A 116,328-nucleotide genomic window follows, 5' to 3' on the forward strand; every position below is an offset into this window, starting at 1 on the left:
AATTCTAGAGCCGAAGGTGACAACCACTTACAGTCACTGAGTTGGGTCACCACTCACCACCCAGGTAACAAGGTTTACTTTACTCTACAATAAAATTGCAAGTTATTTTGCAAATTCTTTATGGTGATTATTATTTGAACACAGAATTCCTTACAAGCATCAATTGTCCATTAGATTGAAATCCGACTGGTCACTGCCTTTTAGTCAAAGCCAAAGTTGACCTTCCAACTAATTTTATCGCAAATCGTTCTTTTTTCGATACTGCAGTCGCAAGTATTGATCAACAAGACTATTATTTCGGTGTGGCATATATATCACTTAACAAAATATGCGACAAGTCTTGTATGTTGCATTTTATTTGCATGTTTAAGCTGAATCATATATTTCATTGTCACAGATAACGCAATTAAGATCGATCTGCAAGCCAATAATGTGTATAGAGAAGGCTATCTAAGCCATGAAAATTGTATAAACGAAAATAAAATTGGATAGGCTAAGCCGCATAAATGTGCCTTACATGAAGGTTGAATGATATTCAAAAAACGGAAAAGCGTTAAATGGGGAAATTCCGTGCCCTACAGGATATTTGAAGCAAACCATTTTCAAAGTTTGACATCTTCTTGTTCCACACAATGGTTTTTGCATTGGTTTTATTTCATTTTATTTTTAAAAAAGAAATAATTTCGTTTTGTTTTGAATTTCAAACGAAACGAGATTACTTGCCACTTATCCATTTACATGAGTGTTGAGAACAAAAATCACGTGATTGATCTGCCTGCAAAGCCATGCTCAAAACTAAATAACACAATTGAAATCTGGTGAATTTCTGCAAATATTTCTTGAAAGATAAGTACAAAGGTTTGAAATTTTTTACCGAGCAATGCTTTCAGTTGGAGTGGAACAGTATGTTGCTTTGAAACAAAAAACCGTTTCTAAGATGAAATGTATCAAATCACGCTATAAATCTGATTGAACGGATGAACAGTTGCAAGATACAGCCTACTTTGACAGGGCACATTAACCACATATCCCAGTAAAATTTTAATTCGAAAAAAAAACTTTCACGTTTCTTATGACCTACAATCAACTGATAACTACCGGTACTCGGAATATTTTTTCAGATTTACTTCCACATAAAATGTTTCCTGACAGCAAAATCAGTTATTTTTACATTGATGTTTTTCTTTCTGGGTGTCGCTTGTTTGCCTTACTTTCGCCACACGATATATCAACAAACTGTTCATTTGGCCCTCCTCGTGGAAAAGTCGAAACCCCTGAGCTAGACTATTTAATCTTCGAAACCAAACCGCACGTAGCAACTTATTTTCCTGATTATGTTTCAATAGACCCCCACAATAGGAAATTTGAAACAATATCTTTTCAAATGCTTTCGCTTCAGACGCATGTGATCATTGTAAAAGATTATTGGAGATAACAGCATAGCCTAATTACGTGGGCTACTGTTCATGTTTTTAAGATACAGTATTTTAAATGGTTGAGAAAAGACTTATCCTCTGACAGAGAAATATTTTCTAAAGTTTATCTCTGGCGGTTTTTGCTAACTTGTGGGAACTTTGAACCACCGACATGAGTTCGATCTCCAAGGTAGGTTATCATGTTGTTTACAAACATCATAAAGTTAATCACACTTTCTGAGAATTATTTCCTTTGAAATTTTTTGTGTTGCCTTACCAAAAGCTGAATTTTAAAATATGTCCAAATGAGTTCAGTAGACTGCACTGCACACTAACATGCGACTGATTGTATCAACACAAGTTATGTCTAAATAGTAAACAGTACTGCGATGCTGTCAGGTGGTGCTCGTTTTAAAACGCAATAATGAGAAAAAAACGCAACACCTCGTTTCTTGTGTCGCCGTTTCGGTTTACCGCAATGCAACAATTAGTCAAAACAAAGTAATTTTTTCTATGTCGTCTTTCAATAATCACTGGAGGAAACGCTATTGATAGAAATGAAGTTTTATTTGTATTTCTTTTTCTAAAATATCAAATTATTTTATTTTTCTAATTCTACTAGACAATACGACAAAAGGGCTCCACAACTTTGAAGGAGGGATTGGCAACGTAGGCCTACATCCAGAATCCGTACTTTGTCGTAGCGGGTAAAAACTAAGGTCATGAGATCTTCAGTGGACAATCATATGCTTAAAACATTGCTCTCTCGCGTTTAAATTGTGGCTTGAAGATACTTATACACTGTATGGTGCATATAGGCTAATGGAAATTATAAAGTGAGTTGATTTCCGTATTCATCAGTTTTTAACAACCTCAATCAGAGAAGAACAAAATTTCCTATGATGAAGAAACATGACTTTTAAAACAATTCGACAAAATAGCTCGTGATTACGCACTTGAAGATATTTAACATCCCATAAATGTTTTAGATTTATTATGTGTTATATTTGCCTATCAATATGTCTACTGCATCAAATTGAATTATTTCAGAAACTGCAAGAGCACTACTTTTGGTGAACATAATTGCCAAACGAAAAGCGGCATTGTTGCTCTATCGCGACACACAAGAATCACTAATTTAATTTATTCTGTTATGTATTTCAAATTCTAGAACTGCAGGGCTGTGTCTTGCTTTTCACATTTGTGCTGAAGCAGACAGCTTCCTGAAATAGACTATATCATGTCCCAGCTCGTGATACACCCTGTTATTTTGTGATAACCCTTGTTTACAAGGCAAAAGTTCTTTTTCAAAGCTCTATTTGGTACCCTGCCATCCTCTAATTACAACTTAGTAAGCCACGTTACCTTGTGACACAAGCCGAATTTACAGTTCTAACAAAGGCTGGTTGTTGGAATGTCATCTTCAATAAACCAATAATTTAGTTCCTTTTGAGCCCTGGACAGATCTGACAACGTCTTTCAAATGCAAACAAATGACCTCTCGTATCGCAATGATAGCAACATCGATTTTCGGAAGTGATGTGCAATAGAGCATCACAATCAAATTTTATTCGATATGAGCGCAATCACGCTTGACACCTGCTTGTTTATTTCAGTTTAATAAAATGAGAGGATAAACATAATTCGCAATATTGACAGTAATCAACGCAACGCAATGTCTGTTTTAAATGAACCAACTAGAATGGATAAAATTGTACTAAATTGTTTGTTTATACAGTAATAATAATGGAATAAAAATTTAAACTTTTACAGATATCAAAATAATAGCATGAGCAGGGACTCGAACTAGCTTAAAAGATAAACTCAACAAATTTATAAGAAAACGTTCTAAGACAATGTTACAATCTGACTGATCAAAACCTCATTCAAAATAGTTTCGTTTTGGACTGTCTACTATGCCATTACAAAATTTTTGGGGTGGATTTTCGGAATGGGGGTCTCTTTCCATCATTTCAACACGTTTCCAGTTTGTTTTTTTTTATGTTACTGCAAGTTTGTTCTATTTTGCTATTTTTTTAAAGCTAGCTTGAATGCAAAGTCATTTTGAAAACATGAAAGAATCGATACGGTAAAGTATAAGCGTCGTTGGCTTTCAAAGCATCATGTGACAGAATGTGAGTTTGTAGGGCATGTCACTCGTACTCTACTGCGATGGTGCAAATACTAGTTATAACATAAATAACCAAACGATCACAAAAATCTTGTATCAATTTGATGACTCACATAAGAAGTAGATTTCTTCAAAACAAACTAGATCATCAAAGCTAAGAAGGATTCAAAAGTAATCGAGGTGAGGTTAAATTCATCAAAAATGCTATAGATGAAAAGTCTCTCCATCTCTTGGCCATTTTTGTCTGGTAGACACACCTTTTTAATGCCTATCTATTGATAGGAGAGTATAGGGTTTGCTTTCACGAAAATCTAATGCCGACTAAATCACTCTTTATTTATCAGTCCCTGTCCAAACTCTGAGACATTTAAACAGCTAGACTGCTTATTCGTAATCCTTAATACCGTAGTTTCTAATAAACTGAATCAGCCTTAAAATTTCAGTATGTTTAAAGATTCTTGAACACAGGCAGTCGCCATTGAGGTTGACTACCGAAGGCTACAATCTACATGTAGAAGGTTCCTCGGGGACGAAAGAAACGTTCTTCATTTTTTCGCTAAACAGCTCTGTCAAATCAAAAACACTGTTATCCAATTAAGCATTTGCTAGGCTACAGAACATATGCAGTAAACGGAAGCGTTTTGTGTTGTATCATTTTACTGGAAAAAAGTGGTTTTCACTTGATTGGGTGTTGAGTTATGGCAGTTGCATTCGCTATAAAAGGCGTTTAAAACAACCTGTGCAATGTGCATTCATTTTTAATTTTTGTTGTCTATTGCTGTGATGTCTTCGATTCAATGTAGGCAGAATTTTTTATTAAAATCTAGATTGAAAGTGGAACACATTTGATTGAGTCAAAACGAGTGGCGTTGTGCAAAGTAAACTTGAATCTTTAATGGTTAGTTTGAAGTATTTTTTGTAACCGTGGTATTAAAAATTTTGCACCAAAATCATTTTCAATAAACTACATCACTCCATTTAAAAATATAATTTCGACCATGTTTAGTGTGAAAACGTGAATTTAATGATTTAATGTCTCCGCTCGCTCTCCGCTGGCTCATACATAATTAACATCAGGGCTAATAAATGTGCCTCGAAAAAACATTAAGACGAACATTTACGAGTATTTTTGTATAATCTAACAACAGTGGCTTGCTCATCTTACCATGGTATGACAATAAACTAAACCCCCAGCCATTTATTTTGTTGTCAATGACTACAATGCCACAAAGCCACCTTACGTAAGGTTAAATCGCTTTCATTGTATGTCGTTTTACGCATCCCGGTTGTGGAACAAGTTTAGATCTTCAAGTATAAAACGATTACGTGTTGCTGACAATGACTCTTTCAGAATATTGCACAATTTGCCTCGTTATGTCAGTACCGTGAATATCAAGTAATGAATAATATAACAATTAACGTTTGATACTTTGTTGAGAGAAAAACATGTTTTCGTTTATTATCCGTTGCATACACTCCACAAATCGCTTTATATCAGACATGATGTCATCTGATTGTTTTTATCGTTCAGAATACTTTCAACTCTTCCAACGCTCATTGTATGTTAATTTGTAACATTAGATATTTAGTGAGCTCTTAAACTGACGACATCCAAAGTGGCTCACTGTGACCTTTGTGCATTTGCAGTTTGTGTATTATTTCGTTGTTTTGTTTTGGTTATGGACAGCTTTGTCTGACGCAAATAAATAATAATAATGTTGCCAGCAAGGATGGCTTTGCAATCACAGTAATAATAACTAATTTATTTTACACTAGCTAAGTGCAAAATAGCGTCAATAAAATGTCTCCACAATTTGCAACTTTCAGCTAACTGTCGCAGTTCTTCCGGGCTGTGCTTTGTAAGGAATTGAATTCTTCACATGTAACTTTATGAATGTTTCAAGTGAACGTTTCAACGGAAGGTGATCAACTGCTTTGTGATCTCTGTTCACTCAGTTCATTTTGTTGAGCCAAAATTTGATCATTCAATGACTCAATTACAATGCTTTGCAACCATGTTTGCACAAAAAAAGAGGTACGCAATCGTAATAAGTTCGACGTACACAGGGCCCCGATAGTTTCTGATTACTGATCTATATAACTTAGTAGCCAATCTATATAACAATCTTGTAAAATACGTCGATAGGAGCTCCCAGCTCGTAACAAATAGAGAAAACGGATACGCGATGTTGCAGCGTGATAGAATGCTATGTATGTTAAAAAGGTGTAGGCTAGCTATTTTTACTTCGAATCCTTATTCATGATATTTAACCTTTACCAGGACATGTAGACCTATGTATTAGCCAGTTAGCCATAATCTGGTTTCATTAACTTTACAACTTTAAATTACTAATGGAGTCGACATGCATACAACACCACAAAGCAATTGAATGTTTTATTGCGATGGTCAAGTGCCTAGCTGCCAAACTTGTCCGTGAAATTGTGAACTACAGCATAAACTTTTTATCGATTATAAACAAAGTAATGCCACTCTTAAAATCAATTTTGATTGTACATGTACTAGTGATGTTATAGAAAACAATTTTCCAGTCCGCTACCGCAGTAGTTTTGCCAAGTCACACTACACTCCGCCGCTTGCATCAGACGAAGGGTCACACTGCACCCGTACATCATCGAATTTACCGTAATATCCATAAAAATCCCGCCTCATGTCATTCAGTAGAGGCTGTTAAAGTATAAGGTGTAACACATCACTGTTTGCCTCGATCCTTCAATCTGGCTTCAGACGCCAGTACAAATTCACTCACAATACTATAGACAAGAAGTTCATGCTTTGATCAATCAACAAATTTGAAACCAAAACGGTAGAGACTAACAAGAAAAAGCATGAGAAGAACTCCACCTAAAATCGAGCCAAATAAGCAAGGAGAAGTAGAATAGAAGGTTGACACATATAGTTCTAAAAAAATCTTATTTAGTGCTGTCTGCTGTACTCTAGCGGTAAAATAAATCATCAAGTTCGTTTACCTTATGACATTCGATGATTGTGCAGTATTGCAAAGTCAGTGTCATTGCCCAAGTAAAGAGGCAAATGATTAAACAAATAAACCGATACATAATAAAATTGGAACTATTTTTGGCAATCGTATGTTTGTTAAACAATTGAATTAACTTCAAAATAAAGCTGTTTTTGGTGTAATTAACAAATGAGTGCGTTCTCCAACAAAGGATAAAATAAACATAATTTTTAAAATCAAACTTGTCCAAATAAAGTTGAAAAACACGTTAAGACAAAATAATAAACACGCTAATGGGCTTTGTGTTGGTTTTCAAGTTCTTCTTCTAGAAGCTCGGACAGCCAGAGAAGCATTACGCTTGATAAGGTCACGTGATACGTAGTCTTCGTTGTTGGGATAGAAATGTTCAAAGTCTGAAACATACAGTACAAATGAAATAAGTCATTTAAAATTATAAACTTTGCACAATCAAAGCAACAAGATGCTGATTGTTGAGCTATATTGCTTTGAATGTTTTATTTCTGTTTTTGCAAACGTAGGCTATAAGTTTGCTTGTTTTCATTTTCAACACGAAAATCGTTTCATTCTTTTCAGATTTCATGTCAAATGCCACGATTTTCTTCACGGGAAGACAAGTTAAAACAACACTTTTATCGCTGTGCATTCTTTTTACAACGATTAAATAAAACCATAGAAAGTGAAAATCTTTAAAATATCTCTGTGAACTAGCATCCCAGACAGCAAAATCTGTTATTTTTACATTGATTCAATGTCTACAGACGCTATATTAATGTAAAAATGACGGATTTTGCTGCTTGAGATCAAACGATCATGATTCTGTTCCATCGCATAAACAAACTTAAAATCTAATGTAATATTTTTTCACAATACAGTACTTCTACTGTTGTTGTTTTAGTTCCTTCACGTCAGGTTTTGTACGTTTTGCTTAATATTCTGTCATCTGAATTTACTCTCGTGGATTTGCGAGACCAATGAATCTTGTTTAGCACAGCGAATAGCAAAAAAATGCACTTTATTGTTTGCAATTGCCATGAACATCTGAAAACTTCACATTGTACTGTATACTGAACAAGACAAAAGTTGAAATTGACGGTAAATTATCAAACTCAAAATTGCAAGAAAACAGAAAACAAAGAAATCAAACTCGAATACGTAGGCCTAATACTTTGTGAATTCAAACTTGGACTTAACTAAAAGTCAATCAAGCTGACACACTTCCCTCGAGATGTTGGTCATTTTTTGCGCTCGTTTTTTTTTAAACATGTTTGTTAGTTTATCAAAAAAACAAAAAAAGTCGTTTTTATTAGTTTCAACAATCTGTCAAAAACTTAAATTTCGAAACAAAATTTGCACTTTTGCTAATCTGAAATACTTGTTCTGAAATAATCAAAACATCGATAAGTTACCAAAATAAAACTTTGTCACTAAACTTTTCATTAAAATATTCTTAAAAAAATACTTCACCAATGATTCAAAAGGATGCGTACTGTGCTTAGCCTTTCACAATAAATTAACAAATTCTATTAATTTTAAGTCTGGATTGAAAGAGCTTGAATCTGCCAATGTAGTGTGGTACTTTCTACTTTTTTGTCCATAAGTGATCCTGTATCAGTCGACCAGACTGTAGATTCACCGATTAGACTTTAAAGAACATCCACTCATCATAATAGGTTATATGCAAAGACAGAAATGAATAACACAAACGAAAAATATACAAAGTAATAAAGTAAATTAAGACATGCCACAAGGAGTGTTGACTGTTAAGATGATCACTACTGGGACAGTATTCCCACAGATTTCCCAGGATTCATCATCCGAACAGTCCTCATCATTGGTAGAACTCGAAGTTGGTTGATTCATTGGTACCACTTGCTGAGCATGTAGCCACACTTTTGACTTGCAGAACCATGGCCACCTGGAGATGTGGCCTGATTTGTCACATTTTGCAGATTTTGATTACAGCTACTGCTAGTGCTTGACTGACATTTTTTGAGATGTTTTTACTTTTTGCGGTTTCCTAATGACATAAAACTTTTTTGTTGCCTTGGGGAAGCAGTAGCAAATGAGAAAAAGTAAGTTGAAAAACGCAAAATCAGACTGTTATTGAAAATTAACAGTCTGACTAAAATCTTCGAAATCAAATTTCTTTGTTTTTCAACATGTGAGGATGTTAAAACCTATTGTGTCATCTGGGGAAAAGAATAAAGAAAGCGTAAAAATCTAATTTTTAGAAAAATTTATTTAAACGTTCGCCCAAAGTTAGAAAAACCTGGAAATTTCTGCAAAATGTGACAAATCAGGCCGTATCTTTAGGTGGCCATGGCAGAACTAAGTTCAAACTGCAGTAAACTAATTTATATTACGTTCTTCAGCGGCTTTAATTTCACAGTTTATCTTGCAGTCCTTTGTTATTATAAATGAAAACAATTGTTAAATACTTGAAATAATGTATGAAAAGTTTGGAAATAGCATAAAAAGCGAAAAAACAAAATCAAAAAAAAGCTAAAAAACAAAATCAAAATAAAGGGAAAAAACACAATCAAAAAAAAGTAAAGAAACAACAACAAAAAACAAAAACAATTGAAAAAACGATAAATAAAAATGGTTTTAACCATCCCTATTCCTGCCACAAGTACTTTGCAATACCAAGATTGGAATTGATACTTACCACCTTCGGATATTTTGACTTCCAGCTGCACAGGAACTATTCTTATATTATTTATGTTCCTTAAGGTCGCCTTGTCTATCTATAAAATACACAAAAATGTCTATGTTAATGAGTTGGATAGCTTGCCTACATGCGCTACGGCACCAGCAATGCATTGGAAAACAAATGGACAAAGCTCGGGATGATGATCCCAAAATGGCTGACCTGTGCAAGTCACACACGCCAACTTGTGCCCATTCATTGTACTGGGACGACGGAAAACGTTCGTTTTATGCATAGCCTATACTGGTTGTTGACGGGAGCAATGTGTGAGTGATCTATCCGATGTAACGTCAGGCTATGAGGGCTTTTGGGAGGACATCACGTGGACATCGCTATTATACCGACGTTCACAGACCACAAAAGCTTGCCTTTTATGACCATGTCCATCTCACATTTTGCCTCCCAGTTGCAGTAATAGACCGCTATCGTTGCAAAGTTGCTTTTACTTACTACAAGATTCATTGGTAGAGTTACTCTGACAAAGTGCAATGCTTTGATTGACGCCAACTTAAATTTGTTCGATTTTCTGCTTATTCAATCTCTTAATCATTACAAATTAGGATTGCCAGGGTTTTTCACAATGTAAGACCTAAAATCAGCCATTTTGTATGGTTCATTGACAACTTTGTTAGTTAATGGCAATTGATGTTTTCATCAATACATAATGAAAAATATTTCTCGATAAACCTACAGTAGAATTCATTGTTATTGTAGGTCTCATGATATAGGATTATAGGCTATTCTTTTTTATTATGTCATAAAATCTCAATTCTTTTTACTCTTTGTATGTTACCTAATATGTCTAGTGTAGCGGTTCTCAATCGATAGGCCATGGCTCACTAGTAGGCCATGGAAAAATTTTGAGGTGGGCCACAGATCTATTTAAAAACTTGCCAGAGTTAGAATTATGTGTTGTTTTTTTTTAGTTGTTTTGATTGTAGCAACAATGAATGGTGCTGCTGTAATTTGCTGCAGAATGGTAATTTTCATTCTAATTATTGAAATAATAATTTTGGTGGCGTGATGTAATCAATGCCGTCTGTTGCATAATATACGAACGTTGATTTTAAGCATCTACAACAGTATAATTCTTACAGGGAGCCATTTGGCTCCGTAAGGAGAAATTTTTAACTTAAAAAGAGAAATAATCGTGTTGAAAGGAATTGGGAAGAAATGTAAATCAAATGTAAATTTATCTAAATAATCTATTAAAATCGTTAATTTATTTATGACAGAGCACATAGTTTTAAATCAACATTGAGTTTTTATTAAGGTACCTGCAGCTAATAAGGCCTCTAATTTTCAAACCCAAATATTTTTCTAAATACTCCATAGTTTTGAACAAAACTTGGAAAACGAAAACTTTGGGTCTATCATGGCCACCTAAAGATACGGCCTGATTTGTCACATTTTGCAGAAATTTCCAAGTTTTTCTAACTTTGGATAAACGTTTAAATAATTTTTTTTTTAAATTAGATTTTTACGCTTTCTTTATTCTTTTCCCCAGATGACACAATTGGTTTTAACATCCTCAATGTTGTAAACAAAGAAAATTTGATTTTGTAGATTTTAGTCAGACTGTTAATTTTCAATAACAGTCTGATTTTGCGTTTTTCAACTTACTTTTTCTCATTTGCTACTGCTTCCCCAAGGCAACAAAAAAGTTTTTTGTCATTAGGAAACCGCAAAAAGTAAAAACATCTCAAAAAATGTCTGTCAAGCACTAGCAGTAGCTGTAATCAAAATCTGCAAAATGTGACAAATCAGGCCACATCTCCAGGTGGCCATGGGTCTATCTAAACAACATATCTGTGAAACAAGTTTCTAAGTAAAAGGAGTTGTGAAATATTAAAAAAATAAAAAAAATATCAAGCGGGCCTTATTAGATGCATGTGTTGTGAATAAAAGCCCGGTTTGAATTTGCACCAAAAGTGATAAAATAAAGTGTGATTTTCAAAAGTGATTTTCACAATAATAACACCACAAAACAACTTCTAATCGGCAACACAGGCACAAACTAATAAGTAAATACACAGAGACAACTATTCCCTCCTACACCCATGCTCCATTTTTTTCAAAGCGACATGGTGTTTTTAGATGTGGTAGTGATACTAAAGTATTTTGATACTGAATTTATGATACTTTCATTGCAATAACAAATTGGATTAATGCTGTAACAAGAACTTTTTGGGTTAGTCAAGTCTTTAACCCTCACTTCCTTAACCCTTTAATGCCCGGACTACTTTCTACAAACGAAAAAAAAATTTTTTTCTTTTTTAGTGACATTTGTGACCCAATAAATCCATTTTTATCAAAATTTTTATTTTTTGTGTTTTAAACAAAAAATTAAAAAATGTTGCCAAATGGCTACATTGGGCATACAGAATGCACAAATATGAAAATTCGTAGATACAAATTGTCCTAAAAATTTGATTGCTGAAGGTCAAAAACCGAAGAAGAAATGTTATATGCATTTTACAAAGAGTAACCAGAAAACTAAAATGGCTTTAAGATTTTTTGGCAGGCTATTTGCTCTTTATATTATATTCCTCCGGAGAAATTTACTGAGATTTCGATTACAGATGCTCTATCAAGGGATTCACTTTGAATAGTTTATCATAGCCTTCCTCGTTTCTTTTCTTCATGTTTGTGTTATCATTGAAGTGCATGTAACGCAACAGCGTTTCAAACCTGTTGCGTGGCATGCAGTCAGCTATTGGAAAGTATGTCGTTCGTCTTTCCCGGTACATCCTTCTTGAAGACATCTTTACAATACTGATGTGTAGGAGCACTCCTATAAGCTTTTTTCCTTTCAGCAATAGATGTAATCCAGACACGTCCGTTTTTTTGATGAGCGCAGAGTTTTGATTCACGGACAATATTTCCAAACAGCTCATCATCAAAAAACTCTAAAAATACTCCAAAGGGGTTTTATATTCAGATAGAGTATACTCTTGATCCTCCAACTGAACATTCAAACTGGGTTTAAGTATATACCTCCTTCTTCTACGTATACTGGCGTTTTGTGGTTTTACTGGTTGAGCGTTTTGTCGACTGGACCTCTTTCACATTTTCCTCAACCACTTCAACTTGTGGCTGTCTTGTAGTAGAAGGCGCAGAAGATAACCTTGATGAAAAAGTAGGCATTCCGCATCTTCATCGGACTCATCCTCATACTCTGAAATGTCACCAGCGAGCACAACTATCCCAATATCTCATCCAACACCAAATCTACATTATTTTCTTCAATTGTAAATAATTCAGGCGGCGTTACAGAAAAAGAACTTATCTGCATAAAATAGTAAAAAAAATTCAGAAATTTATTCTATTCCATGGAATTCGGACTCTCTCTATGCCCAATGTAGCCATTTGGCTACATCAAAATATCGGGTAACATAACTAAGATTAAAAACATTAACTTCAAAATTAAAGTATTTAGGCTAGTTATTTGTTGATAAGACTTTGTGAAAACACACAAAAGTGCAATCATTTCTTCAAATGAACACATCTGCAGTGCTCTGAAGCTGCCTCATTTTCTGACAATTTCAACTTTTCAATGGTCACCTCATCACCATGCTTTCTTCGGAAGGGAATTGTGGGTAATTAGTGTTTCCAATAAATTTCTTTGCTTTTGTTGTCTTCACAAGAGATAAAATGGTGGATTAAACCATTACATGGAAACATATTTGTTTTTAAAAAAGTAACATGGGGCCCTCAATTAGGGTGTGCCAATTGGCTACTCTGGGCATTAAAGGGTTAACTAGGGGTGTACAACGGTACAATTTTCCTACCCTATGTGCCCAAGAGTCTTATTACCAACATTAGCCTAGTCGTGTTCATCATTATCAGTCTTGCTTTAATTAGAAAAAAAGTTCAAAATTATTGGTTTCACTGCATCAGCATGCACATATCTTTCACATAAAATACAAAAAATAAAAAACGGAAGTCAAAGCGGTTTGTTAACTGCAGAACAGTCTAAAATATGTGAAAATTAATAAAACCATTCAATTTCAGTCCCTCCAAGCTTCAACTTTCCGTAACTCAAAAAGTTGTAAACTTTAGGCTGTGAAACTTTACCAGTCAGTCACAATTCACCATAGCAGCAACCAGAGATTTCACTTTTGTTTAAAAGATTTGTAACAATGGAGATCTCGGGGGTGGGCCTTATTACCGGCCGGGCCTTATTAGCTGCATATGCCTTACACTTTAGGATGTAATAGACCACTTTGTGATTACAATCAAGTCATAGCCTAAGTGAAAGTGGTAGCTTACTGAAACTTTTGCAGATCTGTTTTTAGCATTTTTTTGTGAATTATTGTGGGGAGAAATTGACAATATGTCACAATCAATGTGCAAGGCCTCGCGTCGGGCTGCTTTGCGTCTTGACAGAATGTGCTGTTTTCATTATGGAATTCTGGTGCGATGTGTTATTATCGGTTATGACCTGAAGTAACCTCTGATTACGAAATCTGTATTATGTAAAATGTGTTTTCTGGAATCATTTTCCCTACGTGACATTCTAGAGACTTCTGTTGTTTACTTTTAAATGCTGCTTGATAGAACAATGGTTCTTTATGATGTAACCTTACGTAACCTTCTCGAAGTTACTGGACTGAACAACCAACTATAAATAGTGGTGTAGTTTGTGTAATGTTTATTATTATGATGATTATTATTGAGTTGGTTATGAGAGTTGTGTTATGAGTTGTGGATTGGTAGTTGATGCAGAAATTATTGTTGATTGAGAGTTGAAGTAATCGAATACAAGTAGATGAGAATTGATGCTGATATAATTTCTGATCAAAATTAGAGTTATTTGAGAAGCCGTTCGTTAAAGTCCTTCAAGAAGTTAGATTATCATTCCACTAGTAGAATTATTCGACATTTAATTGACTGCTTTTCGCTTATAACCCATTGAACTACGTCATTGAATCTTTCCAAGTCTTTTTCCTGGTAAGAGATAGAAAGAAAACGTGACACAATACTTGTGTCTTTTAAAGGAGGAATACGGCATAAATGTTGAAAACCACTGTAATTATAAGTTGGTCAATAACGTTCAGGAGTACACATCTCATTGATGCACGGTTCAATAAATAACCTGTTTTGAACTGTTTTCTGTTGTTATTTGTTTTTAAACCTATTTTGCAGTTTTTTTCTTGCATAAACAATTAATGGATCATAAGAATTTTTGTGCAACAAAAATGGGCCACGAAAGAAAAAAGGTTGAGAACCACTGGTCTAGTGTCAACCCTACAGTACGCCTATATTATGTTTTCAGATATAAAACTAAATATCTTAGAAATTACTGTATTATCTGAAACAACATAAAAAGTTATTAAAACACTTTTTTAATAAAGGAAACTTAAAAAGTGCAAAATATATGACCAGATTTGAAAAAAATGGTCATTCTAGGCTAAATTTAAACAATGGTCACTTTGGCCAAATAGGTAAAAATCTGTATGATTAACTTTTTGATAAATAACTGCGAACAAGTACTTTAGAGACCATTCACTTAAAATCAATCTTAACAAAACTTGCCTGGCACGCAAGTGGTCGCTCTAGCACTTCCGATGCTCTGAGGGCAAATAAATTAAGTTTGGTACTGGCATCCTCACTGAAGGACACAATGCTCTCTGCCAACATATCGAACTGATTTCCAATCTTAACTTGATTATTTTCAACAGATTCACTTCGTTTTAGGGAAGATGCATGCAGATTGGATGCAGATTCGAGTTCTGGAATCAAAAACAGCACCTCGTCTGTACCTCAGCACAATACTCGCCAAGTAGGCCGAACATCACAGGATGAAATTTAAAACAAAACTTAATGACATGTATAAGGGCTTGTTCAGGAATCCAAACAAAAATAGCTTACAATTGAAGTTTGTCGTGAAGTTATGTCGGAAGAAGAACAAGACAAGTGGAAGTTGGTAAAATAAAGCGAGAAAGGCCAAAAAGAAAATGGAAAGATTGGGGGCTGAAGATATGCAAATAGTGGGATTGAAGGAAAAAGATGATGCTGACAGAATGATGTGGAAGGCTACAACCTGCATCGGCGACCCCACTTAAAGTGGAAGCAACGCCAGAAAAAGGAAGTACAACAAAGTGAACTCTAGGCCAAAGTCGTAACAATGACAATTATAAACTGAAACATTGAGGAATTTAGCATTGAAATATTTCTAACAAACCATAAGCCAGCTTAATATCACAGCTGGCGCCAATCAGGCTAATCTCAAGCTGAAATTGCGGCTGTATGAATTTGGCCAAATACCATTCCAGCTTGGATTACATCATTCACAATGTGTGGGCTAACTGTGAAGCCAAATACCTGAGATAAACCATAAATTAATACGTAGTACTATACTGTAAAAGCTTCAGTTGGCCACATACACGTTGTATTTATAGAATGACTTCGAAAATCCAAAATGACTGCTAGTTTACATTTTGATTAATGATTACAGTTTGTTTAGTAGCTTATTTGATACTCTTCGATATCAATGATATCATTGGACCTGCATTCAGATGCAATATATTACATAAAATCTTTGTTGCCGTCGCCAGTCAGGAGGGACAAAGGAGGAAATTTCCCCCACCTCCCAGATTTTTAAGCTATTAAAAAGCTGCAAAAATTTTATTAAAAGAATATGTATTTTTTGATCTGATTTATGCGCATTTAACCATGTAAAACTCTCGCTGCTAACAGTAGTTAAAGCCAGAGATGTGCAATTTTGTTGTTTAACGATTTGCTAACTGGTAGACTCTGTAATGCCGAATTGCTTACATTTCAGAGCTAATATTAGATAAGTACTGTATTCTAGTTTGTGTGAAGTGTATTTATTGACAAGCAGAAGCCTACCATACCAACCACAATAGGTCGACTCTATTTATTCTTACAGCTGTTTTGGTTTTATGTAACTTCAATAAACTTTTCATCCTCTTTTACAGTATCAGTTAACAAAGTTTACTATCAACTTAGGCTCAAAGTATTCTCAGAATGCACAATTTTGAGGTATTTTTTTCAAACTTGTCTAAGGGGAGGCCCCTCGGACCCCTCCTATGCTTGATTTGTCGTCTTCTGTGACACGCCGCCTGGCTCACTAACATTTGCAATAATATTCATTTTCCCACCCTCCCAAAAACTCTTGCTGGTTACGTTCCTGGCAATCACCTATATCGCCTTTCGGAGTATGTAAAGGAATTCCGAAGCTGCGTGTTGTTCGAACTAAATGACTTAATATGAGACCGCTGCAAATCATTGCCTTGTCTGCAAGTTCCTGCTTCAAAACTATCTGGCTTTTCATCTCCTGGACTGACGCCTGGTTGGTTTCGATCTCGGACTTTAACTCTTCCAGTTTCATCTGAAAACTTTAAAAACCAGAGTTTGCTTATTTGTTCGTTATTTGAACCTGATATTTTTATTTGAGTTTAGGTTCACACAATAAGCTATTTCAAAGGCCTAGGTAAGTTTGATTTTTGCATTACGTTTTAAAGGTCAGTTCATAAAAAGACTTAGTTGCTGTGCGAAACAAAATTATTAAAAAAATGCAAACGATCGATCCTTTGTGAGCATCAATAAAATAAAAAATAAATAACGTCCATGTCAGTTTTGGCGGTATTTTCTACAGAAGTTTTTTTATATCTAAGTTACAGTGTAATGTTGAACTGTATTCTAATGTACAGTATGTGAATCTTCTCTACATTCCCTTTGTTGATTTTCCTTCTTTTTACTTTGCATGTATGATCCTCAGTGACCTAAGTTTTAAAGTTGATGCACATGGATAAGCCAACGAAAAGCGAAAACAAACTCCAATAAAATTTAAGAATGCAGTATCATCATCATCATCATCATCAGCCGGTCATGCCACTGCTGGCAGATGGCCTCCACATATGTTTCCACACTATTCTGTCTTTTGCTGTTCTCATCCAGGTGATGCCAATCTTTTCTTCTATGTCATCTCGCCATCTTCTTTTTGGTCTCCCTCTAGTTCTTCTTGCATATCTTGGTGTCCATTCTGTGGTTATCCTGGCCCATCTGTTGTCTTTCATTCTTGCTACATGTCCCGCCCATTGCCACTTTAGGTTTGTTGCTGTTTCTATGACATCTTTGATACAAGTTTTGTTTCTGATAACTTCATTTCTAATCTTGTCTTTTCTATTTATGTTCAATATTATTCTTTCCATGTTCCTTTGTGCTGCTGCCAGTTTTCTTGTTTGTTGTTTTGTGAGTGACCATGTTTCTGCTCCGTATGTTAATGTTGGCAATATTACTGTGTGTTGTATTTCCAGACGTTTAATATAAAATAAACAATAATAATTGTAGCGATAGCCAACCAAGTGAGAAAACCATTTACCTCTTGTTACTTACTGATTCAGTGTATGAAATCAACGCAATATATAGTAAGAAAGAAACGCAAAGCAATCAACTGAGGAACGTGGTACAGAACGCTTAATTGATTACACGCGCAGTGCGGTGGTAATCAATTCCAACGTCTGTACCAGAAAACGCTGAACGGTGATTATGTAGTGACGCTGGTCACGAGTTACATATATTCAACGTAGATGACGACTATAACACCTCCCCGATAATTTTTATACACAAACATAAAAATGAACAAGACACCGAATTAACAATAAAACTCAAAGTCCGAAACGGGCCGGAGGTCTGCGGCGACGGCTCGACCTTCGTGGGTTGTGTGGCCCGAATTCCGGTACAGTCGGTGTGTCGTCCGAATTCGTTCGGGCTGAGGTGGAGACAGCGGAGGAGTCGACTGTTGGTGCAGGAGTTTCTCCCGGCTCCTGGTCCTCCGATGATGCATAGCGAGGTTGCAATTGGTCCATATGGCGCCTCCACGTCGGACCATGTGGCAGCAGACGTACCAGGAAGATTCGGCTACCCTGTCGCTTAATCACCTCGGCTGGAACCTAACGAGGATCCTGGCTCCGTCGTGGAGCGAATGATAGCGCGTAACAGGGATCTCCCGGTTTGAAATGTCGTTTTGTGCCTTCGGAGGCGTCCGCGTTGTGAGAGTTTTGTCGGGGTACCACTTGAGACGGTGTGGGGAGAAGCGTGTCGATCTTGGTTCGAATCTGACGATTGTTGAGTAATTGGCTGGGAGAGTAGCCACTCGGAGTGGGCGTGCGTCGATATTTCTGTAGGAATTCCAAGACGGCTTGTTTTGGGGGCAAGGAAGATTTGCGAAGTGCTTGCTTGAACGTACGTACGAGGCGCTCCGCCGCTCCATTGGTTTCCGGATGGTAAGGGGCACCCGTGATGTGCACCATACCCCTCTCCTTACAGAAAGTTTGGAATTCTGTGGATTTAAAAGTAGTAGCATTATCGGTAACTACAGTATGGGGATAGCCGAAATGAGCAAAATCTTCTTCTAGCAGGTTGATAGTAGCTGTTGAAGATAAGGAAGTAGTAGCATGAATACAAGGGTATTTAGAAAAAGCATCAATGCTGAGTAACCAATGGTAACCCATGAATTCTACCGCATGATCTATGTGTAAGCGACTCCACGGTGCTTCTGGAACCGTCCATGATTGGACCTGGGTTTTAGATTGCGGTTGATATTCGCCACAGGTACTGCACTTGTGACAAAGTTCCGCTATGTCTCGATCGATGTTTGGCCAGTAGACGAACGTTCTTGCCAACTGCTTCATTCTCTCAATGCCGAAATGTCCTTCATGAAGCAATTGAAGGACGGAAGGACGAAGTTTGGACGGGATGACCACTCTGGAACCGTAAAGTAGACATCCGTAACAAGTAGAAAGAGAGTCTGCGTACTTACGAAACGGTTCGACCGGGTCTTGTGGAGAAGACTTGGCCGGCCATCCTTCATGAATGAAACGCATTACCGTGGAAATGATAGGATCTTTAGAAGATTCTTTACGTAGTGATGCAGCATTTGGGGTCTGGACCTGCAAATCCAAAGCATCGATAGCGCAGACGATATCAATGTCATCCGCACTTTCCTCTTCATCGAAGACTTTATCCCCTCCTGCTGGTAAGCGACTCCAAGCATCAGCGTTTTGATGATCCTTCGTCTTCCTGTACTCAATAGTGTATGTAAATTGCGACAAAAAGAGTGCCCAACGAGCCAAACGATTTGCTGCCAAAGAAGGTGTCGATTTGGTCGGGCCAAAAAGACTAAGCAATGGTTTATGATCTGTGACCAAAATGACTGATCTACCAAAAAGATATTGATAGAATTTCTTTAGCGCAAAAATTATCGACAAAGCCTCTTTCTGAATTTGACTATAGTTTCTCTGCGAAGCTGTTAATATCTTTGAAACGTTTGCTATAGGCCGTTCTGTGCCATCTGGATAACGGTGAAACAAAGTAGCACCGATGCCCACACTAGAAGCATCACATGCGATACCTACCGGAAGTGAAGCATTGAAATGTGTAAGAACCTCATCAGTAGAAAGATAATGCTTCAGCTGAACAAAAGAGTTTTCCTCTTGTTTTCCCCATCTCCAAGGAATGTCCTTTTTCGTGAGATGGTATAGTGGTTCTGCTACAGTGGAAGTGTTCAACGGTAGAAACTTCGAATAAAATTGTAAGGAACCTAAAAATGAACGAAGAGAAGATACGTCAGTGGGGGCAGACATCTCCAGTATGGCGTTTACCTTAGGACCTTTGGAGATGCCCTGCCTGGACAAAATGTGTCCGAGATACTCTACCTGAGGTTGTGCAAACTTACACTTGTCCTTTCTACACCTCAGGCCTTTTGAGTGAAGTCGATCGAGGAGCCGTCTAAGATTCTGGAGATGCTCCTCAGCAGTAGTGCCACTGACAAGAATGTCGTCTAGGTAGACTGCGACCCCTGGAAGGTCGGCTGTAAGGTCGTCCATGATCTTCTGAAAATAACCTGGAGCAGAAGATATGCCAAAAGGTAAAACATTTTGTAAAAGTACGCCACGGTGAGTGCTTAATGCGAGTCGCTTTCGACTGTCAGGACCAAGTCGAATCTGATTGTAGGCATCAGCCAAGTCTATCTTGCTGAAACCATACCCACCACCCAACTTTTGCATTAAGTCTTCTGGTAAGGGTAACGGGTGACGATGGGTCTCCAGGGAAGGGTTCACCGTGACTGAATAATCGCCACATATGCGTAACTTGGCCTTCGCTTCTGAAGAATTTGAACGCTTACGGACTGGAACAACCGGTGTGCCCCAATCGCAAAACTGAACTGGTGTTCATACACCACGTGTAATGCCCGAATCATAGGCTTGTGCTAAGTCCTCCTTTAGCGCGAAAGGTACAGGCCTAGGTTTGAGAAAAACAGGTTTAGCATCAGACTTAAAATCTATGTCTAGTTCATAATCTCGTAAGCACCCGAGTTCAGGCTTAAGAACATCTTTGAACTCGTCACATAAGAGGGAGCATGCCTTCTCCAGACTCTTATCAGGCCTGTCGCATGACTGGATGCTCTGTAAAGTAGAACAGTTAGACAGAAGGAATTTATCGATAGAAATTCCTAAAGACGAGATTGCATCACGACCTAGCAAGTTTAGTCCTTTGACTGTCGTGACTACAAAAGGAATATTATCTGACCTTCCCGTGGAAGGACAAGTTACCTGGGCCGTGAAAGAACCCGTGATTGGTACTAGATGCTTGGTAGCAGATTGGAACTGCGACACTGGTGCTTGCAATTGAGGTGCGCCTACCCGAGTCCAGACGTCGCTGGAAAGGAAATTTCCATTTGTAGCAGTGTCCAGTTCTAAGTGTGTGGTTACCGAATTAATGGAGATCGGTACTTCCAACTTTGAATTTCGAGGTTTTCTGCAAGAACTAGAAAGCATGTTAATTTCCTCGATACAATTTACCTTAGAAGGTTTGAACTGTCTAGCTTTCTTTCGACAAACACTCTGTAAGTGTCCCGTAATATTGCAGAAATGGCAAGTGGCTTTCTTAAACCTACAGTCATTGGCGTTGTGGTTGGAATTACCACAGCGATAGCATTCTTTATTTTTAGAAGAAAAGAAAGTACCTGTAAGTTGCCTAGTTTTTGGAGGTTTGCTGATGGTCCTTACTTTCGCAACTGGTGCTGGTGGAGTGCCGTAAACAGTTTCTTTGGCCATCTTGGCTGCCTCTTCGGTTTCTGATGCAACCTCTACCGCACGTTTGAAAGTAAGTTCATCAGCTCTGATTTTGAATAACGCCTTAAGCACCGCCTCGTTACCTATTGAACAAATAAAACGAGTACGTAAAGCTTCGTCCAATGGATTTGAAATGGACGAGAAGTCACAGGTGGCAGCTGCCTGACGTATGCGGATGGCTAGTTCTTGAGCTGTTTCACCGGGCTTGCGCTTCATTTCGCTCCAGAAACGGAATCGTTCCCTCACGATGAAGCGTTTTGGGTCGAATTGTTGAGCCATGTAATTTGTAATTTCCGTCATGGTGAGATCGTTGACTTCCTTTGGGTTTGTTTCCTGCGCAGCCAAATTTGTTAACATTTTGTAGATTGTAGGTGATTGATTGGTGAGAAAAACCTGCGGCATTTTGTCTTGTGCGACTGAATGTGCTGCTACAAAGGTGTTAAACCTCTTCCAATAGTCTGCCCACAGTTCAGTGGTGGCATCGAACGCTACGAACTTAGGTGAAGATACCTGTTGTTGTATTGTTGTTGGCTGTGATCTCGCAGTTTGGGCTCGTATTTCTCGTAGTTGTTCTTGGTGGCGCCTTTCTTGTTCTTCTTGACGTTCCTGGTGACGTTGTTCTTGTCTGGCAATTTGCTCCTTCGTCTGGCGTTCTTGGTTAGCAATTTGTTGTTGCAGGACTTCGATGAGTTTCTCCATGTTTCTAAATTCCTGTAGAAATTCTGTAAAGATCCTGCCGACGACGCCAGTTAAATGTCTGTTGTATTTCCAGACGTTTAATATAAAATAAACAATAATAATTGTAGCGATAGCCAACCAAGTGAGAAAACCATTTACCTCTTGTTACTTACTGATTCAGTGTATGAAATCAACGCAATATATAGTAAGAAAGAAACGCAAAGCAATCAACTGAGGAACGTGGTACAGAACGCTTAATTGATTACGCGCGCAGTGCGGTGGTAATCAATTCCAACGTCTGTACCAGAAAACGCTGAACGGTGATTATGTAGTGACGCTGGTCACGAGTTACATATATTCAACGTAGATGACGACTATAACACTGTGTCCATGATTTTTCGTTTTAAGCTAATTGGAATATTCTTGCTCTTTAAAAAAGTGTTATATTGACCAAATCTTCTCCAGCCTGATGTTATCCTTTGGGTGATCTCAGTTTCCATGTCGTTTCCTGGAGTTATCATTTTTCCTAGATATTTGTATTGATCAACCTCCTCTATCTTTTCTCCATCTATCAAAATACCCGTCCTTGGTTGTTTCCCTGCTATCTCGTTACACATTATTTTTGTCTTTTTCTTGTTCATCTTCATTCCATCTCGTTTCCCTGAGATGGAATGAAGATGAACGAAGAATGCAGTATAGCAGCGTTTTAACAATATATACTACCGGTATGTATCAATAGGGCTATATACGTATATCCCTTGTAACACTTTGCAGATGATTGATTCATTGTAACGCAGTTCACAAACCTTGAAAAGATTTGGATTTTTTCCAATGTAGCATAGAACTTTACAATAAATTTACAGTAGAGTCCTTTGTAAGTTAAAATTAGTCCCTGAAACACTTTTCAAACAAAGGTCCTTACGCTACTAGTGCTCAAACAACAATTATTGGAAAAACACCCTTTTTTTCAAACATTTAAAACTATCTTCAAGTGATCTAACGTTTAAGATAATACTGACAGTATAGCTATAATAGTTCACAAAATCACACAAAAACCTTTTGTCATCAAAATATTTGATTTTGTCTAGTTCCTCCATCAGTTCTGCCCGAGTGTTTTGGAGTGTCCTTACTTTCTCAAACTTCTTATTGGATTGTTTTTGGAGATCCGATGAGATGTTCATTTGGTTCTTCAGACACCACAACATTTTCTACAAGCAGATGTAGTTAATTATTATTTACTATGCAGATCATGTCAGTTTTCAATTTCATTGAATCAGATTTTAAAGTGGATGAGTGCTGACATGGTGTGATGAGAATAAATACACGGCAGTCAAGTGTGGCAAGAATTAACAACGCTAGACTCGTGTTTCGTCCATGAGGCTGGGCTCTTTTTTTGTTCTCTCGGCTGGGCTCATCAGTATCGCACCACTAATTCATGCCACATAGTTCTCAACCGTTGCTTTTGACAGTCAACTAAATCCTTGCCTTTGTGGAAAGAAAACAACTAAACTAACTATCACCAAGAATATGCACTGTTCGGAAGGTGCGATCTTCCTGGCGTCAGCGCTACCTGACTTCAATATAATACAAAGTTTCTTATATTAATAACCAAAAAGGTTTCTAATATTACAATACAAATAAACATTCTTAAATAATAAACAAAAATGTGGTAGTTGTAAACATGACCATAATTAATAGCCTCGGGAAGAAACTAGAAAAATAACACTTTTATGTAGCAAAATTAGACTACATATTTTTCAACTGTCTGCTATGTAACGGGCTGAGGAGCAACACATTCTGCAATGGATACAGCGCTATATAAAAACAAACATTATTGTTATTAATCAAGAAATTGGTCTTAAATTTATCTACAGTATATAGTCTACTACGAATGCAATGTGTAGGCCATATTACACTACGCCTATACAAAGAGGTTGCTTCCACTGAATAACAGGCATGTGAACACAAATATTTTTCAACATAGAGAATGGACTTTTGTTGAATTCACAATTTACAAATTGCAGATTTAGAGAAGCAAGGCTTGTGCAAATTAAAAGTATGAGAGAGAATGATATTGTATTTGATGAATTCTGACTGTTCTTACAGATCAGACTACCGAACTTCAAACATTCAGCAGCAGGCGCGGATTTATGGTGGGGGCCCAGGGGGCCCGGGCCCCCCCCGAAATTTTGTGAAAAATTGTATGTTTCCGCATCAAATGGTTTGATATGCTTCTAAACAGCTGATATTAGTCCCTCGGCATCACAATTGATGAAAATGGTTGTTTTAATGTCTATTTTCTAGCATATCGTATATGTCGTAGTATCATTGTTCATATCTGTTTATCTTTTTCTTTCTTTTTAATTGATTTTCAAATTTTCTGGCCCCCCCCGAAAAAAACTCTTAGATTCGCGCCTGTTCAGCAGGCACGTTATCTGGATCATTAACTTATCATACTGTTAGGTTTGCTTGTTTTGTTGCTTTTGTGTGGATATTATGGACAAAGTTTTGTTTGCAATAAAATTGTACCCGTAATAAAAGTTCTTTTTACACGCCACGTTGCATGGTCAGGCAGAAAAATGGAAAGGTTAAAAAGCTAAGCCTTGCATCCACATTCAAGCATGATATACCCTATAAGACACAGCCATGTACTTGTAGGGTTTTTAGCAGAAACAGGAAGGCGTGACCAAAGTTTCGTGAGAGCATAACCTAGGTTTTGAATTTGCAGCGTTGAAATGCATTTTGCAATTCTGATAAGTTTCGGTTAAATGTAAAAATATAAATGTGTTGCTTAAAAACATGGTAGCCTACATGTTACATACTCATGAATAGTGGCAAACTGACATCTGGACGAGGTATGAGCCACCCAGTTGACAAATCGAGGAATAAAAATCATCAGTGTCGTTTCAACGTTTTGAGCTAGTTACTTTTAAAGTAACTTCTTTGATGAATAAGATTACACTTTTCCAACAAACCTAATTTTGTTAGTTAATAAGACAAACTAATTGCTAAGTCTTAGGTGCCTGAAGTGGCTATGCCCATTAGTATCTACTACGTTGCGCTACATTAAACAACTATTTTTGCTTCATCTTCTATTTTATACGATTGTTGAAAATTTTTAGTGCTCCATTAGAACATATTCTAAAAATGGCCAGCTCTGGTTTCGAAGTCTTGACAATTTTTCCTTACTTCGCTGTTCCAGAATGGAATTCCAGTAACAGATTTTAGCAAGTTAGCTTGGTTTTCATATTCGTTTAATTTATCAGGTGATTCGTTGTCTTGGTCTAAGATTTTTCGTCCAATTTCGCTGTGTCGTTTGTTCTCTAGGGCTTGTCGCTTTGCTGTAAATAAAAAAAACTTTTTTATATCTATCTTTTATTAAAGACATGCAAAAGTGAAAAGTGTAGTAGTATCAAATCGGAGGTGCTCCAGTGTTTATGTGGCAAAAATTTTCAAACTCAACTTTAGCGCTGCATTGCGGAAACACGAGAATTTGATCTTATTATATTTTTTTGAAGTTTTAATTCAAACCCCATGCCCTTTATCCAAGCAAAAGTTAAATTTAAAATTAAGGCTCCCACTAATTCAACCAATCAAACTTGCTTTTGCATAGGCATCAGCAGGGGCGGCGCCAGCCAAAAATGAGTGGGGTGGAAAAAAATATTTCGAGGTAATATACTATCGTAAAGTATGGTCACTAATATTACCGATTGCGATGTAATTCACTGCAGTTCGGTTGTGAAATTTATTGAAAAATAAACAAAGGAAATCGAAAGGGGTAAAAGCTCGTTTTCGATTGAGCGCACTCTAAATTATGAACAAAAGAATAGAATGGGGCCAAACGCTCCCATACATTTCCTCTGCGGTCCATAGAATTGCCGACTACGATCTAGAATGGATGTTAGCAAGCTTGTTGTTATTTCATGTCATGGAGCTGCTGCAATGATAAGCGGCCTCATAAAAATTTATTGGGTGGCCCCTTAAACAGAATTTTAAAAAACCTGGCTATTACCCAATAGCCTAATACCCATAGCCATAGGTCAAGAATCGCTGCACTAAAGTTTCATTTTGCGCTCGCAGGTCAGTTTAAAAGCTTTCACCAATTTTTGAGGACCAGTGTTATCGCCAATGTCTCGCTCACTGCTGACCTGCACCAGATGTTCAAGTGTTTGTGATGACATGGCAGGTCGCAGATAATTGTTTATTATCTTAACTTTGCTGTGAATACGTTCACAAGATGCCACAGTCATGGGCAAAGTAGCAACAGTAGCAATAATTTGAAACAAATCGCTGTCCAAACGATTTAACATCGTTTTGTCCACACAATTTCAAAAGTGAAGGCAAACACAACCTCACGGTCCACTTTGGTGCTTTTCAATTTCTAGTTTCCACTTGTGACAATTAGCTGACCTCAAAAAAAGAAAATCCTATTGCTGCCCAACCTGATTTTCATGGAAATTATAAAATTTGACTAAATATTCAACTTTAGGCAAATTTGATGGAGACATGTGCGTGAAATCAAATGCAGGTGCATTTAACATTAATTCACATGCTTGATCTGAGTAGGCTAACGCTTTTTAAGTTCATTTAGTATGCTGTCAAAGGATAAAGAAAAATCTTTTCTTAACTTTTCTGTACTGGATTCAGATTCACTCCACGGAAGACTGTTGCAACCTATCAATAATATCTGACCATCTCGGAAATGGCTTGGTGGGTAGCGGCATCGCTTAGCCGGCGTGGTGGTTTCACTGGTAATTTGATTTCTATCCTCAAACAACGATGAGTTGAAAACCAATTTGTTAAAATCTTCTTCTGAACGTAGTGAGTCAAATGCTCTTGTCAAGTCGTTGATAGCAGCAACCCCAGTGGTGAGATCCATTGCTTCACTTTTTAAATAATCTGAAGCCTGTTTACTTAACGAAAAGCATTTAGCCTATGAGGAATAAGACTAGCAGTAACAAATTCAGTTTGCTTGATGCGGAACAAAAAACCAGTAGATACATCATTACCTTCGTTTGACATTTGTTGGAACATTGACAGCAGTGCTGGATACAGGCTACATTAATAACAACATCCAGATCATCTGAACGTGCAGACCATCTAGTAGCCTATCAGATAACGAGTGCAATGCAATTTTTCCAGACGTGAATCCCTCCTTTTTCAAATGCTCTTTATACAAAAAATGTCTCCTGAGAGAACAGCAGTCCATAAAGTGGTAGATGTTACCAATTGTTTCAAAAATTGTTTTCACTGTCGCTCCGTTTTTAACACTGTGCCCAAGCGCAAGATTTAATCGGTGTGCAAAACAATGAAAATATACCGACAGTTTGGCACCCGCTGCAACTAGGTGTTTCTGTGCACCTTCATCCTTGCCTGACATGTTGGTGGCCCCATCAAAACTTTTGCCTATTAGGCCTTACAATGCTTGTGTCTCAGCTGTGATAAAAGCCATCACCTCAAAATGGTAAAATTAGACTACAATCAATCAATACAACAGAGCGATAACAATGAAGATTCTTTATTTCTTCAGTCAATGCTGCAAAAGTAATTCATATGTAAGAAGTTGAAATTAATTTATGACGCAGTCACTAGGCCCCCCTAACCCCCTGCATACACCCCCAAGTTTTCTCATCGGATCTTGACAAATTACAAAATTGACCCTAAAAAGGAGTGGGGTGGACATGTCCACCCCAGTCCACCCCGTGGCGCCGCTACTGGGCATCAGGAAGGAGACAAAACTGTTCTTTTATACTGTTACTGTATGTCAAACTTTTTAACAGTAGGCCTATTCTAAACAATTATGACGTCAATATTTCATTGTAAATTATTTTTTCCTCGCCAAAGAAACAAAAACTGTTTTTGAATTTAAAGACTGTTCAATCAAAAGGGGAAGGAATCACCAAAACAACTTTCACCACACTGAACAAAAATGGTATCAAACTCAACGGTTGAAAAGTGAGTAGCATAACATACGCTGTACTTTAGCGAATGACACTTTCATTCTGGCAAACACAGACGAAAAACAGCAAGAAAATATGAACATTAAATCAATGTGGTCGAACAAAGTACAAAGTGAAACTGTATTGGAAAAAAAACGAAGACAGTGTTATAGAACAAAATTTTAAAAATAAAAATCACGTTGAAAGGAAAGCAATCGGGTTTTTCATCACACAAGATGGAACATGCAAGATCAAAGTAAAACAGAAGAATCGCTCAAGCAAAAGGTGCATTTTATAAATGCAAAAAATTTTCAATAAGATTGTTGTATGCAATTGAAGTTGAAACTATATTATCAGTATCATAGATTGAGTTTCGCTTTTAGCAACATGATCGTTGCTTACTTCACTATATACAGTAGATATTAACGACCTGTTTTGAAACAAAGTTAAGCTTTGTGAAGTGAAGCAACGTTCATGCTGCTAAAAGCGAAACTCAACCTACTGCATAACCTACGACTGAGCCACTACACACTCTCTTCAAAGATTCGTCACAGCACATGACTAGGGAACTGTGTTCCGAAAGCGAGTGCAATTCGCTATTACCACAACGAACTTGCAGCATCAGGGTAAAACAGATCGTTAATGTCTACATTGTGAAGTATCAGTCTCGTGTTATGGAAAACCTGTTGTGTCATATGGCAGTGAAAGTTGGATTTTTGTCAACAAAAGTAACAAAAAAGCATTTTAACTTTTGGTGCAACCGAAGAATATAAAAATACCATGCAAAAAACATTACAAACGAAAAAAATTAGAAAATGAATTTGAGTGCAAGACAAATACTCAAATAATTTGGCAAATCAAAGGATGAAAGTTGCATCATACTTTTAGGAGAAAGACGAGTCAGCTACATCAATCAGTTGAGATATGATGGGAAAAAAGAAATGAAGAGAAGAAAAAGAATTTGAAGAGATGGTGTACAACAATGAGCTGACTCGTCGCATATCAGAAAACATAGCAGAAGATTGTGACTTGTAGAAATAATTGACAGCCAAGCTTCGGTTCCGAATTGAATATGATGATGGCGATATTTCGAAACGTGAAAAAACAAAAACGTAAAAAAATAATGCTGTGTAATGAATTATTTACAGAATAGCGTCCAGAAAAGAAAGTTTAATGGAAAACTTCATGAGTGGACACAAAACATCTTCAAAATTTGTATATTAAAACATCAAGAAAAAATTATGCTAAAACCATATTTGAGTCGGCTTTGCTTGTAAAGGTAGTTTCAACTTTAAAAAATAATAAAAATATCAAAGTCATTCCATTAACGCAATGGTTGACAAAGCAGGACAGAGTGAGAAATGAACTGTTCAGAAAACAAATGCAAGTAGGAGAACTGAAAGATACTTTAAGAGAGACGCGCCTTAAATGGTTGGGTCATGTGGTAAGGAGAAACGAATATTATGTCGGTAGAAGAACAAGACAATGGGAAATTAGTAAAATAAAGCGAGAATGTCAGAAAAGGAGATGTAAAGATTGTGTGGCAAAAGATAAGGAAATAGTGGGAGTAAAGGAAAATGGTGTTGCTGACAGAGTGATGTGGAGGACTGCAAACTATATCGGCGACCCCACTTGAAGTGGGAATAAAGCCAGAAGAAAAAGAGCAAGATTTAGTACAAAGTCTGACTGATGTTACAAGAGCTTACGCTTTTTGATAAAATTGAAACTAGTCTTGCGTTGGTCTTCAAACAGTGGATCATATTCTTTGATTGCTTGTTTGAGATGCTTCAGCGTTTCTTCTCTTTCGTTTTTGGAGAGTCGAATATTCTCTTCCATGTCCTTTTTCTCTCGCTAGAAAACATTTTTATTTTGCAATTTTCAAATTAATTTTAAAGCTACTAACTGGAGCTGTCGCCATGGATTATATGCTTGGGCGTGAACACTTCTGCTTCTTTGGGTGCACAAAGAAAAATTTTGGTGCGGTGAAAAAAAGCAAGACCAATTATTGTAAACTTCGAATTACTGAGATTATAACAAAATGACTGGTGTTCGCTAGCCAATGGCTTGACAAAAAGATCTCTTCCAGATATCCTCGAAAAATCAAAAAGTTTAGTTGGCGCGATCAAACCTCTTGCACCCCCAGCTCTTGCACATATTCATAATACTAATGATGAATTGTAAAAATATAATTATCAATTAACCTTTTCATGAAAATAAATTACAAAACGCAGGCATTGTAGAACTAAACCTCACCAATGCGCCCTCTACTTCTCCCATGGCAGTGTAATGCAATTGCCGTATGTCGATGTGTTCTTGGTCTAACAAAGCCTTTTCCTTCTCCAAAGTGCTTAATTTTCGAGGAAAATAACGGACATCTCTCTGGAAGAAAACAAGCCTGATCAAATAAATGCAAGTGGAATCAAAGCCAAAGTGCTTCATAAAACGAAAAATTCTTTTTTCTAATGGAAACAAATGAAGAGATCAGATGCAAAAGTTCTCTAGTGAGCAATCGACTTATTGTCATTGAGTGGAAACAGGCAAGTCAACCAAAAAATCTTATTACCTGAAGTTTCTTCAACAGGTCCATATAAATGTCACGAACCTTTCGTGCTGTGATCACTTTTTGCTTAATTTTGTCCAGCGCATTTTCTAAGTGATTTGTCGTCTGGAAAATTAATAATATAGCCATTATTATGTAGCTATCACTTTAATTTTCCTGTTGCTGAGTCATTGTCACAAAATCAAACAACAATCTAAAAACACAGGCACGGTAGACTAATAGTAGCACATGATAAGATACTTTTATCGCTATTTATTTTCTTACGGTGTACAAGTACCTGTATTCAAAAGTGACTAGGATTATGATTCCAAAGAAATCTTCTCAATCCGTAGATAAAGATTCCCAATATACCTTAATCAATTTTCGTTTTGGTCAAGGCGTAGGCAGTACAAATAGGTTAGTGCACATAACTCACCGATATATCTTCATGTTCCGGTAGACCTAATCCTTTTTCCTCAAACACTTGTTGCATTTTATGCAAGGAAGCTAACTTTTCTTCTCTTTTTCTCTTCACATGCCTTAGCATATTCCAATGCCGTTTGGTAATGCAAACTGTTTGGTCAACATTTTCATTAACTTCCTGCAAATCAAAAAATAAATAAATAAGAAAGAACTGGAATAAACTGAGTAACGTATTGAGCAGTGAAAACAAAAATTTTGTGCTGTTGTGCACGCCATCTTTTCTCTGTCTTTGTAAATGTGTGTATGTTGTATGATGTGTTTGCCTCTTGCATATTTTGGGGTGTAGTACGAGATTGTCAAAAAAATACTGTGTAGATTTACAGTAGGCCTAATACAGTAAAAATACAGGTAAAAATATGACATGGTAAAAAATACAGTGAAAATATCTTAAAGAAAACCCAAGAGATGCCCTAAAACCTCTTCAAATTTGATCAAGATACGTATCTGAAAACCTATTATTTATACTAATATATGTGGTAAAAATAACACCAAACACGAAATTTTTGTCACATTTGAGTTTAACTGTAAATTTCAAAAATACAATGTTTTCAACAGCATTTTTGTGTGCTCCTGTTATTTAAATTTAGTAGAGAAAGTACCTAAGTCACATTTGTGATCATACAGGTTGAAGGAAAAAGTACCTATAAGGAACAATTTTGACACAAAAGTACTTTAGTCCAAAATATTTTTTGGCTGTTATTTCTTCAGGAAAGTGAGTTGAAAGATAATTTTTTGGTCTGAAACGTATTGCGGCATAATCTATCACAATTGACAATTCAAAGTTGATAAATACTCTTTTCCTGATTTCAAAGGTCTTAGAAAATGTTTGAACGTTGATAACTAAAACTGGCGTTATGTGACTTAAATACTTTTAGTACTAAGTTCTTCAATTACAAACTTTGGTTATTTTTTAATGGTTAATTTTAACACTTGCGTGCTTATTTCTCCATCACTAATGGCTAGGCTACCTCACTATGTGATATCAATGGTTGTTTGTTTGAAATGATCGTCTCTATGGCTGAATGGAAACTGGGGGCCTCAGAAAGGGAATAGGTTGGTTGGTTTGTTTTAGTTGGTTGTTGAATCTTTATCCTCGGACTGACAAAGCCTTGGTTGGTTATTCCTGGTAGTTTCTAATACTTGTAGAGGCTCCTGACGCAGGGCCAGTTACCGAGATTGGCAGAGTAAAGTTTTCAGATTGTTGAAGTGTTGTTGCCGGGGAATTATTCCATTCACTAGGTACCGATGAATGAAAAGCAGAGTTTTGTAGAGATTTGAGATTCTGTGATCACTTTGACAATTTGGATTCTTAAAACTAATATTTCAAATAAAATTAAAATACATTTAGCCCCCTGATTTAGCCTTGAGTATCATCAAAATTAGGCCACATCGGCCTCCAGTCATGATTAGCCTATATTAGGCTATAGGTTCGTACTTTGGCAAGGTAAAGATCGCTATGGTGTAGAAAATGGTTAGCAGTTCTTTGTCTTAAACTTTTTGTTTTAACTTTTAACTATCAATTTTCTAAGAAAAATTTACCTCGAGAGATTTCCTCCTGAAAGCAAGACTGTTTTGCTTACATCTGGAAGAAAATATATCAAGGCAAAGATTTTGATCTTTTTTCAAACTTTTGTTAAACTCTTCACGAATATTTCGTATATCAATCCTCAATGCATGGATCATATTATCGTTTTCTTGCTCTTCGCTTGCGATTCTTTTGTTAATGGTCTGTATCGATCTTTCTATGCATAAAGATAAAATTGCCTAAAATATTTCTTAAGTAGGCTAGCTTACTAAGTAGTTATAGGATTATTTCAAACGATATAAGCTATTTAAACTTTCCAGATTATCTAGATTCTTCATGTTCTTTAGATTCAATAAGCTTAAATTTATAAACAAAATACCAAATGTTGATAATAATTACTTTACAAGCTTAGTCCAAGAAGTGGGCTGCTTTGATTTAATTTTGTACGATTGAGCTAACCAACGAACAGTAATTAAATAGGCCTATTGTTATTTCAGAAAAGTAATCTGTGAGCTAAGGCTTTCTGTTGGATTCAAACTTCATCGTAAAAACCAATTCTAAAATGAAGCTTCGTTACTGAACTTGATAAAATATAGGCTAATGTAGGCCTATTTCATGCACCGCAGCACCCTCTCTTAATTTTGTACCCGCGATACTAGAAATCGCATGATGATAAGAGTTGAAAACAGTCATATTGCAATTACCTTTAAGGTTAATTTTCTTTTTGACTTCGTCAATTTCGTTCAGCGTCCTTACGATGTGCTCGCTACCAGGAGCTGTGGTTCCTGTGGATTTTTTTCGTAACATTGTCTCCATGCATGCTGTAATGAACATTAGACGAGTCAATATAAGGTTGAACCCCAAAAAAATTGATACAAAAGGTTTTTCAACGGATTCTGTTACCTATGGGCCTACTAAATAACATACTAAAAGTCTACCAAAATCGGACCTCGAGAAAGGGGTCATTTTCAAGATGGCGTCCAAGATGGCCGCCGATATGTTATATTGCCTATATCTCAATTGCTATTCAAGCTAGAAAGGCGGTTTAGGTGTCTATCCCTAGGTTTTCGGGGTCAATGAATCGAATTAAATAGGTTAAATTACGATAGGCTGATTATCTACTGAGATACGTATGATTTGTATATAATATACAACCTGGGGGAGCCCGGGGACATTTCGGACGCAGCGATAGGCCAACATCAGACAGAGCAGAGCACGATATTAGCAAATTCACTTGAGGCTTGAGATAAACGCAAACAAAATTATCTTGACTTCCATTATGTAACACGCGCTTGAGAAAAGTGGTTTTCCAACATTTCAGTTTCTATACTTTTGGCAGCTTGATAAGCCGAATAGTGATAAAATTTTCAGAGACAACTCCTCACTTTTCATCTGAATAAATTCCATATGTATTAGTGCAAAACGGTTTCCAATAGTCTACACCTTAACATAAAACATTTTTCGAAAACAAAACACTCGAAATCCGTCCGTAGTATCCCCAATCTCTCCTAATAAGATGGAATTATCATAGCAGCATATTATACGCGGCATAACAGGTACCATCAATACAGGCATCTAAGAAAAACTGCAACCAACAGGAGGCTCATATTTGGCTTCCTACAGTAGATGAATACAGGTGATTAATCTGTTCCTTTGCTAGGAGCGATTGGAACACTGATGGACGGCAAGGACTTCAGGACATTCTAGGGGTAGTTTACGGTGAAAATTCTGTAGCCCATATGCTAACAGGCAAAGCAGTTCAGAGAGCATTCCGTGGTCATCTTCTTGTGGACAAATGTCTTAGCCGAAGGATGGTATCAGAGATGGAAAATGCTAGTCCCGAATTCGTAGCGATGGTTCAAGAGTCTGAAAGGATGTATATTGCACTATGGCATTAGAAACTGTATTCATATCAGCGACCCTCAGTAAGATAAATGAACAGCTGGAGGATAGAACTGGGTGCTAGATCCAAGACAAGTCAATTGTGGCTGAATTACCAAAGCATGGTAAAAGTTGCCAGGTCACTGATAAAGGCAGATCGAATAGGTTCTTGGCAGATGCACCTACGTGCTGTCAGTGACTGCATGCCGATATTTGCCGCAGCTGGGCATTACAACTACTTGAAATCAGCATACTTCTATATCCAACAGATGGGACAGCTTCACATTAACCACCCAAACGTATTCAGGAAGTTTGAAAAGGGTTTTCATGTTATCCGTCGCAGCAGCCAGTTCTGGGCAGGCCTCAGTTCAGATCTCGTCATCGAGACGACATTGATGAGGTCGTTGAAAACCACTGGGGGTATGACGCACGGAAGTGGAATGGATGAAAAGCAGAGAGCCCTTTGGACCATGTCCAAGTCTATAACATCAGAGTACAACATCGCTATGCAGGAGTTTACAATCTTGTCATTCACGACATCTGAACAGCACAAGGATTCAACAAAGGCAAGGATGAAAAGGGACGCTGCTGACCTGGAGAAGATCAATTCAAAACTTGTCGTATGTTCACCTTTCTTGCAAGATGCTTCGGTATGGAACGTTGTCACTGGTGTTGTAGCCGATGATAGTGTCAACGTGCACGAATATGAGACTGTTGGACAAAAAATCTTACAAAAAATGACAGGACAACCTGCATTCGCATACTCATTCAGTAGAAAGGATAAAGCCAGGACCCTTGGGCAAAAATCTGCTATCAAGGTCGCTCCTGATCGAACCATTGATACTGCACTTATTTTTCAACGCTTCATGGTGGTCTCCCAAGCTGGACATCTATCACTGGAGCAAGTTATGTGTTACGAGCTTAGTTCTTTCCCTCCTGCTCTCTTTGAATCGAGACATGTATTCCGATAAGCTGATAAGCCACAGTTAGCACACGCGATCTGTGATCACGCAAGTAATGCAATCCTACATTCTGTGCCAAAAACGGAGTGCCACGTACTTGATGACGGTTCACTCCTTCACCGCATACCATGGCAGCGTGGACAAAGCTATGGTGAAATAGCACGGTCATATGCTGATTTTATCATCCGGCAATATGGATCCGGTACGAGCATTGTGTTTGACGGCTATGAAGAAGGGTCGACCATTAAAGACAACATGCATCGAAGAAGAGGACGTAATCTTCATCCCGTTGTCAACTTTACAGCGGAGACTATGTTCACAGGCTAGAAGGAGGAGTTCCTTTCACAAGATGCCAATAAACAAAATTTGATTTGGATGATAAGTGGTAGGTAAACTTTGGGAACAAAATTGCACCGTGGTAAATGCATCGGGGATGCTGATGTAGAATTTGTGAAGGCCGCAGTGGAGATATCTCTTCTCCATACAACAACGCTGATTGGAGAAGATACCGATCTCCTTGTGTTAATTGTTTACTATGCAAAGAAGATAGTAAGGGCCTTTATTTCAGGTCAGACAAGTCCAAAGCTGATGGCAGTACCAAAGTATACAACATCAACCGTTTGAAAAAAATCTTTGGACATGACATGTATTCTGAGTTGATATTTATCCATGCCATGACTGGTTGTGACACTACGTCTCGGATATTCGGTGTTGGCAAGAAGACTGCTTTTCGGAAACTTGTGCATGGAGATCCTGTTCTTCGGTCTTGTGCTAAAGCATTCATTGCCCCAAACCAGACCACAGAGATTCGATGACCTTGGGTGCCAAGTAATGGCTGTCTTCTTTGATGGCCAGAGCACAGATTTCCTTGCGACAATACGATACAACACCTTCAGCAAGAAAGTTGTCTCTGCTTCATCATTTGTAACGCCCGAGCGTCTGCCACCAACTGAATCTGCTACCCAATTTCACTGTCGTCGAGTTTACTACCAGATAATGGTCTGGGTGGGAAAAGCAGAGAGTATGGATGTCATGAATTGGGGGTGGAACCTGCAAAAGAATCGGCTCATCCCACTTATGTCAAAAATGAAGGCTGCTCCAGACAGTCTCTTGAAGGTCATTCATTGCAACTGCTCCACTGCCTGTAAGACACTCCGCTGCTCCTGTAGAGGATACGGACTACCATGTACCACTGCATGTGGACCATGCCAACTGCAAGAATGTGACAATCCACATAACAAGTTTTTTTTTAGACGAGTCGGAAGATGATGAATAGAGACAGCCGTAAGCAATAAGACAACAAACGGGCTGATCACCCTGGTTTACGATTTACCTTTGTAGTCAACTGTTGTAATTCCGATAATTTTCCGAATGTTGCTGTGTCCAGACTTTAATGGTACGCCATTCTTCAAAACAGATTAATCCCCTGTATTGATCTAATGATCTACTGTAGGAGGCCAAGTATGAGCCTCCTGTTGGTTGCAGTTTTTCTTAGATGCCTGTATAGATAGTACCTGTTATGTCGCGTATAATATGCTGTCATGATAATTCCATCTTATTAGGGGAGATTGGGGATACTACGGACGGATTTTCGAGTGTTTTGTTTTCGAAAAATGTTTTATTTTTTAGTGTACTGGAAACCGTTTTGTACCAATACATATGGAATTTATTCAGATGAAAAGTGAGGAGTTGTCTCTGAAAATTTTATCACTATTCGGCTTATCAAACTGCCAAAAGTATAGCAACTGAAATGTTGGAAAACCACTTTTCTCAAGCGCGTGTTACATAATGGAAGTCAAGATGATTTTGTTTGCGGTTTATCTCAAGCCTCAAGTGAATTTGCTAATATCGTGCTCTGCTCTATCTGATGTTGGCCTATCGCTGCGTCCGAAATGTCCCCGGCTCCCCCAGGTTGTATATTATATACAAATCATACGTATCTCAGTAGATAATCAGCCTATCGTAATTTAACCTATTTAATTCGATTCATTGACCCCGAAAACCTAGGGATAGACACCTAAACCGCCTTTCTAGCTTGAATAGCAATTGAGATATAGGCAATATAACATATCGGCGGCCATCTTGGACGCCATCTTGAAAATGACCCCTTTCTCGAGGTCCGATTTTGGTAGACTTTTAGTATGTTATTTAGTAGGCCCATAGGTAACAGAATCCGTTGAAAAACCTTTTGTATCAATTTTTTTGGGGTTAGGTGCTTTTTTTCCGTATATTGACTCGTCCACATATCAAAGTTGCTTGGTAGGTTAATGTTATTGCGCGAGTAAAAAATTGTTACAATGATTTGCAAGTTTAGAGCTTATTCTCAACGGGCAGGAGAACTTAGTAGTCAGCTCTTTACTAACCATCGCCAGCTATTGAAATCAAGGTGGTGCAAATTTAAACTTTTTGCCTGGTGGTGAACACCTGCATCATATAAAATGTCTATTTGTATAAATATATACCTTCAGTTCTCAGCTTTTTACTACAATAATTATTGTAGGACACTATTAGGCGAATTCGCTAGCCTATCTTTCCAGTAAGCTAAGCAAATTCTCAACACCATCATTAAGTATTGATGATGATGTCGTGAATTAAAGCTAAGCAAATTCTCAACATTATTAGTAAAATAAATTATAAAACAAACATTTCTTTTGTCTCAAACACGAATCAGAAAAGGGTCAGAGAAATCGCAGATTAGTTTAAGTGAATCATATTTCGAGTCCAAACAAAAAAAACTTAATCTGGTTAAACCGGGTGGCAGCTACTCGAGGTCTACTAAACGTTTTATGTGGTTAACTCTATTTGACTGTGGTAAGCCACGAAGTTATTTTATTTGCGGATTGTGGCAAGTAGACCTAATCTATACTAGAATTAAGTAAACTTCTATAACAATTCTTAGTAAAAATCGCTTTCTGCTGCAAAACAATTTACATGTTTTTAACGTATTCTCACTAGTTTGTTAATTGCCGATTTCTGACAAAAAAAGCAAAAAAAAGTTTAAAATGCTTAATTTTTACCGTTTACTTGCTCACAGTTTTAAACTCTGGTTACTTCATCCAGGGCAGTTGCTCTTTATCAACGTCAAGTGACACAAATGGTAAAACTCTTGGAAAGTGAAAAACAAAAATTACGTGTGTTTGTTACGTCACAAAGGTATAACCGTTTCTTCATTGCGTGATGGAGCAATCAGAGGTGTACGGCGTACTAGGGGTGAAAGTTGCCCGACTTTCTCCTCCTCTTGGAGCCCTTGTTTAGCGCAAATCGTTAAATGGCACCACTCATGAAATCCATGTAAAAAACTGAAGAGGAAAGCTTTTTTTTAAAACGTTTGTTTAAAACATGATTTTACTTTCTATATCTTTGGCTCTTTATTGTTTGATGGCATTTCAATAGCCTTTAATCAAACAGTGATGCTTCTGAACGTTCTTCAGTTTTCGTCATCGGACCACGTGCCTCCAAAGTACGTGCTCAGAGCGACTCTCACGTCACAAGACAGCTTGCGTAAATTGATTTAATAGCAATGTTAGATGGCCGCTGAAGCATGGTACAAGTCCTGTGACTGGACACAGACGGTAAACAACATAAAATGACATAGAAATTGTGCTTGGCGAACGGAATAAAACAAACGCATTAGTAAACACAATAAAAGTCAGTAAGCCGCCTTCAAATAAGATATTTCATTTACAAAATAATATTTTTTACACTGGTTGACTATGAATTGATGTTGTATTGGCGCAAAAAACTTGGTTGTCAATGTTTTACACAAAACGAACTCAAGTTAGTTCAAGTGATAAGAATTATATTCGTTATGATGAATGGTCTTGAGTGTATTTGATACAGAAAGATTACATTACTTTCAAATGGAGCAATAATTAGCCAGCGAAAGCTCTTTTTTTATATTGTTTAAATGTCGCCAAAACGTTGAAACGATGTGAAAAGGGTAACTTTGCTGGGTCGGAAAGTATTTTTCTGTCATGCGGACAAAAGATGAACGGCACCTTGAATGGACCCTCAGAAAGAAGTGGCGCAACAGTCAAAAGAATTACATCACTAACACAAGATAGCATCAAAATTATTCGTTGAACAAAAATAAGGCAATCTTCACCCTTTGAGCCATTTGCAGTGATGCTAATCCGAGACTGCAAATCAGTGCTATTTTACTTTGATTCATTTTACAACAATATCTTTAGACGTTGAATCAATGCAAAAAATGACAATTTGCTGTCCAGGATGCATCTGTAAGAAGGATCAGAGCTTAATTTCAGTTGAAATAGATCAGAATTCGACCAGGAAGCTTTAATTTTTGCACCAAAACGTCGTTTTTTAATGTTCAGTTAACACACGCTCCAACCGATGTGAGATACACCTATCAAAGTTAGATACAGCGCCGTATAAAAATACATACCATTTCTTTACCAGTTTCCAAAACTGCAGAGGTAATTTGACTGAGTTATATTGTTTACTTGAAAAATTACAAGTGTGGCAAACAGGTTTTCCTTAAAATACGCCCAACAAGCGACAGGCCAGCCATTCTACAGGTTAATGCATTTAGAAAATTAACCTGGGGGTTAACCTACCCATTCAGCTGAGACATGATCCCGTTTGTTTATGATGCCACCCAGCACCCAGACCGCAAAATTGTTCATTTTTACATTGATTCAACATCTGTAGATGTTGAATCAATGTAAAAATGACAGATTTTACTGTCTGGGTACGTTGACATCGAACCGATTATATTGTTCAAGGTATAAAGTCAAAATTTTAAAAACTGGGTTGATTTCATCTAGTGATGATGATTCAACGTAAAAATGATGCAAGCATAATAACACAAAATAGAATAACACAAAGCTCAACGATTGACAAACGGGGATGCATCGACAAGACATCTTGGGATGTTTAATAGACCTAAAAGAACCTGGAACACAATCAAAATTGTGCTCAGTTGGCAGAGTTTCACTTGCTTCTGTGCAAGCCAGCCTGTAAAAGTTGTAGTTTGTATACCGTTTTAAAGCGACGTTGAAACGATGTCAAAAGGCAACTTTTATAAAATAATTTCTTGTGTTTTCCTGACAACAAATCAGTCGTTTTTATATATTTTTAGTGTCTACAGACGCTGAATCAATGTAAAAAAACGACTTATTTGCTGTCTAGGCTGGTGACTGCAGACCAGGCTATCACAAGACGTTCAAAATTATATTTAGCTTTATTTTCAACGTTTCACCAGTCGGCGCAACTGACTATCAAGGGGACTGAAACAAGTGAAAACTATTTAACAGCAAAATGGTACAACACAGAAACGTATTGAACGAACATGCAACATTTGTTGCCTGGGTTTTTATTGCAAATGAGATAGAAAGACAAGCTTTACAAGTTAAGTGGACACGCCCCTATGACAAGTCAATGCTGAATGGTTTTGATCCTCAGAAGGAGAATTGACTCTTCCAGCAGTGGATGCGACGGTGGGAACATGAAATAAGTGCATCATCATTTTCCGAAAATCAAGATCGTTTTTTTTATTATGTTATTGATTCAACGTGCAATGCCGTTGGATCAAAGCAAAAAAAGGAGACAAAAAAATCTGAAAAACAAAAACTTTACAAAGATGTAATATGAATGCCACTGATCGAAGCCGAACCAGGGAAATTTAAGCGCACTTGGACTTCAAAACACATGTTCATATCAGTGAGCGAACACGGCACCTTTCATTCTGGCAAAAATTTAAAGTTAATGAGCACAAAAGTGACAATAAATGAACTTATAAAAAAGCACCACTCAGCAAAAAAAAAAGCTTTTAATTATCACAAACTTGTTATTAAGGAACCACCGCACAATGTAGCACCTGTCAAAGCAAGAATACCGAGTTACTATGCGATAATTAGAAGATTTGGAAATCATTCAAGCACCACGTCATTCACAAGAAAGTGCGGGGTTACACAGCAATGAAAGCAACACGATAAACAACGTTATAAAAGCCACCAATTATGTAAAATATATGACAACATGAGAAAAATCCTCAAGAAATGGGGAAAAAACTGACAGTTACACCGGACAGACGTTAGTCTGCAGACGTTAAATCATTGTAAAAAATCACGGATTCTGCTGTCTGGAGAATATAATTATACACGTTTTATGACAAACGTCTTTCATCATCAACGTTTCGAACCGCACTTCCCGGACATTAGAACCGGCTGCTGACAATGAAAAGTGCTCAAGACCGTTGATGAACATGAACTGGCTACATCTTTCGCATTTGTTTTGACACAAGAACATTTATTAAAATATGAACTCTTGCCAAAAGTCAATCTCTGATAAACGCAAGCTGATACGCTATTTGCAAAGCAGAAGTCGAATGCACCCGGTGTGCAAAATTCATCATATCAACGCTGTTTTAACGTCTGACGACGACGGCTTGCTCTGTCGGCGTTAAATCAATGTGAATACAATTTTGTAGCCTAGGTGAAACTTAGAACACCACCAGTTGAACAGAAAATCACATAAATTGATGGTTGCTTGAAACGTAAGTAGAGTTAAGTGCTCGGTTTTGAAGTCTACAAAGCACGTAAAAGCAACAATCCATACGTTTTCTTATCGATTTACCATTAAAAAACATACCTTCAACGTTAACAAAAAATTTCTAAATAAACGTTATTTTCAACGAGGTGGCCTTAGCCATCTGCAGAACGTTTATTGAATGAAACTTTTACTCCTACAAACGGTTTTTGTCTATTGAGCTGCTTCGGATAAGCAAGGATCGTTTGCACCGGACAGTTTGTCAGTCAAACCTCCAGCGGATGATGGCCGCCTTTCATTTGCTGACGTGCAGCTCGCTTCACCGTCATTGCTGTAATCCGGTGCGGAGTTGAGCCGCTGACGTACTTCGGGAGATTTCAACCGCTCTCCTGCCGCATTTGCAGCTTCTTTTTCCGGCGTAGCGCTGGTTTCAGACGTCGGTGTAGTGGCGCGTAATGGAACAGGCGGGAATTGGAACACAGGCATTTTCTTCATCAACGCGGATTTGAGAAGAGAAGCACTGTTAGTTCCGGTTGGTGCAGGGGGTCGTTGCAAAATTCCAAAACCGGGAGAAGCCCCCAAGCTGAAAATTGTAACAGGTTGAAACTAGTGAAGAAAAATCTGCCTTGAGCTTTTTATCAAATGCATTGTTACAACATAGATAACCCTAACCAAAAGATGACATTCAAGCAAACTGGCCAGGCTACTTTATGGTTATCTGATACAGTCAAACATCCCGTACAGGAGTACAACCTCATTGGATATCGAGCTTACTACATGAACTTCAATAGAGCAACTTCACTTTAGTAAGCAGCTTCATTTAGCAACAAAAACTTAAAGCTAAATTATACAAATTACTGCATACCCGCCGGAAGATGGCGCCCCTGGACCTTTCAGGTAGCCCCTGGGCGGGAAGGGATAGACAAACATGGAGGGGGACGAGGGGACAGCTTGTGAGGGGCTAATAATGTGCAGCAAGGTTGGAGTGGCAACCTATATGTAAAATCATCAAATTAAAACAAAAACGATGGCGAGCGAAGTTTGAAATTGAACTGATAAACATACAATGCAGTTCAGTAAAATTCTGCCTCCTGCCTCGCATATTCAGATGTTGGACAATTACTGCAGATATTGCGAGTTCGTTCATGTGAGGTTCCACCAGATACTCGCGTTTGCCACGCATGCGCAATACACAAATAAACAACATATATAACGGCTCATACCAAACTAACCCGGTCCGACCCGAGTTCCAAAAAAATGTAAGAGCTTTGTACCAACCAACAGCCCAGCACCACATTAAACACTTTTTGCAAAACTATCATGCTTTGCTTATAAAAGATCAATTGAAACAGCGGCATGGTACAACAATCCGTAAATACGTTAACTCAAATAGAAATGCATTGATGGAAAAGAGTTGCGGAACTGATTTAGTTTTTTGTTCATAATTCGTGATTGTATGAGATAAACTGCTGTAAAAATTTATTTTCTTGCTCAGCAATTTGGATCGGACATAGCTTGTTGGTGAATGATCATTAAGCATCGCATTGATTTCAATGGAGCTCTTCTCAGGGTCGAAATCACTTGAAACTAATTACAAACTGTGGTGGCAGCACCATATTGAGGGCGTCACGGCTTGATTGGGCGGCTTGATTGAAGTCAATGAAACATGGACTCACTTGGTTGTTGGCCGAACCTCCGGGAGTGAGACAGATCGGAGCCATCATGAGAGACTGCGGCCGGACTCGCATCCCTGAAGGAAAACGCTGAACTGGAGATGTAAGTTTGGAAGCGGAGATCATGGTAGGAGTAATGACCTAAAAAAAAAAAAAACAATTGGAACAAATCTTCTTTTGACTATCGAAAAGGGCGTCACGGTTTGAACAAACGGGAGACTAAATAGTAAAAATATGCAGCTGTCGTGAGATAAAGAAGGCTGCCATAGTACGGACACGTGCAACGCATAAAAGTCGCGTGGTCAAAGAAAATTTAGTCCTTTGACGTCCATGGGAATAACCCCGAGGAAGCCTTTGAGAAGAGTTAGCCCGACAACGCCCGTAAGAATTTGTGGTCGACAACTGATGGTCAGTTTGTGGTCTTTATGGACACTGAGGATCAGGTGGCATGGAGAAATGTCATCGACGAAGCAATCAAATCAGTATAAATGATATTTCCATTGTAATTCTCTTACCTGTATCCCAGAAGGAGTGTTAAGGGGCGAATGAGTGGTCTGGTCTGTAGCTTCATGACAGCCGGGGGATGTTGTCTCACCCAACGATAGCACTAGATCGGTTTTTCCCCCAGACCTTGCTCTGTGCAGAGTGGGCCTCTTACCACCTGGACTGCTCTGTGAAAACGAACAAGAAACCGTTAGCTTTATAGTCACGTTGACACGTCACAAAAAGTTTGTGTGGGTGATGAAAAGAGGACATTTTAAAGAAAGATAATTCAGTGATCATTCCAATGTTAAATGGCAAAACAATGCAAAAATAACATTACTGGATAGCTCATGAAAGACTGACAATTGTACGCAACTGCTGGTGAAAAGCAATTAATTGACTAATAATGATGGTTAATGATTTAATACAAACACACCGTGCACTGATTCTTGTCTGTTCATTCATCATTTTTTGTTAGAGATTAAGACAGGGATAATACAAATTAATTTCTTCATAGCAATTTAAAATATTCTTACGTGTTCATTGTCATCTTCTTTTTCACTTTTCTCGTTGGTTTTTGGTGATGTGGTTTCTTTAGACACATATCCGTTTTCATCTTCATTGTCGGATGGTGGATCCACAACAAAAGATGGTGGTCTCAGTTTTACTCGGGAGTTCACAGGAGCGGTGTCTACTACTCCTTGGGAAGGCTGCACTTCTTGATCCGCCGTTTTTGCGTCTTTTGACTGATTTTCTTCCTTCTCTTCTTCCCGGGGTTGCTTGGTTTCTTTGTTGCCACTACCAGAGTCTGGAGTCTTCGCCTTTTCTTTTCCAGAGGCAGCAACAGGTTTATTCTGTGCGGACACTTCTTGGAAACAGAATATTTGAGGGGCATCGGGGGTGGCCCCAGGGCAGCCCAGGGTTGCACTGGGGGTGATCACCGGTATTCGCGATGGAGTTTGCAAGGCATCATCTGAAAATTGTTTGTTAGAAAAGTTGAGTGTCATGTGGCTACGTTTTTGTGAGCCACGCTTTAATTTGTCACTGGAAGGCTCTGCATTGCCTTCAGCTGACTTTGGCCGACTCGACTTCTGCTTCAAATCAACAGCATCAGATGAAGTAAAGAACATGGGCGCTGGATAGCCGGGGCTGGACATAAAAGTAAAGAACTGTGGGGTAGAAGATGAAATTCTTGCTGATGCGCCAGCTTGGTTGGGAGATGGACGCCTCATCAAAGCTGAATTTAAAGCAGCAGAGTGCAAAAACACAGGAGTATTGAGCTGATGTTGCGTGGAACTGGAAGTAGACATATCATCTCCAGATGTGCTCGGGATATTGAACATTGGTGTAACTCTCTGCAGCACTGAAGGAGTTTTTAAAGTTTGGACAGACATTGGATTAGCAATTAAAACCACGTCTGAGTTGGCCGTCGGTTCTTGAGAGGATTTTGATGTAGATAAAGTATCACTTTCTTTATCTGGAGATTGCAACATCTCCAAATCTCCTTTGTCTGCAACTTCCTCATCTGCACTGGCATCTGATTTATCGTCATCTTGTATTTCAATAACGTGACCGTGAGCTTGAGGATTGGTTTGTTTTCTGGGTTTGCGACGACGCTTCGCAATTGACGATTCAACAACTGGGGAATTTCCAGAGGCAAATTCACTCGGCTTGCGAAACGCCGATACGTTCACTTTTCCACTTGCAAAGTCTTTTGGTGTGAAAGTGTGGAAGCGAATTTGTTTCTGGCTGCTCGGCTTATCTCCATCACAGCTGTCAGCTCCATCCACCTTGCGCTTTTTCCCGGCTGGAGCTGGCATCAAGACTTTGACTGGAGATTCTTCTTCACTATGAGCAAGAATAGAAGAATGAGATGGAGAGGTTAAATCGGTCGGAGTATTCAAGGGATGTGTGGGGGTGTTCAGGGGCTGTGTGGGGGTGTTGAGAGCTTGATTGGGTGTGTGCAACTGATGCGTAGGTGTGTTGAGCTGTGCCACAGCTAGTTGGTGCGAGGGCGAATTCAACACTTGAGTTGGTGTTTGCAACTGTTGACCTAATGCGGTTTCCGCCTCACTGGTTTTGTTTGCAACGCTCTCATCCGGCCATCCTGATGACGGCAGGCGAAGGACAGGATGAGATTTGTCAGTCAAGTCAACCAGAAGCGGAGCATCGCTTTGTAAAAAGGTATCAGGAATATAGCCAAGCGAGCTGCAGCTATCAATAGAGGCAGAGAGATTTTTGGAAGATGCAGAAGCATTCTCTTCTGAGGCAGTAGATTGTTTCGCTTGTGATCCAGCTGATCGATCGTCTTCTGTTGTAATTTTGCCTTCAGCTTCATTACTTTTCGTTGGTCTTCCATCATGATCTTGCTTTTCTTGATCAGCAGGTAGTTTATCCTCTTCAATTTTATTTACATCGGAGACATGGCCTTCCTCACGAAGAGCAGCCCATCGACGACTATAATGAGCTGGAGGAAATCGAAACACACTGCTACTATCAACTGACTGGCTTGTTGATGAAGATGCAGACACATTTCCTTCTTTGGAGCTTTCTGACACAGCAATTCCAGTTGCTTCCCCTATTAAATTTGGGGTCAACGCGGGTGTTAAAGGAGTCATCAAGGGTATCAATGGGCTATCGATGGTAGCACGAAGCCTATCACGACTAAACCGCTTTGACCTTGACGCTATAGAAGCACCTTTGACATACGAACTATCATCTCCAGCAGAAACCGCAGTAGCATCAGTTACAGCACCATTATCTGCTGGCTTCTCTTCTGCCTTGTCTTCAGAAAGTTCGGCACTGGCAGTCTGGATAGGTGCAAGTGGTGGCATCTGGCTTCTCGCAATAACCTTCGGAGCAGATGCCTGTGGCGGGGCGACACCCACCGACGTCGGTTGTGAATGTGTTGGAACTTGATGGGAAAGTTGGTGCTGTGACGAATATTGAGTTTTCTGATCCTGTACGTTGTTTTGCGTGTTAACCCACTGATCTGTGTTGGGCTGGTTTTCTGGAAAAGCCTGACTCCTGTCAGCAGTTGAAGCCCACTCTGACATCATAGGCAACGGCTCACTTTTCCCTACCTGAATGTACTGACCATCTTTCACAATATATTGAGATGCTTGGGAGTCTCCTGTCTGCCCACTGTAATACTTCGTCTCATTGGTGTTCATATAAGGAGTAGAATCTTGCTTCTTGGAGGGATCAGAGACATTAGGTGCCTGGGTTTGAAAAGACGGCGGAGCAGCAAACCAACCGACGTTTGAAAAGAAATTATTTCCTTGTGGCATCACCGCCAGTGGAGTTAAAGCTGGCTGGAAGTAGCCTTGCTGATGGCTGCTTCCTTGCACAGCGGCATGCTTACCATCTACCAAGCCTTGCTGTTCGTTATAATTAACTTCTTGTGGTACAGCATTGGCATTGAAAGCCATGCTAGCATCAGGCATAGGGAACATGACATGCTGACCATCAGCAGCCCACTGCTGGTTGCTCTTTCCATCTCCTCCGTCACTCTGCATCCCATTTTGGAAATAGGAAGCAGGATACATCTGAATGGGAGTGATCGGCATCATCATTTGTTTCAAATTTTCAAAATTTCCAACGTTTTTATCAGAGGCATTGGGTAAAGCAGGGCTGAGAAGAAAAAAGGACTGGCCGGTAAACTGAGATGGCAATCCACCATCTTGATCAGCATGGTTGCCCTCTGGCTGTTGAGCTGGTGTGATGCATAGTGGTGTCAAACCGGTGTGGAAAAAACCATCCTGTTGTGAGTTGGTTGGATTGGTAGCAAAATAATAAGACGGCTGAGTGCCATCCAAGTTAACATTTGGATCAGCAAAACCAGCAATAAAAGGCGTGGAGTAGACTTTGGCTGCATCTTCTTTTGACTGACCTGGCTGTGCGTAACCTGGTTGTTGGAGGGTTCGCTGTTCGTGATACTGACTCGCATCTTGGGGCTGCTGAGGGGGAACAACGGTAGAGGTTCGTTGTGGTCGAGTCGCCGACGCGTCAGGCACAAGCTCGTTCCTGGCAGGAACGATTTTAGAGTTGAAGCTTGATTGGTCAGGTTGAGTATTGTATGACGAATCCTGGCTTTGTGGAAAGACGTTGTTACTTTGAGATACATTTTGAACTGAGTTGGAAAATTCCTGCGTTAAGCTTCCTTGGTTGGTGAAACTCGAAGCAGCAGCGGCGGAAAGCATGTTTGGATCGGTTTGGCCTTGCTGCAGTTGGTTATTGAACATTTGCGAAGCAGACCTTTGATCTGGTTGAGTGGGCCTTTGCAACTGTTGAAAAGTCAATGCATTCTCTCGAGTAAAAGCTGTCGAGTTTTGCGGGACTGCAGGGAACATGTGTAGCAGGCCAGTGTTGGTGACTGTTTGGTTGGGCGGTGGCTTGGGGGAGGTAGTGGGAACATAATGCGATCGATTGTCGTATCTGTAAAAAAAAAAATTCAATTTAAAACAATACAAACCAAACTTTTGTGAAAAAAATATACAAAGTTTGTTCTAAATTTGATACGCTTGATATTCTGTTACACAACAATATGGAAGTTGCATGCGGCGGCTGTAGAATATAGCTCAGTTTGAAAAACCAATGACACTAGCCCGTTTTTCAGTTAAACAAAAAGGTTTTAGCAGAACATGTCATGTCATCGATGAATGATAATACCAAACAGATCCGTGAAAGTGAAGGACAGAAAACAATAAATTGGATGAACCATGGCCACCTGGAGATGCGGCCTGATTTGTCACATTTTGCAGATTTTGATTACAGCTACCGCTAGTGTTTGACTGACATTTTCTGAGATGTTTTTCCTTTTTGCTGGCTCTTAATGATATAAAAACTTTTTGTTGGCTTGGGGAAGCAGTTACAAATGAGAAAAAGTCAGTTGAAAAACGCTGAATCAGACTGTTATTGAAAAAGTAACAGTCTGACTAAAATCTTCGAAATCAAATTGTCATTGTTTTTCAACATCTGAGGATGTTAAAACCTATTGTGTCATCTGGGGAAAACAGTAAAGAAAGCGTAAAAATATAATTTTTAGAAAATTTTGTTTAAACTGTCGCCTAAGAGTTGGAAAAATCTGGAAATTTCTGCAAAATGTGACAAATCAAGCCGTATCTTTAGGTAGCCATGGATGAACCTATATATCCCGCAAGCAATCAACCAAACTTGGCATGTGATGCCACCAATATTAATTGATTGAAATCAACTGGCATAAGTCGACACAAAATCAAGTTTTTTTGACCTTGTATTGAGTTGACTGGCTCCCTCTCTATTCATTTGATTGTCACTTCTCGTGTTCATCCTCATGTCATACTGAGCGGGAAACCTTTCCATCTGTGGGGCGCCCATGTACAAATCCGGGTCTTTTTCCGTCTTTGTAATTGGCTTGGTGTACGCACTGCGGCCTTTGCCTTGATTCCTTACTTTGTCCTGTGCGTTAAATACAAAAAATTTCAATCACTAATCGCTCGTTATCCTCATGCCGTGTGATGAAAACTTTATTTAACTATTGTTTTCATTCATAAAATATGAAAAAAATGTACTACGATCTTAGTGGCAAAACCATTTGAAAACAGCAGGGAAGATTGGCAGATTCAGTTAAGCAGTAGCCTGCTAAACCACCGCAGATTTCGTATCAAAGATGCAGTAAAGCGCACTGGCATTTAGCTGGAGGCGAGTAAAATGAAAATATTGTGGAATAAACATACGAGACTTGCTAAGAGTTGAGAAACATTGTTGAGCCGAATCTGAATACAAATTCTTTGAGCGATATGAAATGAAAACAAAAATAGTAGCTCGGAAAAATGACTTTGACAATGCCCTATTAGTATTTGTTCTAAAACGAAAAACAAGCAGAGTAAAAAGTAATAACTTTGTCTGAAAATTGATAGGGTATGTACTATGTATGCAGGTTGTTTAAAATTTGCAAAATAAATGGTGAAAATGAAATGTGTTCTGCAACTAAGAATTGTAACACGAACTGACATATATATAGAGGAAATTTATCAAGAATGTCAGAAAAATATACATAATATAATCTAAAAAGTATCAGTTAACAATGATAGCAAAAATAGGCACTGCTTCAAAGTGACTCAATTCAAGACAATAAAACAAACTGTAAGAGTTTTAAATGCAATTTCCGTTGAGTATTTAACAATATCAAAGTCCAATCTATTGTAAACATTGTTTATTCCTGCAAGTTGACAAATCCTAATACTTCAAATCTAAGATACAAGAAACAAGCAAAAGCAATTCGAAACAAGGCCGATGGCGATGAGTTTCAAGAATGACTGATGCTCCAGTCAGTTTGGCAGAGATAAAGGAAATGATAGCAGTGCAATGATGAGTAGACAGGATATCAACAATCCAACAACTTCCTTTAACTTTGTTTGTCAAACTATTCAATAAAGTGGCAGGCAAAGTGACTGGGAGCTCCATACTTAAAATAGTTGTAGACAGAACTAATATTAAAGCCGTGCCAAGAAACAGTAGTTTACTACCGAGGCTGTGAACTTGTGGAAACCATGAGTCTATTAATTTGACCGGTCCGAAGTTTGACACAATTTCCCTCATAAATCAGTGATCTCAAATATTAAGAGAAAACACAAATAATGGACACTGAAAGCTTGGAACATAACAGATAATCACTATTGATGTAACGAAAAATCCAACATGGAATCGTAAAAAAATTATAGCAATATAAAAATAGTAAAACGGAAAAACAAGCCAGTTTCTGGGAGATTATTTTGATGCAAATCAAAAGAGTAGTCTGTAATAACTACTGGTTAAACACTAAACAGAAACCATCAAGGCCACAAGTCTAACTCCATAGCCTTGTTTGCTGTAATAAAGTCGGGTCATTGCCCATAAGTAAACGTTACACCAAACAGCTTCAACTAACCACATCCAAGAACAATGCAGATTACATCATAGCGACCACTTTCTCTCACATAAACAGCAACGCAAATATGTGCATAGTTGAGTTAAGGTATCGCAGGAAAGTTATGCAAGTTAACGCGAAACTAAACATTGTAATATATAGTAGACTTTCACACAAGCTCAAAACACAACCAGGCATGAGCCAGGTTAGTCAAACCAACATTTGAAAAGTTCAAACGACTATTTTCTGTTGTAGAAGAAGAAGAAATCAAGCCAGTAGTTATGACCATCTGCGATGGTAAGCAGCTAGTTATATAGCAACCAACCAACAATCTAGCCCTAAAAATACTAATAGTAGGTGGCCGTGTGCTTTTGCCAGAAAGCTACAAAGATGTAGGTTTAAATTCAAAGCAAAATTATTTCCGAAACAGCAGAGTTTGAAACTGTGTCTTTTCACGTTCACATATTGTACCTGTACGGCAACGAAACATGGATAGAGAGTAAACTGGCTATTCTGAGAAAAACGGAAAGCGCAATGGTGAAAGCAATGCGTGGAGTAAAAACTAGAAGGGAGAAAAAGACTGAAGAAGCGTTGGATATGCTAGAGATGAAGGAGACAATTGAACAACTTGCCAGGGCAAACGGAGTAAGATGGTATGGACATATATTAAGGAGGGAGAAAAGAAGCTTTTATCGAAAAGCGTTGACTTTGAAGGTAGATGGAAAGAGGAAACGGGGACGTCCACAAAAAACATGGAAGGTAGGAACAGGTGAAGAAAGAGACAGATCAAGGCGGACTAAAGGAAAACGATGCGATGGACAGAACGAGATGGAGAATAGGAGCAATCGCTGCAAGGAAAGAATCGGCCACTCCCACTAGTGGGGACAAAACCGAATTTGGATGATGATGAATGATGATGTAACATCAACAATTCAACAAGCAAGGGCGCTGTTTGCACAAATATTATATTCCTAAAATGTGTAATTTAATTTCTTTGCTGTTAACGTAGCCTGATACCAGAAGTGTTTTATTATACAAGACTGTATAATGTACATACATTTGTATCATGTATGTATACATATCACAATAACATATATATCTGACCTTCCAGTATTTCTTCAGTCCATGTTCAGGTAAGCTTTTAGGATCTTTCTTGAGGTGATCCCGTACACGACGAATCTTCTTGAAGCTGCATCCAGTGACCCAGTGGACAAGATTTTGACAGAAACTGTTCTGGCCGTCTAGAGACGCTGCAGTTTATAAAACGTATTTGATGAAATGTTAATGAAGGCGATTGCGTCACTTGGAGGTGAATCCGGCCACCCTCGGTAACGGGGACATCACCGGATTAAAACTGTACTATTAAACTACTACTTAATGTTATGGGAAAAAATGACATTAGTAAAGTATTAGGCAGGCAAAATCTGTTCTTTTTAAATTATGTAATTGTGAATGTAATATAAAAAACAGAATTTTGATACATGAGTATATACTTAAGACTAGTCAATGCTGGGCGATTTGCATATCTCATCTTCTGATACCATCAAGTTATTGACATGAACAAATAGTTTGAAAGGAAATAAATAAATCACTACACCAAAGACAGAAGTTATTCACTGGTGCTCTGTCAGGTAGAATGATAAAATTAAAATCGGCTTTGTAAAACAAATCTAACATTTTGGAAGAAAGCAATTTAAAAGTCCGCAAACTTAAAAAGGTACAATTTATATTTATTGTAAAATTTACTTACAACAATAAAAACATTTAATTTCAAATGCACAAAAAGTAAAAAAAAAAACATAACTCTCCACATTAAATTTGAAATTGATAGAAATTAAAGACAGACACTCGGCCAAATGAGTAGTCGGCCAACGCATAACTTTATTCCAAAAAACAGAACACTACCCGGTAGTACAGAGTGGCTACTGGCTACCAATCGGTTTTCTTTCCAAATTATTCCATATATATACATTGGAATAATTCCATATACATTGGCCTTAACTTAATAGCTGGAATTTCACATTTTACGGCAACAAGAAAACATGCCTAAATATCACACTGAAAACATTAAAAATCTATACTGCTGTAAGCGAGTTTATGATATGTGATATGCAATTCAAACAAGATTGCAAAAAAAATTGCAGAGGTACATCGATTTTTGTCATGTCCAAGCTAAAGTAGGTGATTGAAGGTTTATAATAAGTGAAAGAAAGGCAAAGAAGCTAATCTTCATGTCTACCTTCAAGCACATCATTAAACACCTCGCTCGCAGGACAACAGAATGCTATCGGTAAGTGTTAAACCGACGACTTTTCGAAAATAAACCACACGCTTTCATCACTCAAACACGCAGCCAAGTGTACACAGCACAAGCTGTGACAAAGTCTACCTGATTCAAGCAAAACTTCAGCTACAATTTCTTGTGCTACTCGTTGCCCGCTTCCTTCAAGCCTCTTCCGCCATTGGACGATCTTATCGAAATGCTGCTTCACCAACCAACTGATGCAATTGCGGCAGCAGCACTGGCTCTGCAAGCACACAAGGGGATGTTGCTATATCGCAGTTACGACATCTCGGAAAGACAGCAGAGTAAAAGAAGTAGACTGGACCGTACAGGAGACAAAGTAACGTTTTGCTTTAGACATTCACTCAACATAACAAACATGCAAACTACAAAACGCTAAATGAATCACAATGCAACAATCTATGACAATGATCGATCTGTTCATCTTCTCGAATGCTTTATCTTTTCAAAGGGGTAACTTCAAGGAGGACAATAACGACATGTGTGTTCTACAACCAAATATTCAATATAAGCTACCGGATGATGAGTGTCTAATTTACTTTCTAGTGTAGAAAGTGAAAGCTTCCCGGTCAGTCTTCAATGCACATTTTCATGACCCATCTTCGCACCACCGCGTGTGACATTGATGTTCCATGGGGTCCATTTTTTATTTGTTCAGCGTGAAGTACGATCGCAATCTTCCAGCTTTCCTTAGCCGAGATTTGCGACCACGTGATGAAGTAAGAGAGGCAACCAAATTAAATATGTATGGATATAGGATAGCGTAGCTGACTGTATACGTTTTTATAGTATCAAGTCGCCAACGTTCCAGCATCATCAAGCCTGATCCAAGTCAAGTATCCACCTCCACTGTCGCTGCCCAGATTGGGGTCATCACAAACCGATCAAAGTTGTCTACCTCATCAACGTAGCATCAGCGACACATCGAACAGGGTCTTTCCAAGTATGCAGAATCTCCTCTAGCAACATAGACGGAGTTGCAACCTGGTAAAATCCCAGCTTTCATGTCAAGTCCATGACTACGACAGTTATACTCCATGAGTAGCGTGAAATGACGGAGTGGTCATGTGACCAGACACAGTCTTGTTGAATGTTGAAGTTCAATACTTCAACTTGAAGGTCTTGAGGAAGAAGCCTGTCAAGCCAACACACACTGCATAGTAGCCAACTCATACAGTGACTTTGATGCTGGTTGCGGAGTAGCTGCGTCTTCTTGCAAACACTTTATGTTACAGTTTATAGCAAAATAAATGTGCTACAGATTAAAATGTTCACTTGTGTAAAGACAATCATATGCTTAAGATGGAGAAACTGGTGTCATGCTGCATTGCAGTTTCTTTACCTAAAGGCATTTTACCAAAACGTTGTAGTTTGAACATACTTCAACCTACACAGGTTAGATTTTGACGCAATGGAGTAGGTGTCGGCCAGCAACAGCACTTGAGGAAAAAAAATAAGAAAAATCGCAACACATAAAACTAATGCATTATTCATGCCATACAATCTGATTATGCATAATTAAAGATACAAGCCGCGATTTTAGCACATGCTGTCTTGACGTTGAAAATATTGTACTCATACAAAAATGACACCGGTTAAAATGAAATGATTGTGCAGTTTTAAATAAACGACAGCATAAAGGCAGATAAGCATTGAAACAACTATGCAATTACCAAATAGAAAAATGTATAGGGTATCAAAAATCACTATCGCAGTTTATAAACGACCTATTTCGCAACGACATTGCCTTAGCCTCAGCCATGTTAAATTTGTGGGGAAAGCATTTGATCTTAAAATTTCTTAACCAAACGTTAAAGTTAGGGTACTGAAATTAAGTAAGCGATCACCGTTAGCTACTTAGCTAGTAAACACTCATTCTCATAAACACTAAGCGTGGCAACGGAAAATGCAATTGCAAAAGAGAATTTCCAAACAATCACAGAAAACTACTCACTGCACTCTGTTGGCTATTTGCCATTTCTTGCAGCTGATGAAGCGAAATCAGGTTCCTTGGGACTTTGGACGCGCGTTCGGCTTTGTTGGTGGCAACAAGACGAGAGGTTTTCTGTCAAACAATTTCTAGCTATAAACCCACCCTTTTTACATCGGGAATTTAGATCACGTATGCAGACGTTGAATTAATGTAAAAAGAGCGGGTGTTACAAGCTGAATTTAACTGTCTAGAAGTATCTTCAGAACTATGTCAGGTTTTTTAAATTGTGATCTAAACGTTTAGAATTTAACTTCAAAATAATAAAATTATTACAAAATTATAAAAACTACTTAAGTCGACGCTTTTCTGTTTAAATCAAGCAGTGTCTAAATAGGGAACTGTTTGCATGAAACAGCAAAAAAACTTAAAACTTCATTGACAAGCTGTTATTATGAAGTACCGTAGATAAAAGTTGAAAAGCACAATATAAAGCTGAGAATATATCACCTGAGGATTGGTTCTGAGCTTCTTGTATAAAAAGTTGATGGAATATCCGAGTAGCTTCTGCGCTGCTTTTTCACAAAGCGAATACTCCTGTCGCAGCTTGCCGCGCTTCTCCAGCACATAGTCCTCATACTTCTTGGAGCGCTTCCGACCATTCCCGAGACCAATCATTCCCCTGCTTATCACACAAGCAACAACAACAAACACTTCAGTACCGCTCAAATAGTTTGCATGTCGTTATTTATAACACGTCACTATTTCTTAAACGATGCGACAAAAAAATGCCATATTAATTTTATTAAATTACTCAATAAAGCATGTCTCGTATACAAAATGGTACTAAAACCAATGAACCGGTACTAAAAATAGATGACACTGTCAAGTTTAAAAATTACAATGACAATTACAATCTTTTTAGTGACATCACTAAAAAGTGAAATGCTGCTAACTGCAGTCTAATCATGAATAAAATATCAAACTTAGAAAGAAGAATTAACTGTATGGTCACAATACGCACATTATTATAATGATTATACAACTATAATAACAACAAAAACATCTCAACATAATCCTCGCAAACCTAAGCTCTTTCAGGGGCTTTCCGTCTGCTCCTTCACTTGTGACGTAGCATTTTTCCTTTTTCAGATCAGCAGCACGATGCAATATCTCGAGCAGTTCTTGAGTGCGATTAATTTGGGTCTGAGTAATGGCAGCCCGATCACTGGCGGCAATTGCATTGTCGTCTCTGCAGAAAGTCAAATTCTTTTAATCAACCATAATTGAAGGTTATAAATATTAAGTCTTCAATAAAATGAAGCAATCGCCAACTTCAAAAGCAAATCAAACTTAAGAGCCGCGCGTTGTCTTTGCAAGTTGTAAAATAATGTGATCCGTTTGCTGCTTCTTCAGTCAGCAGGCTCACACAATTTCAAACACTTCTGCGAAGTGCAAGGGACAACCAACTGATGATGAAAAAGGTTGAACTGTTTCAGCTGAACGGTTTTGAGCGCACAAATCGAGATCGTGAGTAGGCATAACTATAAATAAACTTGACGTGGGTTTAATCGCAAAATACTTTTTGACCTGTTAAAAACCTTAGTCTCATTATAATGGTGATGATTTTCACACTAAAGTCAGTTAGGAAGGAACACACTTGAAGCGTGCAACAACTGGTCAGTCGTGACACTCGACCACTAATTCCCAAATGCACAAATTGATAGATTAAATACAAATAGACATATTGCAGAACCACCAATCAGTAACGGGGTAATTAGATTGGCAATGTAATTGATTACGTACATTACGATTGCTTGTCTATTTCACGATAACAATTACTTAAAATTTTTAAACTCATAAAGGCTCTTCTGCTACTAGATTAGTCTGACCAAACTGCCTGCTTAAAGCGGCGACTGTTTTATATCGATAGGTGTATTGCTAATAAGATTATCATCAGTATATCAACCTCAATATTTTTAACAAAGAATGGGTTTTGCTGCTTACTTTACTTTCATACGTAAAGTCGCGAGTGTTGCTTTAAGTTTAAGCAAAATGCAGTTTTTGAAACTGTGAAAACTACGACTTGCTAATTCTGCAAGTACTATTTGAAATGGGCTTCACACATGGCTTCACACCAAATCAGAATCGAAAAAATATCTCATTCACACTCAAGCCACTACATGCTTTTGGCTTTTCGTGTTTATTTTAAGGTTGTGTGGCCTAGGGACAGTACATTACGGGACGCACAACTCCGTTGTTCCGCCAACATTAGAAGGGTCAATTGCCAATTAGACATTTTTTGCGCTTTGCTGCTGACTTGCTTTCAAATAAAAACCTTAAATTATTTTAAAACTAACTTCACTCTTCTTATATAACCCACAAAAAGTTGTCAATAAAAAAGTGTAACTCTTCAGCAGATCTAGCTTCGCATCCCTATGGTCTACAAATCCTAGTGTGGCCATGCTAGCTACAAATACGTGTTTACCGTTCTACGCAAGTAATTATTCATAAACTCTTCAAGGTTTTGCCGCCTTTTCTCATTGACGTGCTGATACTGTATACTGTTGCTAATACTGTACCTTCTTTTTATCTCGTGCGCGTTAATAACAAAAAAGAAATTGATGTGACATGATGTGATGTTCTTGTTAAGGCATTCAATTTAGATTATATGAAAACAAGCAATCCTTACATATGATTGCTTCAACTCCATGTCTGAAAGCCACACTCGTAATTTATTTAAACATCTATTCTATGCCATGCCATGCGACTTACTTGTCTTTTACGAGATTAATCCGTAAGTTAGGATTATCCTTCCAATTAACTCCAGCTAGAATATATTTTCTAATGCACCCGCAAGGTTTCCCGTAAGTCACACAGCACTGTAGATCGCAGGCTAAAAACAAATAATAAAGAAAAAGGAAAAATTACTAAACTTTCATTGAACTTACAATAGACTGCAGTTATGGTAACTACTTTGGGGTGAGACCACTTTTTTATAATAACCAAAGTCACAATAACTCAAATTGTAATAGTATCACACAAGGGTTGATACGGCAAAGTGCAAGATATGTAAAAGCACGGAAATCCTTTAAGGAAAACTTAGGAAAGTTTTCGCCACAAAAATTCATTGATAATTCAAATTTTGCTACACAGGTAGACACTGGCATGCCGCCATTCTACAAGAACTGTTTAAGTGTTTAATGCAGGTTTTAAACCTTTTCTGTTTAGTTTTATAGGTTAGTGATGCAAAGTGAACCCTCTGTCAAGGTACGTATGTAATGTAATTTTCCATCAACGCGTACAGCCGTACACATAAAATTTGATACAGTACCAGGTAATGTTAGACATAGAAGGCAAAGATTAAAAAATAACCAAATCTGCAAACTGATTTTCAAACATCCACAGTCGAAAACAAGAGGCAGGTAGGTAGTTCCATAGCCTACTCAGTTACTGAGCTTTGGGGAATGAGAAAATAAGATTCTCATCACACTAGGCCTTAGGCACTAACGAGAGTAGGATAGCCAGTTTCACTCGGCCACCTTTCCTTTAGCAACTACTTTTTTCCTTTAGCAAACTACAACTTTACCCACCCAATTTATTGCATGAGGCCAAGAAACAAGTACAAAATTAACTTTTGCACTTGTGCATTGATTGGTGTATCCAGGTTTTATGCAAGTGAATAAAGATTTTTAAAAAATGGAAAAAAAAATTGACAGGATTCTCTGGGTCAGTGTCCTACTGCCGTCATGGCAATGTACATGGAATGTCACCACTTGGCCATGTAGGTAATGTGACACTGTGACAGCCACACTGATGATATTCTCAGAATGGAAATAAAAGAATCGGCTAACCCTACCCTTCAAGATTTCATTGAATTTCAATAAAACTTTTTTCACAGGCCATTGGATTAAATTGTTACATTATGGGCATGAGCATTGAGCATAGTGTTAAAGCTACTCAGAAAAACAAAACATGAATTTCCTGATAAAGAGTTTTCAAATCAGCCACACACATGTCATACTAACATACCATACTGCATCAAAGCATTTATTTCTCAGTTCAATGGATCAATATTACTGACTACTTAATTCAGGTGAACATTCAAACTTATTAGAATGTACAACATAGGTCCTAGGTTATAGTGCCAACGGGTCTGCTACTATTCGGCGAGTCCGATTCGGCGAGTCCGATTCGACTAGTCCGATTCGGCGAGTTCCCTATTCGGCGAGAGCCCTTTTCGGCGAGTGGCCTATTCGGCGAAGTTTTGAAATTTTTGAAAGGAAATTATCGGGTACCGTAGCCTAATTATAATTGCCGTTTTTACATCGTTTTAACGTCGCTAAACGTTGAAATCGTGCAGAAAGGAATAAAAATAAAATGTTTGAACTATTAAATTAAAATGCGTCATGTCAGTTCGGTTGGTTTTATTTCTGACCATCATATGAAAAACAATACACGTCAACATAGCAAAGGTAGAAGCGACAAAACGCGAACGTTAAAACGTGCTTGAATTCGTCATGTCAGTTCAGTTGTTTTTCTTTCTGATCATGATATCAAAAACAATACGTCAACATAGCAAAGGTGTAGAAAAAGGTAGAAGCGACAAAACGCGAACGTTAAAACGTGCTTGTGACCGAAGTAAGTTATTGAGTTGAAAGAAATTTGGCACGGTCGCAACACTTTCAGAAAAATTTAAGATATGAAGGAAAAATAAAACAAAGAAAATGTTACAAAAAAAATAAAATAGATCATGTTTATGTCTATAAGTTAGTACTTTTGAATAGTTAAAATGATTAGTTTGGACCAACAAATGTGTGGCCTACAGCTTGGATTGAAAGGAAATTATCGGGTACCGTAGCCTAGTTATCCCGACCAGCAAAAAATTGTTCCAAGAACACAGTTCATTTTTACATTGTAGTAACAGAATGAAAAGGCTAAACAAATGTGTGGGCAGTGTGGTCTATCGTGTTAACGTCGCTAAACGTTGAAATCGTGTAGAAAAGGGAGCTTTTGCTGACTAGGATACGTTTGAAACTGAGAAACATTCACAGAAGCCCTACGATTTGTTCCAAGAACCCATTTAGCATAACATTTCATTTGTACATTGATTCAACGTCTGAATACATTATCTTAAAAATGCAACGTATCGTAGGGCTTCTGTGAATGTTTCTCAGTTTCAACGTATCCTAGTCAGCAAAAGCACCCTTTTCTACACGATTTCAACGTTTAGCGACGTTAAAACGATAGGCCACACATTTGGTTAGCCTTTTCATTCTGTTACTACAATGTAAAAATAAACTGTTAGGCTAACTGGGTTCTTGGAACAAATTTTTGCTGGTCGGTATAACTAGGCTACGGTAGCCTACCCGATAATTTCCTTTCAATCTAAGCTGTAGGAGTGTAGGTCACACATTTGTTGATCCAAAGTCCAGTGGTTCCCAAACTTTTTTGAGCGCGACCCAAATATGAGTTTGGTGAACATCTCGCGACCCAAGACGCAGAAAATCTGTATAAACAATTTCAGCAGTCTATACTGTTTTTGCAATATTTGCCTGCTTCTTCTTCTCTCGTTTGACTTGTAGTAGCTTAGATTGGCAATACCTCATCGTGTAGCCATGATACGGTAGTTGGGTCCGGTTGTCAAATACGGTACCAATGTTTCCACTTGGAGGCCGTAAGACGGGACATTCGTGGAATATGTGTAGCATTGTTTGTTCTACCGCTCCGCAGACACATATCGGCGTATTGTGCAACCCCCACCTAAACAGATTAGCTCCAGTGCAGCCAACGTCACATCTGATCCTGTTCAATGTGACCCATGCCTTTCTTGAGAGGTCTGCTCCAGGAGGGATGGAGAGTGCTGGTATAACTGAAAACTGGGGAGGGATATGTGGCAGCTCGTTCCAATCCTGGGCCCATGTCTCCATGCAGCTGAAGTTCTTATCCACAAGCGGTGTAGCATATCGATGAAATGGTTGATGACAGGCGTTGAAGCCTGACTGGTCCATATCTTTGGGAGTGACTGTGGAGAAGGTGTTGAGGATCGAGTCTTGCATGCAAAGCCAGTTTGTGAGAGGTTTCTTCCCTAGGACATGAGCAGGAGAAATGCCAGCCAAAGTTGGTAGATAAGCAGTAGGTGTGGGGCGGAGACAGCCAGTGATGATGCGCAAGGTGTCGTTAATGCATACATCCATCTTTTTTGTGTTTCTGCTACGGTTCCACACAGCTGTGGCATATTTGGCTGAGCTGTAGACCAAGGCTAGTGCACTTGTACGCAAGGTTGATGCTCGGGCTCCCCATCCTGTTCCTGCAAGGCTTCTCAAGAAGTTATTTCTCGAGGTAACCTTGGCACGGAGTGACTCCATGTGGGGTCTGTAGGTCAACTGCCGGTCAAGTTTTACTCCAAGGTAAGTTGGGTTTGCAGTATAATATGGTAAAGGATTTCCGTTTAGCGAGACAGACATTTGACACTGGGATTCCCGATTATTTAAATGCCTGCTATAAACAAGACACAGACAACCAGTTGTAGAGTGGTGTAGCCTACTGTAGCTCGTCTTGCTCAGAGAGTAAGTAAAAGTGCTGGATTCGTTGTAGAGTCAAACCGGTTTGGCTTCAGTGCCTCTTCTTGGTGCTTAAAAATAGCCTACGCACATTTTTTTGCACATGTCGGATGTCTCTTCTTGTTCTTCTTTGTATTCGTTTGACAACATTTTATAACACAGCCTACGTAGCGGCTTCCCTGCAACCAGGGTCGCAGATAAAAATTAACTTCAAATTAAAAAAATAGTTCAGAAATCTTAAATTGTCAACTCAGAGAGTAATCTACGTTTAACGTGATTTGTTGAAGGAAGTGACTTGAATGCCGGTAAAACTGTTGGCCATAATTGATTGATAGAAGAGAAGCCAAATAAAAGTGTAGGATGCAATGATACTGTCGATGTTGGGATTAAAACAACTCAATAGAAGAAAAAAAAGTTTCTTTATAAATTAATTTACAACAGTCCTATTTTGGCAGATTTAGACCGTCTCTGCACGACCCATTTTCTGACCCTTCGCGACCCATGTTTGGGTCGCGACCCATACTTTGGGAACCACTGATCCAAACTAATCATTTTAACCATAGGCGCCTAAGCCGTGGGGGCCAGGCCCCCACGCATATTTCCGCGTGGGAGCAACTTTTTATGCGGCATTGATACATAAAACAATAGATGAACTAGCGATCGGCAGCAGGAAAACATTTTTAAATACAAACCGCAACAGCTTCGCAGTAAATAATCACTAGAAGGAGTAGCGATGCTACAATCCCATCCCAGACAAAAAAATGACTGATTTTGCTGCTTGTGACATAGCAAAATCTACCATTTTGCGTCGATTCAATGTCATCAGATGTTGAATGCACCCAAAAACAACATAATTTGCTACGTTGACGCAGCGTGCGTTTAACTTAATGCGCTTGCAAACAGCCTCCTGTCGCTTTCGAAAGTCGAAACCTCTGCAGAGAATTGTCGCGGCAGTGAATCGGTTGCTGTGAAAATGAACTTGAAGTCTCGGCCCGAGGTTACCACTAACCAACGTAACAAGGGCTGGTACAAACCGCACTGCCCACAGTCGCACAAGCGGCATAATCAATACAACAACAGACTCGCGCAAACTGCATGGCGCACACACGTCCGTTGCCATAGAAACCCGATCAAAGGCGGGGAATATGCGCATCTTTTATTGTTTCATCTGCAACACGAAAACGGGCGTATTACAGCGAATTGAAACTTGAAAGCTGGTCAGCGATAAGTTGCGATATTGTAGTGAAAAGGGAGCAATGTAAAGTCGAAAACTTAATCAAACGTCTCTCTGTAACTATTTTTCAAGGGCTATTTACGGATGTCAGCAACTTTTAAATTTATTAAAGGTGACGTGCTGTTGAATTGATATAAACATGAATGATTTTGCTTTCAACAGGTATATTTTCAAGCATATGATCAAGTTAGTATTTTCATTCCATTTACAGTTTCTTTTAGTAAACCTTTTCGTCTCTTGTTTCATGCTAATAAATCTAGTTCGTTGCTAAACTGTATGTTGCGCTTAGCTTAAAGAGTCGCAGTCCATCAACCGCTAGCCAACGCAGACGCATAGCATGTGTTTTGGTCGAGCTTTGTTTATAATAATTAATGGTAGGTCGAACGTAGCCATAACTCCGAGTGTGGCAATAAAAGCAATCCTAGTGTGACGACATAATTACGTCATCCATCTGCGTGACATTTCGCTGAATTTACGTTGCTGCTGATGAAACACGCTTTCGCCCCCACGGCCAAAAAAATAGTTAGGCGCCTATGATTTTAACTATTCAAAAGTACTAACTTATAGACATAAACATTATTTTTTTTGTAACATTTTCTTTGTTTTATTTTTCCCTCATATCTTAAATTTTTTTGAAGGTGATGCAACCTTGCCAAATTTCTTTCAACTCAATAACTTACTTCGGTCACAAGCACGTTTTAACGTTCGCGTTTTGTCGCTTCTACCTTTTTCTACACCTTTGCTATGTTGACGTGAATTGTCGCTTCTACCTTTGCTATGTTGACGTGTATTGTTTTTCATATGATGGTCAGAAATAAAAACAACTGAACTGACATGACGAATTTTAATTTAATTAATAGTTCAAACATTTTATTTTTATTCCTTTCTGCACGATTTCAACGTTTAGCGATGTTAAAACGATGTAAAAACGGACCCGATAATTTCCTTTTAAAAATGTCAAAAACTCGCCGAATAGGGCACTCGCCGAAAAGGGCTCTCGCCGAATAGGGAACTCGCCGAATCGGACTAGTCGAATCGGACTCGCCGAATCGGACTCGCCGAAACGGGACTCGCCGAATCGGACTCGCCGAAACGGGCCATTCCGAGTGCCAACATATATACTACATAGTACATAGGCTACTAAAAGTCACAATAAAAATATATACATGCATTACTAAATGTCGAAAAAGGATTCACCTGAAGGATCATTGAGCAAAGTAGAAAAATGCAGGGCAAATAATTCTTGTACTCGACCATGTAATCTCAACATTTCCATGTCACCTTTGCTTTCAGACTTGACAGAACCACCAGCAGATCTAGATTTTCCTTTTCGGACTCCTGTAGCTCCAGGCAGTAAGCCATCAGCTGAAATTTACAATAAATATTAACCAAATTATACTTTCTTCAAACACTTGTCAACACAACTTCGGCATATGTGCTGACAAGTGATCAAACAAACATTTGTGCTGACAAGTAATTAGTAATACTATAAATATAACAAAAAAATAACATAACATTTCAATATTCATAACACAATATTTGAATATATATATACATATATATATAACCTGACAAAAGACAATGTATTTGAATGCTGATACTAGCATCTAGGCTTCCAGATTCTTGAGAAAAAGAATGTGGTGTTTGACCTTGTAGCTGGTCTCACTTACATTTGAATCTTTATTTCTTGAAGTGCTTAAATTTTCATACTAATAATACTATACGAGAAATGTCATGTGCATTGTGCAATATGCAACCGCCAATGCAGATCCAATAAACTGAACCAGTATGAATTAAGCAGGACACTTTAACATAAATTAAATGTGACACTGCATGTGTACAATTGTACATCAGCAACAGAGTAAATATGAAGGCTACTTCCCTACTTGCAAGCTATTGGTATAATGCTGCTAGAAAAACATTTAAGGGTTGAATGCACCAATAGCAAATTTTAAAGCAGATAATTACGTTAACCATTTGTTAATTCAGTATTCATTAATCATTATGTTCAATAGTTCTAATAATTGGATTATAGTCAGTGTAGAAAAAAGTAATAATAAGCTGCTTAATCGGCCGATTTGCTTGACCTCAAATGTGCAAAAGCTATATAAAATGGGTCTGCTACTATTCGGTGAGTCCGATTCGGTGAGTCCGATTCGGTGAGTCTGATTCGGTGAGTTCCTAACTTCTAACCCCTAACCTTAACTCCTAACCCCTAACCCTAAAACGGCAATGATAATTAGGCTATGGTACCTGATAATTTAAAAAAAAAATTGAAAAAATCCCCCGTTAAGGGATCGAACTCACCGAATCGGACTAACCGAATCGGACTCACCGAATCGGACTCACCGAAACGGGCCATTCCGATATAAAATAGCCTACTGGAGTACTGGTCAATGGAGACTACTGATTGTTCTCGAAATGGCCCCTTTCGGTGAGTCCGATTCGGTGAGTCCGATCTCTTAATGGGGGATTTTTTTCAATTTTTTTTTTTAAATTATCGTGTACTGTAGCCTAATTATCATTGCCGTTTTAGGGTTAGGGGTTAGAGGTTAGGAACTCACCGAATCGGACTCACCAAATCGGACTCACCGAATAGTAACAGACCCGATTGTTCTCTAGTTATACAGGAACAAAACAAAATATTGCTTGTAACTGAAATGCAGTATAGGAAAAATGCTGTAGAAAAAATATTCCCAACAAATTACCAACCACTATTGTATGTAATGGATTCAGTGGGAATCTACAATAAATATTATATACATTCATTTTCAAACACCATTAAAGAAAAAAAAATTAATCAAGATTAAAAATTGTGTTGCATACAACTGTCTTATCAAATTCTTATCAAAAAGCACGGAAATCCTTTAAGAAAAACTTAGGAAAGTTTTTGCCACAAAAATTCATTGATAATTCAAATTTTGCTACACAGGTAGACACTGGCATGCCGCCATTCTACAAGAACTGTTTAAGTGTTTAATGCAGGTTTTAAACCTTTTCTGTTTATTTTTATAGGTTAGTGATGCAAAGTGAACCCTCTGTCAAGGTACGTATGTAATGTAATTTTCCATCAACGCGTACACATAAAATTTGATACAGTACCAGGTAATGTTAGACATAGAAGGCAAAGATTAAAAAATAACCAAATCTGCAAACTGATTTTCAAACATCCACAGTCGAAAACAAGAGGCAGGTAGGTAGTTCCATAGCCTACTCAGTTACTGAGCTTTGGGGAATGAGAAAATAAGATTCTCATCACACTAGGTCTTAGGCACTAACGAGAGTAGGATAGCCAGTTTCACTCGGCCACCTTTCCTTTAGCAACTACTTTTTTCCTTTAGCAAACTACAACTTTACCCACCCAATTTATTGCATGAGGCCAAGAAACAAGTACAAAATTAACTTTTGCACTTGTGCATTGCATTGATTGGTGTATCCAGGCTTTATGCAAGTGAATAAAGATTTTTAAAAAATGGAAAAAAAATTGACAGGATTCTCTGGGTCAGTGTCCTACTGCCGTCATGGCAATGTACATGGAATGTCAACAAAACAAAATATTGCTTGTAACTGAAATGCAGTATATATAGGAAAAATGCTGTAGAAAAAATATTCCCGACAAATTACCAACCACTATTGTATGTAATGGATTCAGTGGGAATCTACAATAAATATACATTCATTTTCAAACACCATTAAAGAAAAAAAAATTAATCAAGTTTAAAAATTGTGTTGCATACAACTGTCTTATCACAGTTTGTCGTATCCAGGCTTACACCTGGTGGTTGAAGATTTAGATTAAGTGGACGGGAAGGCAACGAAGCCAATCTTCATGTCCACCTTCGTCCTTCAGGCATGCCTTTAAGTGTCCTGCCAAAGACACAGCCACATGCTATTGAGCGGTGTCGAACTGGCGTCCTTTCGGCTGCCGTTCCATGGCTTTCACCACTCAGCTATGCAGCCGACATAAAAAAAAACAAAAAAACTTATCACAGTGATAGCTTTGCCTACATCATCAAGTGTAATGACTTACTTTCATCATGCTGTACAGACAGATCATTATGAGCATTTATGCTTTGAAGGTCTGCTGATGACTGCCCTGGTTGCATACTCTGATGTCCAGGAAGTATCCCCAGCAGATTTGAACCTCCTGGCATCATCAATAATCCTCTCACATTGCTTGTATCCATGCAGGTGTTTTGATTAAAACGATGTATTCAAATTAAAATAGGTGGACCAGAAAAGTTATCACATTGTTGCTTATTAAAACTTACAACAAGCTGAAAGCAATTTTACATGGTCATACAGAACAGACATATCAAGTTGTTTTTACAATTGTTATTAAGAAATTAACTACCTGATTGTTTACCATAGAACAGACATATCACTTAGCTTAGCTATTATTTCTAAAAACTAGAATCACGTTTTATTTGAATTTGCCAGTATTTTTAGTGAAAATTAATGGCACGGCCTAATACACGGAGCACATCTTCTAGGTGCAGACAGTTTGGTGCCTGTCAAATAGGTGCACAGTTGCACTCACTGTGGCGTCAGGATATTTAGGTGCGGTGGCTGGTCATTTAGGTGCTATTCCCAGTAAAGTCTATTTGATTAGATGCTTGATGCAGGCCTCGGAATTTACAGCAGACACGCGGACACCGAACATGTCCGCCGTCACAGCATGTGATGTCCGCAAAAAGTACCATCTAGATCGTTCATATTTGTCCGCCGAGAAATAACACAGTACTAGTGATACAAATCGTCATTGCATAGCATGAACAATTGTTGCGAGAATATAATTTTCCATGCATTCTAGTGCTTATCTAGAAAATGTTAATACTGTATCTAGAGATGTACCGATATATCGGTATCGGTGACCTCCACCCGGACGGCACAGCTGCAAGGGGCAATTGATAAGTTCAGACGCCCACCATTCTGCAGCTCAACATAGAAGGCTACACAACAAGCAGGACCATAGTTGTGGAGCAGCTTGCCCATACCAACCGGGCACTCGTCATCCTCCTCCAGGGGGTCTGCTACTATTCGGTGAGTCCGATTCAGTGAGTCCGATTCAGTGAGTCCGATTCGGTGAGTTACTAACTTCTAACCCCTAACCCAAACCCTTAACCCCTAACCCTAAAACGGCAATGATAATTAGGCTATGGTACCCGATAATTAAAAAAAAGAAATTGAAAAAATCCCTCGTTAAGGGATCGGACTCACCGAATCGGACTAACCGAATCGGACTCACCGAATCGGACTCACCGAAACGGGCCATTCCGTCCTCCAGGAGACCCACTGCACTTTTGCAGATAGGCTAGCTATTCCCAACTACACGCTAGCCGGGTCTACCTTAAGCAGGAAGCACGGCATTGCCACGTTTGTGCATGAGAGCCTGAAGTGGACATTTGTCGACCAATCTCCAACTGATGCAGAGATTGAGTGGGTGTGCATATGTATCTCAGACTACAACATTGTCAACATCTACAAGCCCCCACCCTCGCAAATGTTGTCACCATCCCTTCCAACGTTCCCCTCCCCCAGTCTCTACGCTGGCGACTTCAACTGCCAGCACATTGACTGGGGCTACAACAACACAAGCAGCGACGGAGAATTGCTGGCTGACTGGGCCTCTACAAACCATCTTGCCCTCCTATTCAATCCAAAGGAACGAGCCAGTTACCACTCTGGCCGCTGGGGAACAGGGACAAACCCTGACTTGGCCTTCGCGAGTGTCGACAGCTCTCTTACAGACAGACGTGTGTTTGAGAAGTTCCCGCGGTCCCAACACCGGCCATCCCTCATCATCGCCCCAAAACTTGTGGCTCCTGTCCCGAGTTCACCGGTGAAGCGATGGAACTTCAAAAAAGCCGATTGGAATCAATACAGCCTCTTGACAATGAGTCTACTGCAAAGTTACCACCACCTGAAACATGCAATGCAGACGAGGCATACCAGGACATCTGCAATGCCCAGGGTTGCCACTTTAAAAAGTTACATTTTATTATGAATTTATGACAAAATGGAATGAAAATTTATGCCTATTTTTTATGATTTTATCCCAAATTTTATGCTAACCGCCGAAAATTGATGCTTTAGTTAGGGGATCTTTCAGAGCATTTGCACACTGCTCTCATACCTTGCGGTTTTCTTGATAAATGAAAATTTTTCTGCTTCGGAAGGAAGTTTAAGAAATTCTGCTTTAGGTTGGTATATTGTTCTAATATACGCACTGCAACATATTTCATCGATAACCATCTAGTTTCAGTGTGATGAGTGACATAGTGTGCTGCAATATCGGTTACATCTGCCATTCGATTATAGTCCTCACGCGTTGCACTGGACAACTTCAAAAAGAATGCAGGTTGTGATGTGTGAAAAAAAGGTATCAATATCAAACTAACAACTCCTTTTCGAAAAGCTGTGTGAACTGGAGTGTGCAGATTCCAACGTTAAGCATGGTAGTTTGCAACGTTTCTTCCAAATATACCTTTAGTTTTCATTCAAAACTTAAAATTACATTTGGCCCATCCATTCCAAAAGAAGATCACTGTTGCAATGGCCCAGAAACAATGAACCACAATAATAAGCATTAACAATTTCATTTTGTTTGTAACTCCAATAGCCTACTGCACATAATCGCCGTATTTCTTTTTGACTTGAGAAGCTGTTGTTTCATCAAATTTGAAAGAGAATGGTGTGTGGTGCACATCATAAATCTATCTGCTTTAAGAAAAGGAGCAATGTCGAACTGAATGTTATATTTAACTTTTGTTTTAGCTTGTCCATAGTTTTGTGCAATTACTGAATCCGGAAATATTAGTTGAACCTCTTACCATCAGGATTAGCACTCAAAAACGAGTAATTATACTGAACAAAATGCAATGCCTGAAGAATCTCGGCATTAACCACTTCGTCTTCCTAAACAAGAATTTCTGGCTTTGCTGCAGAAAGCTCTACTGTGCTATTGCCAGCAAAAACAAAAGTGCGTTGCAATGATGCGGAATGTGAAATTTAACTTTTGCGTGAGATTTAACTTTTGCAACACCACTGCCATCAATCCTAACCGTTTGTTTTTAACATTGCTTACAAAACGCTTGGTAGGCCTATACATCATTCTTCACATGATCAATCCATAGTAAGTACCATCCCAGGAAAATTGAAACTTAGGTTTACCATTTAAGTTATTTTGGCAGCCGATTGTAGCATCGAAAAGACAGCGATAGACACGTGTTTCGCCCATGAGGCTGGGCTCATCAGTATCGCACCGTATTCTTGCCACTTGAGTAATCGACCGCCGCTTTACCAGTCAGTTTAACTCTTATCTTTGTGGAAAGAAAGAGCCAACAAAACCAGCAGGTGCCAGGGGTAGGTCAATGTGAAGTCAATGGTCAATGTTCAATGTTTCTTCACATTAGGTTTACCAATTATCCTTACTCTAAATAATTTCTGAGACAAAAGTGCACAAAAATAAATCATTTTGCCGCATCCAATTAGCACAGGAACCGAAATACTAGGAAATTGATATTGTGCAGTTGTGTGAGTTACGGCAAGAAGGGGTTCAGGGAAGTTTAAATTTCTGGTGCTCCTGTGCTGATTGGATAAACATGGTTAGTCTTGAATACATAGTGATAAAACTACTATCCTTCCACAATCAAGTTAGTTAAATAGTTATCAACTGTCGTACAACAAATCAGACCAAGTCTACAAACAGTCTGACATATTACAGTATATCCACAACCAATTAGTTAAACCATGCAGTTAGCTGCAGTAATCATTTTTGTTGTCGTTGCAGATAAACAAACATGCAAAGAATGATGCTTTTTTTAATGTGTTTATAACAGATTGGCAGTTGAAACAACAATCAAACAAAAGTTTAAAAAATATTTAGCGTCATATAATTATTGGAATACCATGATTTTTAAAAAATTTATGACTTTTTATGATGAAGTATGATTTTTATGATTTTTTTATGCTACACGGTGTTTTTGGAAGGATTTTATGATTTTTTATGATTTTATGCCGTGTGGCAACCCTGAATGCCATAATAATTGCGGCAAAGGCCACAATACCACGTTACCATTGGACCAGCTATACACCATGCTGGGACTCTGAGTGTGAAGCTCTCTATCGCTCCTACCTAAACGCCACCCCGGGTACTGCTTCTAACACAGCCGCCACCAGACTACTTGAGCGGCTGGACGCAAAGAAGCTTGAGCGATGGAATGAAGCCGTCCAAACCATCGACTTCTCACTCAAGCCGCAAAGCATGGAGCATCATTAACAACCTCACTGGGTGCTCAGCAAACTCCCCTCGCCAGTGCCACGTTTCTGCAAATGCCATCGCTTCCCAGCTAGTGCAGAACGGGGTCTACAAGACAAAGAACCGCGTGACATCCGCCTTGATCCAAGGAAGTGTCTGCCTTGTGGCGAGTGGTAACACCACAAGCAGAAACAATCTCTGGGGATTTCACTCCAGAGGAATTCGCCACCGCCCTCCGCCTAGTGAAACCACACAAGTCTCCAGGGCCGGATAAGATCTGCCCTGAGCTTGTGCTCCATGCAAGCCTAAAAGCAGCCGGCGGCCATGGCCGCTAAGTAGTGCTTGAATGACCGCCAGTGCTACCTCCTCAGTTGGCCAAGTTTGGCCGCTGGTTTCTTCGAGCTAATTATTTAATTTTGCAATAGAATGATCGTTAATTAGCTGTCGAAAATATCTAGTATCAAAGAGTGACACAGAATTAGGTCAGCGCGTCCATGGCTAAGTCTTGTTTGTAATTCCCGACATTTATTTTAACAAAGTGTTAATCCGAAGTGCTAATTTACATCGGCTGGCAATATTGTCGTTTTTATGTCGATTCAATGTTGTCGGACATTAAATCCTTGTTAAAAACGAGAACTACCCAGACAACAAAATTTGTCATTTTTACCCTGATTGAACGACTGTAAACGTAGAATCAATGTAAAAATGACGGATTTTGTTGTCTGGGTAGGTTAGTTGACATCCGAGAGGAAAACACGTGTCTTTATCAGAGTTGAGAAATGTTTCCGCTGTTGGTTAGTGACTTCACACACTCAATGGTGACATCATAACGGTATAAATGGTCAGGTTTGATGAAAGGCGGTATTCGGTAATGCAGTTGAAACAATTTAGTGTCGTTAGATGGTCCCGCAATACCGGATTACAATCCCGATAAAGCAGTTATTGCGTGGTACAACGATTCTACAGCAGGACGTCGCTCAGACTTCAACAACACTACGTGTTCATTTTGGCCTTGTTGCAAGTTTAATTTTATTTACTTGTGCAATCGTTATTTGTATTTTGGCCTCCAAGCACGCAGATTTGGAATGGCTGCCGGAAAAAAACACGAGTTTTAAGGCCTGTCCATGCTGGCCCTGCCCTCAAGTCCTGGTTACGTAGATTCCTCTCTTCCAGCCTGCACCACCTCACAATTCCAAATATCTGGAGAAGAGCTCTAGTAGTTGCGATCCCTAAGCCTCACAAGCCACCAGAGGACCCAAGGAGTTATCGTCCGATATCCCTCCTCTGCGTTCCTTTCAAAATCCTCGAAAGGCTGATCTATGCCCGCGTGAACCCAATCATTGACCCGCTCCTTCCAAAAGAGCAAGCTGGGTTTCGGCGTGAAAAATCCACTGTAGATCAGGTCACACTGTTGACCCAAGACATCGAGGACTGCTTTGAGGCAAAAAAGAAGGCCGCGCTGTCTTTCTAGATCTCACAGCTGCCAACGATACTGTATGGCATCGCGGCCTTACCTACAAGCTGCTTTGCCTGCTTCCTGACCGACATATGGTCCATATGATTATGGAACTTGTCAGGAATCGAAGCTTCACCCTCACCACCGGCAATCCACAGCGAAGCAAACTGAGACGCCTGAAAAACGGCGTCCCACAGGGATCGGTCCTGGCTCCACTTCTTTTCAACATCTACGGTCTACACCCACGACCTGCCAACCACGGTCTCCACAAAATACGCTTATGCGGACGATCTGGCAATTCTCCACTCCACAAAGTCGTGGGAAAATCTAGAAGACACCTTGAGCCAGGACATGCAAACCATCTCAGCTTATCTCCAGAACTGGCGACTGAAACTCAGCAAAACCAAAACTGTGGCGGCAGCTCCCACCTACACAATCGGGAAGCTGATCGTGATCTACATGTCCACAACAACGGAAAACCTCTGTCCTTCTGCCCCGAGCCAAGGTATATTGGGGTGACACTAGACAGATCGCTCACATACCGCCACCATATGGTGTCACTTGCGCAAGAAACTCACATCCCGCGCTGCGCTACTCAAGCGCCTGGCAGGCTCTAGCTGGGGGGCGAGGGCTGACACTTTGCGAATAGCAGCCTTAGCCCTTGTCTACTCTTCTGCAGAATACTGTGCACCTGTCTGGTGCCGCAGTGCTCACTGCCACAACATCGACACTGCCATAAACAGCGCCCTGCGCGGGTCTGCTACTATTCGGTGAGTCTGATTCGGTGAGTTCCTAACCTCTAACCCTAACTCCTAACCCTAAAACGGCAATGATAATTAGGCCACGGTACCCAATAATTAAAAAAAAAATTGAAAAAATCCCCCGTTAAGGGATCGGACTCACCGAAACGGGCCATTCCGGCCCTGCGCACAGTGACCGGATGCCTGCGTCCCACACCATTGGACAATCTCCCCATTCTCGCTGGCATCCAACCTGCTGAGCTTCGTCGCGAAGAAGCTACTCTGTCCCTCGGTCGACGGGCACTGGAGCCTAACCATCTTCTCCACCACAGGATCTCTGCCTTCCCAAACGGGCACCCCCGCCGACTGAAATCAAGATACCCATTCGTGCCAGCCGCTCGGCTTCTGATCAACGAAGCTGATGAACAAGACATCTCTGCGGCTACTTGGGCGGACCATAAATGGAATTCTGAATGGAGGTCAAGCACCACCAGACTCCATTTGTTCGTCCCCAACGCCGACACACGCCCCATCGGCCTGACACTACCTAGACAGGCATGGGTGCGCCTCAACCGTCTCAGTACGGGCGTCGGGCTTTTCCGCTCAACCATGCACCAATGGGGAATGGCTTCTTCCTCCTCCTGTGAATGTGGTGCCGAGGAACAGACCGCAGACCACAGTGACATCATCAATGACTGTACCATCTTCAAGCCACCTAACGGAGTGGAAGGTCTGCGCGTCATGGATGATGAAACTAAAGACTGGCTGCTCTCTAGCAGCCTTCCAGTGTAGTCCGGGAACATCGTGAATCTGGCGTGGTAAAAAGATAGACCCTCGGCCCCAGAAGCTCAGACGACGACGAATGCGGTTGAGATTGGATTCTTGAATCTTTAATAAATTATGCCAATTGAAAGCTTTTTTTAATAGTTTTATGCAAATAAGGTAAAACTTAGCATTTGATATAATTCCTTGCAAATACCAAAATTGCTTCTTTTTGTAACACCAAAGACCACAGTATTGGCCAAAATACCGGTATCGGTCTAAAAAAGTGATATCGGTATCGGCCAAAATAGTGGTATCGGTACATCTCTAACTGTATCCCTTAGCTTCCATTCAAGCAGGAGAACTTTTGATTTTTACGTTGCTTCAATGATTGATGACATTGAATCAGCGTAACAAAGGTGAATTCTTCGCTAAGAATCTATGGGATGGGAGCTGGGGGTTTTTTTCGGTCATTGACCTATTTTTTAGCAAAATGTCCGAAAAAAATATAGTCAATTTGGTCAAAATGTCCAAAAAAATATATAGCAAGCCTTAAAGCAGCCGGCGGCCATCGCGGCCATGACCGCTAAGCAGTGCTTGAATGACCGCCGGTGCTACCTTCTCAGTCGGCCAAGTTTAGCCGCCGGTTTCTTCTGTTCAATTATTTAATTTCACTAATCACGTGTCTGGTCAATTATTGGTCAATTATTTAATTTCACTAATTTCACTAATCACTCATCACTAATGTGTCAATGTTGTGGCAGTGAGCACTGTAGCACCAAACAGGTGCACAGTACTCTGCTAAAGAGTAGACAAGGGCTAAGGCTGCTATACGTAAAGTGTCAGCCCTCACCCCCCAGCTAGAGCATGCCAGGCGCTTGAGTAGCGCGGGATGTGAGTTTCTTGCACAAGTGACACCAAATGGTGGCGGTATGTGAGCCATCTGTCCAGTGTTACCCTAAGATATCTTGGTTCGGGGTGGAAAGCTGCTGCCACTGTTTTGGTTTCGCTGAGTTTCAGTCGCCATTTCTGGAGATAGGCTGAGAGAGTTTTCATGTCCTGGCTCAAGGTGTCTTCTAGATTTTCCCACGACTTTGTGGTATGAAAAGTGCTTTTATCAAGGTCTGCAGTGTAGTTTTTCATCGCATTATTTACCGCACATTTTTACAGATTGTTTTATTGAAGAAATTGTGCAGAATTACTCCGCGAGAATGACAGTGGTTTTGGACGTATTTTAAAAACAAAATAGCGATCACAAAATGTACTATTGTAATTTTAATACAAATAACAATACCACTAAATTATTGCATGCTTACGAGTATGAAAATAGCTTTCTAATAATAAAAGAGTAACTGTTTCAGTTAACAAATACGATTTTCATAGATCCTTGAAAATGTGTAGTCGCAAATACGCAAATGGACAAAATTTTTCTAAAAATGTAATTTCAAAGCCAAAAAACAGGTCACACAGTTGGTGTAAAAAGATAAAACTAACACAAGTTGTGATAACATTATTGAAAAATTAACTGTTACCGGTAAGTTTGTTTTTTGGCTGTGGCTATATTTACACTCTATAGTGTAATAATAGCCTCAATAGTGTTGCCAGATAAGGAATTCTGCCCTAATTTGAAAAAAGTTCATAGTTGTTGAAAAAAAAACTTGTATTTTGGAATTTTTTTTTTGTCCTGGGCAAAGATCAAAATCCTAATCTTATTCCTAACTCTTACCTTAACCCTTCCTAACTTTAATCCTAACTCTGGCAACACCTGATTGTAACCATGGCATCAAGTGAGGAAAAATAGCCACTTCTTTGTTTTTTACTGTCAAACTATTTTCAATTGCAAAATACTTGTAAATTTGTGAAGTACATGCAATTATGTTGATGGTCACAAATTCACACATGAACAAATTGGACACTATGCCTACTGCTGTTTTTACCAATTTTACATCATAGGAAAATGAAGGAAAGCTTGCTCTTTCTATTTTTTAAAGACAAGTTTTGGTCGGCGTATGAGCAGGTCTTTCCTGGCTAGGTTGGAGGGCAGGAAGTCATCAGCCATTCAGCAGCCTCGTCATCCAGGACCCTCAATCCAATGGCACTGTGTGGAGGCCGATGGATTAGACAGTGATGAATGAAATGGTCTGCGGTCTGTTCTGTGGTGTCCCACTCGCATTCTGATGGAGGAGCCAAGCCCTACTTGTACATGTTCGAGCGAAAGCGGATGTTTTGGTACGGTAATTCTCATCAAATAGCAAAAACATTGTGAGATAGCCTACAGTATCAGTCCAAAACTGGTTACACTAAATTCATAACCTGTACAGTTGGTTCCTGAAAAGATTGAGAAAAAAATTACTTTGAGTTAGCATAAACAACCTAGAGTGGTTTTTAGCGACAACATTTCATACTGTAAGGTTGCATGTATACCGGTACATACCGTACTCAGGAATTCAATAGGCTACTGTATAGGAGCCATTAATTATCAACTCCGTCCATAGTTGGTTCTTTAATACACTGCGTTATGGTTTACCACAACATACCGAATTCTTTAAAAATCACCATTACTTAGTCATTTTTAATGGATTTAAAGACTCAGCTTGATAACATTGTGATTTTTTTTTTAGGCCTTCTGGTGAGCTGTCTTGTATGAGTGAATGTTTTGCTTGTCTGTTATTTTATCTACATTGCTGCTTTTGCGGACCAAAAATAAACTTTCTGACTTTTGAATTAGCCTAAGATCCTAGATGCAATAAAATAAAGTTAAATGCAAAACTTCATCAAAATATCTGTCTTTTGGCCAGACTAAGCCACTCATGTATACAATCGCACAATGAAATCTTATATTGATCATATCGTTCGCCTATCTGGTTGGTAAATATGCCGTAGTAAATATTGAGTTAAGTTTATTCACTCTCAAATCAGATGAACTAAGGATCTCCAATGTCCAGTCTTCCATGATTTGATCCATTTAGGAAAGGAAACTTACGAAACATCAGGAAAAGGAAAGCGGAAGTGGCGGAAACAGAAATTTATACATTCCGGTTAGCTAGGCGGTTAGCTGACTTTCCGTTGCAACAATATTACTAAACATTCAAAAACCTATTCACTGGATAATTTAATACAGATTATGATCAAAGATTATAATTTAATTAATTATTGAAATTGAGAAGCATGTAATATTAATTATAGAAGGTTACAAGCAAGAAAAATATTACAAGGTGGCAATTTTTTCGTTGGGATGTTCAAAAGTAAAATTCAATTGCACCGGAACAAAATTTTGTACAACACAAATCAACATAAAAATTTCCGCATATAATTTTCCCATTTGTTTGAATCTAGATTTGAATCATTGCGCGTTTGAAATATTTATCCCTATAGTTTTCCAAAATGTAGAAAAAGACTATCGAAGTCATATTTATTTGTCGAACAAAGTTTGGTGCTAAATAAACCATTACTTGTAGGCCTAAATGTGTTTAGTGTTCATTAATCATTAAAAATAGTCGGCCTATGTCTTTCCACAATCCCATATTTCCACAATTATTGATCAATTTTGTTGATATCTCGGGATTATTTAAAATTACTCAGTAGCAACAGGCCAAATGTTTGTTTTTCATGAGGATTATGCGACAGGCTTATTGTTTGACTGAAAAAGCTCCTTTGAAAGCTTAATCCTGACAGATGTTTGACGCATTCCCAGTAATCGAGAGTGACACGTTTGTAGTTTCTGCTTTTTGTTGAACTGGTGTAATCTGAAAATTATTTCATCGATTAATTGCCACTAAATCAGGAGTTCCCAACCTGTGGTACGCGTACCACTAGTGGTACGCGAAGGTTTTTCAGATGGTACGCGGGTAGCTTCCGCTTTTTTCATAAAAACCTGGATTCACTACTTTATTTTGTTTATCTGGTTTTCTTTACAAAAAAATTTCCCGAAGCCTATTCTTATTGTTACGGTACGTAATTATTCTTGTTGTTTCGTATCATTACGATCTTCAAAATACAGGTTATGTCAATTGTCAACAAGAAGCACAGTTGCTTTGAAAAGCCGTACAACGCTGTTAGTCCAGTCAAATTAACCAAAAAAACTGGAAAACCCGGAAAAAAATAGTACAAAGCTAAAATTTTGCCACAAGCATCAGTGCATGGTCTGAAACAAAATATCAAAAATCCGCAAAAATCCACCTTGGGCAAAAAAAATTATGGGATTTTTGAAAAAACAAAATTTATAAAAAAATTATCAAAAATAACTGCATGGAAATATAGGCAAGTGATATATGAAATTGAAGCTAATGATGAGGCAAATACAATAAGGATAAATTTAGGTCAAAATGAAGTTATTTCAACGAGGTAGGCTATGGTCCTTTCAACATAAAAAGCCTATACATTAAAACAGGGGTTACCAAACTTTTTTCTCTGAGGGCCGGATTGCTGCGAGATTAACAACTGCGGGCCGGATGCTAATTGCGAAAAGATATACAAGTATGTAGAATCTCCATTGACTTGAATTGAGCACAATAAATAACAAAGTCAGCGGTGGAATAGCAAAGTTGTGATGAAAATCGAAAGGTTGCTTGAAAAGTTATCCCCTGCTGCGATACACTACAGGGCATCGTGCTCTTGAAAAAACATTACATCTTTCCAAATTTGGCCTAGGCTGTTCCCATTTGTGGTGGCCTAATGATAAACAGCAACGTCAGTCCTTTACAAAAAATCTGGTAACTTTTTCCCTTAACAGTAGTGCTGCTGTTATTTCCGCAGCATGTAGCGGGCCAGATGAAATCAGTTCGCGGGCCGGTTCCGGCCCGCGGGCCGTAGTTTGGTGATCCCTGCATTAAACTAATAGGACAGCAAATATTTTCGTCTTACACATTAAAGATATCAAATATATTTCTGTGTATTTCAACAGGAGTAGTAGTGTTTTCGCATTCTTCTGATTCAAGTGAAAGAGGCTCAATATTTTTACACATTCCTGTAAGTTACAAAAGGTACAGGCTGAAACACACTTCAGTCCATTCCTCTTGCAGGAACATGCTGCATTGCACTCTTTCTTGCATTTACACCTAATAATGTTCAACAACTCTGGAGGTGCTGGTTCCATGTCCGTCATGATAGGAAAGTATTTTCCACATACAATCTTCCATCCCCAGTTTTCAGGATTGATGACCGTAGCAGGGATAGGATGCTTCCATTGCAAGACCTGTAGATGCACCCGCTGTGCATGATACTTGGCAGCACATTCTGTTGGCGGTAACTTCTCTGGACGAACACCAACAACTGAAGAAGCGACTGCAGACATGTAGCGATTGTATCGTAGCTCACAGAGTTTCTCGTCCTTACCACCATACATTAAGACAAACAACTTCTGACCTGCAGTTGAAATTTCTTTTACGTTAGCGTTTGTTGAATAGAAAAGCTGGCTTATTGATCTGATCTCCTCTTTACTTTTTAGATGTTTCAGGAGTGCCACTTTGCCATGTCCAAATGTAGCCGAGGTGGTGTCACAACCACTCCATGCATGCAGAAATAAGATGTTTTTTACTATTTGTTGACCCATGGCCACCTGGAGATGCGGCCTGATTTGTCACATTTTGCAAATTTTGATTACAGCTACTGCTAGTGCTTGACTGACATTTTTTGAGATGTTTTTACTTTTTGCGGTTTCCTAATGATATAAAACTTTTTTGTTGCCTTGGGGAAGCAATAGCAAATGAGAAAAAGTAAGTTGAAAAACGCGAAATCAGACTGTTACTGAAAATTAACAGTCTGACTAAAATCTTCGAAATCAAATTTTCTTTGTTTTTCAACATGTGAGAATGTTGAAACCTCTTGTGTCATCTGGGGAAAAGAATAAAGAAAGCGTAAAAATCTAATTTTAAGAAAAATTTATTTAAACGTTCGCCCAAAGTTAGAAAAACCTGGAAATTTCTGCAAAATGTGACAAATCAGGCCGTAGGCTATCTTTAGGTGGCCATGGTTGACCTATGCTTTCCGCAATGTCAGGAATTCGGAACATCTGCAAACCAACCTTCGACTTTTTTGTTGCGTGTGAGAAAAAATATATATCATGTAGTATATCCTGCCCATCCCAGTGGTGAATGAGCAATACAAGAATGTCAGTGTCATCTGAAACAACCACTGTGTTATGTCCGGCAGTACAGAGTGTTAATGCTTGTTTCGCTATCATGGTGTCTGCATCTTCTTTCCTCTTCATCTTCTTTTCCTCTTCCGCATCATAACCATGTTGTTCTAGACCTTTCATCAACATTGCTATGAACTGAGTCTTGTTTGAGTCATTTTTTAGAAAAGCCTGCTGGTTATCTGGAACGATGAGATGTTCTGCAATCTTTGTGTAAGCAGCTGTTTGTCCACCTTCTCTACGGATGTGCTCGTGATCCTTCGTTGAAGCTGCGTATCCATCAAAGACAACAGTAGAACCACCTCCATAATTATTTTTCATATATCCCACATACTGACTTACAACTTCCTTGTATAAAGAAGATGCTTTCCAACAGATACGATGCAATAATGCGCCGCCCTCCATCTATAACAAATTTGGCATCTGTTAACTCGGAAGCTCTACTGGTGGCACACCTTCTTTTAGAACGGAGGCAAGTGATGATTTCTTTCCTTTTCTCATCATGTCATCCTTGAACAGAGAAGTTGGTATAGGAGCTATCTCATATGCAAAAAGGGACTTAATAATGTCACTCCTTTCAACTTGAATCAACAATCTGGAAAACAGCAGCATCGGATCTATGTGTATGGTGTCATGTGTATGTGTAATTGTGTATGGTGCAATTTTTGTTCCTTTTCGAAGATTCTCCAGAGTCCTTACTTGGTCAGCTCGCTTAAAGGACATTTCCGTGTAAGACTTATTGTTGTCCATTTTCTTCTGCATCATGATTCCAACCTCTTCCACAATGTCACAATTAATGCCGTCTTTCTCATCTGATGCTTGTGCAGATGACAAGGATCGTAGAGCCGGGTCAGTGGCATCGAATGGGTTGTGATTCTGTAACCACGTGATCATTTTGCTAATGTCTTCAGAATCATGTTTAATTCTGCTGACTCCCATTTCAGCGTGTTGTTCACTGGTGGCCACGTGCAGTTCAGTAAAATCACTCATGGAATGATGGATTCCAGCACACCGGTGCATACTATAGATCCATAAAATCCTAACCGCTTCTGTAAATCTACGTCCCCGTGTCAGTCCACCTCGGCTTTTTAGGGTTCTCATCAAGATCTGTTCTATCGCAAGGTCTGTGGAGATGCCACATCAAAATTTGTCAGACCTTCTAACAGTATGATGTCCATGAGCTATGAATTGATTGTACAGCCATGGATGACTTTTAGAAAGATCGTGCATTAGTTGTAGATACAGTCGACTAGATTTGGCATAATTGTTGTGGCCTGTCGCTGCAAACAGATTAGCATTTGTATAGTAGCTACAAGGTGCATGTTCCAGTCGCCAGTTCTTTCTGCTCTAATAAACAATTTCAAAACAGAAATGTAACATACTGCAAATATTGCAACCACAGTTTAGCTGTGCGCGAAACATTTGACAAATATTGCTTGTAAAGTTGAATTCCATTTTGCAAGCGGTCGAATGACGTCGAATGCGACAAGTGAAGCAGTAACTGCAGTGATTCTAAGACAAGACGATGATCCTGTAGCTTCTAGCGACGTAATCTTGGCAGTTCCAGTATACATTTAACAGATCAAACCTCAAATAGAATATTACTCAACTTACTCTTATTCAAAACAATCTTATTGAAAGAGAAACCTAGAATCAATAAAACAGGATTAGCAGTAAAAAATAATGGATATGTCACATGCCTATGTTGCCATTCGGTCATTTTTAATAATTTTTTTATAAATTTCCTTGTTTTTTCGAAATTGCCATAATTTTTTTTGCCCAAGGTGGATTTTTGCGGATTTTTGATATTTTGTTTCAGACCATGCACTGATGCTTGTGGCAAAATTTTAGCTTTGTACTATTTTTTTCTGGGTCAAAACCTAATTTGACTGGACTATGTGGGACAGTGAGCGTTAATTATGTCAAATGATTGCTCATGATAGATACCATCTACTGTTTTATAAGCTTAGCTTAAGCTACAAAATGGCGTTGAATAATGCTAGTTCTAAGCTAAAAATAAATCGGAATAAAATGTTCAACAACAGTTACAAGGAATGTTCTCCAATGAACTTCTGGCTCAGTATGGCCTCTTAATATTCACCTTTAGCTTCCCATGCTGTTCCACAGCTACTAATTTTCCCTTCCATGTGGGAATGCGAGCAAAGATTTTCAGTCATGATGAACATCAAGCCAAAAAATCGAAATCGACTAGATGAGCCGGAAATGACTTTCGTTGCGCTGTTAGCAAATTAACACCGCACATCGACCAATTGGTGGACAGTAAACAAAAACTAATGTCGGCAGCAGTGGCCGAGTGGTTAGCGCGTTGGGCTCGCAGTCGAGAGCCTGCATGTTCGACTCTAGCCACCCGCACTTGCTGTTGTTTCTCTGGGCAAGGAACTTTACGATAATTGCCTCTACCCAGTGATCGATTTCGAGTAATGGGTAGTACCAAATTTAAGTCATAAGTATAGAGTAAACAACTGGAAACAGACATTGCAGTCGGCTGCAACGTGGGTCAGATGTAGGCTACGTCGGAAGGCGTACACCGATGCATAGCGCTCAAGTCCGCTTTCCCGCAACGCAGGGTAAAGATAATAAAACAAACAAAACAAAAAAAAACTAAAATCTCATTAAATTCAGTTGTGGTGCTTCAGTGTTATTTTAGTAGGCCAATATCATTCTTCTGAATATGATTCGATCAAATTAGTTGTTCTGCAAGAAGTTGTACACTTGGCAGTACAGAGCGTCCAAGTGGTAGGCTACGAGAACGCAAAACGGTTGGGAACCCCTGCACTAAATGGAGAGAAAAATCTTTGAAATACGTTTCTCAAGCGCTTGGAAGCTACTTCAACATGAAGAAATTTAGCTATTGCCACTGAAACGTCGAACCGATCAGATTTGGTTTGGTTTTGAATCTTTATCCTCGGACTGACAAGCCTTGATTAATTGGTTACTCCCGGTAATTTCGCATACTTGTAGAGGCTCTTGACACAGGGCCGGTTACCGAGATTGGCAGAGTGAAGTTTTCCCATTGTTGAAGTGCTGTAACAGTAATGAGGCAGTCTGTACAGTGCTGTTGCCGGGAAATAATTCCATTCACTAAGTGCCGCTGAATGGAGAGCAGTCCTCAAGCGCACACCCCGAGAGTAGAACTTGCTCCGCGTGATCTTGAGCCGGACGCATAACTACTGAGCTACTGGGGCGGACCATGTTAGACCATCAGAACATGTTATAAGAGGCTACCGTTCAATTGTGACCTTTCTAGCACTCGACCAGAGAGTTTATTCTTGTTTTGAGCTTTATTTGGCAGTTACAGAAATAAAAAGAGTAGCCTAATCGTAGGCTAGAGATGGAAATCAAACCCATGTTATGGAAATGACTACTTTCTAACCCTAACCCCTAACAGCTGACAAGTCAAGTCAAATCAATTTATTTTGTTTTAACAGCGCCATATATTAACAAACAATCAGAGTAAAATGTAATTGTCAAAACAATGCATTGTAGGGGAAGGTGGGGTAAAGTGGAATACCTAAGGGTTAATTCAGTACAGTTCACTGATTTTGCCAAAAAATTTAACTTTTTTTATTTGAGCGTTAACTCTAACATATTTCGACAATTTTTAAAGTGCACTATTGATGACTGCCAGCTTTTTTATATACATTTTTTTAATTTTAAAATTATCTCCAAAAGTCCACTTTACCCCACATATGAGGGGTAAACTGGACCGTTCTAAGTTTTGAGCAAATTCCGTAATTTTTTTCCACGCAATCAAATTATTTACAACTAGCATCATTAGCGAAGAAATTATGAAACTTCACAACTGCAGTTCATAAGTCCATTACGAATCAAACTTTGAAGAAACATTTTAAAAACACAGTTCACATAAAGTTGCCATCCTCTTCATTGCAACCAGCGCAGGCTTCATGCGCCCACCGCAAACATATGGAGCACTGGATCCACCCATCATTCTCTGATGATTTTGAATACATTTCGTTGCAGTAAAAACATTCAGCATCAGTGTTACTTCCACTTTCATTGGTAGTGTCTTGCTTCTGATGCGTTGGTGATCTGGAAAGCTGGTCTGGAAGCTGCTCTGCCACCACTGGTCCACTTTACCCCAGCTCTACATTACTACTAATTTAACTGTTGACCAAATATAGGCTAGTCAGCAACATGAGTGAATCTACGTAATGCGTACGTGATATAGTGAGGCTCATTTTTATCATTCAAAACAACTTCTACGTTATGTACATAAGATACAATTTAAGTTACCATACATCCCTTTCAATAGATCAGATGGTGCAAAAAGTAATTTCCGTGCTTTTTTGTGTCTTCTAAACCATGAAACCTTGAAGAATGGCGTGTGCAGCTACTTTTCGTCATGCTTTACTAAACTTAATGGTATCCGCACAGTAGTGAAACTTTAATAGAAAAAAAAGGCGGGGTTCCACTTTACCCCGTTGGTCCGCTTTACCCCACCTTCCCCTACAACTGTTGGTTAGATTATGGCGCAATCAGGATGGCAGCGAAAGACCATAAGCAGTCATCTAGTCAGCCACCACCCCATCACAGTAAATCTAACTACACATTCATACACACTAGTGTGCAGAGGCAGGCACATTACTTCATTGAATAAAAAGGGTTCGCCACTGAGATTGAAAAACAACTGCTGTTGTGACAGAGAACCCATTACTTGAAATGTTTTGTATCATCTTCTTTTCGCCCTTTTTCACGTCATGAAAAACGTAGCTTATAATTGGTTGATTGGTTCGAGATTTCAGTGGCAATGGCTGAATTTTTTCTTCTGAAAGTGGTTACCCAAATGCATAGCCTACCCCTAGAGCTGAACAAGCGCTGCTTGATCTTGCGGTTTCATTTTTTTATACATTGGGGCGGACACTGAGCTGAGCCTATGACATCGATGAGTCGCATCTGCTTAGTGCAGCTTACTTCACCCAGGAGGAATTTAATAACTTTTAAGCCATAACCCAAAAAGATAAGGAAATGCGGATAGTATGATCTACTGCCTACTGGTTCCGAAATCAATTGTATTATAATACTGTACACAAAAGTATTACCGGTACTACCGGTACATGTTTTTTTTTTAATCTGAACCTACATGTTATTTTTACCCACGATCTCCCGTTACAGGTGAGCAAAGATTCGCAAAACTGGATAACTTCTGTACGGTAGTTGGAATAACACAGAAGCTGCCTGCAACAAAGGGGCCACAAGGATGTCTAAATCTACCATCGATAAATACAACTCTAAATTAACAAATTTGCACTTCAGTACACGTAGCCTACTTAACGAAATAACCAACCAACATGTCGACGGCGAGTGAGACGCGCAAACATTTTGAAAATTTAGTCTAAATTCATCATCTTTGCTATTTCTTCTACAATTAACGACGTCCAAGCGGTGAAAAATAAGTAAATTTTAAGCTGGACCTCTCTGAAAAGTCTAAAGCAATCGCTATCAATTTACAGTGGTGGAACAATACTATCGTCTCTTCCCCTTCTTCATCTCGATTTTAGTCGCAAGTCAGTAGATACGCAAGGGCTTCAGCATTAGTGAGAGAAAATACTTCACAGCACATCTTCTTGTTTAAAAGTTTATTACTGAATAAACAAAGCAATATTACAGTATTGTTTAAAAATACAAACTTTAAAATTTCATCAGAGCCGAGCAAATTGTAGCCTAAATTTCGCTTAGCTTTGCATTAAATGACATTTTATTACACAGAGCAAAAGTAAGATTGCAAAGCTCATTGGAAAGACAACCACTGAAAGATGAGTGCAAGGTAGATTTATTTATGCTTTACGAATCAAAATATTCAATAATATTTGCTTGACATTTTCCGATTTGTTTTTTACAATAAAACAACAAACACACAGAAACATGCAAAGCTAAGAAGTCAAAAAGATCATATTTTTTTTCAAAAATGAAATTTATCACAGAGTCATTTCTTATTTCCCGAAACGAAGGCGCAATATTCCGAGCTTGCATTTATTTCAGCACAATCTTAGACCTGGCTTCGAGTGTAACTTACAATTAGCAAGATTAAAAACTACATTAAAGTAATTGAAAAAAAATTAACCTGTAAGTTTAAAAAAAAACATTGGTGTTTTGACCTCAATTTTGAGTGGTTTCTGTACAATTGTATCCTCTTGCTTCATAAACTTAAACGCAAGTATGGCTTATCTGCAGATGCTGAGCACATTGGCAGCAATATGCGTTAAAATTACACGCTCGAAACAAAACCAAATGCTTAGCAAACAAAATTCACAATTAGCATTTTTTACTCAATACACGGAAGCGACTAGTGCACAGCACAACAGGGACACTGCAACCATGGGCACTGAAGGCGAGAAAACTTGGCAAACGCAAGCCAATAACCTATGAGATGAAAACGTTTGAAATGTTGAGGTTACAAGTTTTCAGAATTTTATAGATAAATAGCCTAGTCACTTCAACTAACTTATAAAAACCATCACTTTGTCATGCATACCAAGTGATTTATGACCCAAACTGGAGCCACGTACGTCGTACAGAAGACCTTGTGCTTTGACTCGCAGAAAAATGTTGTTTTTTTTGCGTTAGTTCGCTGACAGTTAGAATCAGGTTTATGAAACATTTGGGCCTATCAAAATTCGTCTTTTTTACATCGATTCAACAACTCCAGAGGTTGTAAAACACTGGCTTTTTTAGCTAGAAAAATAATCTGCGACGCGACGGCATTATTTGATATTAAAAAGTAATTGCGGCGCTGTGGTCCATACAATGTAGTAAAATGTTGAATTGATGAAAATAAGCAAAAATTGCAACCATAAGACACAACTAGCACACATGTTTTAAATCGTTGGGTATAAAATAGAAATAGGAAAGCACGCAAGTATATGAATAAATACAGAAAAAAGTAACAAAATAAATTAATGGTCAAAGAGCAAACAGACCACAGTAGCATTAAATCAACGCTATTAGACAATTAGTTGTCGTATCTTTGCAGCCAGACAAAGCGCAAACATCAAGATCCCACACAAATCAGATTTAAACAAACCGAGAATATTGCACATCGCAAACTGTAACAGACCGAAAAGATTGTTACAAACAAAAAGTCCATTCTGATCAAGCTTTATGACCGACTCAAACAGCATTTTACATCATTTCAACGTCGTTAAACGTTTTTTGTTTGTCGTATCCAGGCTTACGCCCAGTGGTTGAAGATTTAGATTAAGTGGACGGGAAGGCAACGAAGCCAATCTTCGTGACCACCTTCAGGCATGTCTTTAAGTGTCTTACCAAAGACACAGCCGCATGCTCTTGAGCGGTGTCGAAACGGAGCCCTTTCGAACATCGTTCCAGGGCTCTCACCATTCGGCAATGCAGCCGTTGTTAGACGTTAAAATAACGCAAACCTTAGTCAAATTGCTCTCAAACAAGATCAATTAATAATATTATAATAAACAAATATGAAATAAGTTGGATACTGTTTAGTGCTGATACTAATTTGACCATCGAAAGATAAAAACTACTCGTTAGTAGCAACAATTTCATTGGCTCAATTCACACGAGGTGTTATGCTCTTAAAAATGACGTTTATGTGCACCTTGTATTTTATCACTTGTATTATTATTTGCATTTTATTACTATTACTGTATTATTATTGTTATTATTAGTTTTATTTGTATGTGCATCTTGAAGCGTTGAACAAACTTTGCTCGACGTCAAAATCAAGTACAACAAGCGGCAGGTTGATGAAAGTCGTGCATATTTAGGGATACGATGAAACACAATGAGAAGATGGGACAGAAGAGCTTTAAGACGGCAGCAACAGCAATGCTTTGGGAAAAAATGGTTTCAGCATTCTACTACCGGACAATTTTTACATCGGCAACAACTGCTCGCTTTTTAAAGCGTCGTGTCAAAGTGAAAATCCAAAAGATGCAATGAAAAAATATACTTTTGTATCGTAATCATAGAATTTAGCACAATGCAATGTAGCCGAACATATTTCTCAATGGCACAAACAGGAGCACCAATTTCTGAAAACTTTGCAAAATGTTAAAAAAGGGCTTAAAACTCGGCTAATATTATGGCCACGCAACGTCATTAAAGGTGATATCAACACAACAAGAAATCGGTCATACGACCAACCGACTTGCAAAGTCGTCCGTTTCACACCATTTCGACGTCGCTGGACAATGAATTGATGTAAAGATGGCAAGGTGGGGATGATTGAATATGAGCTAACAGTTTTTCAGCAACACTACTTCAAGTCATCGTATCAACGTCGCCATGTCATTGACCAGCTGGAGAGCAAAGGCAGTGGGGAAGTCCCTATGAGCCGTTGTGACGTCGCTTGCGTTATGGCGGCCTCCGGCTGGAAGTGTGGACAATTCTTTCTCTAGAGTTTGCACCTTGCCACGGAATTGAAATCGGTTGCGGACGGGAACTTGTTCGGTATAAGAATGGGCAACACTGACGAGTTTCTGAAGGTCACGAACGGCGGTGGTGTTTTGTGACTGATTACAAAAGAATAAATAAAAATGATTAGGAATTTGTGATTGACTTCAAATACGTAAAAGGAAAATTCAAGTAAATTAGAAGAAGTAAAATAAATAACTTAAATATAATAAAATAAAAAAAGTTCTAAAAATAACATACTCAATACTCATATAGTAATAGGCGTGCAAGTCTAGTGTACGTTTGCTGCACTGATGAGACCTTACGTCGAAACAGTGACGCCCTGTCTGCAGTTACGTAATGCTCTTGGTTCGCCAATTGAGCACTCTGCTAGCAGACACCTTGCTGTTGCATTGCGCATAGCTCACCGCTCCGGCAGTTTGAGCACTCTGGCAAGGTGGGTGAAAGTATCCAAATGTTGTTCCTCGCGTACCACAAATAGAAAAATCACCACGATGAATTACTCATATAGTTATAAGGCGTTCAAATCTAGTGTGCGTTTACTGCAATGATGAGACCTTACAGTCGAAAAAGTGACGTCTTGTCTACCGTTACATACTTTTATTATATTCTTTTCACTTCGAGTGAAACGAAATTTCCAATCTTAAGTTGAAAATGACTATTCTTGTTCAATGAAACTTCCGTATATCAGCGTAATGAGTAACTAAGCTTAGCCTTTTGCATAAAATAATTGATGTACACTTACTACCTTACCTTATCATTTACAGCTTGCCTTAAAGAAGCCTGAGCTTTCCTGTGCATGTTGGCGAAGTCTGGAGGATCATTTTCCTGGACTGTGGAGGATTTGTGGTCCTTTCTCTTCCTCAATGAGAGCCGTGCAACAGCCAGTGGAGTCATCGTAATCAAACTGGACTTGGAGTTTTTTGGCTCTTCTGCTGTGCGATGGTTGCTACTCGATTTTCGTGGCGCTGCTGATGGTGCAGTGCCGCCCGAGTGAAGCATGATGGGAGAGGGGGTTACTTCAGGGCCCTCCACCTCATCACATCGACTGGCCAACGATTCACCAGGTGAAAACCTGCTGCGAGTGGGGGTGGGGGGCTTGAACGTTGGTGGAGGAGTGTCTGGGGTCTGGTCGTCAGAACCCAGGGATAAGTGGCTCAATGAAGGTGAGTCTTCGTTGAAATTAGTTTTTTTGTGATATGGCAATGACTCTTGACCTGCTGACGTTGACAAAAACGTTGGCCGTGAAAAATGCTCACTGGTTTGTACCGAGTTCCCATGGAGATCACTGTCAGCCGACTTCGTCCGAACAGAAAGGTTCGTGTTCTTCTTCGGAGGCTTACCACGATGCTGATCTCGCAAGTCCGCAGGAGGAGGTGGAAAGATGAAAGTGTCTCCGTGTTCTGCACTACTATCCCCCGATGCAGTGCTGACTAAACGGGTTGTGGATACCCCTTCGCTGGGAAACAACTTAACCCCACCTTTAGGGGGTTTTAACCGACTGTCTTGGGTTTGTGGTACAGGTGGGCTGTCATCAGAAACCGAAGGCCTGGGGTTTTGTACGTTGGACGACTTGTTGTGGGACTTTCGAGAACCCATGTGACCTGTGACCTTTCGCCATGACCTTCGAACTCCGCTTCTGGTAAAAAATCCTTCTTGTTTTTCTTTAGGCTTGTCGTTGCTTGGGATGGAAGACGAGGTATGGTCGTCTAAACATATACAATAATCATGCCAATGCAATGGATTAAAGCTTATACTACAATTACACCATTAAATCAACTTAACTATTTAGATGTCATTTTATCGCAGAAACATCATAAACAACACTGACCTTGACTTAAAAACTCTGAAATAATACACGCTTTCAGCTAAAAACCAACTTCACGAAAACTGCGTTTTCATTTTCGCTGCGTTAAAGATTCGGACCAATACAACAACATAAGCAGAAGTCTTTGAATAGTATTGGTTTTTCAACGATTTGTAAAGGACTGCATTATGTGGCGTCTCCCTCATTAACAGTATTAGTGCAGGTCCCAGTGGGTACCACACAAAAGAAAAAGGCCCCTAAGAAGAACAGATCTCAGCTTTTTTGACGACCGATACGCATTTATATATGTCTTATCTGGATAAAACACAACAGCCATTTAAATAGTTATGTGTGACGGCGAACTCCACTTGCCTTCGGGATCGGCAGAAACGACCATCTTTGCTTTGAAATGAGGCTTCATCCTTGAGAGAAGGCCCCGCTTCTCTTTGGAGTAGCCTCTCTGTGCGTCTGTACTGAAACGTGTGGGTTGAGAGACACCGTCCAGTTCATCTGAAAGTTATGCCAATAATTGGTATGTCAATGTTGTTCAAACTTGCTTTTGGAAGTACAGCGAACAGATTGACTTACTATCACGTTGTTTCAACCACGTCTAACGATGATAAGTGAATTAACTTCAAAGTGACGAAGAAAAACTTGACCACAATTGAAAGACATAAGTCCCCGTCAAAGTCTAGAAAAACTAAGTCTAAAAAATAGCTTGCCCGCCTGCAAATAAGTCAATTTCACGTCAATTCAACGTATGCAGACATCGAATCAATCCAAAAACGACTGGGTGATTTGGAATGATGATGATTCTCGCCATTCGAATCTTAATTGGTTGCCATCCTCAAAGACGTGGGGCAAAAATCGCTACAACCCCCTAAGGAACCACTAAAATCATTCAATGACAAACTCAGACTTTATGCCAGTTTCAGCTTGTCATTGGTTCAAGGGATGACGACATCTTTCAATCACTACAGCCGTTTGTACAATTCCACATCAATAATAAAAACTATGGTTTCAGGTGCTGTGGACAGATGCGATAAAAAACAACTCCAATCGAACTCAATTCAACAATTAATCACTTGAATTTAATCTTCAGGCATTGGCTTAAAGTCTTAAACGTAAACAACTAAATAATAATGCTGACCATACTTCAAGTCAGGAAAGTCATGGCAGTGAATGAGAGCTTGGTATTCTCAGATTTAATGTTTTCGGTAAACAAATTAACCTTCTTGAAGCAATGTCATTTGACGTCTTAGCAACGTTAAACGCGATATCCGCTGCGCTGTGAAGCCCCGAGGCGCATTCTTCACGTAACCGAAGAATGCCAGGTTCACTTTCTCCCTGGACGGAATTTGCCGCTCGTTTCAACAGATCATTGCTTGCAGCACGTTGGCACGTATTATCATTATACCGTGACGCAAATTCAACGTAACAATATTTGCTTAAACTTGGGTGGGAGAACAACAAGGGCCACTCATTCGAGTTGATCCAGATTAAAGCTTTTCTACTTTTACGGCATTGCAACGTCAGGATCGACGTGAAAAAGGCTGGATTTGTTTACAAGTTGTGGCAGATGGAGAAATGTGGTGAGGAATGGAGAAAGTGAACTCCACAAAGTGCAACCGCTTGTTTTACGTAGTTCCTACGACATTACACAATGAAACGATACAAAAACAACTTCGTCATCTGGACAGGTTCAAATACCAAATACATGACTCTTCTGAGAAATGTGATTAAGCACATGGAACAAGAATTTTGTAAAACAGCTTAAAATGTTTTCTAGTTTTACGTTTCAACAACATGCAGCGACGTTGAAACGAATGATGAGGTATCAAGAAGTATTACTTTGTTCAAACTTGTTTTCTCAATTACAAGGTCCGCTCTTGTACGTAACGTACTCGACGTCAGATATCCGTAACTAAAGTGCATTAAAAGAGCATGCCCTGCCTTACGCATGAGGAAGTGGTGGCTGGTTCACTAAATTAAGTTTCAAATACCTGCCGAGGATTCGTTGGTTTGAAGATACTTGACATCATTAAAATCAAGACTCATAGATCTCCGGAAGGTGTTTGTGCTTTCCCCCACGTCATCAGTGGACGAACCGGTGTAATCCGCTTTCATCTGGTCTTCGAATGACGTAGCTCTGGTGTGCTTCACCGTGGAGCCGTTGCTTGGATCGGATGAACCTTCACAAAGCAAACTGTTGTTTAAAGGCATACTAAAGGAAAATTTCAAACCGGAATTAAGCATTAAAATGAGTAAACTGAACATTCAAGAATACATTTCAAAAACAATTACCCAAAAAAATTTGTTTTCAATGGCGCTGGCAAGGCCCAAAGTCCAGTGTTTCATTTATTTTCATTTTTTTCAAAATGACCAAAACGTGCAAACACAGCTCAAGAATACGTCATAAAGTCCAGCAATAACAAAAGCCACGTTACCAATCTGAAGTTTTGAGCAAACTGTCTGCTGTTTTGATGTTAAAATGTGCTGTTTTGATGTAAATACATACATAGCCTACAGTCAAATCGCCCGCAGTAACAATTATTGCGTGATCGGTTGATTGCTAGACTTTATGACGTAGACTTTATGACGTTCTTTACAGTCGCACGCTTCGTTGCTCAGGCCAATCTCGTTTTGAAAGCTCTGACAAAAGCACGCGCACAATGGTGGTCAGACCGCAATGGGGCAAAATTTTATTGAAAATCGTTTTATGGTAGCATGTTAAACACAAAGAACGTGGAAAATCGCCAAGTCAGGTTTTTCCTTTAATACCCCTTTAAGTGATTGCAGAAAAATAATTCACTTTCAAGTGGCTGGGAACTGGAACTTGCATGAACTGTGAGTGCATGTACGTGAAACTGCCTTGAATTAGGTTCTGGATAGGTATTTTTAATATGAAGATGAAACCTTCCTCAACAAATTCAGGTAAGTCGATGGACGAAGACACAATTTCAAAGAACTTGATGGAATGCGATGAACGCATGAAACAGTTGAACAACAAAAGCAAAATAGAAATTAATGCGAAATTTGAAACAAGCAAAAGATAGATAAGGCCAGCGGTTATGTAATTAGTAATTTGTATTTTATGGGTCAAGCACCACTTTGCTTGCCTTGCGCCTGGCTTAATTGAACCTTCTCAAGAAATAATTTACACATCAGCTGACAAACGTGTAGCTGACCACTGCACAATAACCAATACGGTAAAGATATAGTACCGCCAAAATGATTGCTTTTGTGGCTCAACGAAAATGACTTTTCACATCAAAAGTACGCAACCAAACAATGTTCGTATTCCCTAACTAGTAAACAACACACCATAAAAAAAAACGCCTAAATGAATGAGCATTTTTTTTTCACAATAGTTGAAGACTTTTACTTTTCAACTGAAGCAACATGTCGAGGGGCACGGAATCCTATGTGAAAGCAGCATTTTTAGTATGGTCAGATAGTTTCAATTAAAAAAAAAACATAAGTCAATACGACGTACCAACAAAACGTTTCAATAAATGACCACGATGATTATTTGTCGAGTGAACACAAACGCGACAATCAAGAAATCATAACTCTACAGCAGTGTTTCCCAAACTCATTTTTAATAGCGCCCTCCTGGACAACAAACAGAGTATCAAAAGGCCCCCTTCGACAAAAAAAGTACAACCAAAAAAATTATGACGTCACAAAGTTAGAAGAGTGGAATTCGCATTCCTGAAACAGTAGGTAAACTCAAAACTGGCTCAATTAAAATACTCTCGGATTGTAAGATCGGATTTGCGTAATCGCAGTGCTTCAAAGTAAGTCATGCGTTACGACCTCAACAAACTTGTAAGGCACTGCAAAGCGACGCTGCCAACATAATTGCCACAATATCTGCCACAGAGCTCTTATAGACCCAGTTTTCTTTTATATTTCTTTGAAGAGAAACATGACAAAAAATGCTTTGCAATCCTCTTCTTGTAACTGCCCCGATTAACTCTCAGCGCCCCCCAATCGCCCACTTTATAGCCAGCGCCCCCATCCTGATTGCAAACGCCTCCAGGGGGGCGCTGGCGTCCACTTTGGGAACTACTGCTCTACAGTGATGAGTGGTGCAGGCCAGCCACCTACCAGTCAAGTCGTGGTTATTGTCTCCTGGGGCCGACGAACCTATGGGCTTGGTCTCAGCCCGGAACGAACTGACGCGAACAGGGGGTTGGGGAGCTTGCCGCTTTTTCTTTTTCCTCAGTTTATTCTCTCCGATCCTCCCAGAAGCATTGTTGGAAGACAGATTTTCAACGGAAGATGTTGGAGGATTGAAAGAAGGCATGTCGTTGGATCTTAACAAGAAGGATGAATGATAATAATCTCACATTTAAATCGCAATTTCAATTGAACATTTCAGAAAAAGAGTCCTTCGCGACAGATTGGTGCAACTAATTTCAATCCAGTCACTAACAATGTTTATAATGCAAGATTACGTCATGAGAAGATTATTGAATCTTGGTCGTCTGTGGCAGTGCAAACTCACTGAGGAATCCTGATCAAAAAGGCGGCATTGAATAAATTCAAACATATTGTATAATACTAATACAGTTACAATAATAATATTGTATAATACGAAAACTCCTGTTGTATTGAAAATTAAAAAAAATAAACTTTTTTGTGGCCGTGAGCTAATTACAATGGCTGCAAGTGCAAAGCTGTAGCTTCTACGGACTTGACAAATCGCAATAGTGTAAATTGCGTTACCTGAGCAGGATTTTGTTTGATGACACCTCCAGCTGTTTGGTCGAGTTTCCTTCAACCCGCAGCGCTTTGGCGATTCCTGAAAAAAATTCTTGCAGTTATATCGCTTTTGGAAACAATGAAAAAAGAGCAAAATTCATAAGATATTTCAATTTCTGGAAAGGAAATACCGCTACAGCTTGAGAGAGAATTACGTTAAATGATGGAAAAAGTCATATAAGATTGAGAAATTGCAAATACAAAACATCTTTTCGTGCCAGTTTCATTAAATAAGAAACGGGCGTGCCACTTTATCAAACAAGAGTGGAGGTTTGTATTGATGACTCCATCCTACCTGGTGACACGTTGTTGCTAGACATTGGAGGAGACAAGGTGTTGGACTTCTGCTTTGAATTGTTGGTAGAAATGTTGGTAGAACGGACGGAAACACGGGGACTCGGAACGGGAGTTGATCCTCCACTGCCACTGGAGCCGTTACCGGATAACCTGACGATGTAAATTTAAGACAAATTAAGGTTTAAGATCACAACTGCGTGCTTTCGATTGGTGCTTGTAATCAGTTTTTGTTGCATTCACAGATGATACGAAGCGCTTGTGGTATTACACCAACACTTCAAACAACGCTTGTCAAGTCCGTGCTTTCGCAATCAAACTTCGCAATTTTTTTTATTTTGGCAAAAGCCATCTTGAAACTACTCAAGAAAAATTGTTTTCTTTGAAATGCATTTCCATTTTTCTAACAAGATAGCTTAGCAGGCAATTCCAGTAAATCAGCCAACAAAGGTTAAGAATATGCACCAACAGAATTCACCACTTTTTAACGATCATAACTGAACGCAGCCACCATTCCATTTAAAATATGAAGTTGCTTTCACGGCATCTAACTCGGTCATTTAAACGTTATATTGCGTTGGCTGATGGGACGACAGGTGAAAACCGAGGCTGGAACAGCTAGACATCCACCAGTTAGATGAGACTGTGTCTTGGCAAGACACGCAATGACCTGCTTGGCGTTGGACATGAAGGTAGAGGTCCATCTCTCACCGTTCATTTAATCCTAATTCTAAGACATAATGTGAAACAATGAAAGAAGTAAAACAAAAGCACAAAGATGTAAACAACAAACTCGCAAGTAAACAGTCAGATTGGTTGGGTGAAGAACGAAGTAGACCAAGTCGGACTGCAGGAAGAAGATACGAGGGAGAACAAGAGTAAAGACAAATTGGTAGAATCAATGAAACAATCGGCGACCCCCAATAGTGGGGACAAAACCGAGTTTGGATAATGATGATGATGAAGTCACCTGTGCTTCTTCCCAGGCAAGGTGGGCGGTCGTGTGGTTCGCCTCCCAACGGTTTCCTCCACTTCCACATCAGGATTTGCGTCTTGGAATAAGTTATCAAGCTTCCTCCTGATGTCAGAGAAGAGTGGTCTATCTGCGGCATCCCAGCTCCAACCTGGATGAGGATTACACACGCTCCATTTTGATTCAAACAAAAAGAGATAGTCTAATATTTGAAACACAACGCAACAACATGACTTGGAAAAATAAAAGAACATAAAATAAACTGCAACTAACAACACACAACGAGTTCTTCTTGTCATACAAACTTGAAAAAAATTACAATCTCAATTTTATTGTAGCAGCCATATTTTAAGATGCATATCCATTTGAATGACTGGTCTTCGTTGGTTTTAAAAGTTATTATCTGTTTTCATTACATTCGTTTACGCACATATCAATATTCACACTCAAAAGTTATACTTTATCATTCTTACAGTGCATCCGCAATTCCACATACTTCACTGTTGCTAAGATGTTTACAACATAAGAGGTAAACTCCTCACTCACATTCTAACATTAAATTGTGAAGTTGTTTAGGGCAGCTGTCTGGGGCCTCCATTCTGTAGCCATTCTCTAGTTTCTCGTAGACCAATGTGAGGTCCAATCCTGGATAAGGAGACATCCCATACGTCGCTATCTCCCAAAGTAAGATGCCGAACGCTGAACACAAAAAAGAAAGTTGTCTTTAACATATAAGGAATATCAGCTAACTGCGCCATGAGCTCAGTTTGCATCTTCGGATCAATTATTTTTACTTTAGAAATGAAAAGGTGTTGACCACTTTGCGCCTCGGCAAGTCTGCTTGTCTGAGAAAAATTCCAGTAAAAATTACCACAGCACCTCAGATGCAGTATGCCGGATTGCCGGTACATGCTTGAACACTTTGAACCAGGAAGTGCCTTAGCAATTTTCAGAGAAATTGTCACTTTATAATTTCTGGAAAATATACTATACTTCTTCAGAATGGTTGCATTCGGTTGGTCTAGACTAGATGTTTTTTTTTTTTCTTTGTTCTTCAATATTGCGATGTCGTATATGTATTGAAATAATTGCACAATACAGTGCTATATTATGCTGCTATGTGTTTGTTTTTGATACAGTAATGGACAAGAATGTTCCGAAAAAAAGTTTTATTTGACCAAAATGTGCGTTAAAGCAATCGGACGAAGCCACTAAGTGTTCAAACAAACTCACTGAAGACAAGAATGCTGCGTGAATATGTTACAATTACAACAACTAATAATACCGTCGGAAGTCCAAAGTGACGGTTTGGGAAAAAATCGTGATTTGAGGTTAAGATGTTTCAGTCTAAAATGACTTCGCTGGACTTTAAAAAATAATATCCCGAAAACTACACACGGTAAAAATGCTGCGCTTTTACAGAAAATGCGACAGTGTAAAAAACATCCAAAGCAATGTGAAAAAATTGGGACATTTTGTAGATACGACAGTTTATCATATCAATAATCTCTATTTTCGCTTAATTTTTGAGTCCGTTGATATGCGCAAGGCCTGTGATAGGTGATTAAAACTGAAACCAGTTCAATTGGTGGTCAAAATGTCAATTGAAACGAGCTGAAGACTTTTGTGTATGCAAGCAATCACCAGATGCAAATCCGCGATGTTGCTTTTCGATATTCCTGGCTTTGATACAAGGCCGGTTCGTTCTAGCTCAGTAGTGATAACTAGGGTTGTAAAAATACTGTATTTTTGGTTGTGCGTAAAATACAAATGTAAAATACATGCATTTTTCGTATTTTTTTCTGTATTTTTCGTATTTTTTAACTAAATAAACCGAAAATTTTGTCTACTTACCGTGATGATGCTTTTACTTACAGTGAAAATTATGTCTACTTGCGAGTAGCCTACGAGACTTCAGCTGAAATCAAATCCAACAGCACCTATTTAGTAATTAGCACCAACAAATCCCTAGCTACGTACTGTACAGTTTTGTAGGTACTGTACAACTCCATACAGCTTCTAAGTGCTAACCTCGCATTGCGAAATTGCAAGGCAGCATTCTTACATCACAAAGCTTCAGCTCTACATAAACTCCCTAAACCTTAACCCATTTATGCCTAGCGTCCTATATGTAGGACACCTACTCAAATTAAAATTTTTCTTCGCACGTTCAGTTTTTAGATTTAGATGAAGTCAAAATACGTTTATGAGTGTTTTTGCAACATATATCACAACTTTTTTCAAAAATTGCTTGTTTTGTTGAGACTTGACATCATTTTCAATTTTCCCGATTTTGCTAATTCTGAAATTTTGAAGATGCATGTCGAATTATATCAATAAATCCGCATATGCAAATAAGCTTCCAAAAATATTTGTCATTGTCTTTATTCGTTATGTATCAACATATTTTACAGCAAATGTTTAAATTTAATTGGCAGCAAAATTTTCGAGAAAACTGATTCAAAAGATTGGTGTCCTTTATATAGGTCGCCAGGCACACGTGTTAGCAAAATGAAGCAAAAGCGACAATCAATTTCCACGCATCAAGTGGTATCAAACAGCGATTCTCTATGATTTCTACGCTGTATAAACAAAGTAGTTGTGTTTGTTTGTAGAACAATAACATAATTATCGTAATTTACTGAAATTTTTGATAATTTTTTAGTTTTCTCTTGGCGTTTTTACATGGAGGGCATCTTGACGTAGGCGAATTCGGCCTCAAAGAGATTTCGATCCGCTAAATGACTTATTTCAGTGATGTGTTGCTTTGCTAATTTTCATCTTCGTATTTTGTGAACTTTCGTTTCAATAAAATGCTCGATGGCAAGAGATTTCCCATTTATCACTTTGAGCGATAACGATTAGGCCTACGCATTACGCACAAGAAACTTGCGAAATTTGATAGCAGATTTGCCTAGCGTCCTATATGTAGGACGGTCTTTTTCTCGACCAGTACTAACATAATTAAGAAAAAATTAATTGTGAAATGTTTTTTAGGTCATGATTATGCAATACTTAAATTTTCAAATTTTTTTTTTAAGTACCTTCACTTTCGGCACAAATGGGTTAAACTTGTAGTGTAGTCATATTAGGGTTTGACCCGGAAAAAATTCGTAACTTAACAAATTTGGTACCAAAAGAAGCGCAATTTTATGTAAATCATCATATCCAAAATCCTCTTCAATCGGCTTTGAGCAAATGGAATGGGGGGCATTTGAAATTTGCGTCTAGCGCCCCCTAACGGAAATGAACTATAATCATCTTTTCTAATACTTTCATACTGATTTCTGATTTGTTTTTTCAAATATCGCAATCTGTAGCTTTGTGAGAACATTTTGGTAAAAAATTCTGGATGTGACGTCACGATGACGTCACAAGAATAATTGGAATATCGTAATTACTCTTCAATACTAGGGGATGAATGGAATGCAAGAATACTCCCAGTAAAGCCACTTTTTCTTTTCGTTTTTTACTTTGTTGAATACAATAAGTTGGGCTACTTAAAACACATGTTGCGCCATCTAGTGCAGAACATGTAAATGTTGACAATCGAGAATTTCCAGTGAATGCAATCGTTGGTTTGTGCATATTGTTTTGTGTTCACTTACTTGAGTAAACCTTTCAGAGCATTTAGAAAATCAATGAAAAATTGTAATACTTGCAGTAGCAATGGCGTCATAATGCACTGGTTAAAAGGAATGTTTTTTGGACGATCACGAATATCACTGTTATAAGGTAAATAGTAAAATTCAATATCAATCTTTGCAACATGTCAAACCAAACATATCATATCAGTAGAAGCCGTTTGAAATTAATTAAAATTGTTTCAAAAGTTTTGTTTTCATGATTTCTTTTCCTGACTTGTAAATCGCTTTTTTTTTGCAACCAACACTTCAAAAAAGCTAGATTTTGAATAATTTTGACCAAATTTGAATTTGATATTTATTTTTCAACATCAAATATGTTTCTATCCGCTTCCTGTTTCTATCCACAGTGATTTATTCTGCTCGTTCTTCGAAAATACTTCTTGGTTGAATGTTGGGATCATTTCTAAGTTATCCAAACTTACAAAGGCACTCATTTTCCCTGTTCTTCGTTTGTGTTCATGATCTTTACGTAGGGACCATTATCATATCCATCAAAAACTATACACGATCGTCCATATTTCTTGTTTACATACTTTGTGTATTGATCCAAAATTGACCGATATGGACGATTTTTGAGCCACTTTACTTTATGCAGCAGAGCACCTCCATCCAGTATATGAAATGATTGATCCCATATGTAGGTGGAGGATGTGACATCTTTCTTTAAAGCCTGTCCCAGTTTTGCTTTGCTTGATTTTCGCATCATCGAATTCTGAAACAGCGAGGTAGGAACGGCTGTCAGCTCATATTGGAAATAGCTTTGTATATCCTCTTTTCTCTCAATCAACACAAGCAACCTGGAAAATAGGAGCAATGGGTCGACATGCACTTTCTCCTTGTCGATTCTTACACCAATCTCTTGTGCTTCCAGCGTCTTGATCTGATCTCTCTTCTTAATTTTTGCTTCTGAATACGAAACACCGTCTAGTTGATGCTGGATTGCTTCACCAACACTTTCTGCATCATTACAATTGATTCCATCTCCTTCTGTTGCTGTAACTCCTGTTGCAATATTTCTTAGTAGGCCTACAGGCTCACTTTCATAGAAGGGGTTATGGCTTTCAATCCAAGATCGAATCTTCACCAAATCATCATTGTCTCGCTTCATACGGCTTGTTCCTAATTCTGCATGTTGATTGTTTGTTTTATGTGTGTTCCCATCAGTTAATATTGTCATAGCGTCATGTATTGAAGCGCAAACATGCATCGTGTGTACCCAGGGTCAGCATTACATTTTCTGTCATCCCTCTTCCACGGATTAAGCCACCACGTGTCTTCACTCTTCAGTGAGCGCATCAACACCTGTTCAATCGACAGATCAGTCCAAATTCCGTTCCAAAAGCGAGCGCTTCATCGGACAACATGATACCCGTTGAGCGTGAACTGTTCATGCAAATCTGGGAATGTTGATGGGAGGTCATTCATCATTTGCAGATAAAGTCTGGCACTCTTTGCGTAGTTGATATGACCTGTTGCAGCAAATAAATTCAACATTTGTACAGTAGAAGCTACTGTAGATGATTTTGCCAGTTACCAGTCCTTTCCGCAGCAATGAATAATTTAACGGTGTTGATACAGCGGATATATTGTACCCAAAGCTTGGCTGTACGGGAAAGAGCACCAAGTCTACTCATCATCTGTTCCATTGCACTGTTTAACTTCTCCAATACTTCACAGTTGTTGATTTCATCAGGTGGGATATCATCATTGATAAGATTGTGGTAGGCCTTTAGTTTTTTCAAATCGTCTTCCGATATGATCTCTTCTTGTAGGAGTTTGCCAATGATTGTTAACCGAAGAGCACTTTGTAAGAGAAAATGGCCTCTTGCTGCTCTCGCTATCGCCTTGCCTGAAATCATGTGTTGAACCGCATTTTCACCATAAACCACTTGCAAGCATTCTACAATACCGGATCCTTTCATTGTATTACCGATGCTTCCTAAGTAACTTATCAAAGTGTGGAACCCTCCAAGACGGCAAAGAATCTTCAGGAACTTTTTTGTTATTATTTCTACAGCTTTCAACCACAACGGCTGGTCGAAGGTGATGCATGGTGTTCCCGTGTTGGCTTTCCTCGACTGGTCAATCACAAATGATAATGTTGAGTAAATACAGCTGTGATCATTTGGATTTAAATTGATAATAGGTAGAAGGGTAACGCCACACTTTCCTGGGTAGGTACCTTTGCGATACGTCTGCATAAATCCCGACCAGTTTGGTCTGGGACCATCTTAATCGTAACCATCAGAAAAAGTAAACAACATTTCCCAAAGAAGGTCAATGTTTTTTTCTAGAGTTATACATAAGTGAAACTTAAGTTCTCTGAGAGCACAGAATATTGAAGAGTAATTACGATATTCCAATTATTCTTGTGACGTCATCATGACGTCACATCCAGAATTTTTTACCAAAATGTTCTCACAAAGCTACAGATTGCGATATTTGAAAAAACAAATCAGAAATCAGTATGGAAGTATTAGAAAAGATGATTATAGTTCATTTCCGTTAGGGGGCGCTAGACGCAAATTTCAAATGCCCCTCATTCCATTTGCTCAAAGCCGATTGAAGAGGATTTTGGATATGATGATCTACATAAAATTGCGCTTCTTTTGGTACCAAATTTGTTAAGTTACGAATTTTTTCCGGGTTGGCCCTGTTTTTGAGCTTAGATGACTACACTATTGCTTTGATGTAAGTGAACTAACATTATGCTGAGTAGCCTACCACGCGGGCCACTCAGAACGTGGTGGGCGGTTACACATGTCCGCAATAGAACAATGACCTAATTGTGACCTAGATCGCCTGTGACATCACAATATATAATATCTGTAGAAGACTATAAGGCCATTGCAAGTAAGGTATTAAGTACAATCACTAAACGTTGATAAAAAAGAATATACAGGGCTCTAAAATCCGCAGTTGGAATGGTTGGATTGTGTAAAAGTCCTCATTTGTATACGTTGTTATGTAGGCCTACCATTCCGCGACCCTCAGAAGCATCCTCGCGATCCTCGTTTGGGTCGCGACAATGAGTTTGGGAACCACTGACCTACAAGGACCAAGAACTTCGCGTAGCGAGCGGATGCTCCCTGCCATTATTACGCTGTTGCCGGAGCATGACGCGAGCTTTTAATAAGTTTTAATTTAATACGAAAAATACATGTATTTTTCCGTCGATGTATTTTTCTTGTATTTTACATGTATTTTACACATGTGTATTTTACACAAAATGTATTTTTACAACCCTAGTGATAACCCATGGGTTAACGAGGTTGTCCGAGCCAGCAAAGTCCCTTTTTTAGATTGATTCAACGTCCGTAGACATTAAATCAATGTAAAAAGGAACTGATTTGGCGGTTGGGATCATCTACCCCGCAATCACTTCAAGCATAGGCGTTGATGCGATACATTTTTACTTACACCAAACGTCAGATTTCGTTGAAAATCGGTTGTATGCGAGACTCTCAGGCGCCGTCCATTTGATAGGGAATTTAGCTCCGGCACGGGCAGTGTAGTCATCCCCAAAGACGGTCAGTCTGGACAGGCCGAAGTCGGCCACCTTGACCAGATTGTTCTCTTCCACCAGGCAGTTCCGAGCAGCAAGATCCCTTGGAAAGATCAGGGTTAGTTGAAACATGACTTCGAATATCTCCACGTCTACTTCAGGGGAAAGATGTCGTTGTCAAATGAAGCGTTTGTTTCTTTTATGGCAAAATTTAAGTCAACACAAACATCTGCCGAGGTCAAAATGATGCACGATGCGCAATAGCTGGTGAGAAACATCAGGAAACTTCACGATGTAGATATTAACGACCTGTTTTAGCCTGATGCTGCGAGTTCGCTGTGGCAATAGCGAATTGCACTACCGTAGCTTTCTGAACACAGTTTCCTAGTCATGTGCTTATTCGTCATAACACATGACTAGGGAACTGTGTTCTGAAAGCTAGTGCAATTCGCTATTACCACTGCGAACTCGCAGCACCAGGCTAAAACAGGTCGTTAATATCTACAATACATTGTGAAGTAAGCAACAATCATGATGCGAAAAGCGACACTAAATCTATTGCACAATGTTAGGCAACTTCACATTTAACAATCTTGAGACAAAGCCTTTGTCAAAGATAAGTCAGTTGATGGGTAAGCGATCAATTGCGATACAAACTACTACCAGGGCAAAAGGCATCTATGTCTTGTTGCTAAGCTACCGACTTGTTTCGCTGCATGGGGAAAATTGCTAAGGCTTCGTACATAAACCCCTATTTTAATCTTAGAGAAACACTTAGTGTCAAAACGACATCAAAGTGCCCTTACTTGTCAGGTAAAAGTGATATCTTTGTCAACATCAAGGAAACCATAATTTTAAATTGAATGAGATTGTAGATTTGAATGTAACTTGCTTTTCAGGAATACAGTTCTGTATTAAAAAGGCGAAGAGCCGTGGCTGAATAACGAAAGACCAAGATAAGGGCAGACTAGCACTCACAATATTTAGTTTTGGTCATCGGGTGCAATAATGCAATCAACGGTTTTAACATCTGCAGTTACAATTTAAACCACAGCAGTAATCGTACCGGTGAATGTAGTTTTTTTCCTCCAAGTACTCCATTGCCATGGCGACTTGCACAGACATATAGAGAAGCACAACACTGTTAATTTCGTCCTTGTCGCATGCACGGAGGTATTCTAGCAGGTTTCCTTTGCTCATAAACTCAGTGACGATATAAAAAGGTGGCTCCAAGGTGCAAACACCTGGAAATGAGAAGTTATAACTCAATAGCAAAAAAGACACTACGCTATTCAAGTATTCATTGCAGAGAGCGTTATAGACATTGAAGACTATATTTTTGTTTCACTGCCGCAGTGAGAGGTTACACAAAGATAAGTACGTCCCGTGACAACTTGTCCAACTGTTCTATAGACGCCTTTTGAAGATATTTATATTTTTGGAATAGAAATTAAGAAAGGCGAGCTTCCGTTAATAATAGACCTACAATCCTACATGAGTGAAAGCAGATCGGTCTAGCGTCCTTCCAAATAATGACGAAGTATTTTCAGAATTTGGGTAACTCGAAAATTAGTAAGAAATGTTACTACAGTATTTTCAAACACAGTCTTAAGTTTGTTGGAAAAGCTAATTAAATTTTTTTGTGGTGCAGTGCAAAAATTTGTGATTTTTGTTTCAGATGGTAAGCACTATCTTAACGACAGTTTTTAAGGCCACATCGTCTGAAAGCAATTCAACGCAACATACAAACTTTCATTACCCAGTAACTGCACGAGGTTCGGGTGCTTGATGTACTTCATCACTGCTGCTTCTTTGAGAAATTCTTCTGTATTTGTCGTGTCTTCACGAAACGTCTTCACAGCCACAATCTGATTGTACCTGAGAACGGAAACTGAAGCTGTATTTTTTTACGATTAAGTAGATTTTGTGCTAAATTATAAACCAAAACATATCGATATGACCTCTGCAGTCAAAGCTGGAACACATTTGCTTGAGCGGGAATATGTTTTAACTCTGTTACAGAATTCATCCGCGTTAGTTGATAAAAAAAAAACAATGTAGTTGATCAGTCTCGAAAGTATAAAAGCAAAGATGCCAACAAGAAACACAGACAGTTGCTATAGATAGCACGGTAACCCAGCTCCTCGCTTACACATGGTTAGTTAGCTACAGTAATAGTGAAGAAACATGAGGTGCGCTATGGTTACAGTATACTTTGCTTCACTTGTGCACGAGATACAACTCTGTGACATAAAATTATATTTTACTTTCATTTCCATACATAACGTTTAGTATGAATTCTACTACTCTACCTCGAAACTGAAAACCTACGCTAAACGATCTGTTCACTGGTGTAGCTGGCTATCTTGTTTCAAATAACGTAAGCACCAAAGTAACTAGTTGAAATGCAGAAAACAATTTTCTCGAAATAGATCCTTACAGAAGTGAAAGGTTGGTCGCTCAAGCGCAGTTGCTTATATTTACGCCGGCCTTTGTTTCAAATGAACGAGACACAAAAGACGCTTTTCATTGGTTTAACGTAACAAAGCGTAAGCGTCGCTGCACGTGAAAGTAATTGTGTGGGTTTTAGACCTTTTCCACAAAGCTTCATAGACGTCGCCATATTGTCCTCCACCCAGTCTTTGCTTCATGTGGATCTCCGTTCTATCAATCTCCCATTCGTCACATTCAGGAGACATGCTGTAAACCTGGAGAAGATTGCTCAGATTGACAACAAGATCAATAATATTATATTGTTCAAAAGCGGACTTTTAATGTGAGACTGAGATGGGTAAAGTTCACGGATCCAATATTTGCCGAAACCATATTATTCACCTACAACACGGAAATTACAGGTTCTTAAAAAAATAAACGAAGCGATCAACACTACCAGGCCTGAAGCAACCATGAGTGATGATCACAAAGGAGGAAAATCATTTTACAGTAAATCGCCAAGGACAGTTCCAAAATTCGTGTATGAACTTTATGTTAGCTCTCACATGCATCAACTTCCCCTTATTGAAAACATGGCTGTTCTATTTGGCAAGTTCAAAATGAAGTTAAGCTGAAATATGCCACATGCATCTTCTGTGGGTTGGCATTTTTGTTATCTTTATTTAGATTTCTACCACTCACTTGCGGCTTTGTATTCTTGGAAGCAGGGTAGTGCAGGATTGATATGAGACCATCTGGAGCAAAAGAGTGATGATGCACAAGTTCAGGAAGTGTCTTAAATCTGTGTTCTGGTGAGATGAAATACTGCAAAAGATAAAAAGTAATTCCAAAATACCATGAAGTATTTGAACATCATGCATGGGAATATAACAAATGAAAATACATAAATAGTAATAAACGGAATATCCATAAAGGGACATTTGTACGTTGTTTAAAAATATAGGCCAACTAAGTTCACTGCTTAATTAATCATAATTAAACCTAACTGAAAGTCGAAACCAAAAACTTAACAAACGTTATTTACAGCTTTCTCGGCATTTTTGTTATAGCTTAGTGATTTATTTTCCATCGCACGCAGCGTAGTAATTGTACAAAAAACCTTGCACAGACCATAAGGAAAGTCTAGTTTTGATTACACAGTGAATAAAATAAGCAGAATGATGACACTCACCAACCCGTGCGCATCGGAACTGATGCGATAGTGATACACCGATCCATTGTAGCGAACCGACACAGATAACTGTCCTGGACAGCTTTCACTATCACGTACCTGAACAAGTAAACAGTATAAGGAATTAACCATGTCAGCATAAACGAACATTGAACATCAATCGCACAGCAGATTTTTTTGTGTTTAAAATGTAGCCTTTGAAGTTTCTGTTGTTGGATTTTACTAAATAAACAATTGACCAAAACAGTGACAGTCCCTTTGTGCAAATACCTGGTGAAATATCAAACAAAAATAAAAAGTCTGCTCACTGGGCATTGCCTTCCCTGTCCACCACATTGTGAGGCAATCCGAATGACGTTAATCCGAAGTGTGCGACCTGTATGCCACCATATGCCAGTAAAAATTTATTACGTCATGCGCCATTCGGATATAGGTGACATACGAATCGCGTCATTCGTATTGAAGTCATTCGGATCGCGTAATAAAGACTTACTCCGTTGACTTCCTGCGTAAAGTTAATATAACGATGGGGAGAAGGTGGAACACGTTGCTGGGCTTAATGCATAGGAGCAATACATGTTTAGAGAATTAAAGTTAAGAAATATCATGTAGCTAATTAGTTTTATGCTTCAGAGTCTGGGTGACAATAAGGTTGGGGTAAAGTTAAGACTAGGTCATAAATCATGCACCATATGGGTTGAGTCTAAACATGAAATTCAGAAGCATTGCCCCATTGGGGTTTCCTTATGACTCTTTTCTGTGGCATTTTTTCCAGCAACATTAATTATAAATTCCATCAGACTGCATGAGCAATTGAGCATGATGAAGAGAAGAGGAATCGTTACTGCAATGTTGAACAAAGACAATAAATCGTGATTAACTTTCAGCCCATGTGCACAGTGAAAGAACGTTTTCACCAAAAGTTGTTTGACAACACTCTTGGTGTAAACGTTCTTTCACTGCATTGAATAACAGAAGTAATAAGCTCAATCAATTAAAAGTTGTTTTGCAATACCCTTACAACAATGTTTGTTGGATTAATCATATCTGCACTTGAAATTTGAAGTGAATTTCAAACGTTACAGATCTTTGAAAACATCGTTGTTTCCAAAAATAAATGTTTTGAGTCAAAAGTAAACATATAAAGCATGCATGATTAATTGATTATGTGACAAAACTATCAGCTGACCAATCTTCTGTAAAAAGCAACGAGGATCAAAACTTACCAAGAAGCTGCCATTAATTCCACTCGACAATAAGTACTCAGCAGCTGCGCGTGATACTGCTCCATGATACCATGAATGTAAATTTAGACTTGCAGCAAGAGTAATATAATTACAAGGCACCCATCCAATGGCACCTATCCTGGGTGGCTTGAGAGGATCAGCGTTCTCTCCTAAACTAATAATTTTCGCTTGGCACCATTCCCCGGTTGTATTGTATTTAATAACACGCAGTTGACACCCTGAAACAACAACAATGTAGAAAGCCTAGAAAGGTGCCGTGTAAGTAATTAAGTGTATTTAATTTTTATGAAAAAAACATATTTCCTTGATGTTGAACTTATGCACCCCTGCTGCATAAACCAAGAACAGCACTTTTCTGTAAGATGGTAAAGCATCAACACCATTTGGTTATACACTTATACAGGCCATTATGAATTAATCCTCATGTTGAGGGTGCTGTCTGCGGAATGGCCCGTTTCGGTGAGTCCGATTCGGTGAGTCCGATCCCTTAACGGGGGATTTTTTCAATTTTTTTTTTAAATTATTGGGTACCGTAGCCTAATTATCATTGCCGTTTTAGGGTTAGGGGTTAGGAGTTAAGGTTAGGGGTTAGAAGTTAGGAACTCACCGAATCAAACTCACCGAATCGGACTCACCGAATAGTAGCAGACCCTGCTGTCTGACAAGAGCGAATGAATCTTTTGAAATCTTTGAATCTCAAATGCAGTCCTCGAAATTAGCGGCGGCACACGGCAATTGCCGTGGTAAATGCCGCCGCAAACGTCATAATGGCCATTCTGTTACAGCAATAAAAATGCTGTCGCAGAATGAGCATTTAATTCGGACAAAAATTGTTCAAAATTTCTTCCTGTTTGATTTACTCGCAGCGTGAGTTTAATCAGCAGAAACATCGCACCACGACCTCACCTCGGACTATTTTACTTGCTGTGAACACTCACACAGTCTTCAAAATTAGCATATTTTTACTTTGCAAAAACGTTGACGAGGCCAAACGGCAAAAGTTGAAATTGCCTCGGCAATTGCTGTGAACGTTTATTACGAAAAAATTGTACCAAAACATGCAAAACGAGAAGAGAAAAAATAATCGAATAGTGTATCACGACCGCACTGTTTGATTTGTTGTGATTTAATAATACCAAAAGTAGCGATAAAGCGATCAACGCGACACGCACGCTGTTAATGATTCACGTTATAACTCATTGGGGGGGGAAAGTAAGTTAATTTTGGGTTGATTCAACGTTCGAGTCAGCACAAAACGATTTAATTTTCCGGGCGAGTTATATCGTGTAACAACAATGCCCAATAAGATATTTACGTTTGTTTTACATTAATTCGACATCTAGCAATGTTAAATTATCATGAAATAACGTTAATTGCTCAATCAGGTACCGATAACAAATCAATAGTTCCCTGCGAGAAGATTGCCTCGATTTACGTATACAGTACACTAACATAATTTTGGCACAATTAGGATACTGCGAGCAACACAAAGTCTGTTGGATAAAGAACTAGTCAGAATCGGAATCATCGGAGGATGAGGTTGTCATGTCGTCACTGGAATACTTGAAGACGCAAAACTGCCCGTTTATAAACGCGCGATGCCATATGATCGGAAGCATTACTTTTCTTTACTGCCGAAGAACCATATATCCAATTTTGTACCACTTTTTATATTCGCAACGATACCGGTCAAAAATAAGCATTTGATGAAAGAATAACTTTTGCGTAACAATTAAGCCAGTATTTATAAGGTTGCAAACTTTTTACAGTTCACAAGAGCATTGTCAGCGTATAAAATAGCGTGCGTGATGCTCTGGGCTACCGCCGTGTGACACACGATGAAGAAGAAGCGCATAAAATTTCTTTTGATTTAAGCATACGGCAATTGCCGTCGCAACCTAAGGTTTGTTGATTTGGCGACGGCAATGTTTTTGCCGTCGTAGATGAAAGCTAATTTCGAGGGCTGCAAATGTGACAAATGATATCAATATTTACTAATGGAAAAGGAAACTTAAACATGCAAAATAGTACTGTGGTGAATTTTTGTTTTATTGGCAAATTTTTCAGGTTTTTGTCAGTGATACTAAAACATTTACAACATGACAGGATGTCACTAAAATTCTCAAGCACTTGATGGTGAAGTTACATGGCATTGTGACAAGAGCCTAAACCATTCCAAACATGCCAATAATGCACGATACCTCATTGTTGCAATAACATTGTTCACAAAGAATTAACCAACAACATTACTTCAAGCACCATTACTACAGCCTTCAGAAATATCGAAAACATCTGAATACAGGATGTGTTGCACAACAATTATTTCCTGTGCTGTTTTCTATGCTGGGAAAATGTGGTGAATAAATCCTATTACAAACAAGAAATAAAACAAAGTCCAAGCTATTTCCTTGCATTTGGCAAAGTTATTGATTTGGGTTTAGTTGATATGAAAAGTTTGTGTTGCTAAGTATATAATTCCTCAATAGAGTTTGCCATATTGTATTTATTTAAGTAAATTCCCAGACAGCAAATCAGTCGCTTTTTATGTTGATTCAACATTTTCAAAAGACGTTGAACCAATGCAACAAATGACTGATTTGCAGTCGGGGGTTTGTTTAACCAAGACACCAACCTTTTTGCAGGGAAAGCTGATTACTTTCTCCAGACTCAAATGCATAAAGTGCGACGAATAAATCAGGATCATCAGCAACCCCAGCAGCCATATGCTTGTCACTTCAATCAAGAAACATAAACTTAAAAAGACAGCTCTAAAATCAAAAAAAAAATAACATGATGAAATTAGTCACTTCACTGAAGGCGTTTCAACTAAAATTTTACACAACAAAGTAGGTATGTAATTTTGACAAATCTAGATTAGCATTGACACTTTATTGACTGCTTATAGAAATCTCCAAAATCAGACTGAGAAAGCGGTTTCTAAAGCAAAACCCTGTCAGTTCATACACTTAAAGAGGCTTTGAACCAATCATACAGACCCAATCACCAAGATTGACAGAGTGCAGTTTTTACTTGCAGGCTCTTGCCGCCAAGAAGTCGTTAAATGGCCTCCTAAACTATTGCGCCGATGGGCATGTTTGGTTGCCGGCTTCCACAAACCAACACTTCTCCATTTTGTTGGGATTTAAAACATTTTTTTCTTCACTAGTATTAGCAATATTTTTTCAAAAACAAGGCAAAGTATGAGCATCGTTGTTATCATCATCAACCTATAAAAACACGAAGACTACCTTAACAAACTTCCCAAGAAAACAGTGCATTTAAATACATATATAGATCTGCAAATATGTTTCTGGACCTTGTTTGCGTTGTTGTTATCTCAGTGAACGCAAAAACATGATATCAAATAACAGACTTTTAAAAACACAATTTTTTAATGAATTATTTTGTATTGGATACTGAAAACGCTCTGGTAAGCCATGGTAGGTTGCCAAAAAAATAAAAAAGCTTAGAGCAGTGGTTCCCAACCTGGGGGTCGCAGAGCATTTTATAGAAGGTCGCAAAGCTGTTGCTCATGCAACAACAAAAGTGAATGTAAGTAGAACGAGGTACCGGTCCGCTAGTAGTATGTGCCAAGCTACGTTTACATGACATTTCATTGCGCCCAAAATGAAAATTTTCCGTTTTGGTTAGTCTGCCAGACTTGTAGTCTGTTTGCATGCGATGACCGAAATGAGATTTGTGGCGGTCTGGATTTCATGTCGGTAGTTTCAACAAAAATGAAACCGAAATGAAGCGGTGGCGGGTGATGTAAACTCACCGCAATGAGATCCTAGCACGATATTAGCCCTAGTGCTAGTAGTTTGTGGTCTGTTTAAGTATTTATTTGTAGTGTAGTAGGAAGAGAGAACTTGAACATTACATCAGTGGAATACGGTAGCTTTGTGTTTTTAAAATCACAATGATAGATATTTTCAACTGGGACTGGAATGTTGGTTGTTTAATTTAAGTGAGCAATTAGCAATTGCGAACCAGCAATACAAAGTCACTCTCTCAATTTTGGTGTGAAATGTATGATTCATACCCACACAGGCCTCGAAACTAAAGACGGCCATCGCGGCCGCAGCCATCGCAGCCATGGCCGCGATTTACCTACAAAAACCAGCATTTTGTCCGTCGGGTATCCTAAAAATAACTAGCTTCTAAAATTAAATAAACCATGTCCCTCAATCTTTATACGGTACCATGCGATGTTTGTGCATGTCTGTGCACCACAAACTGAGCCTCTAAAGTCAAATTCGTCATTAACAACTCTCGAAATATATTGCCTGAAAATGAAAACAAAACCAATGCTTAGATATGAGCCACAGCCGATCACATTCAATGACCAAATTGTTTACTGACCCAGTGACTGCAGAGTGTTTCTACTGTACTCTTCTCCCGATTCACTATCCTGGGAGTAGTAGCCTACCGTAGCCTACTGCTTCTATCACAATTTTGTTAACAAATATACTTTTGTTTTAATGCTGGTCAATGCAATTAAATTAGCCTACTTTGTTTGCGACTGGAAACAAAAACAAAACAGGACATTAGAATTTAGAACAAGGATTACGGGTACCGTACTTAGTAGCCTACTTCACTGGCCACTACGTACCGTACCTCACCAAGTCCATAATAACAAACTTGCTCCGAAACAAAGTTGCCAGATCAAAATGAATGAAAATAGAGGTATTGCAGTGGCGTAGCCAAAGGGGGGGGGGGGGTTGGGGGTCACAACCCCCCCTTTTGGCACGCGTGTGACGCCACGATATTGAGAATGATGCTTTCAGTCTAAAAAAAATTGCCTAGTTTTATACAAAACTGCATTAAAAGAGCGAGTTTTGCCAATGCCAAACATTCAAACATCTCAGCCAGGAATTAGCAACAAGAAAACATAGAGACTTAGCTTTATTTCCGAAAAATGCCGAAGAAAACATGACCTTATCCTTTTGCTATGCCACTGGACAGCACCATTTTACAGGAATATTCATACCCACATTTTTGTTGAAAATGCTCTCAGAATGCACCAAATTCAAAGTAATTTTTCAAAATTTTCTGGAAGAGGCCCCCCAGACCCCCCGCCGCTGGGTCGTCAAAACCCCCCCCCCTTTCAAAATTCCTGGCTACGCTACTGAGGTAGCCTATTGTATTGCCCGAATAATGGCAATGAAAATAATCTGGTTAGAAAACTCAGCCGGGTAAGTAAATTTTGTTGTTGTAAAAAACATCAAAACTAAATATCTCAAATCTTTAACGGTAGCCTGTAAAAAACTTTTCCAACTAATCAGAACGTCATCATCATCATCATCTTTTTCAGTTTCCGTGCTTTTAAAAGTGCAGAAAAGTTTTCGCTCTCCAGGTCCAAATCTAAAAACTAGATTCATGATACATTGAGACTTTGAGATAATCTAAGTTTAATAAATGAAGAAGATAATTTGATTATGAACATCTTAATGCCAAGATTTTTGCAATTGATCAAGAACTTGAAGAGAAATTGGTGCTCTTTCACAAGACGCCCTGTTGGTCAACCAGACAAAATGATGACGTCACACACATTGGAATGGACTATTATGAAGGAGGAAGTGCGGGGTGGAATTGCAATGAAACACACCAGAAGAAAATTGTCTCCCATTTATTGATTTGTTGTTCAATTTAAAGAAATTTGCGATCGTTGAAAAGCACAAGCATGGATCTAACCAATTAAGTTAATACCAAGTCCCAAAATACTACTAGCTCCATCTGGTGGCCACCTAAACTTGACCAAATTCAAACCATTATCAAAAGTTTATTTGCAATGATAAACACATTAAACGACAATCAATTAAAAGAACATGTTACTGTTTATTGAAGTGCTAACTTTCATTTTTATATCTTATTCAATATGCGCGCAATCGTTGTTCGAAGACAGCCCCCCAACGAAGCTTTTGCCCAATGCATTTCAATGGCGAATCGATCGTCTTCCAATTCACGCCCTGCATGTTCACGATAATTAATTGTCTCCTATTTATTCATTTCTTGCTCAATTTCAACAGATTTGCTATCGTTGAAAAGCACAAGCATAGATCTAACCAACTAAGTTAATACCAAGTCCCAAAATACTACTAGCTCCATCTGGTGGCCACTTAAACTTGACCAAATTCAAGCCAATATCAAAAGTTTATTTGCAATGATAAAAACATTAAACGACAATCAATTAAAAGAACATGTTACTGTTTATTGAAGTGCTAACTTTCATTTTTATATCTTATTCAATATGCGCGCAATCGTTGTTCGAAGACAGCCCCCCAACGAAGCTTTTGGCCAATGCATTTCAATGGCGAATCGATCGTCTTCCAGTTCACGCCCTGCGTGATCACGATTATTAATTGTCTCCCATTTATTCATTTCTTGCTCAATTTAGACAGATTTGCTATCGTTGAAAAGCACAAGCATAGATCTAACCAACTAAGTTAATACCAAGTCCCAAAATACTACTAGCTCCATCTGGTGGCCACCTAAACTTGACCAAATTCAAACCATTATCAAAAGTTTATTTGCAATGATAAAAACATTAAACGACAACCAATTAAAAGAACATGTTACTGGTTATTGAAGGGCTAACTTTCATTTTTATACCTTATTTAATATATGAGCAATCGTTGTTCGAAGACAGCCTCCCAACGAAGCTTTTGGCCAATGCATTTCAATGGCGAATCGATCGTCTTCCAGTTCACGCCCTGCATGTTCACGATAATTAATTGTCTCCCATTTATTCATTTCTTGCTCAATTTCAACAGATTTGCTATCGTTGAAAAGCACAAGCATAGATCTAACCAACTAAGTTAATACCAAGTCCCAAAATACTACTAGCTCCATCTCTAATTAATTTCTTTCTCAATTTCCACGGTCACATAGAGCTAGTTTCGTGCAGCCTAACAATACACTGAGATTCAGTCAGTCATTTCTTTTATGAATTTTTTAAATTGTGACTATTTTTGTAATAGCCTATTGGCCTACTGCTCTGAAAATGTTTTTGCTTGTAGCCTACTATTTATTAGCTTGAACTCTTATTGGTTTCACTGACCTTTAAACGCCCTTGCTAGAAGAGTTTATTGATTTCAAAAAGTTTTTATTTTTTCTATTATTTTTAAACAATTAACCAAAATAGAGTTTATATTTGAATAAAACCACAGGATTTCACTGAAGGATCGCAGCAGCACATCACTTCTTTTTTCTTTTTTACTCAACATCGGCCTATCTTGTTTCAACGTAATTTGCCAATGCTTGACATTTGTCACATTTAGAACAGGGAAGCAGCTGACTCGATGACTGATATAGTCTTTCGCTGTTTCTTGTCTGTTAGCCTAGGGCAGCGGTTCTCAACCGGTGGGCCATGGCTCACTAGTGGGCCATGGAAAGATTTTGAGGTGGGCCACAGATCTATTCAAAAATTTGCCAGAGTTGGTTAAAAATTTAGTTTCATTTGTGTTACCGTACTATAGTTAATTTTACACTTGTGTGTTTTGTTTAGTTGTTTTGATTGTAGCAACAATGAATGGTGCTGCGGTGATTTGCTGCAGAATGGTAATTTCCATTCTAGTTATTGAAATATTAATTTTGGTGGCGTGATGTAATCAATGCCGTCTATTGCATAATATAGCCTACGAACGTTGATTTTAAGCAACTACAACAGTGTGGTTGTTATAGGGAGCCATTTGGCTCCGTAAAGAGAAATTTTTAACCTAAAGAG

General features: G+C 38.7%; 3 protein-coding genes across 5 annotated transcripts; all 3 read right to left on the reverse strand.

Moving 5' to 3' along the window:
• Positions 1-6,686: 6,686 nt before the first annotated feature.
• Positions 6,687-38,452, reverse strand: LOC145765242 (uncharacterized). Of its 3 annotated transcripts, none has more exons than XM_082577029.1 (14): positions 38,384-38,452; positions 33,228-33,344; positions 32,538-32,740; positions 30,952-31,116; positions 30,540-30,641; positions 30,230-30,355; positions 29,683-29,827; positions 25,227-25,378; positions 23,094-23,245; positions 21,870-22,070; positions 16,423-16,619; positions 14,794-14,990; positions 9,214-9,292; positions 6,687-6,937 (listed from the first exon to the last, which is right to left on the reverse strand). In XM_082577029.1, exons 2-14 carry the CDS (start codon positions 33,337-33,339, stop codon positions 6,837-6,839), a joined length of 1,932 nt encoding a protein of 643 aa, XP_082433155.1. In that variant the 5' UTR covers positions 33,340-33,344; positions 38,384-38,452; the 3' UTR covers positions 6,687-6,836. The 3 variants fall into 3 exon arrangements, with proteins under 3 accessions (XP_082433155.1, XP_082433156.1, XP_082433157.1); XM_082577030.1 differs by having other exon boundaries at positions 38,399-38,447; XM_082577031.1 differs by lacking the exon at positions 21,870-22,070.
• Positions 38,453-38,869: 417 nt separating this feature from the next.
• LOC145764327 (uncharacterized) lies at positions 38,870-80,709 on the reverse strand. Its single transcript, XM_082575945.1, has 15 exons — positions 80,148-80,709; positions 79,158-79,535; positions 64,151-64,318; positions 57,932-58,052; positions 56,244-56,408; positions 55,667-55,838; positions 55,181-55,291; positions 53,311-53,449; positions 52,026-52,171; positions 49,263-49,471; positions 44,569-48,469; positions 44,065-44,220; positions 43,553-43,690; positions 42,742-42,869; positions 38,870-42,459 (listed from the first exon to the last, which is right to left on the reverse strand). Exons 1-15 carry the CDS (start codon positions 80,707-80,709, stop codon positions 42,090-42,092), a joined length of 6,864 nt encoding a protein of 2,287 aa, XP_082432071.1. The 3' UTR covers positions 38,870-42,089.
• A 5,209-nt stretch (positions 80,710-85,918) lies between these two features.
• Positions 85,919-111,325, reverse strand: LOC145764328 (uncharacterized). Its single transcript, XM_082575946.1, has 17 exons — positions 111,235-111,325; positions 108,582-108,820; positions 107,356-107,454; positions 106,866-106,988; positions 106,323-106,438; positions 105,490-105,608; positions 104,797-104,974; positions 103,646-103,833; positions 97,125-97,277; positions 96,576-96,729; positions 95,607-95,758; positions 95,276-95,351; positions 94,655-94,863; positions 92,545-92,733; positions 90,914-91,051; positions 89,488-90,443; positions 85,919-88,832 (listed from the first exon to the last, which is right to left on the reverse strand). Exons 1-17 carry the CDS (start codon positions 111,323-111,325, stop codon positions 88,587-88,589), a joined length of 3,426 nt encoding a protein of 1,141 aa, XP_082432072.1. The 3' UTR covers positions 85,919-88,586.
• Positions 111,326-116,328: the final 5,003 nt, after the last annotated feature.

This window comes from Aplidium turbinatum, chromosome 2 (assembly GCF_918807975.1).
Source record: "Aplidium turbinatum chromosome 2, kaAplTurb1.1, whole genome shotgun sequence".
Lineage (NCBI taxonomy): Eukaryota > Metazoa > Chordata > Ascidiacea > Aplousobranchia > Polyclinidae > Aplidium > Aplidium turbinatum.

Excerpts from the sequence above, each read along its gene's own strand:
- LOC145765242 (XM_082577029.1), bottom strand. The coding sequence starts at position 33,339 with ATGGAGACAATGTTACGAAAAAAATCCACAGGAACCACAGCTCCTGGT. Across the intron at positions 32,741-33,227 it reads AAAGAAAATTAACCTTAAAG|AAAGATCGATACAGACCATT; the intron begins GTAATTGCAATA and ends CTTTATGCATAG. Across the intron at positions 30,642-30,951 it reads CGGAACATGAAGATATATCG|ACGACAAATCACTTAGAAAA; the intron begins GTGAGTTATGTG and ends TTAATTTTCCAG.
- LOC145764327 (XM_082575945.1), bottom strand. The coding sequence starts at position 80,709 with ATGGAGGGCGGCGCATTATTGCATCGTATCTGTTGGAAAGCATCTTCT. Across the intron at positions 48,470-49,262 it reads TCAAAAAAACTTGATTTTGT|ATACGACAATCGATCGCATT; the intron begins GTCGACTTATGC and ends TTTTTTTTACAG. Across the intron at positions 42,460-42,741 it reads GGGGCGCCATCTTCCGGCGG|CTTGGGGGCTTCTCCCGGTT; the intron begins GTATGCAGTAAT and ends TACAATTTTCAG.
- LOC145764328 (XM_082575946.1), bottom strand. The coding sequence starts at position 111,325 with ATGGCTGCTGGGGTTGCTGATGATCCTGATTTATTCGTCGCACTTTAT. Across the intron at positions 91,052-92,544 it reads AACCAACGAATCCTCGGCAG|ATGAACTGGACGGTGTCTCT; the intron begins GTATTTGAAACT and ends CATAACTTTCAG. Across the intron at positions 88,833-89,487 it reads GGCAAGCTGTAAATGATAAG|TCACAAAACACCACCGCCGT; the intron begins GTAAGGTAGTAA and ends TTTTGTAATCAG.